This window comes from Populus nigra, chromosome 5 (genome assembly GCF_951802175.1).
Source record: "Populus nigra chromosome 5, ddPopNigr1.1, whole genome shotgun sequence".
NCBI classification, from domain to species: Eukaryota; Viridiplantae; Streptophyta; class Magnoliopsida; order Malpighiales; family Salicaceae; genus Populus; species Populus nigra.
The window spans coordinates 8,135,286-8,279,464 of NC_084856.1; the positions used below are offsets into that span (position 1 = coordinate 8,135,286).

The 144,179-nt window shown below is 31.6% G+C and overlaps 5 protein-coding genes and 2 pseudogenes across 6 annotated transcripts; 4 read left to right on the forward strand and 3 right to left on the reverse strand.

Moving 5' to 3' along the window:
- Positions 1 to 19,042: 19,042 nt before the first annotated feature.
- Positions 19,043 to 19,153, reverse strand: LOC133695549 (small nucleolar RNA R71; annotated as a pseudogene).
- A 24,782-nt stretch (positions 19,154 to 43,935) lies between these two features.
- Positions 43,936 to 46,587, forward strand: LOC133693882 (probable trehalose-phosphate phosphatase C). The gene is made up of 12 exons (XM_062115242.1): positions 43,936 to 44,144; positions 44,253 to 44,550; positions 44,686 to 44,826; positions 44,925 to 44,996; positions 45,116 to 45,211; positions 45,301 to 45,357; positions 45,455 to 45,556; positions 45,662 to 45,739; positions 45,842 to 45,911; positions 45,992 to 46,062; positions 46,181 to 46,273; positions 46,369 to 46,587. The coding sequence occupies exons 2-12, from the start codon at positions 44,275 to 44,277 to the stop codon at positions 46,435 to 46,437; spliced, it is 1,125 nt and encodes a 374-aa protein (XP_061971226.1). The 5' UTR covers positions 43,936 to 44,144; positions 44,253 to 44,274; the 3' UTR covers positions 46,438 to 46,587.
- Positions 46,588 to 62,336: 15,749 nt separating this feature from the next.
- On the reverse strand, positions 62,337 to 63,531 carry LOC133693205 (NDR1/HIN1-like protein 13). Its single transcript, XM_062114380.1, has one exon. It carries the CDS (start codon positions 63,367 to 63,369, stop codon positions 62,596 to 62,598), a length of 774 nt encoding a protein of 257 aa, XP_061970364.1. The 5' UTR covers positions 63,370 to 63,531; the 3' UTR covers positions 62,337 to 62,595.
- A 15,931-nt stretch (positions 63,532 to 79,462) lies between these two features.
- On the forward strand, positions 79,463 to 81,277 carry LOC133695445 (F-box protein AUF2-like). Of its 2 annotated transcripts, XM_062117452.1 has the most exons (2): positions 79,463 to 80,600; positions 80,818 to 81,277. In XM_062117452.1, exons 1-2 carry the CDS (start codon positions 79,683 to 79,685, stop codon positions 80,842 to 80,844), a joined length of 945 nt encoding a protein of 314 aa, XP_061973436.1. In that variant the 5' UTR covers positions 79,463 to 79,682; the 3' UTR covers positions 80,845 to 81,277. The 2 variants fall into 2 exon arrangements, with proteins under 2 accessions (XP_061973436.1, XP_061973435.1); XM_062117451.1 differs by lacking the exon at positions 80,818 to 81,277 and having other exon boundaries at positions 79,464 to 80,771.
- Positions 81,278 to 98,550: 17,273 nt separating this feature from the next.
- LOC133693365 (uncharacterized) lies at positions 98,551 to 100,144 on the forward strand. The gene has a single exon (XM_062114569.1). It carries the CDS (start codon positions 98,793 to 98,795, stop codon positions 99,822 to 99,824), a length of 1,032 nt encoding a protein of 343 aa, XP_061970553.1. The 5' UTR covers positions 98,551 to 98,792; the 3' UTR covers positions 99,825 to 100,144.
- Positions 100,145 to 107,078: 6,934 nt separating this feature from the next.
- LOC133693998 (TPR repeat-containing thioredoxin TTL1-like) lies at positions 107,079 to 111,347 on the reverse strand. The gene is made up of 7 exons (XM_062115396.1): positions 110,024 to 111,347; positions 109,649 to 109,844; positions 109,337 to 109,509; positions 108,528 to 108,861; positions 108,198 to 108,402; positions 107,986 to 108,086; positions 107,079 to 107,720 (listed from the first exon to the last, which is right to left on the reverse strand). Exons 1-7 carry the CDS (start codon positions 111,025 to 111,027, stop codon positions 107,568 to 107,570), a joined length of 2,166 nt encoding a protein of 721 aa, XP_061971380.1. The 5' UTR covers positions 111,028 to 111,347; the 3' UTR covers positions 107,079 to 107,567.
- A 29,659-nt stretch (positions 111,348 to 141,006) lies between these two features.
- On the forward strand, positions 141,007 to 141,117 carry LOC133695548 (small nucleolar RNA R71; annotated as a pseudogene).
- Positions 141,118 to 144,179: the final 3,062 nt, after the last annotated feature.

The following is a 144,179-nucleotide window of genomic DNA, read 5'->3' on the forward strand; positions in this document are numbered from 1 at the left end:
CTCATTCATTATCGCGTGACATAAGGTTTTCTACGTATTCCAATTACAAGGTACTAGTAAATATGTTCAAGGATCATATTCTTTTCCATAACCTTATCAAGTTCATCACAATGTTGTCAAGTGGTACACAATCAAGTTCAACATGTACATTCTCAAGGATTCTCCCATCTAAATTTTTATAGGCCGAAACATTAAGTATTGACCATATGCGTGAATTTAGGGAAAAGAAATATTAGAATGACTTAGTTTCATTTCATCAATTTTTTTACTATATCATTCCAAGTGTTAAAACCTTTAATCAACAACAAATTCCAAGTAAAGATTAGAGCTTGAATGGTCCTAGTTGGTTTAGTCCACCCAAACCCCAAACACTGTTAGGTGTTTTAATCATAACTAAAGTTTTAGAACTTTTTTTCAAGCATGGTTTGTCTTTATGGAAAGCTAATACATAGGGCTACAACTTTCATGAAGGACACAACACCTAGTTTTGCCATCTACATGTCTAAACTCACTCATTACATTAGCATAAGAAATATGTCCAATACTATATTAGTCTGGACCCTTACTCAGTGTTTTTCTCATATTTGAAGTTATACAACTCCAAATAAGTCGCGATGGGTTCTATTTGAAAGTAAACATCCATACTTACAACTGTTATAAAGCCATCAGCTTCAAATTATATTTTTTTAAGGCTCAAAATAAACCATTATAGTAACACAAAATCTATCAAGCACTATGTTGGTCTGAACCTTTACTTAGTGTGTTTCTCATATCGGGAGTTACACAACTCCAAATAAGTCGAGACTAGTTCCATTTAAAAGATGACATGCATACCTAAAACTTGTATAAAGACACCAACTCCAAAGTACATTGTTTTAAGGCTCAACATTAATAGTAACAGTAGCACCCAAAATCTGTCTAGTATTATGTCGGTCTGGACCTTTACTCGGTGTTTTTCTCATATCTAGAGTTCTACAGCTCTAAATAAGTTGAGCTAGTTCCACTTACAAGATAATATCCATACCTACAACTTTCATAAAGACACTAACTCTAAATTACATTGTTTTCAAGTTGTAATTGCGACTAGAGGTTGGCTAGTAAGACTGTCAGAATTTTAATTACATAAGAGATAAATTTGATAAGAACACTAGGTGTTGTCATGCATCACAACATCCATTATCATTACTCCATTTTCAAAGAAACTCTCATTTCCTACACATTTTCAAGAACACTAGAATCATAACTTTGGGGGATTTTTAATTATCCTTTACTAACTATGAAATCAAGGAGGAAAATTAAGGAAAAACACTTTTATCAACAATTTCGAGTTCAAATTGAAGAGTTCTTACCAATTGCTTCTTCAATTCTTCTTCCTCTTCATCACCCATACTTGTTCCTCAAGTTCCTCTCCTCCAACCAAGCTTCTTAATTTTAGCCTCAAAGTGTTTGTCTCCTCACAAACCTATTTGCGAACTTCAATCTCATAATTTGGAAAGATTTATCAGGTGATTTTTTAAAGAGAGGCAAGAGAGAAACCTCTTTCTCATTTTTTAGTTGTTGTTCCACATAAACAGTAGCAACAAGCATAGTGACATTAGGTTTTATGGGTCAATTACTATTATACCCCAACTTATCCCCCTTAAATTTTAGTTTATTGCACTGACCCGATATTGTGTCTTTATTTTCAAGACCTTCATGAACTCTGTCGACCTCACATTTTAACCCAAGGTAAAACATTATGTCTTAAGACCCTACATAAAATGTCAGTCTGATCCAACTTGGAGATATGGTCAATATTGTAAAACTTGATGGTCGGAAATTTCAGGCCAAAAATCTCAATTTCGCATACCATATAGTTTACTTAAATCATCTTGGGTCTTAGACTAATTCTTTGGAGATTCCTATTCATAATTATAAAAAAACATTTCTGAGTTTTTTTACTACTTTTAGTCCCAATAGCATGATTGTGCATAGGAATTATATTAAAATTTGACGTTTCTCGCACAAAGGATCTTACACTGATTTATTTGACATTTCCTTCTATTTTACACATAATATCATCCAATTTACAAAATTTCCTCAAATTATTATTTTTACATGGTCAAGGAGTTTTCTTGATTTATCGTTACCAATATTTCATTTACTATTTTATTACTTTAGGTTCTCTAAATTTTAAATTAATCTCCCAGAAATGTTCATCCAAATTCATAAGATTTTCTCCCTAATTTATCATTTTTCAATTGATAGTTACCCTATTTAACCCAGATTTATCTATTTTTAGCTGAGGGTTTACACTCACCTTTAAGGAGTATGACTCTTTATTGAATTGTCTAAATTCAGAGATTTACTTCTACAGACCAAAGGAGTAATCCCCATCCAATTATGTCATGATTACTTACAAAAATTGTAAGAAGGTAGAAGGAAAGATGATCAGGTGATAATCATGGTTGGTTGGAAAATAATAAAGTCTATGTTAAAAAAAAACTATATGATGAGGAAAGTGAGGTTTGTTTAAGAATTTTGGCTATAGATTTTTATGGTTTAATTCTTGTTTCTTTTTTGTCAGATGATGATTAATTTCAAGACTATTAATATGATCAAGAGTGTGAACATTCTCAAATTCAATCTAGCAGTAACAATGTTAGCAGAAACCCAAACCACTTAAGATATTGCTTACAATTATTGTTCATTTGGATAATGACTCATATGATAAATGGGAGAGTCTCTGGTCTATTTAGTACTCCATGGCATCTATACTTGAAGTTGGAAAAATTTCATGAGCAATTATTGAAGGAATCAAGAAAACTACATAGGATTTAATGTTTTTAAGTCTGAGCAAATCTCTTTCCTATTAGAGGACCTGATATGCCTACTTCTAGTGCTATCTAGCATGTTTTGGTTACTACCCCTAGGTCTCTCACTGATAAGAGCTTGATGTTTCATCAACTTTTACCTCAATATGGTCTTACGATAGATATGATATGAGGAGTTTATTCCAAAGACCACCGGGTTGGCATAACTTCTTCCAAAAACATGCTTAAATAGATAACACGAGCCTAAAAGAATCTTGTCATAGTCATAACTGTCATTAAAGTTGATGGGAAAGTTATCCTGAGGTATCCAATATGGTAGAAGACTAAAGGGAAATGTTACTAAGTCCTATCATTTGAGGGCTCATAGAAACTAATGGCTTAGATTATAGACGATATGCATGAGAAAACTAATGTGATCCAAGCAACACCAAAGGATCCATTGAAGGTTCCAGTTGGCCAGTGACAAGGCTTAGGGCTAAAAGGTTTAAAAAGGCTTTCAATGGGCTTTTTCGAGATACATGGGCTAAGGTGGACTTCAAGAGGGTAACAAAATAATAAAGAGCAAGCCTTGATTAATCTGATTTATTTTCAAGAATAGCTTGTTAGTAGAACCAAGGCCATTACATAAGGATTGGGATAAGAAGACTCAGATTGGATAGTTTGACCTTTCGGTACTGTTTTGATCATAACTGGAGCTACATATCAAATTTTGATGCGATTCTAGTTGGGCTAGAAATTAGACTTTCATGACTTTCTAATAATATATGAAAAGCCTTCTAATTCATTGAGACGAGATAGAACCATTTTGAAGTTGAGCTTTGATGTTACCAGCAAATTACGAGAAAAACCAACCTTGTCTTATTTTAATTAGTTGGGCTATCAATCTATCTTTGTTTTGTGTAGCAACACTTGTTTAAGTTTTAGACTTGTTTATGTTATTTATTTTAATTAGTTTGAGCTAGTTTGAACTTGGTTTTGGTATTATTTAAATTGAGTTTATATGTGACCTATTAGGAAAACTAGGGTTACTTAGCTTTATAGTATAAGTACTCTTTATAGGGAATATTTGAAAAGGCCAAATTTTACAGAATAAAAAATTCTCTATTAGTTCTAGATTGAACTTCAACTCTTTAAAAAATTAATCAATCTTTGCTACTAATTTTATACTTCTTTTGATCGTCTTCAGGTGTAGACGTTGTGATTGGATGATTTATAGTCTTGTTTCCTTAAAGCAAGTCTTCCATTATGATAAGCTCAATCTCATACTCAAACTTGGATTAGATAGATCTTGGGTTCGTGAATTCCATTAAATTTTGCCAAGGTTCACATCAGTTAATGAATTGGAAATGTTTGGGTTATGTGAGAATTAAATTGTGTTGTTTGATTAATGAATGGATTCCATTATGTTTGATTAATGTTTGTAAGTATGGAATATGGTTGGTAATGATTTAATTACAAGAATAGAAGGGATAAAAATCCCTCCTCAATACTTAGATTTTGGCCAAAAGGAAAGAAATGGATAGATTGGGGAATTTGATGCAATTGGTTAGAATTGTATGGCATTATAGTTATATGAATATAAATAGATGGAAAATATAACTAGATGGAAAAAGGGTAGGAAATTACAAAATTTCAAAAGAAAAGAGAAAAATCCTCACTTTCTGTCTTTCTATAATTTCGGTCAATGCTTGCTAAATGAAGGAGGATTTTAAAATTTTGAACTTATTAACGTGGAAAAGTATGCTTAGACTAATTCAGTTGATATATCCAAGAGTTAAGAATAGATTAGTTGTGAAGAAATAAAAAGAGAATTTTACCTTTTATGGACAAAAAATCTGGTCATCCAATTGTAAAAGAATTGGATTTGGTTAGATTTAGTAAATAAATTGTATAAAGTTGTGTTGATTGAAAGTAAAAATGAATGAAAGAAAAATAAATGGATATTTATACATAACTAAAATGTGGAATTTTTTATACGAATAAAGTGATAAATTGAAATTTATATGGAGAATGAAACTAATCGTTATGGTAGATAAATGACAAATGATGTATTGATTTTATTGGTATAGGAGAGGCCGTGGAACCCAATCATCAGTAGGGGACTAGCTCACGCACACAAACATCAGGTAAGTGTTTGACTCCTTAAAAAGAACTAGTTAATTATATGAATATTAGTTTCAGTTTTCTTTAATTGGAAGAATTGGAAGAAACAATTGGAGACTAATTCCAAGGTGAATGGGATTAATGCCCTAATTAATGGACAATTTGAGAAACTAACTCCTAAGTTAATGGGACCAATGCCTTGATTAATAGGCGATTTGAAAGACTAATTCCCCATTTAATGCCATTAGTGCCCTGACTAATGGGCGATTTGAGGAATTAGTTTTCCGGTGAATGGGATTGGTACCCTAGTAAATAGGTAATTGGAGAAACTAATTCTTTAGGCAATGAGATTAGTGTCTTGACTAATGGGTGGATGGAGAAACTAATTCCCTAAGTAATGGGATTAGTGCTTTGATTAATGGTATGTAAGAAAAATCTAGATGATTGGTAATAGATTAAAGTGTGGTTCAAGCAAGCGATGACTTTAGTACGTTCACAGAACTGAATATTATGGCATCGATTAACAAAGATAAGGGTATAGTAAGAGATAAATTGTTTAATGAATGAGGATTATGAATACATACACACACATGGGATATAATATTAAATTATCATTAAGTGTGAAACTAATTATGCCTAATATAAAACAAATTTCCATGTACTTTGCAGCACCAAGATGGGAAGTAGATTTAGTATATGTATTCAAGGACTAATAGAGGATGAAAATTAGTGAGGTTTGAACCAAGTGATTGGGTTTGGGTGCATACAAGGAAGGAAAGGTTTCCTAAACATAGGATATCCAAATTAATGCCTTGAAGAGATGGTTCTTTTAAGATCATAGAGAGGATTAATGACAATACCTAGAAAGTAGATCTACCAGGTGAGTATAATGTTAGTGTTACATTTGATGTTGTTGATCACTCTTTCTTTGATGTAGGTGATGATTCGAGGTCAAATCCTTTTGAGGAAAGAGAGAATGATGTAATCTAAGCAACACCAAAGGATCCATTGGAGGTTCTAATCGGTCCAATCACAAGGCTTAGGGCTAAGAGGTTCAAAGAGACTTTCAATGAGCTTCTTCGAGATACATGGGCTAAGGTGGACTTCAAAAGGATAATAAATAATAAAGAGCAAGCTTTGATTAATCTGATTCACATTCAAGAAAGGCTTATTGGTGAAAGTTACGCCATTACACAAGGATTGGGAGAAGACTCAAATCGGACAGTTTGACCTTTCACTACTATTTTGATAATAATTAGAGCTACATGTCGAATTTTGATGCGATTCTAGTTGGGCTAGAAACTAGACGTCCATACCTTTCCAATGATATATTGTATACCTTCTAATTCATTAATACTATTATAGAAAATTGTTTAATGGATTGCAAACTCTTACTCAAGGTTTGAAGAGTGTGAAGGAATATTATAAGGAGTTAGAGTTTGTCATGATTAAAGCTAATGTTATTGATGATGAATAAATAACAATGTTTAGGTTTTTCAATGGGTTGAATAAAGACATAGCTAATATGGTGGAATTACAACCTTATATGGACTTACAGGATTTGATACATTTGGCTATTAAAGTGGAGAAACAGATGAAAAGAAAGAGTAGTGCATGTAGGAGCTTATTCAGGTGCTTCTTTAGGTTGGAAGATAAATTATAGGAGAGAGGGTAATGCACCATCAAAGCCAATAGTGACTCCTAAAGTTGTTGAACCTAGCAACCCAAAGAAGCAAGTTTTGGCCATTAAACAAAAGTCTAAACCAAAGTGCAAATGAAGCAAAATTGGGATATTAAATGTTTTAAGTGTCAAGGATTAGGGCACTATGCATCAGAGTGTGCAAAATAAAAAATCATGATTTTGAGGGATGATGGAGAGATTGAATTTACTAGTGAGACGTCTAATTGTGATGATATGCCACCACTTATGGATGATAATGATGTTGAATATGCACATAATAGGGAGAATATTTTCCATACTAGATGTCAAATCCAAAATAAGGTATGTAATAGGATCGTTGATAGTGGTAATTATGCTATTGTTGCTAGTGTAACTTTGATTAGAAAGTTAGGTTTAAGTATTATAAGGCATGAGAGACCTTATCAGCTTCAATGGTTGAATGAATATAGTGTTGTTAAGGTGAATAGATAAGTGTTTGTTACATTCTTAATAGGCAAGTATAAGGATGAAGCCTTATATGATGTTGTTCCTATGTATGTTACACATTTGTTATTAGGGAGACTTTGACAATTTGATAGAAAAGCCAAACATAATGGGTTTAAAAACAAATATTTCTTAGAGAATGATGGTAGAGTATACACACTTGCACCATTGTCACCTAAGCAAGTGTATGAAGAGCATATGAGGTTGAAGAAGGATTTTGATTTAAAACAACTCTAGACAGAACATCATGGTGAGAAAGTGAGGAAAAGTGAAAATAAAGTGAGTCATGAGTTGGAAAAATAAAGGGACAGAGTTTCAGCCACTAGGAAGGGGGAAGAAGGTTTCTACAAACTACAAAAAAAAAAAAGGGTTAGAGGCCTCGAGTGGAGAGAAGAAAGTAAGGGTGAGAAAAGAAGAGTGTACAAAAAAAGTTAGGAAACACCTTAATTTCTATGCAAAACCTAATGATATTAAACATGCTTATTTTTCTGAGATGCCCATGATTTTACTTATGTATGAATAGGCAACTTTAATTCTGATAGCTTGAATTCTTGTGTTCCTAGTGTTGCTAAAGTTCTATTGTAGGAATTTGAAGATATCATTCCAGATGAGATACCTAGTGGTTTCCCACTTATTAGAGGAATTGAGCATCAAATAGACTTTGTTCCAGAAGCAACTATACCTAATCAGCCAACTTAAGGAGCAACCCAGAAGAGATTAAGGAATTATAAAGGCAAGTGGAGGAGTTGATGTCAAAGGGTTACATTCGAGAGAGCATGAGTTCTTGTGTAGTTCATGTACTTCTAGTGCCAAAAGAGGACAATACTTGGCGAATATGTGTTGATTGCAGAGCCATCAATAATATCACTGTAAAGTATAGATATCCTATCCCTAGATTAGATGATATGTTGGATGAATTGCATGGTTCTAATTTGTTTTCTAAAATTGATTTGAGAAGTGTTATCATCAAATTAGGATGAGAGAAGGTGATGAATGGAAAACTGCTTTTAAAACTAAATATGGTTTGATAAGTAATGATGCGAACCTCGTGATCACATGGTCACGCAACCCACACACAAAGACACCAATTCCCGGAAAGCCAAGTTTGATAGCAGTGTGACATAAAGTTAACACTTGTACCTAGGCACCAGAACTATTGGAAACGGAAAACCCCCACCCAACGAATATTGATTCGCGAACGAGAAGTATAAGGATGACGCCACGAAGACAGTTATTCTTCGATAAGTCGATTTTCAGTTCTTTAGATAACCATGGAAGGGATATTATCTTACCAACACACACACACACACACAAAGTGCGGTAAAGAAGAAATTTTATTAATCTGAATTGTCTAACCTTACATGTTTGATTATGCCCTTATTTATAGTGACTCCAAACTAAAATAAACCTTAATGCACCCCTTATGTGGACTTATATGATGCCCACTTACAATTAAACCTAAATAATATAAATAAACCCTAAATTAAGAAGAAAATAATAATAACAATAATAAATACGAATTTAATATCCTAAATATGATAGGATCACATTTGTTGCCCTTTAGAAGTCCCATATAAGCTAGGAGAATCAAATCTGAAGGTAGAATTAATTCTGAAATCTTCTTTCCTTTTTGTAGCTATGATGAATATGGAATCCTTATATGAAAAGGATTCTGAAACATTTATGAATCCTTGTCACACATGGAAACTATGTTGCAACCCATTAAAGATCTTTAAAGAATTAGGAGATTCATAAAATAAGCTGCCACATCTTTTTAGGAAAAGAATCCTAGCTAAATAGGAAGTCCACAAGTCAAAAAGAAGTAAATAACAAAATTCATACAGCCTCTGTTGACCCATATTGTGATGCCTTTCCAAACTTCGATTGATCTGAATTTTTAACCTAAGGTAGGACAACATGTCAGGAGACTCCATGTAACGTTTTAACCTAATCCAACAGTCGGATTGAGAATTATGATTATTGCTGTAAAACTGGATAGTTTCATATTTTACATCAAAATTCAAATTTGACCTTGCCTAAATCATATCAGGTTCCATCCAAGTGCCTTATGCCATTAGGGTAGAGGACTCCTTATTTCAATCTTTCTTGGAGTTGCTTCTTGTTAGAAAAGAATAAGAGTATTTGTTGCTTTTAACTCTAATATGGAAGTGATTCCTCCTTAAAATAACATAATCCTTATGCCCACTAGGTCTTCCATCCAAGTGCCTCATGCCATTGGGGTAGTGGACTTCTTCTCCATACTTAATTTAGATCGTGCTCCTCTTTGAGGAGGAGAAAAGCATGATGGACTCTATTCTTCAGGGGAGGTCAACCTTTGGGCTTAGAGGACTAGAGGTGATTGACACCTTGGATAGGCTGCTCACATTTCTTTATGATGTCATCGCACTAACAGACCCTAGTTATTAGTGTCACTTAGCTATAACTAGGAAAATGGCCTTCCAGGTATGAACAATCCTCACACAATCTATATTTTCTAACATACTAATTACTATTAGTTAATAATAGTTTGAATTTATTTTAATGTTTGTTATTGCTTAAATGTTTATGATAAGTGCCCATTCGAGAATTCAATGGGCTAAGGAGAGAAAGGCCATAGAAAAGGCCATGAAGCAATATCACACTAATTGGATAAATGTATAAAAACTTAACATTATTAACTCTACCTATGCCTAACTGTGAGGGGAGATAAAAGGACATGCTTACCTCTTGAACTCAACTGAGGAAAATCTTGGGGAGGCATATAGTAGGATAGACTCATTGGAAAAAATGGTAGCTAAGTTTAGGGATTCTAGGAAGGCCTTGAGGAAGGAATTGAGGGCTGCTAAGGAAGAGGCTTAGTATTCTCGTCTAAGAATGGAAACATCGAGGAATTTATCCCAAGAATTTTACACTAAGTATGGAGAGTTTGTCTCCTTAACAGAGACCATAGGGGACAAACTCTTTTGATCCATTTTCAACTTGTATTTCTTTAACCTCTTTAAAGGAATGCAAGTGGACTTTAGTGAGTCCTTTTCTAATAGTCAAGTTCTTAATTTTAAGAATGTCTTTCTTGTTAGGGATCTAAGTATCATGAGGCTATTGCTCTTAAAAAGACCTCATATCAATCTCTTAGAGACTATGAGGCTATTGCCTTTTAGGAGACCTCATATCAATCCCTTGAAGATCGTGGGTCTATTATCCTTAAAGAGACTTCATACCAATCCCTTGAAGATTATGGGTCTATTTCCCTTAGGGAGACCTCATATCCCTTGAAGATCGTGAAGCTATTTCCTTTAGGGAGACCTCACACAAATCCCTTTAGGGCTATTGCCTTTAGAAAGACCTTATATCAATCCCTTAAAAATCATAGGGTTGTTACCCTTAAGGAGATCTCATATCAATCCTTTAGAGATCGTAGGGCTATTGCCCATATGTGTTACCAAAAGAGTATAAAAACATTATTATTTATAAGAAAACATTTATAGATTAGAAATTTACATTCCTATTTACTATGATACAATTTTAGATGATCAAAATGCTAGGTGTTAGGGAGATTCTTTCTTTTCATATCTTATAAATGATAAGTAGTTTGACTCTACTTTCTCTATTGCTTATGGCATTTAATTTTTTTAGGACCAAATCTTCAAACTTGAATCTTTTATTTTTTTTACCTTATCATTGTGATACCGAGTAGTTCTGAGGTCAGGCGAGATTTTTCCAAGAAATCTAGATTGGCTCTAAGGTTTTCTTCATTCCCTTCTAAGGTATATTAACTCACCTTATGGCTTGGACATCCTGTTTCAGCTAGGATCATGGCTTCAATCCCATAGGTGAGTAGGAAAGGGATTTCATTAGTGGATGTGTTCTAAGTCTATGGCATCATGTAATATGGTTAGCTAGTAGAAACCTGCCCATGTAGTTTGAGCAATGAGAGCTCTATCACTTGTGTATAGATCACATATACCCTCATGTATTTATCTCAAAACATAAGTGTTTTTGTTTTCTAAAAATAAGCACTTCAACAATGGATTTGAGGTAGCTCTTCAGTATATAACATTATTAATGATGCAATACCTTACAGCTCGTCTGGTTAGATGAATGACTTCAGTTCTATTTTAAGGTAATCCCCTAGTATGCAAGGAATGCATGATTGGAGTTCTTCAGTCTTTTTTTTATGCTTGATGGGAACGATGACAAACTCTTTTTCACCCTCACTCAATTTCTCTAAAACATTAACCCAGATATTTGTAGGGATACGTACAGGATTGAAACTTGCTAACTTAGACAAAAGATCTGCCTGGTGATCGTCTTTCCTTGGAATACAAGTGATTGAAATGCTTTTCCTTCAACTTTATTGGAGAAATAAGACTAGACCTTTTGAAGATATTGTTACATGTTTGGTTCTCTAACCTCATATATTCCTTGGCATTAACCAACCATCAATTAGAAGTCATTATGAATTTGAAATAGGTATGCATTCAAGGCCTTTATAAGGTGTAATCCTGTTAGGAGAGGTTCATACTCTGATACATTATTCATGGCTAGGAACTCGAAACAGACTCCATATTAAAATACTTAATCTTCAAGACTAACAAATACTACCCCGACTCCAATTCCATTAACATTGGAAGAGCCATCAATATACAATTCTCAAACGAGAATTATCAAAGGATGTTCTATTAGATTTTTTAGTTTAATTGAGGAAGTTATGATTGAAAGCATGGATTTGAATGTATTCATTCAACCTTTAAAAGAGCATTCAACAATGAAATTTGTCAAAGCTTGACCCTTTATAACTAGCCTGAGTTTGTATTAAAGTCCAAACTCTTCCATTTTGATAGCCTATCTCACTAGGCGTCCAAACATCTCTAGCTTATAAAGGATTTGTTATAGAGGTTAATCTATCAAAACTTTGACTTGGTGAGCATGGAAGTATGGTTTGCTTCCTAAAGGTGCTCACTAGAGTGAGGGCCATTTTCTCAATTTTCAAATATCTTGTTTCAACATTATAGAGAGTTTAACTGGAATAATAAATTGAAAGATGTATTCCCCCATCCTTTCTTATCATAACAACATTTACTGCTGAGTTCGATACGCCCAGATTAAGGAAAAGGTTTTAATTTTTCCTTGGTTGAGACAATATCTTGGGAGATGAAATATGAGTTTTTAACTCCTCAAAACCCTTTTAACAACTTGAATTCCATTCAAAATTGGCTATATTTCTTAGAGTTTTGAACGAAGGTAGGGTACACTCTCCCAAACAAGTTTTAAATTGATTAAGGATGGCCAATGGTACACTCTTCATATGAGGCAGTAAACCTTCTTTACTGATTGATAAGGAGTAATGTCATGAATGGCTTGGATCTTTTCTAGTTTATGCTTGATTCCCTTACTGCTTACTAAAAAACCCAAAAGCTTTCAACCTTTGATGACAAAGACAAACTTAGAAGGGTTAAGTTTAAAATGATGACGATTAAGTACAAATAATACTTCTTTCAGGTCTAAGAGAAATTGTTCAAAAGTCATGTTTTTTGTCGCATTTGACATCACGACGACCTTTAAAAATTTATAGGGAAAAAAATAGATATTTGATATCTTATTCTTAAAGGAGAAAAATGTTTGGTTTAAGAAGTCGCCACCTAATATTATGATCACTAGGAACCCTAACTAGTCAATAAAAATTCTATGGTACTGGACTGGTTATATAAAAGAGAAGATAAGATACTATTACCCCTAAAACATCCTACCTGAGGTAGACTGCATTGCTAGTTTTGTCTTAAATTGCTAAGGGTTTGTTCTATTCTATTTTTTTTATCATCTTCGTATAATATTCCTGACTCTTGTATCAGTGAATATTTAACCATGAATATTTCCTGACTCTGGTATCAGTGATCTAGCGTTGAGAAATATTAAGTAAAAAAAGAGTATGGAATTTTGGACTTTGGCTTCAATGAGTATTAGAGATCAAAATAATCCCCAATTCTAGTGTCAATATTCTTACCTCTAATGTTAGTGGATACCAAGAGTATTTCAAATTTTGGCATTAGTTAATACAAAGATTCTTGACTCTAGTGCCAGTGAATAAATAAGTAATATTTGAATTGAAAGCAAAATATATTTTATTATTATTATTATTTTAAGAGAAAAAAAAAAAGAAAAGACATGTGTATTGCATATTAGATTTGCATTTCACAGTATAAATCTACAATTTGATACTAAGTCAAAGTCATCGAAAAAGTGCGAGGGATCCATAAATAAATCCAAGAGGGTCCCCAAATGTTTTCAGAATATTTTGATATCTTTAAAGGCCTATTTGGCTAGATATCAAAATAAAAAAAAGAGTAAAAAAAATGGAGAAAGGGCATAAGAATATGTTTTACCAAACACACTCGTAGCCCCAAAAAAATTGGGTCAACTGGCCATAACAGCAAGCATGCGTGAATTATTCATGCATGCTTGCAACAGTACCATAGTAATTAAAATTGAAAGAGGGGGGAAAGAAAAGCTTTTCTAGTTTGGTGGAGACAAAGTTAATGACGATGGTACACTAGCTGGCCAATGCTACTTTTTTCACCTTTGTTTTTGTTTTTTGTTTGTTTTGTCCTTGGTCTTCCTTCTCTCTGCTTTTGTTTTTTTTTTTTTTGCTTTCTAGATTCTTTCCTTTTCTGCCTCTCTCATGTTCTCTCTATTTTTTTTGTCCCTTTGTTTTAGACCTTCATTTGACTTTTATAGGGCCAGACTCCTAGTTGTCTATCGACAACTATCTCTTCTCTCCTAGGATAATGATCCTGAGGTTGAAGATAAATGTAGTTGTTCATGTTTGAAGGATTGAAGACACCAACAGTCCTGCCATGGTTGGATTGTTGGTGATGGGTTTTAACTTGAACACCAGAGACATATCTTGGGGTGAAGGAGGACTGGAAACATGAGATGACTTTGGCTGTGTTGATGGGTATACTAGAGGCCATCATCATTTTTCATTCTTTTTTCTCTTTAACAGGTGGGTTCCTCTATTTCAAGGAGGAAGAGGATGAACAATCCTTCTTAGAACAATGTCGTTTCTTCGGCTGCAATGGGTATCTTCATTTTGCCCCCTAAAGTTCTAATATTTAGCAATTGGGCCCTTATTCAAGGAAATCTTCTTTCATTTTTTTTTAAATTTCAACCCTGGATCAATTGCAATTGGATCCCTGGATTTCAGCGTCATTTACAAAAGTCTTTGGTTTCAAATTTAACCAATCCAGTTCTTATTTGGCTCCTCAATTTTTAATTCTTTCAAAATTACCCCTAGAAAAATCAATTAACCCCCCTATAGTATTAGCACCTATTCACTTTGGTTCTTGGAATTTAATTTCTTGCAATTTTGACCTAAATTGACCCTAAACTTTGATATTTCTTTAATTAAGCCCCTTATTGCATTAATTGAACTAATTCAAAGTTTAATTAAGTCCCTAAACTTATCAATTCTCCTAATGTTTTGCCAGATTGATCTCCAAATTTAAAATTTCCTCCTTATTAGTCACTGAACCTTCAATTTGTGTTGTCTTGACTCAATTCTCAAATTATTTTTCATTCATCATTTTTTTTCTTATTTTTTGGAAATTCAAATTTGGGTTATAACACTTTTCACTGAATATTTTGTTTACCATCTGTTAGTTAGTGTCCCCAGCATTCTTGAGCTCGAATGGCATGGCTCTATAACAAAATGTCACCCTTCAATTATAAAAGTTTTTTTTCCCTCATCTAGGTGCATGAGGATTCGATGATATCCAAAATTGGTATCCAATGAGCTTAGTTATTCAAAACTAGTGGTGAAGTCAACTAAACGAGCAATCTTGGGTAGAGGATAACAATCTTTTAGGTAAGCTTTGTTTGAATCTGTGAAGTCCATACACATTCATCACTTGCCATTGTTTTTCTTAACCATTACTAAATTCACTAACCATGCAGGGTACATTACTTCTCTAATAAAGCAAACAATCAGGAACTTATCTACATCTTGTGTTATTGCTTTTGTCTTTTACCCCCTAAATTCCTCTTTTTCTGGTGGGTTGGGTGAACAACGGGGTCTACCTTCAACTAATAAGTTATGATTTTAGGATTGATTCCTAGAAAGTTAGAGGTGCCCATTGCAAAATTAGATATTTGGATATGGAGGAGCTTTGTTGGTGACTGTTTATATGTTTGTGTTAGGGTGGAACCTATTTTCATGACCACTTACTCATTTCCTCCTAGAAGGACTTTCCTCAATTCAACAACTTCTGTTCTGATCTTCACTCTTTCATTTAAAGACCTTGCTAGTTCAACACTAAAGCCTTTTTTTCCTTTTAGATAGGTAAAGGCACATTACTTTGAGATTACTTGATTCCCTTGAACCGTGGAAACTCCCTTTTAAGTTGGGATTTTCAGTCATAAGCAACTGGTGCTTATAGTAGCATTGATCTAATGATGAAGAGGTCTACCCAGGATGGCGTTGTAGGCCAAGGTCATGTCAATGATCATGAAAGTTTATTAGAGGGAGACACACTTTAGGGGAGTGGCAATGGTGATGGGGACTTCTATGATGCCCTTCAATGGCATGTCTAAGCCTTTTATCCCAATAAGTTGAGCCTTCACTAAGGTTAACCTTAAAGGGAATATTTTGTTTTGTGTCATTACTTCACAAGAGAGGATGTTGATTGCACTACGATTAACCACCAATACTTGATATACCTGATGGTTAGAAAGTATTGTAGATATAACCAAGGCATCCTTACGTGGGAAACTTATTCCCTTTCCATCTCTTAAGGTAAAGATGATAGGCTCATGGCACTGATTTAGAAGACGAGAAGTTGTAAGGACATGTTTCCTATACTTTTATGTTTTGTTGGAATCACCTCTAGTTAAGTTGCCACCTAATATGACAATGATTTCAGGTAGTGCTAGCATAGATTGACCAGGCTCTTTTATACCTTGTTCATTGTGAGAATCACTTTTTAAAAAATAGCGGAGATAGCCCTTAGCTATCAGTTTTTCAATCTCTTTCTTCAAGACATAACATTATTCAATGTCATGTCCCTTATCTTTGTGTAATATATAGTACTTCTTAGATGAGCAAGTACTAGACGGCAATCTCATGTGTCGTATTCAACAAAATCCTTACCCTAGATGGACGTGTAAACTTTAGTAAGGGTAGTATTTAGTGGAGTAGTACGCATTTCTAGGTAGTTCAGGTATTTACTGATCAGTTTCTTTTCAGTTTTTCTAAGGTTGTTGTCCCTCAGAGGAGAACGATCCCGCTTAAGAGACCTTTGAGGAAACGTTTCTTTAGAGAAACAGGGAGGAATATAACACAACACACTTGCCTCCTCTACCCAAATGTGGTTCTCTATGACTTGGCTTGCTTCATTTTTAACAAGCTTCTGTTCAGTAGGGCATGAAACATTTTCCTTAGAGTACCCTTTACTCTATTTATAAGTGCTTCTAAAGCCACAAGTTATATTAATTCTACAACCTTGAGCATTTCCTCATTAAACCTTTTCAGGTATGCTCTCATGGACTCGTCATCCACCTGAGTGATCCTAAAAAGCTTTGTGGAACTCTTTCTGCTTGGATGCTTGTATTGAATCTTACCACTAACTTGATACGAAGGTCACCTAAGCTTGTGATGGAGCCTAGCCCTAAATATTTGTACCATGAACATACCAACCCCCAAAAGGTTATAGGAAGGATCCTGCATATGGTATAGCTATCCTAGATGACCAATTCTAGGCTACTCCATATATTTTGCATATGTTCTCTTAGGTCTATGATTAGTACTAAAAAGTGCATTTTTATCAAGGTTTTATATCATCATTTTGCACTTGAAGTATCAATAACTCCTTAACTAAAACATGTTTTATAATAACAAGTCTGATACCATAAGATACCTTTAATTTATGGTAAATGTTCATCTTAAATGCAAGCCTATCACATAAATGAAAGGATTGATTGATGAGTTTAAGTACGGAAATTAAAAGGACAAGGAGAGGGCCAAACTTAGAAAAGAGATGTTGGTTCAGTCCAAACTAGAACACTGTTCGGTCATTGGGTCATATCTAGAGCTGTAGATCTTGGATTTAGGTCTACCTTATATGGATGGAAAGCTAAGACATAGGCCTAAAACTTTCATAGGAGTCCAAGATTTAAAAAGGCCTTTTTCAATTCCAAATTGTAGCAACAACGGAGAAGTCTAAATCTGTCCTACAGCCCAGACACTGTTCAGTGTTCAGCCCATATCTCTATTCTACAAGTCCAAATGACCTCAACGTTTTTTCTTGAAAAGTTGAGACAATTTCCTAAAACTTTCATGAAGTCTGTTCAAATTATGATATTATCAATGACCTTTTTGGCAGACAAGAAGATAAGAATTGTCACCAAGTCAAGATGTGGCCACCTATTCAACAATTCGTCAATAAATTAATGGTTCCGAATTTTAGCCTATAAAAGGAGGCATTTGCCATGTATTTAGGCATCTTGAGATCTTGGTTTTCAGATCAAGATCATGCTTTTGCTCTCTCTTTTTATTTTGTAATGCTTAAGTTTTGCTTATATTAATCTCTTACTTATGCTTTTCATTTCATTTCCTTGTTTATTTATGTTTCTCTCTTTCATTATGTTTAACTAAGTTTATCATGTCAAGGTAAAAATGTTACAATAATGGTGTAAGAATAAGTATAATATAAACTCAACATGAACCTTAATGTTTGATACTAACATGTTTTATATTTGTTATCTTGTTCACTTTTAATACTTTGCTTGTTAAATGGTTAATCTAGATTTATGTTGTATATCCCTTGGTACAACAAATACTTGGCACTTTCATAGCTCAACCGTATGGTATAACCAACACCTGTGCTATGAAAGGAACTTGATTTGTTGTTAACATAGGTTATAATCATGAATGTCTGACAACATTTACAAGTATTAGCAATATTCAAATGAGATAACTAATGTAATCATGTTAATAATTTATAATCTGATTGGAACCTCCTTTGTGTATGGTTTCAAGTTGAGTAATAAAAAGAGTTTATATTATACTTGTTTGAAATACCATTAGTGGATCCTCTAACCTTGACAATTGTTTTTATCAATGTTTAATCCTTATATCAATATCACATCTCAAAGCTCTCTTTATTATTATTATTATTATTATTATTATTGTTACTATTACTATTACTATTATTGTTGTTGTTGTTGTTTATAATTTATACAATTAACCTTCATGTGGTTCGACCCCGGTCTAGCCGGGTTATTTATTACTTCGACACTTCTGCACTTGGGAAAAGACATCAATCTTTTGGTCGTGTCCAGTTTTTGGCGCCGTTGTCGGGGAGGTAAATTCTTGTATAAATTATAATATTTATTTTATTTTCTCTTTTCACTTTTCGTGTATCTAACTTTGTTTCTTTTCTTACCTAATTCCTTTTTTTTTACTTTCTTCTTCCTATTATTCTCTTCCTACACGTGCATGAGAGTTTGGTCACGTACATTAAGTGGTAGACTTTGTAGGGTATCCTCATCATTTTTAGAAAATATGGCCGAAGAAGATAACCAGTCACTTCATAATGAGAATAATGAGAATAACCGTGTTAGAACACTTAGAGACCACATGAATCCCACAAGAACAAGTGCACCCTCATGCATAGTTTTTCCTCCTAATGCATCTCATTTTAATTTTAAGCCAGGCATTATTCAACTTTTACCTTCTTTTCATGGCTTTGATTTAGAAAATCCATACTTGCATTTGAGAGAATTTGAAGAAGTTTGTAACACCTATAATGACTTAAATTGTAGTATAAATACCATTAGATTAAAGCTTTTTTCTTTTTCATTAAAAGATAAAGCTAAAACATGGCTACAAAATCTTAGGTCATGATCCATTCGTGCTTGGGATGAAATGCAATAACAATTTTTAAAAAAGTTTTTTTCCATCTCATAGAACAAACTCTTTCAAAAGACAAATCACCACTTTCACTCAAAAACCAGGTGAAACATTTTACAAATATTGGGATAGGTATTGAGACTTGCTTAATACTTGCCCTCATCATGGTTTTGAAACATAGAGACATTTTTATGAATTAACTCTTAGAAATGGGCAAATGGTTGAATTGATGTGTAATAGAACTTTTGAGGATAAAGACCCTAATGAAGCAATGGAGTACCTAGGCTTGCTAGCTAAAAATGCTTAAAATTGGGACACTACAGACACTTATGAGGCACCAAGTAAAACTCAACCTCATACATCTAGTGGAGGTATGTACACTCTTAGGGAAGATCATGACCTCCAAGACAAGTTTACATCTTTAGCTAGAAAAGTTTACATCCATGACCTCTTAGGGAAGACATTGTGTGTCAAATTCTGTGAAACCAATGACTGTCCAATTTTTCTTTCTTTTAAGGAATGTCTCTATGAACAAGCCTATGCTTTAAACATTTTCCAAAGGCCCAATCATAACCCATACTCGTAAACATACAACCCCGGTTGGAGAAATCACCCAAATTTCAATTGGAAAAGTGATACAAACTTCACAACCACCATTTCAAGCACACCATAATTTCTAAAATTCTCATGGATATGCACCTCCTTATGCTCCACCTCCTAGAAGAAATCTTGAGGAAACATTGCATGTATTCATTGAAAAACAAGAGACAATCAACACTCAATTTGCTCAAACCATGACAGATTTTAAAGATACTCTTGCAAAATTGACATCTGCTCTCACTTTTCAAGAGAAAGGTAAGTTTTCATCTCAACCACAGCAAAATCCAAAGGGGCAATACAATGCAAATGCAAGTAGTTCTGGAAGTCAACATATGGATCAAGTCAAATCAGTCACTACTCTTCGCAATGGTAAGGTTATTGAAAAACTCATTCTTGAACCTTGTGAGAAAGATGATGAGTCTATCTCTAAGGGTAAGGAAGGGGTTGAATCTGAACATTGCAAACAAAAGATTGATTCTTCGCCAGCACTTTCATTTCCTGATGCCATGACTAAACAAAGAAAAGTTAATCACAACTCTGAAATCTTTGAAACTTTCAAACAGGTAAGGATCAATATACCTTTGTTGGATGCTATTAAACAGGTTCCTTCTTATGCTAAATTTTTGAAAGATCTGTGCACTGTGAAAAGAAAACTGAATGTGAAAAAGAAAGCCTTACTTAAGACCCTGGTTGTCCTATAATTTGGTAAGTAAGTGCCATTCTTCAAAACAATAATGCTTTGAAATATAAAGACCCTGGTTGTCCTATAATTTCATGCTTTATTGGAGAACATAAAATTGAAAGAGCCTTACTTAATCTTGAAGCTAGTGTGAATTTACTCCCATATTCAGTCTTTTAGAGTCTCAATCTAAGTGAGTTAAAACCAACTTCTGTAACTCTTTTACTTGCCGATAAATCTGTAAAAGTGCCTAGAGGAATAATTGAAAATGTGTTAGTACAATCGATAAATTCATTTATCCTGTGGATTTTATTGTCTTGGACACACAACTTGTTGAAGCATGTAATTCATTTTCTATTATTTTAGAACGTCCGTTTTTTTGCAACTTCTAATGCATTTATTAATTGTAGGAATGGACTGATGAAGCTATCATTTGGAAACATAACATTGGAGATGAATATTTTCAACATTTGCAAGCAACCTGGAGATGATAATGATTTACAAGATGTAGATTTTATTGAAGAATTAGTTTATGATCAATTTCAATCTACCTTGAGTAAAACTGAGTTTGATGAATTTGAAGAATTGCAAATAATTGATTCTCAGGAAGAAATCACGGATGAAAAAGGCACCGAAAATGTTGTCGTAGATCATTTTTCAAGATTGACAACAGATTCGACATTTGACATCACACCAATCGATGATTACTTTCCTGACGAATCCTTACTTTGTCTTAGTTCAATGCCTTATTGTGCTAAAAATATCAATTTTCTTGCTTCAGGAGATTTGCCAGCTCATTGGAGTACCGAAGACAAAGGAAATTTTTTGAACGAAGTGAAGAACTTTTATTGGGATGACCCGTACTTATTCAAATATTGTCCTGATCAAATATTTCAAAGATGCATTGCGGACAATGAGGTAAGTAGTGTCACTAAACTTTGTTATTCTAAGGCATGTGGGAGTCATTTCTCGTCAAAAAAGACGACTGCAAAAATCTTACAAAATGGATTTTATTGGCCCACCATGTTCAAGGACACGTATGCATTCTGCAAAACTTGTGAAAATTGTCAAAAAGTTGATATTGGTAAAAAAGTTTTGCTTTATAATTCTCGACTCCATTTATTTCCTGGAAAGCTAAGATCAAGATGGAGCGGTCCATTTATTGTGAAACATTTGTATCCTTATAGGACCTTTGATATTTAGAATCCAAAGAATGACAATGTTTCTAAGGTAAATTGACATCATTTAAAAGCTTACTTTGAAAATTTTCCTAGTGAAAATGAATCAATTGGTTTGAATGATCCTGTAGATAAAGGTTGATTATTTTGTTTTTCTCACATTGTTTTGTGTTTCTTTTTGGTGTGACTCTTGTTTTGCTAGTCTCTCTCACCCCGGTCAAATGGCGGAAAACGGTACTCCATGACTCTTAAATCGGTTCTTTCAGTTTCCCATGATAACTGATATTTGTGTATATATTTATTCAATTTCTTGTTCCTTCTCTTTGCATTTCTTTCCACTTCTCATCTAAAAAATGGACACCACTCTTGAAAAATTGAAAAAGTATTTTCCCACTTTGCCTCAAAATGCGATTAAAAAAATTTACCTAGCGAGGTGTGCATGATTGAGGTTGTTAATGAATATGGAATTCCTGAAGATATTCACTGGCTGATTAAGCAAAGGTTTAATTATCATGTGAGTCTTCCAATTCTTCCATTTCATACATGCCTGGAATAGGTAAAAGCACCTTTGCAAAGAAACGTCGTGCAAAACGATTGAAAGTCTGTCACTGATGTGCCACATGGACTTGTAATGCACAATGTAGTTTTTTAGGAATGGTATCGGTAAACCATGAAGATAAAATACAATTCATTAAGGATGGCCTGAGTAAGGGGTCTTTAGATAATCTTCTATTGACTCTTGAGATGCATCCTAGTGGAGATGTGCATCATGCAATTCATGATTTATGGCCTCATTTTCATAAAAAAACATGATCGATTTAGTCTTGGGAATCTGACTAAAAAAGACTATGTTTACCAGTTTTTAAGAAAACTGGATGGGAAGTCTATCCCCGACCCATAGAGGGCGTTTAAGCCGTTCTTGGACGTAAAACCAAGGGAAGATGTGAGCCACAATCACAACTATGATTTGAGTCTTAGTTTGTAAAAAATTGTGTCTTTTGGTTTTATTAATAGCATAATATTTTCTGTTTTGTTATCTCTTATATTTGCTCAAGTGTGTTTTAGGTTTGTCAGTGTTCGCTACTTCAAGTGATGTCTTCTATACTCTATCTTTCTATCGTAGGACATTGAGAACAATGTCTCGTTTTGGTTGAGGGGAGAGGGTAGTAGTTGGAAAAAAAAACTAACCAACTAACTGCTTTTGTTTTTAATAAAGTTATTTGACAAAACTGTTATTAGGATGGCAGAGTAAGGAGGAATTTTATTGACTCTTGAGACACATCTTAGTAAATAGTCTTATCAAGGTCTATCAGAATACTTCTTGAAATATTCAGGTTTACAAACTCTTGCATTTTTATCACCTGATTCTGCTCATATACTCATTTAACAAGTATTCTTAAACCTTCATTTTCACACACACACTTTAACATATGATTGTGGGTTGCATATTGGATTATTACATTATTTATGTTCTTTTGTTAAAGGTAACAACTAAGGGAAAGGGATAGTATATAATTTGCAAAAAAAAATTAGAAAAAAATGATAATAAATGTAATTAAATAAATAAGTAAAAACGTAGATAAGTTTGGTTTCATAGCCTCTCTAACCTAAGCAATTAAGCCTGAAGGGGTGTTTTAACACCTAATACCCTAAAGTCAACTGACTTGGGAGTTATTGACTCAAAGCTTGTTACATGGGTTAAGGAGAAAAGCTTAACGGAATCAAACATTGCACTATCTACGTATTAGTATCTGCAACTCGAGTTACTAAGTGACACGATCAAAGAGTTGATGTCTTATCCTAAGTGCAGGAGTGTCAAAGTAATAAATAACCCGGCAAGACCGGGGTCGAACCATAGGGAGGTGAACTATATAAATTATAAATAATAATAATAATAATAATAATAATAATAATAATAATGAAAATGATATTGATGTTGAAGAGAATTTTGAGATGTAATATTGATGTAAGGATTAAACAGATGTCAAGGTTAAAGGATCCACTAATGGTATTTCAAATAAATATAATATAAACTCTTTTTATTACTCAACTGGAAATCACACACAAAGGAGGTTCCAATCGGATGATTTATTATTAATGGCTCATTATAAAGTATTAACATGATCATATTAATTATCTTGTCCAAGTAACACCATACTTATAAATATCATCAAGAATTCATGTTGCTAGCTTATGTTAACAACAAATCAAGTTCCTATCATAATAACGATGTCGGCCAAAGACTATGAACGATCAAACATTTGATGTACCAAGTGTTATACAACACAAATCTAGACTAACCATTTAACAAGCAAGGTATTAAAAATTAGTAAGATAAAAAGATAAAACATGTTAATAACAATCTTTCTTGGATATAAACATTAAAGTCTATGTTGAGTTTATATTATACCTATTCTAACACCATTAGTAAAACCTTTTCACCTTGACATAATTAACTTAGCTAAACATAATGAAGAAGAAAAACATAAATAAACAATATAAGAACATAAACATGATATAAGTTAACTAAGTATAGAAAAGGAAATGAAAAGGCATAAACAAGAGATTAATATAACATGAAAGAAAACTTGAACATTACAAAGAGAGAAAGCAAAAAGATGATTTTGATCTGAAAAATAATATGACTAAATACATGGCAAATGCCTCATTTTATAGGTTAAAATTTGAAACTATTGATTGGTTGACAAACTATTTAGTTGTTGGCCAACCATTGATTTGATGGTTGGTTTTTGACATTGTTGGCTACTGAATATTAACATTGTTGGCTGGTTATTGATATTGTTGGCTGGCCAAAACATCATTGCTAACATCAGAATTAGAGCCCATTGAATTCATGAAAGTTGTGGGCAATTATCTCAGCTTTCCAACAAAAAAAACCAGAGCTCATTTGGACTTTTAGAACTCAAGATATGAGCTGAACACTAAACAGTGTCTGAGCTACAAGACAGATTCCGACTTCTCCATTGTTGCTAAGATTTGAACTTGAAAACATCAGCATTAATTCTTAGACTCCTCATGAAAGTTTTAAGTCTATGTCTTAGCTTTCCATCCATATAAAGCAGACCTAAATCCAAGATCTACAACTCCAATTATGATCCAATAACCGAATGGTGTTTCAGTTTGAACCAGCATCTCTTCTCTTAGCCCCTTTCTTTGTCTTCTTAATTTCAATAGTTAATCACATCAATCAATCCTTTGAATTGTGAGACATATCTGCATTCAAAACAAGTATTTACCATAAATTAAAGATATATTATATTATTAGACTTATTATTATAAAACATGCTTTAGTTAGGGAATTTAATGATACTTTAGCGCAATATGATGATATAAAGCCTTAGTAAGAATGCACTTTTAAGTACTAATCACTAAGCTTGTAGGGGTGTCTCAACACCTAATGTCCTAAGACCAACTGGTCTGGGAGTCATTAGCCGAAAGCTCGTTACATGGGTTAAAGATGCATTATGTTTTAAGTTATATGTATATATATATTTTTTTTTAAAAAAAAAAGAAAATAATAATAATAATAATCTCAACCCAAGGAAGTTAACCTTAAACATTAGAACAGAATATTATTTTCTTCTAATAAAAGCTCAATCATCGATGTTTTCATACATTGAGCACATAAAAAGGAATGTTTATTAATATTTTGTTTAAGAGGTATTGAGCAGATATATTAATTTAATGAAAGTTTGTTTATCTAGATAGGTTAATGGAAGTTGAATGATGAATGTCTTGCTTTGTGGAATTTGCAAATTGTTTTTCTTTTTTAACGTTTTGATTACTAGGGACTAGTAATAAGCTGGTTGGGGGGTGTGATTAGTACTTAAAAGTGCATTTTTATCAAGGTTTTATATCATCATTTTGCACTTGAAGTATCAATAACTCCTTAACTAAAGCATGTTTTGTAATAACAAGTCTGATACCATAAGATACCTTTAGTTTATGGTAAATGTTCATCTTAAATGCAGGCCTATCACATAAATGAAAGGATTGATTGATGATTTTAAGTACAGAAATTGAAAGAACAATGAGAGGGCCAAACTTAGAAAAGAGATGCTGGTTCAGTCCAAACTGGAACACTGTTCGGTCATCGGGTCATATCTGGAGCTGTAGATCTTGGATTTAGGTCTGCCTTATATGAATAAAAATCTAAGACATAGGCCTAAAACTTTCTTGGGGAGTCCAAGATTTAAAAAGGCCTTTTTTAAGTCCAAATTGTAGTAACAACGGAGAAGTCTGAATCTGTCCTGCAGCCTAGACACTGTTCAGTGTTCAGCCCATATCTTGAGTTCTATAGGTCCAATGACCTCAACGTTTTTCTTTGGAAAGCTGAGACAATTTTCTAGAACTTTCATGATTTAAGTCTGTTCAAATTATGATGTTATCAATGATGTTTTTGACAAACAAGAAGATAAGGATTGTCACCAAGTCAAGATGTGGCCACCCACTCAACAATTAGTCAACAAATCAATAGTTCTGAATTTTGGCCTATAAGAAGCATTTGCCATGTATTTAGGCATCTTAGTTTTCAGATCAAGATCATGCTCTTGCTCTCTCTTTATATTTTGTAATGCTTAAGTTTTGATTATATTAATCTCTTGCTTATGCTTTTCATTTCCTTTCCTTGTTTATTTATGTTTCTCTCTTTCATTATGTTTAGCTAAGTTTATCATATTAGGTTAAAAGGTTACACTAATGGTGTAAGAATAAGTATAATATAAACTCAACATGGACCTTAATATTTGATACTAACATGTTTTATATTTGTTATCTTGTTCACTTTTAATACTTTACTTGTTAAATGATTAATCTAGATTTATGTTATATAACCCTTGGTACAATAAATACTTGGCATTTTCAGAGCCCAACCGTATGGTATAACCAACACCTGTGCTATGAAAGGAACTTGATTTGTTGTTAACATAAGTTATAATCATGAATGTCTGACAACATTTACAAGTATTAATATTATTCGAATGAGATAACTAATGTAATCATGTTAACAATTTATAATCTGATTGGAACCTCCTTTGTATGTGGTTTCCAGTTAAGTAATAAAAAGAGTTTATACTATACTTGTTTGAAATACCATTAGTGGATCCTCTAACCTTGACAATTGTTTTTATCATTGTTTAATCCTTATATCAATATCACATCTCAAAGCTCTCTTTATTACTATTACTATTACTATTACTATTACTATTACTATTACTATTATTGTTGTTGTTGTTATTTATAATTTATACAATTAACTTCCCTGTGGTTCGACTCCGGTCTTGCCGGGTTATTTATTACTTCGACACTTCTATACTTGGGAGAAGACATCAATCTTTTGGTTGTGTCAGTCTACATGACTATCATAGTTATCCAATGTCATTTTAGTTGAGATGTAGTCCTTGGGAATAAGAGTATACAACATTTATCTGGACAAAGGAGAATTTTGAATCTGATTGGCGGTGTAGACATCCTACTTTATATATTCCCCTATAGGTTGCTTTTCATTCCAATATTTATAAGGTTCTAGGGAGCTTCAGGTTTTTGTTATGGAATGATGCGATCAGTAGATAGCCTTTTTCCTATGATGACTAGATGGACATCTAAAATACTCGTTATATGCACAAGCATCATGATGACACACATGCTCTTTGGAAAGGTTGGATGACTTCTGAAGGTAAAAACCCCTTATCATTTCATTTTGCTCATATTCTTCGAGGTAGTGTAATTGTCTATGGACATTGGATGCAGCAAGTTATGGTGGACATGTAAATGTGGATGTAGCTGCTTGTTTAGGTGGTGTCGAGACCTGTTGAGTTGGCAAAGTTTCTTTTAGGCCTTGGGTTACCAACATTGCTTAGGTGAGGAGTTACACTTGGTTGATGAGTTGTTAAAAGGTTGGTTAGGCAAAAGTGTTTGTTATGGCAAAGAGATATGTTACATGTCCTATTCCAATAGCTCATGAAGTATATAATTGATGGTGAAAGTCCTGGTACCTACAAAACTATTCCTTTTTATGGGATTTAGGGAGTCTCTAATGATAAAGTCAGTAATTTTAAATGGGGATTATAATAAATAAAAGATAGAGCTTAAAATTCTAAGAACAAGAATATTTGTTTTTATTTTTGTATGACAAGTGCGCTAAGGGTTAAGGTATGAATGCTTGGAGAGTAGAAAAAATGAATAATTTACCTTAATAGTTCAAGGGTATATATAATCCTTGAATTTGTTTTGATAGAGTGAAGGGACTAAATAGTCATTTTATCCTGATGGCATTAATGTGGGATAAAAATCTATGATATATCATTAATGGTAATTTACCAAATCGATGCTAATCTGAGCTTAACACATGATTGAATCAAAATATATCGGATATTAGGCTCTCTCTATGCATAAAATCGTTGAGTCAAAAAGTCTGACTCTTCATGAACATAGACCATGTTTATTTATTCCTAAAATATTCCCAACAAGAGAATGAGTATACGTTAAAAGAAAGTATTAACAAAGACTGTAGACAAACAAAATTAAGTGATTATGAACTTTTCAAAATAAGAAAGGATCTCTCAAACATTTTAGAAGCTTAATTATAAATTCAGCATTGTCGACCTTTTAACACTCATTCAAAAATTTCTTCTCTCAACCTTTCGCATTCTAGACAAATTCCCCCCGTCAATTTGTTATTATTCAAATGGCCTAAATTATAATCAACAGATTTTACTGCCGACCAACTTGCAGGAACGAAAAAGCTACACTGTCATGCAGAATAGGCTGAAAGATTTTAGTGCACAATACAGAGTACAGAGTCGACTGCTCACAACGTCCAAATTAAAAGACAAACCGAAAATGCCGCTGGTTTTAATGCAAACTACGCAATTTAGCTGCTAGTTTCACCTTCCATTACAAGGGGCGCGCCATATGAAGCTTGTACTATTTGATTTGATGCCATGTTTTCCTAACTAGATTACAAAGTTGGATAATAATTGTACTTCAAATTCTCCCTAATGAAGCAATTAGCTATACAAGGTTATGTAAGGAAATGATATTAACTACATTGGTGGCCTGCTTATAGGTTATGTCAAAAAAATTTAACATAAAAAAAAATAAGTACGTAATGTTAATGCTTATAAAGAAGTAAGAAAAATCTAAAATTCAAGTCAATGACTTGATTAGATTTAATAAACTTGATTAATTTAATAATATAATTAAAAAAAACAGGTAATGATAATAAATAAATCAAACTAAACATTATGGAAATGGTATTAATGCTTGTTAATATTATGGAAATGTAACCTCCTAATATTTTTAAAAGTTCTCCATGACCTTATTTGATAGTGAAGAAAAATGAAAACCCTATAAAAAGCAAAACAAAAAATTCCAAAGCTTAATTGCTAGCAAATCAAATATTGTATGATAAAATAAAAAAAACAATCAATTTAAGAAAAGGACAAAAAGACTTACCCGAGTCCACTCAAGTTAGCCTGAAAAATCCACGATCCGGTTGTCATATTAGGATAAACTTGTGGAAAGAAAATTAAATACAACTATGAAGCTCAATTATCAAACTAATCTAGCATTAAAGGACAAAATTGAAAAAAAAACTCAATTTTTTTAAAAATAGCAATGGAAAAAAAAAACCAAGTCAACCTGGGTTAACCCGCAAAGCTTGTGACTTGAGATATGTGATCGGGATAACCCCTTATAAAGAAAATTAAAAAAAAAAAACAATGAAGCCTAATCCCTAACCAATATAATGTTGAAGGATAAAATTAAAAAAAATCAATTTAAAAAAAATAATAAAAAGACCAAAGTCAACATTGAATAATTTTTGAAACTCGTGATCTAGGTCATAAGCCTAAAATTACCCTATAAAAGGCAAACATGAAAACATCACAAAGCCAAATTCTTAATTAATTAAATACTAAGGGACAAAATTGAAATAAAGAAATTCAATCTAAAAGGGATAAAAAACAAAACATATAGTAATCAAAAGAATATGGACCAAATGTGACATAAAAATTTAAACAAAATATTGAGGAATGAAGTTTAAAAAATAGATCCAAAACAAAATAAATAGCAATCAAGAGAACGGGGGTCAAATTTGATATAAAAACTAAATGAAACCAGTGCTTAGGGAAAATATTAAAAAAATCAATTCAAAAAAAGATTCAAAATAGAACAAATAGCCATAAAAAAAAATAAGAATCAAATTTGATACAAAAATAAAATGACAAGGAACCTTTCAATCTTGGCAGCCTAATGTGAATCCTGAGGAGAGGATAGAGAAAAGAGGGAGGAGAAGAACACAAGGTTGCTAGAGGTTCGCCGCCGCTCCTCCTCCATCACGTGTCAGGCAAAATAGAAGAGCTCAACATGTTGCTTCCAATTCCACTGTGAAAGTTGTTTAGTTGTTGGGAAAAGCTGCACGCATTATTATAACGCAATGACCTTCCCCCACCTGCTAGCGCGTGGGTTGTAGGCGCTAAGCAATTTACCCTGCCCATTTACCACAACCCTCATATTTGTTTCACTTTAAACTTTGGTCCTTTAATACTATTTTTTTCTAAATTACCTGGATTTTATTTCATTTTACAAGACTAAGCATCAACTAAGCATACAAAATCTTCCTGAAGGAAACAAAAATAAACAACCAAATCAAATCTCAAATACAACCAATGTAAAGGGATCAAATTGAAAAAAGAAGAAGTAGAGGGATTGAAATTAAAAAATAAACCTAATTTTTTTTCTTGATCATGAAAATTAGAAATGTTGGAAAACAAAGGGATTGAACATTTCTTTAGGCTTCAAATTTGGTCCTTGAAGCTATAATTATTTAAAAGGAATGAAATTGAATTTTGTTTTGTCAAATTTAGTATTAACCAAGAGACAAAATATTTTCCTGGCTCCTCGAGATCCATATACACGGGTATGAAGAACAAATCACCAAGACTAATCATATATCAAACTAATGTTGAAGGCTCGAAAGAGAAAAAAAAAAAGTTAACGGACCAAAGTGCATAAAAATCCTAAGGACCAAAAAAAAAACATTGTTCTAATAAATTGTGCTTCTCCCAACATACTACAATTTTTCACTCATACCTTTTAGATTTTTATTAATAAGAATCTATGATGTCAATGATAGGTTCCTAGTTTTCTTTGACTCTTCCCACCAATTTTTACTTATAAAATCTTTAGCTAATGTTTAGAATATTTTGATCTCACATTTCACCTACCTAATCTTTAATTATATATCATCCATCATTGATGTATAGAGAAAGATAGAAAATAATGTACAGTAAAAGATTGAAATTAGAGTTTATCAAATATTAGGTCACTAGTTGTAATTGCTTTTGTTTTACAAATTTCAAAGAGTATGAAATATGTTATAAAATAACTTATAAAGTTGTTTAATTAAAAGTTAAATCAACCTAGGATAAAGAGAAAAAAATATCCTAAAATAATTAGAAAAATAAAGAAAGAAATTAAAAAATAACTATAAAAAAAATACAAAACAATATCTTAAAGGCCTTGTTTGAACATGATCCCTATCTCAACTTATTATAATGAGTTGATCAATTATAAAACCGAGTATATCAAACATCTTAGCTCAATTTCAGTGCAATTCAATAATCAAATAAAAAATTATGATATTTATGTTGGGTTATTGAATATTATATACGCAACTAAAACTATGAAACAAAATTATTCAGAATTCCCTAAGATCTCATTAGATAGATCTGGAATTGTTTAGGGATTTATTACCTGAAAATCTAATCATTTTTTACTTCGAATAATTCCTTAAAGGTTTGGTTATCACAAATCACAAGTCATCCAAATGTCTAGCATCTAACAATAATCTACATGAACCACCTAACACGATCAAAAGATTGATGTCTTATTTCAAGTGCAGAAGTATCGAAGTAATAAATAATCTGGCAAGACCGGGGTCGAACCACATAGAGGTGAACTATATAAAATTATAAATAATAAATGAAAATAAGTTGAAGAGAACTTTTGAGATGTGATATTGATGTAAGGATTAAACAATGATAAAACAATTGTCAAGGTTAGAGGATCCACTAATGGTATTTGAAATAAGTATAGTATAAATTCTTTTTATTACTCAACTGGAAACCACACACAAAGGAGGTTCCAATCGGATTATAAATTATTAACATGATTATATTAATTATCTTATTTGAGTTATGTCAATACTTGTAAATATAGTCAAGTATTCATGGTGATAACTTATGTTAACAACAAATCAAGTTCATTTCATAGCACAAGTGTCGGTTATACCATATAGTAGGCTATGAAAGTGTCAAGTATTTGTTTTACCAAGGGTTGTACAACACAAATCTAAATTAAGCATTTAACAAGTAAGGTATTAAGAGTGAGTAAGATAACAAATACAAAACATGTTAGCATCAAACATTAAAGTCCATGTTGAGTTTATACCATACTTATTCTTACACCATTAGTGTAACCTTTTCACCTTGACAAAATTAACTTAGCTAAACATAATAAAGAAGATAAACATAAATAAATAAAACAAAAACATAATAATGATATACATTAACTAAGTAGAGTAAAGGAAATGAAAAGTATAAACAAGAGATTAATATAACATAAAATAAAACTTGAACATTACAAAATACAAAGAAAGAGAGTAAGAGCAAGATCTTGATCTGAAAACCAAGATGTCTAAATGTATGCAAATGTCTCCTTCTATAGGCTAAAATTCAGAACTATTGATTTAATGACTAATTATTGAGTGAGTGGTTACCTCTTGACTTGGTGACAACTATTATCTTCTTATTTGAACAAAACGTCATTGCTAACATCATAATTTGAACAGATAGTCTTCATGAAAGTTCTAGGCATTTGTCTCAGCGTTACAACAAAACAAAAATAAGCTCATTTAGACTTATAGAACTCGAGATATAAGCTAAACACTGAATAGTGTTTGGGCTGAAGGACAGATTCTGACTTCTCTTTTGTTGCTACAATTTGAACTTGAAAATGGTCCTTTTGAATCTTGGACCCCTTATGAAAGTTTTAGGCCTATGTCTTAGCTTTTCATCCATATAAACCAGATCTAAATCTAAGTTCTACAGCTCCAGTTATGATCCAATAACCGAATGGTATTCCGGTTAGAATTGAACCATCATCTCTTCTTTAAGTTTAGCCTTCTCATTGTCTTTTCACTTCCAATAGTTAAACATCAATCAATCCTTTAAATTGTGAGATATGCCTACATTCAAAATGAGCATTTACCATAAATTAAAGATATCTTATGTTATCAAACTTGCTATTATAAAACATGCTCAAATTAGGGAATTTAATGATACTTTAAGTGCAATATGATGATATAAAACCTTGATAAAAATACACTTTTAAGTACTAATCACCACCCGTGATAAATCTCCTAAATACCTATTTAGGAGATAATGATTGCTATGCCTAGAGTGCTAGCTCTAATATTGTGTTTACGTAGTTTTTTTGTCTAACAGATAACCACTCCTCACTAAAAAAAATAAGAGACATAGCTTACTATCTATATAAAAATCTAAAAAACCCTATAAATTGGAAAAATATCAATTTGCTCCTGAATAATATCCATATCTTAATTCAAGACAATTTTATAAATTAACTCAATCAAGTCCTTACTTGATTTTTCTAGGTTTAGAAATATAATCCTTATATTAATTATATAATCTTGTCCTTAATTTCTAAAATATATTTTAATCAAGTCATACTTGATTAAATCACCCAAGTTTAATTTTTGATTAACAGTTCTTAATGTGTGTGACCCATTAAGTTCTAATTTAACATAAAGTATGGAGTATGTTTATCATGTTTGATCTCTACATAATAGTCATTATCGTTTGAATAATATTTGAAACCCTTTTCAAATCTCATTCCATCTTTTTTAAGGATTTCTCAATCAGTACTATTTGAAAACAGAGAAAACATTTTTCCTTATTCACTTAGGGTAATGAATCCTCTTTTGATCACTCAAGTATCTTTATATAGTTCATATTACATCCAATGTCAGCCCTTTTGTTACCTACAATAAGATAACATGTAACATGATCAAAACATAACATTCTCTATATAAAATGACTTAGTGATCTCAAGTCTAAAGATTACTTACACAATCGTCACGTGAGCTTTTCCATAGACATAAGTGATCTCTCCATATGGAATTCTTATATGGGTCAGTTCAGTGTATATGTTTTATGACAAGTACCTATATATTAGTTTTATGTATCTCTTATACCTCAGTTTATGAGAATAACTACTTCTTTGTGTGTGTGTGTGTGTGTGTGTGTATAAAAGAACATAATATGTACCGATTTTTACGGCTTTAATGAATGTCCAGTATTTAAGAGAGTATCGACCATTAACATTTTAGGAATAATGTTTTAATGCAATAAGAATCTTATAATTATAACTTTATAAATTTTTTTACAAAGTATTTTTGTCTTCTGAACTTTATCTTTACTCTAGATTCATTAATTTAATATTATATGAATATTAAAGATAAATTAAATATTTATTAATAATAAATATATATTTACATGAATATAATAATATCACGTGTTAAATTGATTACTGATTAGTTACAAGATATATTAAACTAATAATTTTTTATAAAAACTTATTTGACACATTTGAAGATTTTATCAAACTTCACCCATTGCCCATGTCTATATATCAACTAGATGTGACCCGTGACAATTTAAATCATAATTGATTTACGTGACTGAAAAGTTTAATCGATTTGTGTAGATAGCTAAAATATAACAATTGTGGATCAAAGCCAAATTCGAGCAATACGTTAATTACAGTTTCAATCGTTCAAAACAGACAATCTTTATGCAGATAGCGATTTTTTAACATACTTTGCTTTCTTGCCTTAGTGTCAAATGATTTGACATCATAAACAATGGTCGTGAACGGTAAAATATACTCTTTTCATTTCATATATATATATATATATATATATATATATATATATATATAGAGAGAGAGAGAGAGAGAGAGATTAGAACCATATGCATATTTTTTGTAATTGTTTTTTGGAATTATAGTTTTGAAACATGATATTATTGTTGGAAATTTGTTTTCAATAAATAAATTATAGATGAATGGAAAACTACAATGAAAAAAGAAAAAAAAAAGCTAAAATAATGTCATTTTTACAGAAAATATTAACGACAAAATAAACTCGTCGATAATATTCGTCCATGAATTTATCCGTGATATTTAAGTTATAACCTGACAAGCGATCCCCTCTCCTTCCATTTCTTCTTCTTCTTCTTCCTCCATTTTTCTTTGCAAAAAAACAATAGACCCAACCATTTTATCACAAATCAAACTCTCATTACCATAAATTTGACCACCTTAACACTCAGTCTGTCAGCATCCCTGTTCTGGTTCAATTTTTTTTAGGATTCCCCACATCAAGTAAGCAAAACTACCTATTTTTTGTTTGAACTTAATTTTAAAATGTTAGTTTTTATTGCATATTTTTGTAGTATTTGTAGTTTGTTTGTGTGTGTACTTGTTTTATAGCTTTTTCTCATATAAATTTATTGTATGAACGAATGATTTGAATATGTTAGGGTTTTTTTTAGATTTTGAAAAAATATATTTGTTTGTAATTTTATGAAATTAATTTTGATTTTGTGACGTAGGTGTTTTGTAATGAAATATATAATGGTTTATTTAATTAGTATGTTTCCTATGTTGTCAATTTTATTGTTTAGTTGAAAATTTCAGTAAATATGGAGGAATTTGAATTTATTTAGATAATTGATAATGATTTAAGATTATTGTTAAAATAGATTGAATAAGTTTGAGTTAAACCAATGTTAGCTAATTTACTTAATTCACATAATTATTTAATATATGTTTTCATCAATATTTTATATAGGTTTAATATAAGTAATGGATGATTGTTTTTAGATGTATCGAGTCTTACACAAAGAGTTGTGCATGATGGATTATTTAATGGGGCTAAGAGTTTTATTAATTATGTACTATCTAATCCGAGAAATATTAGTGGAAGTGGTATAAGATGTCCAAGTAGAAGGTGGAAAAATACTTATGTTGGTTTGCACATAGAGAACCATATGTTCCTTATAAGACCATGATAGAAATGATGGTTAGGTCAACCTCTAGATCTACCAACGTGCATGGAGTTGTAGAGGATAATAATAATCCTTATATGAATATGGTTATAGATACAATGAGAATGAATCAGAGTTATGCAGGTAAATATTCAATTGTAGATGAAGAACCAAATACAGACGCAACCAGGTTTTTTGATCTTTTGAAAGATTATGATGACCCATTATAGGATGAATGCACAAATCATAATAAATTATTAATTGTTGCACATGTGTTCACTATATAAAAAATCATGGGTTAAGTGAGATCGATTATGTCAGAATTGTCGAATGGGCAAGAAGCATTTTACCTTAAAAGAATAGGTTGAAAGAGAACTTTTATGTTGTATATTGTATACTAGAAAATTAACATGTATACAAACTTATGCATGTTGTATTGCCTTGAAAATGTAGATTTGACCAAGTGCAAAACATGTGGGCATGCTCGTTACAAACTCATAACTCGCAAGAGAAGGACTCTTATCACACATAGAAAATTTAGATACTTCCTAATCACTCTTGGATTGCAAAGGTTATTCAAGTCTCCAAAAACTAAGGAGCACATAACATGGCATCATTCGCATGATGCGATGGATGGAGTCATGATGCACCCATCTAATAGTGAAGTCTAGAAACATTTTAATAGGGTCCATCCTCAGTTTTCCATGGAATCAAGGAACGTACATTTAGGTCATGTATAAATGGATTCAATCTATTCGGGTCATTTATTGCTTCTTATTTTTGTTGGTCTATGATATTCACGGCTTACAACTTACTATCGGGGATGTGTATGGGGTCGGAGTTCATGTTTTTATCTATGTTTATACGTGGTCCTAATAGTCCAGGTCAGAATATAAATATTTATCTTCGAACCATTGATTGATGAGTTGAAGCAGTTGTGGTCATCCAGGACTTTGACTTATGATGTTTCGAGTAAACAAAATTTTTAGATGAAGGAAGTTTTGATGTAGACTATCAATGATTTTCCAGCATATGGAATGGTTTCTAGTTGGAGCACACATGAAAAATTAGCATGTTCATATTGTATGGAAAATAACAAGGCCTTCACCTTAACACATGGTGGTAAAGCATATTTTTTTTATTGCCATCAACAATTATTGTCAACTGATCACAAGTACAGAAAGAATATAAAAGACTTCTTTATTGGTAGAGATGAAAGGGATGTTGTAATACCGGTAACATTGGGTGAAGAATTGTATGACATGGTATCACAGTATGATGATATTGTGTTTAATTTTAAAACCGATAAGCAGAAGTTTCGTGGTTTTTATGTGACCTATAATTGAGTAAAGCAACGTATTTTCTAGCAGCTTGTTTAATGGAAGACTAATCTCTTCCGCTATAATCTTGATGTCATGCATATTGAAAAAAATGTTTTGAAAACATTTTAACACAATTATGGATGTGAAAGGAAAGACAAAGGATAAATGAAGGCTAGAATGGATATATCTTTGTTTTGTCATTGTAAAATATGGAGTTGGTTATGATGGGTAATAAGTTGCAAAGCCAAAAGGCAACTTCACCTTAGACAAGAATGCACATTTACTTTTCTACCATGGCTTAAAAGTCTATGTTATCCTGATAGACATGATTTGAACATATTTAGATTGGTGAATTTAGAGAGTTACAGATTGTATGGAATGAAGAGTTATAACTGCAACATGTTTTGCAAACACTCATTCAATTTGCTTACTGAGATTTATTGATAAAAGGGATATAAGATACACTCATAAAGATCAGTCACTTCTTTATAGATATATGCTTTAACAAGTTGTATACCCAATACAAGAAGAGGCTTGAAACGAATATCGACAAGACAATCTGCAAACTTGGGATGATATTGTCTCCATTATTTTTTGACTCAATGGAGAACCTATACATACATTTACCGTTTAAGGCAAAAGTTAGAGGCCTTGTCCAATATAAATGGATGTATCCATTCGAGAGGTTAGGGATTACACATCCATGCTAATTAAATTTCTACTATCTTTTTTTTTATTCAAAACATTCATTTAATTGCATGAAGAAACATGTTCAACCTTAAGAGAAAAGTAAAAAATAATGCGCATGTTGAGACTTTGATATGCAAGGCTTATATTGTTGAAGAGATTTCAACATTCATCTTGTCATGTTTCAAGCCTCAATTAAGAACAAGCATCAATTACGTTCTAATGCATGATGATAGTTGGGAAGTGCTTTCGAGTGAGGACTTATCAATATTTTCTCATCCTGGATGACTTGTGCCAAAAAGTATTGAGGGGAAAATACTTGAAAAAAATCAAATTCAGATAGGCACATGATTATATGCTATTTAACTGCGATGAACTAAGATCTTTTATTTAGTAAGTATAATAATTAACATGTCATTAATTTTAATAATTTTTCTCTTATACTATCATAAGCTAATAGATTGAGTAATTCTTCGTAGGCAACATCGTCAATTTTTAAATCCTAAAATCCAAAACTATTCGAATCTCAAAAAAAATTTATTACTAGATGAGTAATTTTCCATGTGTTTCAAAACACAAGGACTACTTAATTATTTTATCTCTTATAATATTTAATTTCATTACATATTTTTCATTAATTGTTAATGGCTCTAATCTTGTATCAGATTTATCAATTGGGAGGGAATGCTAGTGTTACTTTGAATTTACTATATCTAGGTCCTGATAGAAAGATTGAGTGCAATAATGAGTATTTCATCAATAGACATCCTTTCATACTAATGAGAAGTTAAAAGAGGTCATGGAATTGTAATATCACAATGAGCAAAATAGAGTTTTTTTATTCAAATGTTATTGGTATGATACCACCAATAGAGAAATTAGAGTATATCTTTATCATGGTTTGGTCAAAATTAATTTAAAGGCTAGACTTCACAACATTGACGATGTCTTTGTTTTCACCAAGCAATGTCAACAAGTTTATTACACGTATACTCCTTCCTTTAGAAAGGATTGTTCTAGGGTTAATTGGTTGTCTGTAGTTAAAACCAAATAGGGGTTAAGTTCAAGTTGTTCAGGATAGTAATGATAAAGTAACTACAAAAGATGATGTTTTTCAACTTGATGAGTTAGTTGATCCATATCAAGATGCTTTGTCCACTGACATAGAAAAATATTCAAATTTTCACGTCGTTAAGAATAATTTTGTTGATGTTGACATTGAGGAATTAAATGATGTTTTGAGAACTAATAAACATATATAGAAGTTGATGAAGATGATGATATTGACGAATTCATTGTAGAAGATTGCGATGGAGATGACAAAATTAAAGAAGAAAGCAATTCTGATTAATTTGTAAAATATGAATGTGTAATGAAATTAACTTTAATGTAATATTTACGGATTTTCCTTTATAGTGAAGTGAATTTATTATTACATGACAAGAAAACATTTATTTTTTGTAATTTTATTATTATACATAGATCTAGTGTTATTGTGCTATAATTTTAATGTATTTGTAGGATGTATAGATAAGGAATATAAATATAGTTTCATTTTGGAAATAAAAATTGTTTTATACCTATAAAATTACTGACGACATGTAAAATACCAACATATACACCGATGGACTAAGTCTGTCGAGAAATTTCAAAGAGTTTGAAAAAAGTTACATGCATTGCCATTGAGCTTTACACATGAAATCTCTGACGAACCAAAAACATATAGATGGAATCACCGACGGCCTAAGTTCAACAGTATATTCCAGAGAGTTGGGAAAAAAAAAACACTCCAATGTCACTAGTTATTATAGATGGAATCACTAACAGACTAACTCCATTGGTATATTCTAAAAAGTTGAAAAAAATTACACTCCCATGCCACAAGGTAGTACAAATGGAATCACTAGTGGACTAAGTCCATCGAGATATTCTAGAGAGTTGAAAAAAAATTACACTCTCATACCACTAGCTATTACAAAAGGATTCACCGATGAACTGAAATGTTGTCGGTGATATTTAGGGGAGTTTTGGAAGATTTAGGGTTAAATTAAAATTTTAATTTTTAGCACATAGGACATTACCAAAAAAATTAAAGCATAAATAATTTTTTTATTCATCGTCGGTAATTCTATTTGAAAAAAACTCTAATTAAAAGACTAGATACCTAACTTTCTTCACACCCGTTTCTTTTTCTTCTCTATAACTTTTATTCTCTTTCTCAATGTTTTCTTCTTCTTCACACCTATTCTCTTATACTTCTCTCTTCCTCTTCTTCTTTGCAGCTTCTTTTCTCTCTTTCCACTATTTCTTCTTCTTCTCTCTTTCTTATTCTGGTAACTAACAAGCCTCCAGCGAGTCAGGATTCTTCGACGAGAAAGGTATTTTTTTAATTTAATTTCATTGTTTCAGATTTGGGATTTTAGAGTTTTTTTTAATATTATGGTTGTGAGAATTAATTTGTGTAAATGAATAATTTTTGTATATATACTTTAGGTTGAACATTTTGAAATAAGTCTAATCAATAATTTTGTTGTTATATTTAAGTTTATGAGTTTAATGTAAGATTTTTGTAAATTAGGGTTCGATTAATTTAATATATTGTTTAGTTTAGTGATTAATTTCAGGTTTGTATAATCTTTGGTTTTAATTTTGAGTTGTAGTAAATTAAGAGTTAATTAATATAATTCTAATTTTTTTAGTAGTAGTAGTAGTAGTCTACTACTACTATTTACTTTGGTTTATATTGAGTATATGTAAATGTTAGGTTTTTTGGTGTGTAAAGAAGGGAGCTAATGAGAATTTTAGACTAAAAGTGTTGGAAATAGTGAATTTTAGAAAAAAGCAATGGAATCTTTGATTCCTCATATTTTTTGAGGTTCTTATTTTTTATTTAGAAATCGATAGGAATAAGGACTTGTTATAAATAAAATCAATTGGTTTGTGACTACATATTATTGATGTGTATTTGTAAGTAGTTAAATTGTAGGTAGTCTCACATCTAGGAGAGGTGTTACAATTTTTTTAAAAAATAGGAATGTTGTTACCTTTTTAAACCTTTAATTTGTGTAGATTCTCGGGAGAAAGTCAGTAACGCATTGTACGAACAAGTTAACTGGTAGTTCTTCTAGTAGCGCTTCTGACGACCTTGAGTTGTTAGATGCCAACAATGAACAGGGAATTGAGGCATAGACAGCTTCTATCGATGCAGGCTCATCGAGTACAATATTGCCATGTTGAGGGCTCATTAAAAGCCCGACCACTCAATGTAACTTTCATGCACTATTAAAAAAATAAAGAACAACTAATAATTTTTGAAAAACTAATTTCAATTAACGAATAGGATTTCAGGTTTACAAATGTCGAGGTTGCCCTCATGATAACATTAACGATGAAATCATTGATGGAAGTGTCATTGTTTCAATAGAGTTAGGTTTCCATAAATCCTGAATGGAAACCCATGATTGATGAATGGTTCAGAAAGTTCAAGTTCAAGTTCAAGTTCAAGTTTAGTGTATACTTAAACCAAATTTTATTTTAATGAACTAATTCTTTTATAAATTTGATGTGGAAGGAAAAATTTCACTAGGATAGAGCTGACAATGATGTTGCTATGAGGGTTTGAGAGAATCACATCACAACGAGGTAAATTTGAATTCAAAATGTTATAGTTTTTATTTAAATGATAAGATTTTATTTTTCAATTATTAACCAACAATTCATTTCTACCATATAGGTTGTGTAATTTTTGGTATGAGGCGCAAAAAAAGCAAAACAATATGCTAAAGAAAGAGGTCTTCCAGGATAGAGAGACATGGTAGTTTAGAGGAATTTCAAACCTCTATACGTCTAGAGGGTAGAATATATTTAGCACGTGACATCCAAGCATTTTGTGCAGTGATCGTAGTTCGATGTGGAAAACCTAAACAAGGAGATTAACAGTTTTATTACCACGCACACTGGTATATCCATTTTGTTCATTTCGCATGCGAAGCGAATGGTAAGATTCTTTTTAATTATATCGATTTAAAAAAAATTGTTGTTTTATATGAAAATATTTAAATAACATTAGTTTTTTTTTTGTAAGCTATAGTTCTTAGACGCGAACCAAAATAGATAAAACGTTTTGTTGAAACTCATATGCAAAATGATAATCGTCAGAAAAGGATGCAACAACTCGTGAATAGCCGAGCTCAGAAGTTCATGGTATATTAGATTTCAATCATTTCTTTTCTTAAGTCATTGTTTTTTTTAACTAGCTGACTTTTGTTTTTTAGGAAACATAAACACATCCGATTGCAGGAGAGATACAAGGACGATCCTTCGATTCATCCAGAACTCAATCTAAATTTATGGTTAGAGGTAGGATTCTCTTGTGAACCTGATAGAAATCGGGTTTGCGGTTTTTGAAACACTACGACGGAGGAGTTGTGGATGACCTGAAATGTTTGAACCGTTGGATACTCGTAATTGGTTCCGAGTACTCAATCTTTGGATGACCAATCTTGCTGTTGAGATGTCCAAACTCTAGCAATTGTACATGACCTTGAAATCACACAGGAGTGATACATGTGGTCCACCTTATCACCCTTTGGTCCTGACGAAAATCTATCTTATCCTCCTCCAACACCTTGTTTCTAGATGAATTGTATTTAAACTAATAAATTTGTAATAAATATTTAATTTTTTATTTTATTTTAATTTCTTTTTATTTTTTCTACTTTGTTTATTAGATTTTTAAAAAATAAAATATTTAACCAACTTACTAACAGACTTGCTGAGAGAATAAGTCTATTAGAAAATTTAAGAGAGTCGTAAAAGAATTATAGGAAATGTTAATCACTGACAATTTAATTCCATTGGTAATATGAAAATATCACTGATGGAATTACACATTGTTTTTTTGTGTGAATGATATGTCATCTTCACCGACGGAATGATGTCAGTAATTTTTTTATTATGCATGCTTTTTTTTTATGTAAATCTATTGATGATTATATTACCGATAAAATAACCGATAAAACAAAAAACATTGATGATAAATTTTTCAATGAACAATAATCATTCATAACAAGACAACCCTTGTATTTTATAATTGGATCATAACTAATAGTCTCATCTATGTTCACAAAAGAAATACCATCTTCCTTCAATCAACATTTATTTCTTTACTTGTATATAAAAGGCAGATTCCCGGGGGGGAATTATAATTATGGAAGTCCTAAACAATATAAAATACAATATGAGAATATAAGCCACACAAGATGGCAATTTTGATTTAACATATTGTATTTCGCTTTCAATAGGATCAAGAAATCATCTGTAAAGGGGATTATAGTGGTCTTGAAGAGTTTTTAATAAGTTATATGTTTATTTAATAGAAAGTAGTCTTTTTAAAATTATTATTTAATTTTTTTTTATTATAAAAAAAATTGATCAATAAAAAATATTTTTTGAGTTAAAAAAAATTAGCTTGATATGGAATTTCTTTACCAATTATATTTGGTTACCATTCTTTTCATTACTATTTATTTTATTTAAAATAATTTATGAAATTGAGATTTTATTTTATAATTTCATTATCTTTCAACTTATTGATCTATAAGATTTGATTTTCATTCTTCGTATTGTTATTTATTTTATTTGAAATAATTTATGAAATTAAAATTTTATTTTTTGATTTCATCCTCTATCTTTTTTATATGTTAGATTTGGTTCTCATCCTTTTAATAAACTTGAAAAAAAAATTAAAAATTAAAAAATTATTTTCTAATTTATTTTTTATAGCATATCCAAATATTGTAAAAAAAAATTATCTTATTTTCTATACATATAGTTTTTAGACCCGGCCTGGTCTAAGGCCCGGGTTCTGAGTTTTGACCGGGTCACCGGGTTTTGACTGAGTCATCGGGTCGCTCGGGTCAAAAAAATTTTAAAATCAAAACGATGTCGTTTTAGTGAAAAAAAAAACAATAGTCAATGGGTTGCAACCGGATTTTGTCGAGTCAACCGAGTCGTCAGATCACATCAAGTTTTTTCTTTTCCTATTTTTTTTCAACCCAGTACAGTTCAAATCCCGAATCGACCAAGTTCCAAGTCGACCCGCTAGATCAAGCCGGGATTCAAAACTTTGCTATAACACTACTAAACATTAATAAGAAATTCACTTGAAACTACTTTTCAAAATAAAACTTCTTTATAGCAAAAAGAAAAAGTACATTTGTGGGGGGGAAAAAAAAGGAGGACAGAACGGGCTAGTGAGGGAGTGTGGGTTTTGTTTGTTTAGTCAGTTAGTGCAGTGAAAACCAAGTTTATAAATTGACAACGCATAACCTCAGTTGTGCTGTGTCTGCGTTTGTTTGCGAGTGTTTAGTGCGCGTATAATTTTCACCTTTTTGAGGCCTTTATTATCCTGCTCTTCCTTTGAATCTCTTTCTATTGAATCCTAAGACCAAAATTACTTTCATTACCTGTCTTTGTTTTCTCATCTTTCTATATTCTCTGCCTCTTCCTCTGGTTATTCCACAATCTTCTCAAACCTTTCAGGTACTCTTTACATTAATCAACTTCTTCGTAGTTTCTTTCTATGTTTCTTGCCTCTTCTTTTCTAAATTGATTTTATGTTAATGTGTGTGTGTGTGTGTGTGTGTGCAGAGTTTAGTTTATACAAACAGAGATGACAAACCAGAATGTGGTTGTGCCTGATGCCAGAAAAGGTGTTGATATCACCATCGCAATGGCCCTGTCCAAGTCTCTGTTTTCACCTGTTGTGCCGAAGCCATTGCCAGCTGCTACTGGTGGGTATTTCACAATATCCCGGAAGATGTTCGCAAAGAAGACTGAAACTGGAGGCAAAACCAATTCCTGGGCTGATTCTATGAGAGATTCTTCGCCTACCCGTGTCAAATCCACTACGTCTTTATCAGAAATCGAGGAGAAAAATACTTGGATTGTAAGTCTTCAAAGACCAAACACTAGTAGCACTCTTATACTATCATTCTGTTAACTCGTTCTTTATTTTTCTTCCTTCAACCTCGCTGATAGTTTTTTTTTTGTTTCTTTGTGAATTTAATTAAATATCAAACAGGTAAATCATCCTTCTGCTTTGAACATGTTCGAGCAAATAGTGAATGGCTCAAAGGGAAAACAGATTGTAATGTTTTTAGATTATGATGGTACACTGTCACCCATTGTTGAAGATCCTGACAGGGCATTCATGACCAACGAGGTTAGTGTAGCCTTCATATACGTACTATATAATCCTTTAGTTTTATGGAAATTTTTTATTTTCTATACAGTAACTTTTGTTTTCCTCCAAAATTTTAGATGAGAGAAGCTGTTAGGGACGTCGCTAGATACTTTCCCACTGCTATAGTGACGGGAAGGTGTAGGGATAAGGTATCCTTTTGTTGTTAGTATTATTATTACTACTATTCGAAAGAAGTTGGTGTTAATGGAGGTTTTTACTGTATTGTAATCAATAATGTTGTTTTCTTCTCTTTGTAAAAATCTTGCAGGTGTACAGCTTCGTAAGATTGGCAGGGCTTTATTACGCTGGTAGCCATGGCATGGACATCAAGGGACCATCCAAGAATTGTTGCAGAAACAAAAAAGTGAGCACGGATGTCTTCAACTTGGGGCTTTCTATTACTATTTGTTTTAATCGTATTTATTCACCAAATAATAATTTCGTATTATTCAGGATTATCAAGGTGTACTTTTTCAACCTGCCAGTGATTTTTTACCCATGATTGATGAGGTTTGTTTCCTTCCCTTAACCTTCTCTTAAAAATAAGTAAGTAATTGATTTATGAAAAGAATCTAAATTTGTACGGTTTTTTTTAAATTTTTTTCAGGTGTACAATGCTTTGCTAGAGAGAACAAAGTATATCCCAGGGGCTAGAGTAGAAGACAACAAATTTTGCATATCCGTACACTTTCGTTGTGTCGAGGAAAAGGTACGTTCTCGTATTTTTCCTTTCACCTTCATTTACTTCAATGGATAATGCGAATGATTTCTAATAGCTTTCTTGACCTCCCCCCCCCCCCCCCCCCCCCAACAGATGTGGGCTGCATTAGTAGAGCAAGTAAGATCAGTTCTCAATGGTTATCCAGAACTTAGATTAACTCAAGGGAGGAAGGTATTTTTACAAGAACAACTTTTCTCTACAAGAACCTGCTTGATTATTTTCATTCATACTATGTGATTAATTTGCCCAACAATCTTTTATTAATTGAAACAGGTTTTAGAGATCCGACCCACCATTAAATGGGACAAGGGCAAAGCTCTTGAGTTCTTGTTGGAATCATTAGGTGAATATATACTTGTGTCAATACTCTAGTTAATCTCTCATATAATGTAGATTAACAACAGTTGATTGTTTCTTTCTCAGGATATGCCAATTCTACTGATGTTTTACCAGTTTATATTGGAGATGATCGAACTGATGAGGATGCATTCAAGGTATATATCATACTATATCCATTGATCCCTGCCTTTTTCTTTTACTATTAATTAACCACATCTTATCTCCAAATTTCATTTCTTCTTCTAAACAATTGGCTATATGCATACTAAACAGGTTCTAAGAAACAGGGGACAAGGGCTTGGGATTCTTGTTTCTAAAGTTCCCAAGGAAACAAATGCCTCTTATTCTCTACAAGAGCCAACAGAGGCAAGTTCTTTAATCTAACAAGCAAAGGGGTTATGTTTGATTTCTGGTTGGTTTTCAATCTTACAAGATGGACTGATGAATCATGTCTTCAACAGGTTAAAGACTTTTTACGGCGTTTGGTTGAGTGGAAGCGATCGACGTTACAAGGACAAAGCAGAGTGTAAAAACTATAGCAGATGAAGTTGATTCTACCCTAGCTAAAAGTTGGTCGAGGGTGGATTAAAATATGTATTTTTCTTGTTTATTTAGACATTGTAAATTGATGGTAAAAAAAAAAAAAGTGGAATACAAGAAATTCCATAGTGTTGGATCTCTCTCTTCTCGATCATGCCCACTGTTGTCTGTGAGATGTCTTGCGATAATGACTTAAAACAAGAGGTGTGGCTTGCCATATTTGTTTGGTTTACAGCACACAACTAGTAAGAGCTTGCTATTTTAGACAATGCTACGTATGGTCCTAAGAAAATCGATGTAACATGAAATACACTATTTGAAGTACTGAGAAAATTAGTTTGAATATATATATAGAATAGTATAAATTATATTTTAAAATTTTATTTATTAGTTTAAGTTATTGGATTGAGATGGTTTTTTAACTTGATATTATAGTCTTGATGACTAAGTAATCATGAATTTTAATGTCACCATCCATATTTATTTAATAAAAATTAAGCATAAAGTAATGTGAGTCTGTGTAAATTTTAAATTTAAAGGGTTTTTACTTGAGGGGAGGGGTGTGCTAGAGAATAATATAAATCATATCTTAAGACTTCACCTACCAGTTTAAGTAAATATTTATGTTCTATATTTGGTCTATTTATATTATTTTTTTAGTTTTTATCTTTATTTTAAGAAAAAAGATGTTTCACTATAGTAATGCAATATTGTCTCATTTTTCTATTACATTAAAAATGATCTTAAGATTTTACAAGTTTTTATTAACGCATATAATTTTTATTATATTTCATTACATGTAAGTGTTGATTTTTTTATTTCCAATTATATATATGTTTAACTCAAAGTTAAAAAACACGTTGATAATAGATACACATTAATTATTTTGTGTTCAAAAAAAATTATTCGACCTACAGTTAAAAGAGTCGAACAAATACTTTAAAATTGTTTTTTGTATTTAGTAGCACAAATGATTATTTATTTAATTAATTAAATATATGTATAGATTTTTAATTTTTAATTTATTTTTTTGTGAAAAAATATATTTAAAAAATTACATATTTATTTTTTTAAAAGAAATATACTAACAGCAATTGAAATAACTAGTTTATCACTAATTAACTACACAAACCGACAAAAACTATTTCCAGCTGTATGCAATATTTTATTAACCTTTGAAGTGTCTGCAAGGAAAACAATTGTCAGATATTAGTTGGAAGAGCATTTTTTCAGTGGGTTACAATTTGTTTAACGGCACACATCCCTGGACTGGCTAAACATGCTAGGTTTCAATTGGTTATCGAAGGACTCGTGCGACAGGAGACCTGAACTTCATTTATTACTATTATTGTGCATTCTTCGAGTCCATACTAATTAAGTCATGCTGTGCAGCAGTGCATGATGTCACCCCGTATGGCATGTGCTTCGTCCTCCAATATTCTTGCAATCCCTCACGTATAAGGTGGCTCGTTAGTTTTCATGGGATTTATATATCCAAGAACTGTCACCGTGTTCTGTAGGAGATCTGTGGTCTCTTCTTTATTTCCTCGACGCCAAGAAATAGGCATATGGAATGGTGGGCAGTCAAACTCAACGTGAAATTAGTTCTTGAACTTAGCGTCTCACCACCGTGGTGTCCACGCCAACACACATTGTGTTGAAAACTCAATAATGGAGAGAATCTATAACAGTTGTAAAGATACCATGCGAGCCAGTATCATGGAGCTCTTTGGACATTAAACTTAAGGTATAGGCTTTGCTGCATATTTTCTAGTAAAATCCAATGAACCCTAGGGAATCGCCCCCATCACTAGCCTTTACAAAATGCAAGTGGATCACTAGCTCCTCTCAAACATACATCAAATTGTTTCAATCATTTGTATTCAACCACTTTTAGGGTACATTAATTAGCTGGCACGGATCTGTTCTAGCTTAACCAAAATCCTTGGTTTGAGGCTTAGAAATACAGCTACATTAATTAAATACTCGGTAGGGAAATCTTTTTCGTCCTTGTGGTCCTAGCCTTATATGGTTTTGGATACCGGATGATCTAAAAAAAATCATTTGTATTCAAGTGGATGCCTTCCTCTCAAAAAATAGAGTGTACCTTTCTCATTTATATGGCAAGATTGCATCAATTACCAGCATAAAAACTCAAAAGCCTATATAGCAGTTCATTTCTCATGTAACCCACTTTTAGCATATAATTAAACCAGCCCATATGTTGCAATAAACGGGAAGTTCTACATCTTTGAGCTGCCTGGTAATTCTTACTTAGGAATGAAAAAAATCCAAATTATGCATGGCCCTCTGATTGACGATAATGTCAGCTATAAAAAGTTGGTCTTGAAAAAAGAAGAAAGAAAACAAGAGCATTTTATAGATGTGACTCAAATATTGAAACTGAAAGAAAGTTTGCTGGATGCTTTATCTTGTGATTACAAGTCTTTTCCTTCGATTTTTCATTTTCGACTACTAGTTGTGTTTGCTCCATCGATCCATTACTGAACCAGGATTAGTACTACTTTCCAGCATTGTCACCTAACTATATATCGTTAATAACGATCTTGTTCTTCAATTAATTCACGCAAACTTGTCGTCCTTCAGTACTGTCTTCACTCAAGATAGATCAGCAACATTTTCCTTAGATATATCAAGTACGTTAGTTAAACATATTATCCACACATGTCCATCAATTATTACCAACCTTCTATATATAGTACAATGACAACATTATAAACTGATTGATGTGTTTCGATCGAGTCAATATTCTAATCCTGAATCATAACTCTTATCCTACAGCAACTGACTATTTCAAGAATAAAATATCCATTCAACATAGTTTCAAGGCAACAGAAGTATTACTATATGACAAAAACAAATAAATTTAATAAGCTAAACAAGGAAAGAGATGCAATCGCGTAGAGGCCATGAGGGACATAATAATAATTAATAGAACTTAAATCATACATCTTGAGCGGGTGGTATTTAATTAAGACAGTTAATTGAAAGCAAGGATTTTCTTCTTGTTACTGTTATTTCTTTTTTTCTTTGTGGCTGAAGGGTAACATATGTTCCCAGTAACCCTTACAAAGAAAAAGACAAGAAAACCATGCAGGTTTAAAGATATGAGACCTGAATCAGTAGAAACCAGACGATTGCTCACAAACAGAAATATCGAGCTAAACCATTGGGCACTGAGATTTGCGAGAGCCCACCTTCAGTTGGATTAAAGAAATCCGAATGTGGAATTTATTTATTTTTTTGATAGATCGAAATTCTAGTATAATGGTTATTTTCAAGGGTTAGGTAGCGAAAGGGAAACCCACTAATAGGTGAAGGGGGAATCCATGGTTGCAGAGGAGTTGGAATCCACTTTAAGTGCTTGATTTGAAGAGGACATAAATTTTTTTATGTGGGCATCCAACATGCTTCCAAGCAATGGAAAATACCTCTCTGGCTCAATCAAACGTGTAAAGAAAAGCTTCCACTAGATGCAATCCATCATTGGGTGCCATAAACCTAATTAAACTAAACTACTTGAAGCTCTAATTATTGGGGCGAAAGAGGCACTTTCCTTGAACCACCAACATAACAAAGCACACCATGATCTCCAGCATAGATCTAAGAGATTTCAGACAAATCATTCAATCAAAGAATCTATTAGATCTCCTATATATATAAAGCAGATTTAATTTCAAGACACACCTTCCTGCTCCCAACAAACCACAAGTACGGCCACGAAATAAAATATCCTAGCTTAGTATTCTAAGGCCTTTTGCATTCAAAAGTACAGCTTAAAACCATGATTCACGACCATTGAAGCCCCACACCCATCATACCAAAAAAGAAGCCAACCCCTTTCATCCACATTATACATCCTTGTTAAGGTATCCAAGCTTTCTGATTTGGCAATGTTTGGTCTCTTTAAGAGTGGTCCTATGGCCAAGTTTAATTTTGCTTTGGAGATACTCAATAATGGATGAACACAAGCTCATGGGACGTGTCCTCCCAAGGCAAAATGGTCCCCGCTTAGAGGGTCGAGCTGTAGCCTGCAGGTAAGTTGGCGCAGTTTTCACAAGAATAATCAAAGTTAAAAGGTACGGTATAAGGCAATGTTAGGGTATTTTTCAGCATTGTATAATTCATTTCCCATGTGACCCATATGACCTTGTCATAGGGAACAAATGAATAATGTGTTCGTATATTAGGTTTGCTGCTTCAATCGTACCTGTTCTTATTATTGGTGCAAAAAAAATAATAATAATAACACGTGACACCAAGGAATCCACAACAAACCGATCATATATAGATGATTTCTCGAATATAACTAGCAGGGTGTCAAGGAAAGAGTACTGAAGTGGTAAGCTATATATATGGTGTCTGTAGACTCTGTACTAAAAATATCACTGCTATCGTACGTGTTCATACACAGTCCTCTTCTTTCATGTATACATGTTCGTAGTTTATTCAAGAATTATACTTTTGTAATCAAGAAATCATAATGTCACTACATGTGTGGGTGTGTGCGTGTTGGCAGGAAGGAAAGAAGCTTTTTGTTCTAAAATGGTAGTGGTAGGTTTAGTTTGAACTTCTGTCATTAATCTCTAATCTTTTCTTCCTTTTGGCAATGGCTGGCTGCCACATTTCAGTCCCTTTTTAAAAGTAGTTTAACTGGGGATCATTTAATTTTTATTCTTCTTAATACTTGGACAAAGTTTTACTTCTTTAATTTGGAAAATATACCCATCGTCCACTTGTTCTTGATACTATATAGAAATCAAAGAGCTAAAAAAAACTGTAGTTAGGCAGTCTGATGACCATCTATGTCATTTCTACAGTTACTTTTTTTTTTTTTTGGGTACATACAGAATGATACGAATCTCGTGATCACGTGGTCACGCAAAGACACCAATTCCTGAAAAGCCAAATAAATCAGGTTTGATAAGAGTATGGCACAAAGATAACTTGTACCTAAGCACCAGCACTATTAGAAACGAAAACCCCCACCCAACGAATATTGATTCACGAACGAGAAGTATAAGGATGACGTCACGAAGACAGTTGTTCTTCGATAAGTCATTTTTCAGTTCTTTAGAGAACCATAAAAGGGAGATTATCTCACCAACACACATACACACAAAGTGCGACAAACAATAAGTTTTATTAATTTGAATTGTCTAAGTTACATATCTGGTTATGCCTTTATTTATACTAACTGTAGACTTAAATAAACTCTAATGGACCTCCCTTAGGAGGACTTATATTAAACCCACTTACAATTGACTCAAATAAGTAATAATAACCCAAAGACTAAGAAGAAAATAATAAAAATCCAAAAATTACCATCCTAAATATGCTAGAAACAGATTTGTCACCATTAAGAAGTCCCAAATAAACTAGGAAATCTGATCTGAAGGTAGAATTTATTATGAAGTCTTCTTTCCTTTTTGTAGCTAGGATGAATAAGGAATCCTTGTAAGAAAAGGATTCTAAAATAATTATGAATCCTTGACACACTTGGAAACTATGTTGCAGCCCATTAAAGATCTTTGTAGAATTAGTACATTTTCAAAATAAGATGCCATATCCTTTTAGGAAAAGAATCCTAGCCAAATAGAAAGTCCACAAGTCAAAAGGAAGTAAATAACAAAATTCATACAGTCTATGTTGACCCATATTGAGATGCCTTCTTGAACTCCGATTGACCCGAAATTTTAACCCACGATAGAACAACATGTCAAGAGACTTCATGTAAACTTTCAACGCGATCCAACAGTCGGATTGAGAATTATGATTGTTGCCATAAAACTGGATAGTTGCACTTTTTACGTCAAAATCCGAATTTCACTTTGCTTGGATCATATCACGAATGCTCTTTTTACCAAACACCTTATTGCCAAACCGGCACTTATATGGTTTATCTGGAAAGAAATTCGACCTCCTTAAATGGTAAAAATTGGGCAACTAGTAAACCTAAAAAAATGATGGATTAATATTGTTTTCACTACCAGAAATTTGCTTAAAACCAATGAAATTACCGACGGAATAATTCTGTTGGTAAATTATGGTGACAATTACTTACGGATACTATTTCGTCTGTAATTCAGTCGGTATATACCGACAGAATTACAGATGGAATATTCAGAAATTCAAAAAAAAGACGGTTCGCTGACGTGGAAATTTTTGTGGGCGATTTTACCGATGGAATCACTTGGGGATTCAAACCAGGATCGATCTCTGTACAGTGACGTGACCAATTCTTTATCAGAATTGTGAATATATCACCAACGGACTCCTTCGGTCAGTGATTCCATCGGTAAAAGTGAATATATCACCACTTTGATGACTCTCTCCTCCCCTATTTCTCCTTCTTCTTCCTCATCCAAACTCTCCCTTCCCAAACTACAAACAACCACGCCCCTAAAAAAAATCTCTCTTTTCTTAACACAAGTCATATTTCTTTAAGTTTTGTTGTCATAGCATCTGTGTTCTGATTTATTATGGATTTTATCATTTTTTGTAAGTAAATCTATCTTTTTTAATTTTAACATTTAAATGTCAATTTTAAATGTCAATTTTTTTTAGTATATGTATTTTGTTAGTGTATGTACATGTTTTATTGTTGTTTCTTAGACAAACTTATAGTATATGAATGTATAATTTTGTACTTGTTATGGTTTGTTTTAGATTTTGTAACATTGTATTTGTTTGTAAATTGTTGAAACTTTGTTGAACTACCAAATTACATGTGTTGTGGTAAAATAATTAATAGTATGTTTAACGAATCCATTTTAATTTTTATCAATGCTATTGCGGAGTTGTAATTTCGGTAAATTTATATGTATAAATTTAAATGAACGTTGATAATTGATAATGAATATTTATAAGAAGTTGTAATTAGCTTGTTGGATAATCTCGAGGTAAACCAATATTTTTACAAATTTATTTACCTAACATTGTTAATGAATACATGTTATCATCATAATTTTATAGAGGTTCGATAGAAGTCATGGATGATCATTCATAAATGTATCGAGATTCACCCCAAGGATTGTGGAGGATGGATTACTGTAACGGGGTTTAGAGTTTTATTAATTTCACAACATTTATTCCCTGAATTTTACTGGAGGCAGTATTAGGTGTCCATACAAGAAATGTCAAAATAAAATGTACCTATATCCAGATGTTGTAATGATGCATCTTCTACACAAAGGGTTTATAAAGAATTACATGTGCTGGTATGCACACAAAGAACTATTTGTTCGTAATAAGAGCATGAAAGAAGGGTGGTTGGGCCAACTTCTAATGTTAGCAACGTGCATGGAGTTGCAAATGACAACAGTAATCCTTATCATAATATGGTTATGGATGCAATGAGAATGAATCAAGGTAATGTCAGTCAATATCCAATCGTAGAAGAAGAACCTAATGCAGATGCAGCTTGGTTTTTCGATCTGCTGAAAGATTTTGACGAATCATTATGGGATGGCTACACGAACCACAGTAAATTATCGGTCGTAACACAGGTGTTCACCATCAAGTCAGATCATGGGTTGAGTGAGGTCGGTTATGATAAAATTGTCAAATAGACGATAAGTATTTTACCTAAAGAGAACAGGCTAAAAGAGAACTTATATGCTGCAAAGTCCATGATGAAACCCCTCGATTTAGGATACTAGAAAATTGACATGTTCCCTAACTTCTGCATGTTATACTACCTTGAAAATGTTGAGCTGACCGAGTGCATGACATGTGGGCATTCCCGTAACAAACCCAGAACTGGCTAAGGAAAGACTCTCGTGGCATATAAAAAACTTAGATACTTCCCAATCACACATACATTGCTGAGGTTATTCATGTCACCAAGAACTGATGAGCATATGACATGGCATCAATTACATGTTGTGGTTGATGGAGTGATGGTACATCCTTCTGACAGTGAAGCATGAAAACACTTTAACAGTGTGCATCCTCACTTTTCAGCTAAATCAAGAAACGTGTGTCTTGGGTTGTAAACAGACGGATTCAACCCATTCGAGTCATTTACTACTCCTTATTATTGTTGGTCAATCATACTCACGGTCTATAACTTGCCACCGAGGATGTGTATGAGGCCGGAGTTAATGTTTTTATCTACTGTCATACCCGGTCCAAGCAGCCCGGGTCAGAATATAGATGTTTGTCTTTAACCATTGATTGATGAATTAACGCAGTCGTGGTCCTCCGAAGCTTTAACTTATGATATATCAAGGAAACAAAATTTTGTTATGAGGGCGGCTTTGATGTGGACTATCAATGATTTTCCAACTTATGAAATGGTTTCTGGTTGGAGCACGCATGGAAAACTAGCATGTCTATACTGCATGGAAAACAACAAGGTATTTACGCTAACTAATAGAGGTAAAGTTTTTTTTTTTACTATCACCGTCGTTTCTTGCCAATAAATCACAGGTGCAGAAAGAACATAAAGGATTTCTTTGTTGGCAGAGTTGAAAAGGATGTTGCACGCCCGTATCTTTTTAGTGAAGAATTGCATGATGTTGTATCAGAGTACGGTGACATTGTGTTTGGTCTCCAATCAGGTAAGCAGAAGTTTCCTGGTTTTGGTTCGACCCACAATTGGGTAAAACGAAGTATCTTTGAAAGCTTCCTTATTGGAAGACCAATCTCCTACTCCATAACCTTGACGTCATGCACATAGAAAAGAACATGTTTGAGAATATTTTCAACACCGTCATGGATGTGAAGGGAAAGACAAAAGACAACATCAAGGCTAGTTTGGATATAGCTTTATTCTGTAACCATAAAAATATGTAGATGGTTTGTGAGTGGTCATGAGTCGTAAAACCAAGCTTCATGTTAGAGAAAAATGCATAACTACCGGTCTACAAATGGCTTAAGAGTCTGTGTTTTTCCGATGGACATGCCTCGAACATATCAATGTTGGTTAATATGGAGGAATGCAGATTGTATAGAATGAAGAGTCATGACCGCCATGTGTTTATGCAAACATCCATTCCATTAACTTATCGTGATTTGCTGTCAAAAAGGATATGGGATGCACTCACAGAGATCAATAATTTCTTTAGAGATATATTCTTCAGCAAGTTGAATGTTGATCACATTGATATGCTTGAAACAAATATCATCAAGACACTATGCAAACTTAAGATGATATTCCCTCCATCATTTTTTAACTCAATAGAGCATCTCCCCATACATTTACCGTTCGAGGTAAAAATTGGAGGATCAGTCCAGTATAGATGGATGTATCCATTCGAACAGTTAGATATTACAGTTGCAATGTAATTCATAATTAAAAGTATTTTCTTTGTTTTTTTTAATTGAAAATATATGATTAATTCAATGCAAGTACTTGTTCCATCTCAAGAAAAAGGTTAAGAACAAAGCGCATGTTGAGGCTTTGATATATGAGGCTTATATTGTTGAAGAGATCTCAACATTTATCTCGTACTATTTCGAACTTTATTTGAGAATGAGAATCAATCGCGTTCTAGGACATGATGGTGGTGCTGAAGTGTCTTCCAGTGGGAACTTGTCAATATTCTTCAATCCTGAATGACCCACACATAAAAATATTGTAAATGGAAGATATTTGTCTGAAATAGAGTTCAAACAAGCTCACAATTATGTTCTATTTAATTATGATAAGCTAAAACCTTTTATTCAGTAAGTATATGCACTAATTTGACTTTGTTAAGAATGTACTATTTATATATTCTAATATCATAAACTCATATAATTTGGAACAACCTTGTAGGCAATATCGACAATATTTATTGTCCAATAATTCATAGTTGACCGAATCCCAAATCTTTCAATTACAAGATGAACAATTTGCCACATGATTCAGAACATATGTAAGTACTATCACAAATTCATTATCTCTTGCAAAGCTACTGTATGTCATTACAAAATTCTCGTTTACTGTTCATTGTTGTACATTATATACAAGGTTTATCAAATGGGAAGGAGTGTTGTTAAGTCATTGTCTTCACTAAGCCTGGTCCTTGAAAGAAACGTTAAGTGCTACAACGAGTATTTTGTCAATGGGTATGTGTTTCATACTGAAGAATAAAAGCATTGAAAAAAGACATACAACAGCGATGTCTATGTTAAGGGATTGACTTGTAGTGAGTTAGAAGTTGACTACTATTGTAAATTAGAAAAGGTCATCGAACTGTAATATCATAGCGAGCAGAATAAAGTGTTTTTATTCAAATGATATTGGTATGACACCACTGACAGAGGAATCAGATTTGATCATCTCTATGGTCTGGTTGAAATAAACTCAAAAGCTAGACTCTACAACTTAAATGATGTCTTTGTTTTCGCAAAGCAATGTCAACAAGTTTATTACATATACATCTCTTCCTTTATAAAGGATCGATCAAGAATTAATTGGTTATTCGTTTTAAAAATGAAACCTAGGTGTCGTGTCGAGGTTGTTCAGGATGAGAACGAAGACATAAGTCTACGAGATGAAGTCTTTCAGGTTAGTGAATTGGTTGAACCATATTGAGTTGCTCTTTCAATTGACTTAGAAGAAAATTTAAATTTTCATGGTTTCGATGATAGTCTTGTTGATGTTGACGCAAAGAAGTTGAATATTGTTTTGAGCTCTAGTAGACAAGCAAATATCAATGAAGATGATGATGATATCCATATTGAAGATTGCGACGAAGCTAATGACTATTCAATTGACTATGAAGGAGAAGAAAATTTAGACTAACTATCAAAATGAAGCAATATGTAAAGCTATTTTTTAATGTAATATATATTATGGATGACATTTTGTAACACAAAATATTTATTTTATAAGTTTTAATTGTTGTTATTGTTTTGTGCGATGGACAGTTTGTAATTTAAGTGTTTGCATGAAGGTGAATATGCAATACAAACATAATCTTTCATGCACAATGCAAGATCACTGACGTCTATACCAACGGATTACACGTCCGTTGATATTTTACTGGAAATGCCATAATCACCGACAACTTTACAGACGGATACAGTCTGTTGGTATTTCACAAAGACTTGCAAAATATTTACTGGAAATGTCACAATCATCGATGACTTTACAGACGAATACAGTCCGTTGGCATTTCACAGAGAGTTGCAAAATATTTACTGGAAATGCATCACCGACGTTTATACCGACAGATATAGTCCATCGGTATTTGTCAACGATCCAAAATTACTAGCAGAATCACTGACGGACAATGCGAATTCCAAAGGGCGGGCATTAATGAATCTCTATCCTTATGCACTTTCCGATGGAATACCAACGAACTGCGAAAAATATAGAGGGTAATGAAAAACTTTTGGTGCGAAATTCAAAAATTTTCCGTTTAGAAACATCACCAACGAAATAATTAAAATTAATATTATTTAAATATCCATTGGTAAAACTGCGCTATAAATCTTTGTGACCGCCCTTTTAGTTCATTTTTCCTCTGCTTCGTTTCACATCTCTCTTCTTCTTCTTTTTTCCTCTCATTTGCTTCAAATCTGTTGTTTTTTACTTGCAATCTCTAGTTATATCTTCTACAAATTAAAAGGTATGTATTTCCATTTAATATGCTTAATGATTTTATTTATTTATATTTTCTTTGTTTTAGTTATTGTTATTTTTGTTATGTTTTTTTTTGGTGTATTTTTATAATGTAGATAAAGTCTTGAAATAAACACATTATTAAGGTAAGCATTTTTTATTCCTAAAGTCTATAGTTTTTTTTTTGTAATTTGTTGAATATATTTTATTGTTTGTATTGCCATAATAATTGAATACTTTGTTGAATTTTAATTGTTATTGTTGAATTTACCTTATAATTAGTAATTGAATATATAGGAATAAATTTTAATTTTACTCTATAACTACATGATATATCTTTAATTGTTTCCATTAACTTTAATTGTTATTTTTATAAATGTTAGGTTATATATAAGATTTTTGAATGGGGTCAATTGGTTGTGGCTATTGTCAATATTTGCAGGTTTGAAAACTTTGGGTAGTCTCCAGTATATGGAAGGGGCTGCCGAAATTTTTTTTAACAATCGAATTTAATTATGTAATTATTCGTATAAAATTGTGTAGATGCATAGAACGAAATCAACAGCTCATCGCTTACATATGATCGCAGCTAGTTCTTCTAGTAGTGAGGATGACATGTCCTTAGGTGCCGATCAAGAAGAGGCACCTGTGCCTACTCGCAATGCTGCCTTTTCCAGCGCGGTTTCATAGTGCAGAGGAGGTGTGCCTTCACAGTGAAATCAATTCATCTGCAAGTACAAGGCACATTGGAAGGACGACTTTTCAATGTAAGTTTGTTTTGGTTTTAGTTTTTTTTTAATTGTAACATAATTTATGAACAACTAATCAATATTTCTTTAATTTATTTTATTTTTAGGTTCACAAACATTGAGACCGCCCGAGTAATATCATCAGTGTTTAAATCATCGATAGAGATTCCATTATTTCAATGGAGTCAGGTTTCCAAACATCCTCATTGGAGACCTTATATCGATGCATGGGTTGACAAATTTGAGGTTGGTGTTAATTTCTAATTTCCAGCTTATTTTTAACAAATTATTATTATAATTGTAATAAATTATTATTTTTATTTTAAATAAATTGTTTATAGACATGAAAAATTTGACTAGGACAGAGCGTTTGACAATGTTGTGAGGAGGGTGTGGGAAAATCACTCAGCAACTAGGTATGACACCAAAAACAATACGATATTTTTTTACAAAAAAATTATGTTTTAAAATCTAATTTGTCACCATGGCAAGTAGGTTGCGTGATTTTCGGTATAAAGCAAAAAAAGGCCAAAACAAAACGAGAGATAATGGCATCCAAAGCTGGAACGACATGGCGGTTTAGAGGGATTTCAAACCCTTATACATCCAGGGAGATAAATGGCCGCAATATATTGAACACGTGACGTTTGAGCGATTCACACAACACTCATAGTCCGATGCTGGCATTTGGAACCTGTAAATTCATGGTTCGGTGACAACGCACACCGACGACTTCGTTCTGTTTGTTGTACATACGAAATGGATGGTAAAAATAATTTAAATGAAATATATCATTATTTCAATTTGTTGTTACTTAATTAATTTTTTTTTCTTACAAGCTATGTCTCTTGGATGTGAGCTGAAGCCAACTGAGCTGTTTATAGAGACGCATGTGTAAAGTGAAGACCGCCAAAAGGGGATGCAACAGTTCGTTAACAACCGCGCTCAACACTTTATGGTCTATTTGTTCAACTATTTTATTTCGTAAGTTATTATTTTTCTTGAATTAAATATGATGATTTCTTTTTTCATTATCAAGAGACCTATAATAGCCAGTTGAGGGAGAGATATAGGGACGATCTTTCGACCCATTCGGATTTCGATCCGGATTTGTGGATGGAGGTAGGATCGTTTGGTGGACTCGGTAAAAATCGGGTGTGCGAGCTCTCCAACACTATGATCGAGAACTTGTGGGCGGCCAGTAGTATCTCAACAGTTGGGAGCTCCCAATCAATATTAAGCACCCAATTTAAGGAGTTTGTGGCCTGGCAACACACAACTCATGGCACTGAAAAATATGAGCAACTCTCGGCGAATTATGAACAACTTCGCCAAATGGTCATGAACATGACATCACAGAGTGGTGATACATGTGCGGCTCCTTTTTGGCCGTATGTTCTCGGAAACAAGCAGCCTCTTCCTCCTCCTCCCCCAGCTCCGCCTTTATTCTAATTTAATATTTTTTTTTGAAATACATTCAATTTGTAATGAATATTATTAAACTTTTTTTTTATGTTTCATAAAATTATATTTGTATAATTGGTTTTTTTTACTATTAATTTATATAATTTTATATTATTTATTTTAAATATTTTTTAAAAAAAATTAAAAAACCACACCAACTAATTTACAGACGAAATGTATCCGTCGGTATTTTACAGAGAGTTATTTACTGACAATGCCACAATTACCAATGCTTTCACCGACGAATATAGTCTATCGGTATTTTACTGAGAGTTGAAAACTATTTATTAAAAATGCTACTTTCACCGATGAAATAAATCCGTCAGTACATTTATAGTGGGAATTTTTTTTGTGCGCATTCTCCGTCAAACTTAACGACGAAATAAAATCATCGGTAATATTTTTTTCCCAGACTTAACGACGGCATGTGATATTACCGATGAAAAACATTCTGGCGGACACTTTCCGTCGGGGATTTAGTTGGTAAAAAAATTACCGACGGATTGTGTCCGTCGGTAAAACTGTGAAATCTGTAGTGTTTGAAAACAAATTGATGAAATAACATACTTTCTTCTTGTTGCGCGTTTAAAGCGCTACATTTACTAAATGTTGTTTTTTCTAAGCTCGATAAGATAGTTGTCACTTTTTAAAATAGTGACATTTAGTAAATGTCACGTTTCTAAAAGTGACAAGGTAAAGTATTCTATCATCTAGCTCAATAGGTTGACTGGTTCATAATGGTCAGTGAAAATGATCGACTGGTTTAAAAAATAACAAGAAAAATCTCAAAAATATCAAAACTAGGGGCCTCCGGTGAGATTTTTTATATTTAAATATTTGACGGTTCGCGTAGCAAAGTAATGGCTACTATAGGAAAAAGCTTCCCAAAACTCTTATAAAAATTTAAGCTTAATCAAATAGTCAAATCAAAAGCAATGGTCTTTTTGCTCTATTATTCTAATCTAACACAATCAAACCTTCTCTTTGGCCTAAACTTGCCTCACTAGTTCTTAAATGCCTCTATTATGCCATCCATATAATCTGTTTTGAGTAGATCTTCATTTAGTTATGGCCGATTCACACATAACTATTCCAAATCACTCGTTATCACAAGTCTGACTATATCATTGACATTGAAAAGTAGAGAAAAACTATTGTGTGAATATTGGTGAACTGACTGGTTACTGAGCCGACAAATTGAGTCAAATAATTGAACTTTCATCTTGTTGCTTTTCAGAAGCGTGATATTTACTATATATCGTTATTCTAAAGCATGACAATGATCTTCTCGCGTTTAGAAATAATAACATTTAATAAATATCACGTTTTTAAAACATGATAAGATAAAAATATATTATTTTAATAAATTTTTTTTAAAGAAAAAGTTATCTTGTTAATTTTTTACTTTTATTAAGCTAATTTGAAAAGAAAAGAGAGAGAGAGAGATGAGAAGTACACACGAGAGTCCATGTAATGATTGAATATATTATTGGCTCTACAGTGAAATAACCATTATGGTTGGATCAGAAGGAATAATCATGCCTGTAGATGCTGAGGTTCATTTATTAACTCCCTTGCTTCAGAGCATGATCCTATTTTGTCGTGGCTATATGGTCGCATTGAGAGCAGGTGCGGCGCTTTCTTCTTTAACCATCTCGATCTCATGGATTCAAATGGTGGTCAGAGATTTGTCACATTTCAGGAGGGCTTCTCGACGTTTCTTGGTGGGGTCCATTTCTAGAGTGTTAGGCTCTTGAGGGCGGGCTACTCTGGCTATTGGGCTTTTGTGATGAAAACATAGTCATCCTGATTGAATTTAACTTTACTTGTCTGCATCTGGAGTTAGCCCAATGCTTCTCTCTGGTTCATATTTTTCAATGAAACTATTTGTTCTGGCCTCGAAAAGAACATACAAGTTACATCTACTCCGTTGCTATTTCAAAGCTGCGTCTGTTTTTTTTAGTTTGTTTCTGGCTAGATCTACTAGAAGATGCTCATGCTTGATGGTGAATTCATATTTCTGGTGATGGCGTGTTAGGTTAATATACGTAGAGAAGGAGCTGTTGTTGTGATCTTAATATAAGAAGAGTAAGGAACATAGAGGAAGAATGTCTCCATATCATTTTTTATTTCTTATGGTACAATTTTAGGATAGGAAAACTGAATATTCAGCGACAAATGTTGCCAGCAATTTTCCCATCTAAGACATTAAACATGTATCCAATAAAATTTGTAACAAAATGAATTACCTACATAAAAAATCTTTCGCATCAACAAGTTTCGCACAAAACACTAAGCATCTCCTCCTCCACCACCTCCATCCCTGCAAACTGGATCGACCACTGCCGATGCTTTGACTAGCGATTGGTTTGACATTCATGAGAAAGTATGTGCGTGTCTTGTGCCAATGATTGCACCGTGAAATCACATGTAACTACAATTTCTGCAAGCCCAGTTTTGAAACCACTTGTTTTCATTTTCACTGGGACATTCATTTTGAGAGAAAACGAATCAGGTACTTTTGATTTTCTATTTCTCAGGCTATTTTGTACATCCTTAGGTAACCCAACACCAGTCCCCTTAAGGACTATTCCAATATCTGTTGAATTTTTGTGACCTTGGTGGAAAGTTGGAAACTTTCCGGTTGCAACATTTTGTTGCCTAAATGAAAGTGAAACAGCACCACCTTGCTGGTACAAAATGCTTGATCTCCGATTTGAGTTATGAACATTCAGCCTGATGTCATAGTTTGTATATGAGTATTTATTCTTGGAAACTTGTGGTTTTTTTACGACAAAGCGTTGAACTTGAAATTCGGGATCCTTAGGCTTGAGTAAAATAAAAGAGAGTCCTACAATGGTAACAGCAACTGCAATACCACTGGCAATGGCAATAAAACAACACCAGAAGCAAGAGCAACCACAACATGACTTGTGCTTCTTTTGATGGGGATTTCTTTGGCGTTGAGCGACCGAGGCGTTTCCAGGTGGTGGAACACGATAAATTTGATCTCTAGGAATTTGGATCACGTATGTGCCAGGCTCAAAAAAGGGTTGGTTCGAGGTGGCAACGGGGTCATGAATTTTAGGGATTGCATCAGAATGTGGGACTGTTGGGACCTGCTCCGTCATTGGAAAAGGGGGAGCAGCAGTGTTGAGGAGGCCGAGGGTGGTGCATGTGGATTGGAGAATTGAAGTTATCCATGGGAAAAGGGTTTGTGTGGCGAGTGTCTAAGGGAGGCTAGGAGATAGGGAGGATCACTTATTTTGACTATTGAGATTATTTTTAGTTGGGATGGCACTGGGCCATGATTAGACACCGTTTACTGGGTCAATTCTATTCTAGGCAACAGTTTGTGGAGAATGATTTGAGACGTCAAATCAATGAAAGGCAATAAATTTTGAAAAGATCAAGAAGATTTATTTTTTATTTGATTGACATTAAAAAAAATTATTATTTTTTTTTAAATATACCAATCTAATATGGAAAAGTATTTATCATTGAATAAAAAAACAAATACTCAAAAGAGCAATTTATGCCTTCTAAGAAAAAAAAAATACTCATGTCATTGAATATAAAAATACTGCTATGATAATATTATTTTAAATAATCATAATCTCTTGTTATTTCCATCATAATATTACCAATAATCTTTTATAATGGTGAATGAAAAATTATGTCCGTTAAAAATCTATTTAAAATAAAATTGTGTTTTTTTAAATTTTCTCTTAAATAAAAATAGGTTGTTTTAAAATAAAAAAATATTAGAATTAATTATTAGAATTGTTTATATAAAAAGAGCTTTCCAAATAAATTTAAAAAATATTCATAGTAACTCTTGTCTTTCTAAAACTCTTCTCTTTTATTTTTTTTCTTCTATCAAATGTTTTGTGTTCCTTCTTATGGAGATAAACATTTATAAAATTAGTTTTTAGTTTATCCTTGTTAATTTGTGCTATTGAGAATATAATATTGGGTAGATTTGAGAAACAATATTACAATTACATTACAAATATCAAAGGACATGAAATAAATTATTTTAAGATATGAGAATTAATCTTTATCTCAATCTAAATTTTGAAGCTGGTAATTTGTTAACAAACTCATAAGTTAATTTTCTTTTATATGTCGATTTATATGTCTTTTATGTTTTGTATAAACCAGATCATTATAAAAGAACAACAATATTAAAATAATTTAATCATCTTTTTTCTATTTGTGCATGAGTATGATATATTTGAATTTACAATTCCCTAAATAATATTGAAACCAGGGTTTACAAGCCAAACTTATTTTGTGCTTTTGATTTCAATTTGTGTGCATATATGCATATATTTTGTACTTTTGCTTATAGATAAATAAGTGATTGTACAGTTTCTGAGAATCAAACTTAGATGGATCATAATTAGAAGATTTTTACTATTGCACAACAACTATTGCTCTTGATACCTTATGTTTAATACATACATATATGTATATATATATATTTCTCCTTAATTAAAGTGCTTGGTTACAATCCCAGTGAAAGCAATCTATTTTTTTCAAATTTAATAGTGTATGTACTTATATATAAGAATGTATGTGTGATTTGTTTTGATTATTTAATTTTATTAGTGTACCTTTCCTTGTGTGTGTGTGTGTGTAGTTTATTATGTTATTGTGATAACATATGACTGAAACTAGTGTTAATAATACTAATGCACTGGTTCCATACTAGCCCTTATTGTCCTAGTTTCCCTATTGGCTAACCTAATTCTTTCATATGCTCTGTATAGGAAAAATCTTGAGAATTTAAGTGGTGTAGACTTTAAAAGATAGTAGCAAAAGATTTTATTCTACTTGATCACTTTGAACGTTGTATAGTTTTTATAGGAGAAGAGGCAAATGTTTATTTATAAAAGAGAATGAGATTTGACCACTATTTTTATGGTAAAAGCATGAATGAAAGCATTCAAACTTTATATTTAATAAATATTTTCTTAATGGGTTTACAACACTTTGTATAAGATGTATAATCCAATCAAGAGTGCTAAAGTATTGTGGAAATCCTTGGATAAAAAGTATAAGATTGAGGATGCTGATATAAAAAAATATATGGTTCACAAGTTTCTAGACTTCAAAATGATGGCCTCTAAGTTTATAATTAGTCGGGTCCAAAATCTCTATTTAAGCTTTCATGAGATTCAAGCAAAATAATTATAATAATAATGTTGAGTGAGTGCTTTCTAGTGGCAACAATGATTAAGAAGCTATCACTCTTATGTAAAGACTTTAAGAATTATTTCAAACTCAAGCGTAAGGAATATAGTTCAAATCTCCTTCTTGTTAAACACAGTCATGATAATGAATTTCATCATATAAGTGCATATAAGTGCATGAATTTCATCATACCATACTGGTATTATTTTAGTTATCATTCCAACACTACCAATTTCTTTATCAACTACTTCACTATTGTTCCTTTTAGAAAGAGAGTTTGCAACTATATTTTCTTTTCTTTTGCTATATAAAATATGATATCTTAATCCAAACAACTTAGTTAATCATTTCTTTTAGATTGGTGTATGAATTTTCTAATCCAAAAATTGTTTAAAACTTTCATGATCATATTGAATAATGAATGGCTTTTATTTCAAGTAATGACTCTCTTTTTTTATTACCATCAAAATTGTCAAATACTCTTTCTCATAAATAGATAGTTTTGTATGCCTAAGACTTAATGCCTCGCTAAAAAAAGATAAAGGCTTCCCTTTCTGACTCGGTATTGCCCTTAATCTAGTATTACATGTATTTGACTCCAATATGAATGTCTTATTAAATTCAGACAATGCTAAACTCAGAGCTTCATAAAGTGCCTTTTTAAATTTATCAAAAGCTTCTTGAGTTTTTCCATTCCAAACAAAGCTATTCTTTTCTATTAAATCTATTGATGGTTTGCTAATGGTACCAAATCCTTTGATAAAATTCCTATAGTAACCTGCAAGTTTAAGGAACCCTCCAATCTTCAATCTTCTTTAAAGATTGTGGTTTTGGCTAATTTCTTACTAGTTATATCATCTTTTAGATTTGTACCTATTGTTCACGAAATATACATTTGGACTTATTTGTATACAATTGGTTAGCATCTAAAGTTTTCAATTAACATATAATTCAATAAACTGTAGATTGATATAAATCATCAAAAAATATCAAAATAAACTTCCTCAAAAATAGCTTTAAATCGTTGTTCATTAATGCTCGAAAGGTAGCAGATCTATTAGTCAAACCAAATGGCATTACATTGAACTTGTAATGCCCTTAATGAGATCTAAATGAAGTTTTTTTCACATTCTTTTCACTAATTCATACTAATGATAACCAAACCTTAAGTCTAACTTGGAAAAGAACTTAAAACCATGCAACTCATCTAAGAGATCATCAATCAAAGGAATTAAGAACTTATTCTTATGGTTAATATATTAAGCTACTTATAATCCATATAAAATCTCCAAAAATTGTTCTTTTTCTTTACTAGTAGTATAAATGTTATGAAAGGACTTAAAAATATACTAAATTCTACCATTCATAAGCATCTTCTTAACCATCTTCTCAATCTCTTTCTTTTGTACAAAAGAGCTTTTATAATGCATGATATTCACAGGCTATGCTTTAAGTTTCAAAGGTATTTTATGATCAAATCTTCTAGCAGGTGAAAGATTTTTTGGTTGTTTAAATATTAATGCAAATTCTTCTAAAAATGTTTTAACTTGTGTAGCTTCTACTTATTTTTATTTTTAGTTTTTAGTTTTTTTGTCAAATATAAATAGAAACATTATCCCACAAATCCAAACACAACTTTCTTTAGACTCTTCTGTACGTTCCCCATTATCATCATCTACAATCATGCTTCATTTACAATACCTTTCAACTCTATCATCCTCTCTTTTTTAAAAAAAGATAATTTTATCTCAATGAAATTACAAATATATATTCTCAACCATTCTACTTTCAAAACTTCATCATAAATGCCTCATTTGAGCATTTTTATATCATTCTTAAACTCATAACCTTTCATAAACTAAGTAAATCTAGGATTTTAAGCATCACATAACATGACATTGCAATTTACTACTATAATTACTAATATAGTAGTTTTATCAATGAGTACTTTGACTTCTTTAATAACATACTCATCATTGAAACTATGAGTACTATCATTGTTAATTTGAATAATAAGATCTTTCCCTTGACAACTTCCTCTAATTCTAATTGTAATGTACTATCAACTAAGGAATTTAGTGATAAACTGTGCGCTTTAATTTTTCCATTCACCTTAGTTTCATCCTTTTCAATTCCCTCTTTCACCTACATAAATTCCTTCTTTTCATCATATATTCCTTCTATCATGTGTAATGCTTTTAGCATTACATTAATGTCCAGACATATATTTATCACCATATTTAAAACAATGCCCTAGTTTTCTTCCTTGTACATACAAGGTATCTAAATGATATTTTGATGCTTCATTCTTTGAATGATTGAAGGACTTGATTGGAAAATTACATGTTAGCTTTCAAGTATCAGAAGGAGCATTAATTCCTTGCACAATGTTGTTCTTTCTTGCCATAGCATTATTAGACTCTTCCTACCATATTGTTTGTTCAAAAACTAGCATCAAAGACATTGGTTTGAGAATCTTTAACATTGGTTTGTTATTCTCCTTCAATCCATTAATAAAAGTGGAAACATAATAAGACTCGAGTAATGAAAGGTCAATACAATCATTAAAGATTTTAATTCTTCAAACTTCTTCATATAATCCTCCACACTTCTTTCTCGCACCATCTTACTGAATTCTTTGACTATATCATCTCCACTATTAAATATTTTGTAAATAGCCTTAGAAAATTCCTTATAGTTAACTAATAACTCACTTCAACACATATACCTCTCATACAAAATTAATATTTTTCCATCAAGATACAATGAAGTCAATTCCACCTATTATTGTATAGGAATAAAGTCTCACTTAAAGAACTTCTTACACCTCCTTATCCAACCTCTAGAATTATCTCAGAAATTTTTTTTGGTAAATCAACTCTTAGTAATGCTAGGTTATATCCAATCTTCAGGTGATTCTGACCTACTATATTATCTACATGTTTCTCTTGCTTTGCTCTAACCAATGTTTCTTACTTTTTTCTACCATGGATTCTTGCCTCTTTTATTAATGATTAGTTATAGATTCCTAGAGTTCTTAATGAATATTTTGCATTTGTTCATCTAGTTTCCTACAATGTTCTTCCATAGCCTTTAAGTTATTGTTCTCCATCATTATTCTAAGTTTTGAACAAAATTTAGTTGATTGAAGAGCTTGGATTTACTTTAATACTAATTGCTAAAGATCTCCCTTACCAAGATGAAAAGAAGAAAGATTTTGAGAAAAAAAAATAAAGAATATAGAAGAAAAGAGAAAGAGTAAAATTTCTCTTATTTCATTACTTGATTAATACGCACTATATAATCTATTATTTATATACAAGTAGTCTTCCTTCCTACCATCTAGCAGCTTCAACTAACTCTTCTAACTATTTTAATTGTTTTTAACAGACTTCAACATGTGCTATAATAGAATTGATCAAGTGTTAAACAAATTATTCAACTCCAACTAACATCAACAACAATAACTACTTCTTTCAGTATTAGCCTTTCTATTCTACATTAACCTTCTTCGTTGAATTGTAACAATAAATCGAGTTTCAATCTTGATTGTTGAAAATTAGGAATTGATTGGCTAAGAATCAATTAGAGATTAATTGCTAGATTTCTTAGATTAAATGTCTATAATCTTGGGATTGAATTGGCAGAGTTTTTTAGATGATAATCAAGGGTTGACTATCTATGATTTTAGCTAGGAAGATGAACAATGTAGGATAAAAATTTAATTAGACCATTTAATACTTCCACATTTTCATTACAAACCCTGGCTCTTTTTTTTTTAATTTCATTCAATTGGAGTTTTTATTTTTTTTAATCCAATCCCTAAATGAGTTACTTAAATCCCTAAATTTGTTCTCTTTTCCAATTTAGTACTTGATTTAAAACATTATATAATGTTGACCAATTTTGCCCTAATCTTACTTTTTCTCTTCAATTTCATTCCTTATTGAATTAAACCTTCAATTTGGCTTTCTTCTGAAATTTAGTCCTTAGTTCTTCATTTTTTTTTAGTTAAAGCCAATTTAATTTTCTCTTCAATTTCATATCTTATTGAATTAAACCTTTAATTTGGCTTTCTTCTCAAATTTAGTCCTTGGTTCTTCATTTCTTTTAGTTAAAGCCAATTTAATCCTTTTTTTCCATAAGTATTTTTCGATTGAGCCTCCAATTACACCCAAAGTTATTTATAAATTCTTTTCTTCTTGCACTTACTCCTAGGCTTGTTAAATTCAATTATTTGTCTAATTTTATCATCAAATTTATTTTTTTCTTCTATTTTTAATCTATACATCATTTTCATTTATTTTATTATTATTTATTATTTCTAGCTTAATTTTACACTTAAAATTAAATAAATAAAACAAAAATAATAATTAAATGATTTAAATTGACTGATATTGAAAAGAAATATTTTTTAGAATTCTCTTTTTTTAAAAAAAATAGGGGTAAAAAATTAGATTATGACACTTTTCAACCTAACCATTAAAACCAAGTTTAACCAAAACATCCTTGATTTGAGAAAAACTTGTTGATGCATTTTTGAATCATTTTAAGGTAAAAAAACATTGTGTTAGGTCCATGTTAGTCCCTAAAACTAAGAGACTTATATGATAACTTGACAAAAATTCATCAAACACTCGTTGCCCTAACCATTGAAAACAAATTTAATTAAAACATCACCAACTTTATTAAAACTTATCTATGCATTTTTAAACTTATTTTAGAAATAAAAATCATGTGTTAGGTTTACGTCAGTCTTTAGAACTAGAAGACTTGTTTGCCTATCCATTAAAAAGGCTTAAACAAAAAATATTAAAGGGGAAACCAAAAACACAACCCATAAAGGCAAAAAAAAAAAAAAACATTAGGTCTCACCAAGACTCATATTATAACATCCTTAAATTTTTAAATACAAATTCTACGATTTCCTTCATAATATATATATATATATATATATATATATATATATATATATATATATATATATATATATATATATATATATATATCTGTGTGTGTGTGTAAATATATACATCTATATATATTTACTAACCCATCCATTCCATGTGTCATGTGAATTCATTATTAATGAATCTACTAAAATTTTAGTTGAGTTTTCTCTATAATTAGATCATACCACGTTATCAATAATGTCATAACACATAAAAATTTAACATCACAATCATGTTCGACCATCTTGGACCATTAACAAAATGTTCCACACAAGATTAATTAACATCCATTCTCCGGTAACAAAATCAATTCTCCAAATCCATTTCTTACAATACTTCACATAAAAATTGTAAAAGTATTTGGTGCTTAAAAATTATAAACTAAGAACAATTATAGAAATAATAAAAATACATTCTGACTTAAATAATAGACAATCATGGATATGCTTCGATTGTGCTCTAACTTCATTTACTTATCTATTTAGATTACACATGTTCTAATTCCATTATTAATAATATAGTTAAGTTTAATTACAGAAAATACGATGCATCCATACAAATGTGTACATGATGAACTAAATTCAAAATACATCCACACTACTAGTCTATTGAAAGTAGTTATGTAAAGGACCAACTATTATGCACAAGTTTGGGAAGGACCTGTAATTTTTAGGATATGAATGATTTTAGGTTAAGACTTTCAATGAAAAAATTTGAAAAGAAACTCATAAAACAATTGTTAAAGTTTCACTAAAAAAAGTATGTTAAGGGAAAAGGAAATAAATAGTTCGTCATATTAAATGATTTTTGTGCTGACTATTAATGTTATATGGCGATATAACATGAATCAGAAGGGTTGAGATAAGATGTTAATGTGTAAAAGTGTTTTTTTTATGGAAATTTTTTAAAACTTGGAAATAAAGATGCTACTTAATGTGTTTGATACATTTATTGTGTATTATGATGTGAATACAAGGATGTACCTTTTGTAAACGGTGAAATTGGGTTTTGTTATGTAATGGGAGCATTTGGAAAATGCAAATAATTGATTCAATCATGTGATTTCCTTGTTATAATACATAGAACATGTATTAGATGAGCAATCGGGATATGTTTCCTCATGTAAGCTCTTCCAAAATAAATGTATCAAAACAAACGTTATTTTTCTTTCATTTTAGCCCTTGTTTAAACCATTTAAGCTCTTCCAAAATTCAATAGGTTTAGGGATGTAATTGAACTTTGGATTGGTTTGATTAGTACAATCAAGGATTTAATTGAATAAATATCAAAGTTTAAAAGTCGATTCTAGTTAAAATTAATAAGGATTCAGTTATGAAAATGAATAGAAATTGAAGTTGTACGTATGGGTTTAATTGACTTAATTAGAGGTGAAATTGGGTTTCAATAAGTAATGGGAGCATTTTGGATCAGAAACCACTATTTATTTTTTTTCTTCCTTTTGAATCAGAGAAAGTTGCTAGAGAAGCCAATAAAACAACTTAGATTCAACCTAATCTTCCCATCAAATATGCTCCAACATTGGCAGGACTGTTGGTGTCCCATTTTCACCAAATGCCGAACAAGATCAAGATGTTGAGAGAATCTCATTCTCTCTTAAAAGAGATCAACAAGATAAGAGGGAAGACGGATTTGATGGGAGGTGATCCCATGTTTGCCCTATAAAAACCGAAAGGATGTCACTGGTGGGGGGGGGGGGGGGGGGGGTGTTAGACAAAATACTTGACCATTCGTTCCTGTCTTGCTCCACACCTCAGTCACAGTGTTCTCTCATGAATAAAAAAACCAAAAATACAACTGTCAAATAGAAAACCACAATCAGCTGCACCCTCGACCCCTCGTTTTCAACTTAAAATGAAGTGACTTGGCCAACAAAGTTTCAAAGAGAAAATACAACAACAGCAAGGGAGATTCTCAAATCCGCAAAGCTATCAACCTGCACAAGGAAAAAAAAGGCTCCGGGATTCTTTTACAGACCTAATACAGGAAGCAGTGTTCGCCATTGTGTAGCCAATAGGTTATCATTACCACTGCATGTATAATTCTTATATCCTTCCCTTCATAACTACACTTTATTGCCAATAGGTATATATATATATAATTCAACTAACATAATTTAAATTCAAGATAAATTAATTATAAATTATACAATACAAATACAATATCAAACAAATATAATTTTAAAATTTAAGATATTTCTAAATAATCAAGATTAAATAAATTTTTAACTTCAATTAATTCAACTTAAATAAAATATTAAAATATTATGAAATTAAAATATTTTAACACAAATATTTTAAATATAAAACTAGGTCAATGTTATCAAGGCTAATGGGATCTAAAACATCCTTTTTTTTGTTCAAATTCCTACAAAGTATAAATATGAAAAAAAACAAAACAAATATAAATCATATATATTAGTAATAAATCTAATTTTAAAAAATTAATATCATTGTTAAAGAAAATAATAATAATAATTTTCAATATTATTATTAATATCATTTTTATTGAAAATAGTAATGAAAAAAAGTTTTTTTATACTTGGGTGGTTTAATTAATTAAATTGAACCAGGTTCAATTTGATTCAATGGCTTTTCAAGACCGGAACGAAACATGTAAAATAGAACCGGAACATTCCGGTTGAAATTTGCTGAAAAATCCAAAACGGATCGAGATTTAAAATGAGATGAAAATTATTCCGTTTTGTTCTGTTTTTTAAATTGGTATGAAATGTTTTGGTCATTTCAGACAAAACAGAATGGAATTGACAACCTTGCGTGAGGTATGGTGTGGGGCCATGACACTATTTTACAACATTAGTTTCTTATCTGCTTCACCATGTCAAGTTCTTTTAAACTTAATTTTATATGGCCAAGCATTAAAAAAAAAACAACTTGCATGTTTTAGCATTATTAAGAAAAAAAAACTAAAATGTTTGTCTTAGCATTTTTTTATCATTAGGTTTTAAAAAAAATAAAAAGAGAACTTAATTTGCATTTTTTTTATGCTAGTATCTTTATAAAAATATGTATTTTGGTGTTAGCATATTTTCAAGTATATTTTTGTTTAATGTATATTTGGACTTAATAATCATTATTAAGTTTGTTAGGACTTAGCCAAAATTAAAAGGCCTTTCAGGCCAACATACCTAATTTTTCAAAATAATATAACCACTAGCCTTGTCTTTGTAAAAGCAAATGCTTGCTACCCATATTTGAGGTAAATAGACTTATCACTATAAAAAATTTAGTAAATACAAACAGAAACATCAACGAAATTTTATTCATCAATGGATTATGGTGAATTTTACCAATAGACTTTTCCATGTCATATCCATCAATAAACACTGACGAAAACATTTTGTTAATATATATAGAGAGAATTGCAATGGGAAAAGAAGGAATAAAAAAGACATAAAAGTACAATGATGTGTAACTTTTACCGACGACTTTATTAACGGTAAAGTTTGTTTGTAAATATACCAACGAAAATAATCCATTGGTATATTCTGATAAAATAATGAATGGTATTGTAGTGGGATTCAAAAAGACAAATTGTATGGTGATGTGACACTTTTTACTGACAGAATAACCGATAGAATACTCGACAGAATAATTCCATAAGTAAATCTATCCATAATATTTAATTTATAACCTGGTGATCGACCATCCTTTTGCCCCTCCTCCATTTCTCATTCTTCCTTATGCATTTTTTTCTGCAACAAACAGCTGCTCCCCCCTACTCAATCTCAACATAATTCAACATTCCATAAAAAATTCAGCTACCACGACACTCTATTTGTTAGCATCCATGTTCTGATTTAAATTTTATTGAGGATTCTCCATCTTAAGTAAGCAAATCTACCATTTTTTTATATGAACATAATTTTTAAATGTTATTTTTTGTATATTTTTGTAGTATATGTATTGTTTTGGGTGTTTACTTGTTTTATAATTTTTTCTCATATAATTTTCTTGTATGGATTTATATTTGTACATGTTATAGTTTGTTTTAGATTTTGTAAAATTATATTTGTTTGTAAATTGATGAAACTTCTATCGAATTTTTTACTTCGGTGTTTTGTGATGAAATAAATAATGACTCATTTAATGGGTTTGTTTATATTTTATCAATTTTATTCCCGATTTGTAAATTTTTGGTAAATGTATAGAAATTTGAATTTATGGAGATATATAATTGATAATGAATTAAGATAACTATTAAGATTGAATAAGATTGAGGTAAACCAATATTTTTGCAAATTTATTTAGTTAACGTAGTTAATTAATACATGTTGTCATTATTATTTAAATAGTTTTGATATAAGTAATGGATGATCGTTCATGAATATATCGAGATTCACCTTAGGAGCTATGGATGATGGATTATTGTAATGGGTTTAAGGTTTTATTAATTACGTATTATTTGATCCAAGAAATATTAGTGGATGTAGTATTAGATGTTTATGCAAGAGGTGTAAGAATAAAAAATTTATTGATCCAGATGTTGTAACAATACATCTTCTACAAAAATAGTTTATAGAGAAATACATGTATTGGTATACACACGGAGAACCATATGTTCCTCACGATACCATGGTAAAGAGGATGGTTGAGTCAACTTCTAGTGATAGCAATGTGCATTGAATTATAGATGACAATAGTAATCTTTATAGAAATATGATTATGGATGCGATAGGAATGAATTATGGTCATGCCGATCAATGTTCAATCATAAATGAAGAACCTAATGTAGACATGGCCAAGGTTTTTGATCTTTTAAAAGATTTTGACGAACCATTATGGGATGGTTGCACAAATTACATTAAATTACCGGTCGTTACACAGGTGTTTACCATCAAGTCAAGTTATGGGTTTAATGAGGCCGGTTATGACAAAATTATCAAATAGGCAAAAAGCATTTTACTAGAAAGGGAATAGGCTGAAAAAAAACTTTTATGCTGTTAAATTTATGATGAAACCCCTCGGTTTAAGATATCAAAAAATTAACATGTGTCTAAATTTATGCATGTTGTACTAAGTTGAAAATATAGAGTCGACCGAGCACAGAACATGTAGGCATTCTCATTATAAACCCAGAACTGGAAGGGGAAAGACTCTTGTCGCATATAGAAATTAAGTATCATCTTCTCTTCTCATCCTAAGGTATGTTGTCTTTTTTTATTTTCTTCTTTTTTCAAGTTTTTTTAACAATCCCTTTTCATTTATTTTGTTTTTCTTTTTTGTTTTATTAATTTTCAACTGACACAAGCATGCCATAAAGGTAAGAATTTTTCATTCATTTTCTTCTTTATTTTTGTTTTTTTTTTTGCATTACTTTTCGTTCCTTGTTTAATTTTGTGTTGAATTTTAGTTGTTATTTAAATAATTTTTTCATTATTTTGAAGAAATTTAGTTATTTGTATTTCAATTTTATTGTTCAATTTCAATTAAATGTGTAAGATTAATTTTAATTATTATTTTGAACTTTTGTTAATTTAGATTTTTTTTGTAAAATTAGGATTAAATATATTACCACTTAGAAAATGAGAATTTTGTGCAAAATTGAATTATTCTAAATTTTTTTCTATTAATTTGTGTATGTTTAAGGGAAAGTCTATTACGCATCGTGAGGACATGATCACTTCTAGTTCTTCTAACAACGATGCTGACGACCACAAGTTATTACGTGCTAATCGAGAATAGACACTTGAGGCACATGCATTGACTCACGATGCAGGGTCATTGAGTGCGATGCCACGCCGTTAAGGAGGTCCTTTCATAGCAGGATCCATTTATCCATAAGTAAATCATGGTATTCAATCATATATTGATGAAAGCAAATCTCATTCAAGATATGTTTTTACTTTAAATAGTTGTGTTATGAGTTGGAATGCAAACAAGAGATCATAACAAATTCTACAATTGAAGTTGAGTATACCTCTATGTTTGAAGGGATAAAAGAGATTGTTTGGATTAAGAAGTTTATATATGAACTGGATATGATTTCTAGAATTATTGATCTAGTAGCCTTTTGTTGTGATAACAATGGGACCAGTGCAGAAGCAAAGGAATCAAGGTCTTATCAATAATTCAAATTTGTACTTAGACATTTCCATCTAGTAGCCATATTGAATTGACAATGAATTAAATTATTTAATTTATTTAATACTAGTTTATTTAGTATTGTGATTTATATTTGGGTCAACATACTATAACTTAATGGTCACAAACATTAAGAACCATTAGTCAAAAATTAAACTAAGATGATTAATTAAGTGTAAATTAATTGTAAATAAGTTTTAGAATTTGAGTACTAGAATGTAATTAATATAAGGGATTATAATTTTAGACCTAGAAAAATCAAGTAAGGACTTGATTGAATAATTTTTTAAAATTATCTTGAAATAATATATGTGATATTATTTAGGGAGTAAAGTGATATTTTATCATTTATAGAGTTATTAATTTTTTATATATATAAATAGAATGTCATGTCTCATATTTTATAAACATATAGAATACATTGTACACACTCCTACTATACAAATAGGAAGAGTAGAGAAAAGAAAGAGTTAACACTCAAAGTATAACAATTTCTCTCTTTTCTAAAAGAGTTTTAAAAGATTCTTCATTAATTATTAATATAAATTATTGTTAGATGTCAAATAATTAGATGGTTTGTAGTTTGCAGCAACTCAGTCTTGAAAAGGTTGATCAAGCCTAAAAAAATATTTGATCTTCGAGTAATATTTACTCAAACCATAAATAATCATAGATTGTATAATAAGATCTTTGAAATTCGTATTTTTTTAATTATCGTTTTAGCTTCATTTATGTCTTTTAAAGAACCCTAAAATGTTGGTAAAAGGTAAGACTACACTGAATCTAGTTTATAATGGGTTAGGTGGATTGATGGTTACGGATGACTAGGTCAAAGGGAAAAAACAACTACCTTGTTTTGCTAGTCGGGGATAGTAAAAGGAGAACTGATGGTTTAAAATGGTAGCTGGGAGATGAAAAGGTGTGATAATTGTTGTGATTATTGGAATTGGGGCAAGAATATGGGTTATTGTTATAAGGTAACTTTATATATAAGGTATTTCTCTATAAGGTTTTTTGATGTGAGATTTTTCTAATATCAGTCTATTTTCTCAAGCTTTAATTTATAATGTTAGTTCCCATCAAAACTAGAAAAATAACATTGGAATATTTTTATATTATTTCATTCTTAATCGTGGATCTTTAATTGGAAAATCTTATGGTCAAAGATTAATTATTTTTTTTTTATTATAAAGATTTTTTTCCTACAAAATTTTCAGAATTGTTTAAATCCCTTTTTATTTCCTTTTCTTAATTTGTATAATTTTTTGTTATATTATTTAATCTCTCATCATACTAGTTTTTTTTTTTGTTTTGCCTCTCAATTACTCTTTGGTGTTTTTTTTTCATCTTCCTTTCTTTTTTTATTATAAAAATTTACACATAATAAAATAGACAAAAGTGCTGAAAATTATGAAATTGCATGGAAAATATGTTTTTTAGAATTTATATATTTTTTAAAATAAGTTAGAAAATAGGGATAAAAAATAAGCTATAACATGCGTCATCAGATAGTGGTGATCATTATGTCAATGATGCAGAGGTTGGTGCTTCTGCGCTTGGGTGGTACGGGATTCTAGCATCTTGAAACTATAAAATTATACTGAAGTGTATGCCTAACCAGGTAGGCCTAGAAACATCGAGGGATAGCCTATTTGTGCTTCTCGAGGGTGAGAGGGAGAGAATGGGAGAGAGACAAAAACAGAGAGCGGGAAGAGAAGTTGTTATTCAGGTCTAGTATAATTAAACCACATGGGATGCTTTTTTTTTTTTTTGAAGTATTTTTTAAAAGTATTTATTATTTAAAAATGTATTAAAATAATATTTTTTTATTTTTAATTATCAAAATAATCTAAAATATAAAAAATAGTAACTTATCTGGTACCAAAAGTTACTGAGCTCGTCTCGAGTAGTAATATAAAGTTTCTGAGGCAAATCTCTAAGTTACAACTGTCCAAGGGGCCTGGGTTTGCCTTATACGAGACAGCGGCAGCCGGAGCGTGGAGGGCAGTCTGAAAAGAGATCAGAGTTCAGCTACTTATAAACCCAACAAAACAATGCCCAATCCAATCACATGCATTTTCCTTTCCACAAACCTCTTTATCAGCTTTTGTTGTTTAGCTAATTACCTGAATGAGCCGGCTGACGAGCGCAATGTCACCATCCTAGTGAGCCTACACGTATCTCAATTCTGTGGTCATGAATTAAACAATTTCAACTCGGAGACCTACTTTATGCATTTATTTAATTTCTATGCTCGGAGACCTACTTCAAGAAGGGGTCCAAGGCAGGCACCATTATATTTATGTATGCCTCAAAATAATCATTATTTGAAATGTTTGGCGTTGCGGGCGGATCAAATTAATGTATTTAAATACTACTTCACCTCGTCCCAAGATTTATAGCATCTTTGCCGTTGGGTTACCAACTGAGCCTGAAATATTTTAATATTAAATTAATATTTTATTTTGATATTTTCGGATGCGTTTTAACGCTTTAATATTAAAAATAAAAAAAATTATATTAATATATTTCTAAATAAAATATATTACACCCTAACCAAATTATTTAAACAATAAAATAAACTATAAACAATTATAAGAAACCTTAGCAGCTATGATCTTCTCTACCTACAGCACGCTTGTAAAAAAGCCAAAAAAACCAAATATATATAAAAAGCTATGGGAAAATCTAATTGTTTGATAAATTTAAAAGAAGGTACAACCACCAAACCCGGTATTAGTGTATTGCAGTTGGCTGTGGGGACTCTGACTTGCGCCACGTAGCTTCCATGGTGGTATCACAACCAACTATAGTAGACTGTTACCATTGTATTAAGTAACGCGTGACCGTACTCTATCACAATACCTGAAAAGGCCTTGTATTTAATCACAGCCAATACCGGCCTTTAAAATTCAAAGTCGGCATTATAATTTCATCTCTTTTTTTTTTTTTTCCTCCTTTCTTGAAAAGAAAACACCGAGTGGGTCCCAGAATTCACCAGGTCTACGGTCAAAGATACAGCAATCCTCGAAAGCCAAAGCGCACGCTCGCTCCTGTTATAATAGTTCATCTAAAATGAAAGGGAAACCCGCAGTTACTTCCCTGATGTCTTCTCTCCTTAAAAAAGCGAGCTGAGCGACAACACACGGAATCGATTCAATCTAAATCTAAATGAAACGATCATCGTCAAAAAGCCAGATGATCGAAGCAATGGACGGCTTTGATCGGCTGCCGGACTCCTTAATCCTCCTCATCTTCAACTCTATCTCCGACATCAAGGCACTAATCCGTTGCCGTTCCGTTTCGAAACGTTTCAACTCACTGGTCCCCCAAACCGAATCCCTCTCTCTCAAAGTCGACTGCGTCATCTCACCTGAGTCGGAATCCGACTCGCTCTTCACTCTCTTCAAATCCCTCCTGAAATCCATCCACGATCTCTTCAAACCCGACCCCAAACCCACGGCCCGAAACCAAACCCAGAACTCCCCGGCCCGAATCCTCTCGCAGTTCGACCGGATCCGTGACCTCCAAATCGAACTACCAGCTGGCGACTTGAAATTAGAGAAAGGAGCCGTTATCAAATGGAGAGCTGAATTCGGCAAGTCGTTAAGAAGCTGCGTTATTCTAGGGTTTCGCCGCGTAGCAAATCCCGAGGGAAATAGTGCTGACGAGGAAATTGATTTTACGGGAGGGTTGAAAACAAGAGTTGTGTGGGCAATAAGTGCGTTGATTGCAGCATCGGCGAGGCATTATCTGTTAAACGACGTCGTCAAGGAGCATAGGGAGATGGAGAGATTGGTGTTGGTGGACAGAGAAGGGGAAGGGACGGTGGCGATGGAGAAGGAAGGGTTGAGGGAGTGTAGGGAGGAGGCGCGTGGAGGAGAGTGGGAGGAGGACGGGGGGAGGACGGTAGTGCCGTGTGTGAGGATGAGGATGAGGCACGAGCAAAGAGTGCAGTTGAAGGATGGAGTTTGGATGGAAGGTGTGACGTTGGTGGTGGTCAGGCCTTGTAGCGGCGGAGGGGATGTCGAGGATGCTGAGTTGGCATTAGGTGCGTTTGGTGGTGGGATTTACGGAGAAGCTGTCCAGGTACTCCTTAAGAATAAGAGTTATTTATTGGAAATGAATTCCTTCTAATGCTGGTGTGTTTTTTGTTCTTGTTGTTTCATGTTTTAGATTTTACACTCGAGGTTGTATTTACGTGTACATGTTTTTCAGAAAAATAAAATTAATAATAAGGATTCCGGCATTTTGACTCAATTTGTATCTCCTGCTCTGCTCTGTATTTTTATTTGAATTTCTTGAGGATGGATGTCCCTTCCCTCGGCCTTAAAACCAAAGAGCAAGGTAGGTGTGTATCGGAAGGGATGGATGGTAGACTGACAGCAGCCAGCCAACGTTGACGGGACACGATAGTGAAAACAACATTCTGACATCATCTCCCCATGCCAACAGCATTGATGTGTAAAGAGTTGCTGCAAGAAACCCGCAAACTCATGGACCGAGTTAAATAAATACTGTACTTTCTTCACAAAAGTCATTTGATTTTACTAGCAGAATTTGCTGGGGAATTGAATGCACGTACACTTGCTGCACCATTCATTCGGGCACACAAGTCATTCGGCATCCACTCCGCCGCATATCGTAACCATCATTTCAGGCACGAGTAAACTTTCTTGAAGAAACATATTTGTAAAAATTCTAATGACTTGAATTCCAAGAAAAAAATAATATATCTTTTTATATAATCAAAAACTCTTTCCTTATTCATGTGTTTATTTTTTTAATTAAAGACATTGCTTTTTAAATAAAAAGTAATTATTATGATCATGAAAACAGGTTATACTATAGAATAAAAAAAAATCATGTATCAATCATTTATATGAATAAATATAATAATAATAAATCTAAGAAAATTATATAAAAAATTTACAATAAAATATGTATTTTATTTTTATTGAAACTTTTTTCAAATATTATTCCATATTATGCAATGATTTACAATGAATACTATTTGAGAAAATATGAAACATTTTCTCTAATTCACATAGGGTGATGAATCCTCTTTTGATTACTTAAATACCTTTATATAGTTCATGTTATACCTAATATCTGCTCGTTTATCACCCTTGATTAGGATAATTTGTAGCATGATCAAGCATAACACTATCTATATAAGATAATTTAGTGATCTCAAGTCTAAAAATTACTCACACAACTATCACGTAAGCCTTCATATATATATATATATATATATATATATATATATTATTTCTCTATATGGAATTCTCATACAGGTTAGTTTAGTATAATATTCATTTGACAAGCACCTACATATTAGTTTTAAATATTCTTAATATATCAGCTTACGAGAATAATTGCTTACTTTCATAAAAGAAAAAACATAATATGTATCAATCTTAACGACTCTAATTAATATCTAGTCTTAATAAAACATTGGTCAGGAATATTTAGAAACAATGTTTTGATGCAACAAGAATCTCATAATTATAACAACTTTATAATTTCTTTTGAAAAATATATTTATTTCAAGGACTTTATCTTTACTATAGATTAATTAATCAAATATTAGATTCATCAATCAAATATATGATGAATGTTAAAGATAAATAAAACATTTATTAAAAATAAAATATATTAACATGAACCAAGTCAATGCCACGTGTAACCAACTAATTGGTTACATGACATATACATTAACAATCTCTCATTTGCACTACATCCAATCACTCATGTATCAAATACCATATTACTCAACTTTACGATAATATTTATGCTAGAACAATAGCTCAATAAAAGGATCTACAATATTCTCTTTAGTAGGTATTCTTTCTATCTTCATATATTTTCTTTTTATGATTTTATAATCAAATAGGAATGTCTAAGTATAATTTTGGATCATTAATGAGACATTGGTTACTTTGCTTATGCAATGGATCCATTGTTATCACAATATATGACTACTAGATCAACAATGCTAAAAACCACACCTAGTTCAATGATGAACTTCTTGATCCAAACAATGTTCCCCCCTAAATGTAGAGATGTACTTAGCTTTAATTATAGAATCTATTTTGATCCTTTTTTATATAACTTTTCCAACTCACAACACTATTATTTAATATACAATATAACCAAACATAATTCTTTTATTTTCAATAGCTGATTAAAAACTAGCATCCAAATAACCATGAACTACCAATTCATCTTTTTCACAGACTAGAAAAATATTTTTAGTTTTTCTCAAGTAATTAAAAGTTTTTTTTAAACTATCTTTTAGTGAACTTCACTTAAATTAGATCAGTATCTACTCGTTATGCTAAAAGCATAAGATACATAATGGATCTAAAAATATTGCATACATAATGGATCCTATATTCGAAGTATATAATATCATTTTTATTTCATTTCTCCCAATTTATGTTTTAAGGTACATATCTTTAGAGAAAAGTATCTTTATATGAAATAGGTACGTATCCTCTTTTGAATTCTTCCATGCAAAATTATTTTATCTTATCTATATATATGGATTAAGATAATCCAATCAACTTTTTAGATCTATCTCTATAGATCTTTATTTGTATATATAGGTTGCTTATTCTCTTATCTCATATTCTTTATGGAAAAATTATTAGACAACCAGATCTTTATTCACTAATTTAAAGAAATATTTTCTATTAATAATATATCATTTACATATAATATTAGGGAAAAAAGACTCCACTTCCACTAACATTTTTATAAACACAAATTCATCAACAATTTTTTTATGAAATCAAACTATTTAATTATTTCATCAAAATAGATATTCCAACTCCTTGAAACTTGTTTAAATTGATAAATTGACTTTTATAGCTTACAAATTTTACTGAAAGATTTTTTAGATTCAAAACTTTCATATACACATCTTTTTAAAGATTCCCATTTAGGAATATGGTTTTGACATCCATTTATCAAATCTCATAATCACGATATGCAACTATAACAAGAAACATTCTTATGAATTTTAACATAGTTATTAACAAGAAGGTTTCGTCAAAGTTAACATATTTGTTTTTACTTGTAACCTTTGACAACTAGTCTAGTTTTATATGTTTGTATATTATCATCCTTGTCAATCTTTCTCTTAAAGACTTACTTATATCCAATGCATTTTATCCTTTCAGGTGGATCAACCAAGGTCCATACTTGGTTGATGTATCTTATTGGTACATAACATGTCCTACCAGATCTATGAAATTCTTATGTTTATTATGTTAGTTTAATATGTCATGTAGCCAATGAGTGGGTTACATACATGGAATTATTATATTCATGTAAACACATATTTATTATTAATAAATGCTTAACTTACCTTTAATATTCATATAATATAAGATTAATAAATCTAATATTTGATTTATGAATCTAGAGTAAAAATAAAATTCATAGAAAAAAAATTCTTTGCAACAGAAATTATAAACTTATTATAATTATGAGATTCATATCACATCAAAACATTATTTCTAAAATGTTCTTGGTCGATGCTCTCTTAAATACTAGACATATAGTTGTAGAGACTGATACATATTATGTTTTTTTTTATGAAAGAAAACAATTATTCTCATAAGTTGAGGCATAAGAGATACCTAGAACTAATATGTAAATACTTGTCATAAGATATGTATACTGAACTGAACCTCATGAGAATTCCATATGGAGATATCATATCTTTCTATGGAAAAGTTCATGTGATAGTTGTGTAAGTGATCCTTAGACTTGAGATCACTAAGTTATCTTATATAGAGAGTGTTATGTTTTGATCCTATTACACGTTATCTTGGTAAATGTAACAAATGGGTAAATATTGGATATATCATAAACTATATGATGATATTTAAGTGATCAAGAAAGGATTCATCATCCTAGGTGAATTAGAAAAATGTTCCACATGTTCTTTGACAGTTTAATTTCATTGGTAATTCACATGTTCCACATTACATGAAAATTATAACTTATTCAATTTTACTTATTATTTTATTTAGTAGAAAAAATATACATTTCTTGATGAATACAAACCAATTATTTGCAATATTTGAAAATATAAGGCTAGGATTGCCTTGAATCAGCAATTCACACGAGCTCGCAAAAAAAGCCATGTCAGATAAAAACACCACAAATATTATGGATTGCCTTGAAAAAGGTCTTGCTTAGATAAACAATGATGATTAGAATCAAATGATCAAAGATATTGGGTCCACCCTTGGATTCCAAATGAGATCATAATGTGCAAGGTTAAATCGGCTAACTAAAATGGATGTGATAATAGGCACTCATTCTAGAGGTACAATGTTATTTACATTGTATCCAGCTCGCATGATAATTTTTTTTATTTATTTAAGATAATAAATTTAATTTTTTTATATTTATCTAATATTTCTTCTTTCTTAATGTTTATAGCAAAAACAAGTGAGTGAGAAAGAGCCTCCATAGGATGATGTGTTTTTGGCGTTGCATTAGAGTGTTAAGTAGTCTAACACCTTTATAGATAACAAGTCTAAAAAATGTATTGTTCATACTTCTATTTTTTAAATAATTTAAATATTATCTAATATTCAAATAAATTTATTATTACATGTAATTCTTTTAGAAGAATTATAAAAAGAAGATGATTTCAAAGTATGAAACCGATTGAGAAAACCATCCTTCATTTGATGGAGCAGCTTGGTGTGTGGTTTTAAGAGGAGTTATAAAAGGTTGCGTATATAATGCACTTGGTATGCCAAAGTCTATAGTTAGCATTTGTTCTTCATCACATTTCTACTTGGTGGAGTCAACATATCCTAGTTCATCTTCTCTAGCATGACAAGTGTAGATGAAAAAAGAAGATAATTAGATTTTCACACAAACAAAAAAGATTGCTTCCATGAAAGAATTTCTTAAGAACAATTTAGGATACCTTGGCAAGACATCAAATATGGGCAAATGTATGTCGGCACCTATAACCTTATCAATGTTGTCACATGTTGGCTCACTGATGCCACCATATATGGCTTCACAAATAATGGCACATATGAATCACACATCTCCACCAATATATCAATCTAGGTCTTGACAACCATATCTCAGTCCATCTAATTATGCTAGTTCATAATATCATGGTTCATTTCCACCTCTAGCTTTATGATTGTATCATTTTATTGTATTGTGAGTTATTCGCATTGATGTAAGTTTAATTGAATTTTAAATTGTATTGCAAATCTTATTTTTATTTGACTTATTATTGTTGATAAAGTAGTTTAAAATATTAATGTGTGTTGTTTATATATGTTATACCAATTTTAAAATATAGACAAATAATTAATATTTTTTTATAAATAATTAAGGAAGAAAACTACTATGAAATAATAATAAAAATTACATGGCAACTGATTAAAAAATTAACAAGATTTATATCAGCAACAAATTATTATTCATTAAAAAAACTGATATTTGCAACGAAAATTAAATCCTTTGATGATAAATCAGTGACTACAAATCTACATCTGATATCTTTTATTATTCATTCCATTGCTAGTTTTTTCCAGTAATGAATTTTAGTTTTATCATCAGCAAATTATAAAGTTGCTAAATCTTTCCATGTTTTAGTAGTGATTCCCTCAGGAGCTTCTACTCCTGGAACTTAGTACGCGGATAGCGTGAAGAAACAACCCAAGGTTCCCTGTCAACACCCATCTCATCAACCCTTTTAACACAGTCCTTAAGGTCTCTGGCTTAAGAATAAATAAACTGGCGTCACTACACCCAAACTGGACAATCTAGGAAGAACTAATCCCACAACCACAGCCCTTCAAGAACTAATCCCCCAAACATCTTTAACACCTTATAAAGGTCGGTATTCAATCCTAAAACATTCCTCAACACTGAAATTGAACAGCACTGCTATATAAAATCAACGGAATCAGCTGCTACTATGCCAGTGATGCCAGTGGGGCTAAAGCCTAAATCCTGGAAAATATTGAATTTGGGCTTAATGTTTCTCTCAATATTGCACGCAAGGATTTCTTTTGACAAGTTTTTGAAAGTTCTGTGAGGAATAGTTATAAGGCACTTGGTTCATGATGGGGATAATTGAAGTTCATTGATTATGACTTTGGATTTACAAGTAGAAAAGAGATTAAGTGGAAAGTTGGGGGTTTTACGATTTGTGGAGGAGAGGTTTTGATAGAGTGATGTGAGAGTTTTACAGATAGGGGGCTGCATTTTTTTTGTGGGGTTTTGATGAGTTTTAAGCTATAAACATGACGGAGAGTAAACACAGATCAAGAGTGAAACATGGCACACCTCGAATTTGTTTCAGTCATGCCTACAACGCTTCTTCATTATTGTAGTTCCTTTCTGAGCTCTCTTTCGTCCAAGTTTTGAAGATTAGGGTTCTCTCTATGCAGCTGCAAAATCAAGGAAAAAAAATGATGGGCTGAATTGGGCCTCATCTGATTAACAATTCGATTTGAAACTTCCTAAAAAGTTAAAAACTATCCTCAATTTTTTTAATGTAGTGTGTGTGTATATATTTTTTAAATTATGACTTTTGAATATGAAATATAATTTACGAGTTTTTTCTATATAAATTATGATAAAAAGAAGGTAAAATGATTTTAAATTAGAAATATATTTAGTAAAAATGATAAATCATATCAAATATATAAATTATAATGTCTTTAATTTTAAAACTTCATAATTTTACCTTTAAATAATGATTTTAAAATTAAAAAATGTATCTTGATCCACGTAACAAGCTCTTTGATAGAATAAATCTTAAATGTAAATTGATGAAGAAAGTTGTGTTTTTCTTCTATCCCTCAATTATATGTTTCTAATAGAATAAAACGTATATTTATGGGGGCAAAGAGAGGACTAAAACATTTTTTTTTGTTTAAATAATATGAGCCACATCTTAATTATATTAGCTTAAATAACATTATTTTTATTCATTCATGATTTAATAAATATATTAACATAATAAATATATAGCAGCACTAAAACCTTATATATATTGATCACATCGTACATCATAAATAAATATATCTACTTTTTTTGAAGAAACAATGTATTATAACTTGGAATTTTTAAGTTAAAAATTAAATTTTTGAAATGTACTTTTTATCTAAGTAAAAGTTATTTCTAATCAATTATATTTATGATTTTTAAATTAAAAAATAATTTAAATCAATTTATAAAAGTCATGTCAAACATAATTAATTAACGTCACTTGTCGTGTTACGATCATTAATAATCTTCAGTCAAGGCATCATCGATCCGAATTTATAAGTGGAACCATAACGGCATTAATCACCATACTTTAGAGGCAATCATAGCTAGTTCATAAATTCTTATAGACTTAATTTTCCTAGTAAATCAAGTTGCATGCATCATGCCGGTCGGTAAATTAGTTCAAATCTTACGGAAAAGGTGAAACAAAGTTATTATGGTCAATGATCACAGGATAAAGCACAAACTAGGGCTCTCATGATGCATGAAAAATTGAACGTGTTGTGGATGGGAATCGCAACTTGAGAATTTGACTTTTTACCTCCTGGTTTGATTGCAATTCAAATCCTGCCTTCGATGCAATATAAAGCATCATTTTGGAACAGTGAATCACTTCCTGCGAGTAGCTCACTTTTATTATGGAAATCTAAATTTCATCAAATAATATTGCATGGCTGATTCATCAAACAGGATTCATAACCATGCTCGAACAACAAAAGAAAAAGGACAATGGTCCATGTTCCCGGATGGAACCTTCCTCATCCCATGATGACGTGGTCTAGCAAAAACGAGGTGTCATGCCTGCGTGTTGCTGCTGGTTTATTAAAAAATATACTTGATAGTATTATAATTGTAAATCAGTGCTAGATAAGTAATAGAAACTAAAAGTATGATAGAGCAAATATTTCATGATGGAAAAAAAAATTGTGTTAGTAATAAAAAAACTTAGAGCCTGAACAAAATGATTTGTAGCAATCTACAGTGTTTTGTGAGAAAAGATATAGTGCTTTCGCCACATGATTTAGCTTTTCTGTTAATAAAAAGCAAAAAAATTACAAAGCTAAATTCTCTACCAACGAAATACTAAAAAAAACCAACAAAGATAATTTTGGAAGGAAAAAACTCATGAAGAAAAACGTTGTAGCAATTGACAATGTTTTGTAAGGAAAATTATAGTGTTTTCCCCAATAAAATAAAATAAAAAACTATTTAGAGAAATACTGTAGCAATCTACAGTGTTTTGTGAGAAAAACTACAACGCTTTTCTCGTATGACTTAGCTTTATTATAATTATAATTCTTAACTAACTCAATATTAAAAAAAAAAATCGACAAAGATAATTTTGGAAAAAATCATATAGGAAAACACTACAACAATTTCCAGTGTTTTAAAGAAAAAAACAATTACAAAGCTAAATTCTTAATCAACTCAGTATTAAAAAAAATCAACAGAGACAATTTTAGAAAAAATTAACAAAAAAACACCAAAAAAGAGAAAAAAATCATGTTGGAAACACTGTAGCAATTCACAGTGCTTTGTGATAAAAGCTACAGTGCTTCCCCACATGATTTAACCTTATTTGTAATGACTTGTAATTGTAATTATCAAACAACTCAATATTAAAAAAAATAAAATTGATAAAGATAATTTGAAAAAAAATATAAGAAAAAAAACCATGTGGAGAGACATTATAGCAATCTACAATGTTTTATGAGGAACGTTACAATGCTTTTCCCCACATGATTAAGTTTTATTACAAAGTTAAATTCCAATGTACTCAATATTAAAAAAAACGATGAAGATAATTTTAAAAAAATATTACAAAAAAAAACACAAAAAAAACTGGAAAAAAACCATGTGAGGAAAAACTGTATCAATCCATAGTGTTTTGTGAGGAAAAACTTGTATTTACTTGTAATTGCAATTCTTAACCAGCTTAATATTAAAAAAAAAAATTGACAAAAACAATTTTAGAAAAAAAACATAACAAAATAGAAAAAAACCATGTGAGAAAAAATATTGTAGTAATCCACAGAAATTTGCAAGAAAAGTTACAGTGCTTTCTTCACATACTGTAATTGTAATTTTTAAACAGCTCAATATTAAAAAATAAAATAAAAAAAGATAATTTTAGAGAAAATTATTAAAAAAAACATGAGGAGAAACATTGTAGCAATCAACAATGTTTTAAAGAAAAAAATTTCAAAACTAAATTCTCAATTAGCTCAATATTAAAAAAAAAATCGACAAATATAATTTTGAAAAATCAAAAAATAAAATAGAAAAATTATGTGGAAAAACACCGCAGCAATCCATAGTATTTTAAAGGAAAAAAATTACAAAGCGAAATTTCTAACCAGCTTAATATTTAAAAAGTAAAATAAAAAAAAATAATTTTTTTTTTTAAAAAGAAAAAATAAATGCAAAAAAAAAAAGAAAACAGAGGAAAGTTGAAAAAAAATTGAAAAAAAACAGAAAAAAATGAAAAAGAAAAAAAAAAAGGGGAAAGCTGAAAAAAAAGCAAAAAATACAAAAAAAAGTGAAAAAACAAAAAAGGATTTTGGTGGGGGGGACAGTGACTCCCCCACACCATTTAGATGTATGTATAACTAGATACCTAGCATGTGGCCGATATCTTTTTTTAATATAAAACAATATTAATGTTATGCAAGTGTTTCTAAGGAAAAAAAATTAAAATCAAGTTAATTAATTCGATTGAAATAAACTTGGTTAATTTAATAAAAAAATGCAATGATAGTAAATAAATGGAGAAAAAATTAACAATAAAAAAAGTTTAAAAAAAACTCGATCTGATCTCATCCGGGTTAGCACACCAAATATGCAAAATGATCATGACACTAGGTTAACTAGTCGAAAGTAAATTAAATAAAACCATGAAGTTCTATCATCAAACAACTTAATGTTAAAGTAAGAAAATGAAAAAAAGTAGTTTTTTTTTTAAACAAGTAACCAAAAAAACTCAAGTCAAATCAGGTTAATCCTGCGATCATGGGTGTAAGATTGAGATAACTCCATAGAAAGAAAAGAAAAAAAAACACGAAATCCAATTCTCAATCAATTAAATGTTGAAGGATGAAATTGAAATAAAAAATTAATTTCAAGAAAAAAAAATCAAATGTCGAAAGATCTTATTTGATAACGAAGCAAAAATTAAATGAGAATGCAATAGCCCCGTTAAAAGAAAAATGAAAATGACTTGAAGCTCAATTTCTACAAAACAAATTATTGAAGAAAAAAAATATAATCCAAAAAAGATCGAAAAAACCTAACCCAAGCCCACTTGGGTCTGCATGTAAATTTTAACCTAGTTGTGATGTCAGGGTAACTCTGTCGAAAGTAAAGTGAATAAAATTATGAAATTTAATTATCGAACAACCTAATAATGACGGGTGAGATAACTTGAATCATTTTCAAAATCAATGAAAAATTCAATAGAAAGCAAAAATAAATAAATAAGTAATGGAGTTCAATCTCTAATTAAGTAAATAATCAAAAAATAATAAAAAAGATTAATTTCTAATCAATTTAATGTTGAAGAATGAAATCGGAAAAAAAATCATTTAATTTTTTTTTCATTGTATAAAAAATAGCAATCAAAAGAATGATGATAAAATCTAATAGATAAAAAAAATCAAATGAGGATGAAATCGTGAAAAAAATATTAATTTTAAATATTATCTCAAATAAAAGAAAAACATACCAAAAGAAGAGAGACCAAATCTGATAGATAAAAAATTAAAGGAGGATAAAATTGAAAAAAAACATTTAAATTTTATAAAGCATCTCAAATAAAATAAATAATAAAAAAAGAATAGAGATCAAATCCAAATGAAAAATAATTGAAGAGCTACTATAAAAAATTAGAGGGTGAGGTGTTAAAATTCAGGAGAAGAGAGAAAAGAATGAAAACAAAATGAAAATACCATTAGCACCAGTTTGGAGGTTTGTTAGCCACACATGCTGCCTCGTAATGGAGGCGTCATCGAGATGAATCGAATGTTGCACACGTCGCCCAAATGGCATTGGTGACTACTACACACTGACTTGTATGTTGTACGCACTAACCTCTTTCTTTTAACAAATAATATTTAATATTTATTAAAATACCAACTTGCCTCTTATTCTACTTAATTATAACAAAAAAAATCAAGTTGAAAATATAAAAAAACCCCTTACTCTACTTAAGGGCAATTCAGTCATTTTATCATGTTTCAAAAAATAAAAAAATGAAAAAGCCTCGTATTGCAAGTTTAATATTTTTTAACGGTAATTCTGTCATTTTCCTATGCTAAAAAAATCTGAGATTACCGATTTGTCCAAATCAATTTGATAATAACCAATGGACCATGTGAAAAAAAAATATATTATCCCTAATAGCAAGATAGTTGATTTTGTTTGAGATTGATAAAATAATTATTGCATTGTTCCAATCCACAGTATAATAAATCTAGAGCCACAATGATTTGTTGATCGCTATATTTTTCAATGAATGCATTGAAGGTCGGCCCAACATAGAAATCATCAAGAAATAAAACCCTGGAGTCTAGGCCCTGTTTGTTTGCTGAAAAGTAATTTCCTTTTGGAAAGTGAATTCCGGGAAAGTATTTTCCGATGTTTAGTAGTGTAATAGAAAATAAGTTGGAAAATACTTTTCAATGTTTGATTATGTTATGGAAAATAAGCTGGAAAATAACTTATTAATGTTTTATTTTTTGAAGTTTATTAAAATAATGAGGAACAAATTTTACAAATTAAAAAGTTGAATAAGAATGAAATTGAAAAAAATATAATTTCATAAATTATCTCAGATAAAATAAATAATAATCAAAATAATAGAGATCAAATAAAAAATAAAAAAATTGAAAGATGAAAAATTAAAATAATAATAATTAACATTTCATAAATTATTTCAAATAAAATAAGTAACAATCAAAAGAATGAGGACCAAATTTGATAGATAAAAAATTTCAATAAAAAAATGATAAGGAAAAAGCAAATAGCAATTATAAAAATAAGGACCAAAGTTAATATAAAAATTAAATTTTAAGAGATGAAATTAAAAAATAAATATTCAAAACAAAATATATATAATAATCAAAAGTTTGAGGATCAAATTTGATATAATCAACAAATAATGACATTTCTAAATTTTTCACAACTTCCAGAAAATGTTTTCCGCCTAAATTTTTCAGGAAAACACTTTTCTAAAAACGAAGCCAAATTTTTCCTTTAACTGGAAAGTGTTTTCCGTTGACCAACTTTCCTAATAGCAAACAAACACATGAAAGTTTGGAAAGTGGTTTCTCGTAAACCACTTTCCGGAAAACAAACATAGCCAAAAGAGAAAACACTTTCCTGAAAACCAAGTTAAATTTTCTTTTGACTGGAAAGTATTTTTCGTTGACCGAAAAATGTTTTTTTTTACCGGAAAGTGTTTTTCGTTGACCATCTTTTCTAATGGCAAACAAACATAAGAAAGTTTTGAAAGTGATTTCCCGAAAACTACTTTCCAGGAAACAAACATGGCCTAGAAAAGTGGCTAACTTCAGGCTATCTAATACATACATGTGTGTTCAGTATTATTATTAAACCCACTCCTAGCTCGAATCGAGTTTGAAAAAAATTTGAACTTAAATTTTACTTGGTTAATTAGGTGAAAACCTGGACAAAGAGTTGATTTTAAAAAAATAAAAATCAAAACCATATAATTTTGATTTTTTTAAAAAAAAATAATTGACTTGTCTCAACTACTAGTACATCTGTAACCCGATCTTACGATCCCCTCCTTAGGTGTAATAACTATGGTGTCCAAACCAATTCTCATGTCCGCGGAAGGAGGCTAGTAAAATGTCAACAAGAAATATCACATTAAACAGAGGGAGAAAAGAATGATTCATTGGGTTTTTTTGAGTAGATATCCATATAATCAATATTCAATAGAATAAATGCATTTGAGTGTGGAATTAATTACCCTAATCAATAGAAAGTTTATTTCAATGGATTTTAAAGCAACATTCTTCTGTTCAAATTCTCAGTGCCATCATTTGTCTCCTCTTGAAGAGATGAGTTATACCTTAACCAGATTCTTTGACAAGCCGGTGCTGCGAAATTACTTGAATTATGATAAAGCTAAGACCCACAGGCTAAGAAGATGGAGATGCTGCAACTCATGATAGTCCGTACAGGGAACAATATCAGTTCTTAAAACTAAGCTTCAAATCCTTCCATGTCTCCATGATGAATAGATAAAAGGACATGCCATATCATGAGATACTACTTTATTATGCTCAACAGTAGGCTTAGCTAGCTTGCTTGGCCCTCGTGCTTCTTGAGCCTTTCTTAAAGTCGTGAGGTTCTACAACAAAGTAGAGAGTAATAAACTAATTAGCATGACCCCCCAGCCCTGTCCCTCTCTTTTCTCTTGATGCTCGAAAAGGGTCTTTTCTCATTGCACCTGGATTACAGCCTGTGTGCTTGAGTAACTCTTGATGTTTGAAGGGTGAAGATGTATGAATAAGGGAACTGTGTAATTGTTTGGCAAAGAAAATGGTTTTTATTCATACAGCAATAGCAATACCATATGGTCTAGCAATCTTCAATTCACTAAGAGTGTGTTTGGTATTGCGGTAGCTGTTGTGGTTGTGGTTTGAAAAAAATTATTTTATAAAAAGTACTTTTAATTAAGGTTGGTTTAAAAAAATAGGTGTTTGGTTAAAACTGTGGTTGAAATTGAGATTGAAGAAAAAATAGTTTTAATGTGTTTGGTTAAAAAAATGCTTTTCAAATTGAGGTTATAAAATAATTCTATATATATATATATAGTAATGGTTTTTAATTTAAATATTGTAGATTTAACTATTGCTATTACATCGTGAAATAAATTATACTTTATATAAAAAAAATTTATTATTCCATTAAACTATCTATAATTTTATTATATATAAAATTCATCCGACAAGAACTACAGTTTCGATAATTTTTAGAGAGTACAATAAAATTAGATAAAATATTATTAGGAATAAAATTGAGATGACAATACGAATAAATTTAATTCAACTTAAACTAATTTTTTTTAAAAAAATAAAAATTACTATCACATTCACGTGAACAATGCGAGTGAAATCAATTAACTGAACTGGTTTTTTTTTTAAAAAAATTGTTAACTGGTTTTTCAAAAAAAAAACTATTTAAGTGAACAGTGCGAGTGAATTAAAATTCACTCGCACTGTTGGAGGGATGCTGCATGGTGCAGCCGCGAGAAGCAGGTAGGACCTGCTTTCGATTTCCATGCGTTTCAAACGCATAACTTGGTGGGACCCATGAATAGGAACTTGCGTTTTCTTTTTAACCAAACGTTGTTGCGTCTGCGTTTTAAACAAAACGCAGACGCAACAACGTAGATAAACACGCTCTAAAAGGATAACTCAAAACAGGTTTGAGATTTATAGATGGCTTGGTGAGACACATGGCCAAAGCACAAGCAATAGGATAATAGAGAAAGGATATAAAAACTTCACTTTATAGTTTTATTGTTAAATAGAAAACTCTATTATGTTCTATCTCTTTAAAAAATTTACAAGTCTTTAAATAAGCCCATAAATCATCCTCAACAAATTAGAAAACTCGAAAATAAAGAAAAAATAATTAAAGTTCTAAACAAATTAGGAAAATAAAATTATCTATGTTGATACATGATTTTCTAAACTAAATAGAAAAAAAATCATCATAAGTGAAAATATTTCCTAAACTAAATACAAAATAATAATAATTAAGAAATATTTTTTTTCTAAAAATCCTTTTGTATTAGTCTTTCCAGATAAGAAAACTCATCCTCGAGTTCCGGTCTTCATGTTCTCGTTATTGTCAACCACTTAAAACAGTGTTGTTGCCCTTGCGCTCTCTTAACTTGTTCCATATCGACTCGGATAAGGTAGGCCAAGAGTCAATTCCTAAAATACCCTTAACCTTGATAAAGTCATCACAATGTACACATACTCCCGTTATTTGAACTCTTCACCTTCTTTTCCTTTTTTTTCCTTTTTTTTCCTTTTTCTTCTCCATAATTCTAGATAAAAACAATATATTTTTACCATTGCTTTCAACAACAAACTCCTCTCACTATATATTACATTGTATTATTATGCATCATATATGACATTCCTATCATATTTTCATGGTTTGCCTAATAATAGATGACACGCATTCATAAACACCTCATCACAACAAACATTATCAAAATATCTCTTACTTATCAAAATACCTCGATGTTTTTATTTAGCCTAGTCAGCTTGTATGACTTAGAGTGGCTCTTGGTTTTCAGTTGCAGCTTCTTTACTGCCTCTACGGACACTATATTTCCGCAGTAACCACTGTCTATTATTAAGTTGCAACCTTATCTTTTATGATGCATATCTAGTGGAAAATGTTAGTATGCCACTAATCTTCTTTTGAATCACCATTGAGAGTCAACGGAGTATTTCAGATGACTAGGTTAACACCACCATCTCCACATAGAATCTCTCCACTACTATTTGAGTCATCATAAACAAGATCAGTCACATCATTCGCAGGCTCCTTTATCAATAAATTCTTATTTAGATGACTTTTCTGATTTGTTGCACTTATTAGCCAAATGTTGTAATTCATAACATCTATAACAATGAATTTGAAAAGTTGAACCAAAACTCTGACATGTACTCTAACTTGTTGTCTACTATTTTTGTTGTCTACTATTTTTGGAGGTGGTTGGCTTTTGATTGTTTTTTGTTGTCCTTTGTTTGTATTGATTTGTATAAAAACTCCTGCTAATTGTCCTAGTAGCCTATTGTTTCTCAACTATCAAAGCCCTTTTATATGCCTCCAAAATTGTCTAAAAAAATGATAAACACAGCACGTCCAAGATGGACCACCTTAAATCACTCAAATATCTCACCACCAGTTGCTTTTTCGTGTATGCTAAGTCATTCTTAGCCACTAATTGATAGAGATCATTAGTATAATCATTGACAGATTTACCTTTTAATCTGAACATGTGGAACCGTTGGTATAGGGTTTCAGCATATCTAAAATGAAGGAAATGCTCTTTCATCTCCTTCTTAATCTTTTCCTAGTTATGGATTCTTGACTTTTGTTGCCTCTCTCGTGACCTCTTTAACTCCTCTCACTAGGCAGATGCCTGACTCTTCAATCTAAACGCAATCAATTTCACCCTTATATGTTCTAAAACCTTTTTATACTAAAAATTCGTTCAGCTTCATTCAACTAATTGATAAACTCATCTGCTTGTAAAGTTCTTGTAAAATCATGAAGTTTAATTTGAAAACCAAAATCTTCATGATGTTCTTCTCTATTAAGAGGTTGCCTTCTTTACATCTGCCTCTAAAATGAATTTTATGTATTGGCTAAAGACCCTTGTTCAACCTCTTTTTCCTTTCATTCGGGCCTTTTTACCAACCGTTTGGTAAGCTCTAATATCAATTGATAAAGACAGAAACACAAACAATAGATCAATAGCAAGAGAAACATATTAATGACTAAAATAGGATAGAACATAAGAGTCTTAATTTGTAGTTTCATTGCTAAAGAAAAAACTCTATTATGGTCTGTCTTTTTAAAGGGCTCACAACTTTTTAAATAAATTCATAAACCATCCTAAACAAATTAAGAAACCTAGAAATAAATATAAAAATAAAATTATCAATCTTGATTTTTTAAATTAAATAAAAAAACAAAATAAAATCATCATAAAAGAAAGTATTTTCTTGAACTAAATAATATAATATTTTCACTGTGTTACAAATGATGCTTGCCTTAGACAAGCAACATTAAATTGAAACCAATTAGTACATCAGCTTGATTTAAACTTTGCTGAACAAACTCAAATGAAACAAATCTGCATTTCTGCATTCATTCTCAACTTAACCACCATTTCCTTCAAAAAGAAAGAAGCCAAATTTATGAAGAAAAATATTTACAAGTTGCAAGTTAAGTATATCTTTTGTTTGTTTTTGTGTTTTAAAAATGCTTTTAGAAAAAATAATTAGTTTTTTTCTTCAAACTATTTTTTTATGTTTTTATATTGTTTTGATATGTTAATATAAAAAATAAATTTAAAAAATAAAAAAATTACTTCAATATATTTTCAAACAAAAAAACACTTTAAAAAACAATCCTCATCGTATTACTACACAATCTCTTACCTCTCCAAACAGCATACATGGATAAGAAGCGACATGGTTTGGACGGCAACATCAGTCCCCACTTTAGCAATCTCGAGCTCTAGTCTCTCGTATATATCCTATCATCATGATTGATAACTATAAATCGTAGAGAGAAGCAAAAAGATATAGGACCTCCTTCGTGGAAGGTCCCAAGGAAAAGCAAACAAAAGGTTAATCGTAACGCAAGGTTTAGTGGTTGGAGGAGGCCCATCTCCCCCCATGCTCTCAAGTGCGTTGCATCCTTCATTATGGCATACTCACTTTACTAATCAATCCCCTTTTTCACAGTTAATGAAACTTTCGGTGCGCTAGCGCTTTTCATTTTTATTCTTGTCCTTGTAAAAATTCAACATTCCCTGCCTCCCTCTAAAATAACTTTTATTCTTTTTTCTGCTCTGGCGTTCATTTAGCACAAGTTTTATTAAGCTGAAAGCCTCGTATCATATGGTGGTAATATACTAATTCATGAGCATAACGAAGCTAACAGCTCTCTCTACATGAAGGGGTGGCTTTGGAGTGTATGCGGGCGCTAGCCAAAATAGTACCGGGTAATATCTGGCAAGGGCACACGAAGTCGCAAGTTGTGGGTATGATTGGTTCATGAAACAGGGCTCGTGGGTTTCAACTTTACTAGTCATCTTCCTCTAGCAAGTTTTTAAATAAGTTAGGCAAGCATTAGAAAAGTAAAGGCTAAGAAAGAAACTCACTTGTGGCCCCATTTCAAAGGGCAGCAAAAAGGAGTGTTAGAAAAATGAACAGACTGATGGTAAAGAAAGATACTAATAAAAAAAAAGGCAATAATAATAGCACATGAAAGCTGTCAATTCTCTTCCCTCCTTTCTCTTAAAACCTTCCATGCATAGAGCCCATACCAAGAAAAAAAAACATATATAGTTCATCAACCTCAAGATCTACAGAAAAGAACTGAACAAGGAAGGAGAAACTGAGTTATTGGTTCAAGTTAACCACAGAAAAAAAAAAAAACATAATGAAAGGAAGAGAAATCAGGAGAGCTCCATCAGCAGATCTGTTAGTGTGTTTTCCTTCTAGAGCCCATCTAACGCTAATGCCCAAACCCGTTTGCAGTCCTGCAAGGCCCTCAGAAACCAGCAAACCCCGCCAGAACCGACATCACCACCAACAGCAACGCCACCACCACTTGAAGAAATCCAGCACCAGGGGTGTTGGCATCCGAGCAAGTCCTCTCTTATGGGCCAAAGCCAAGCAAATGGGATCAGAGGTATCAGAACCAACATCACCAAAAGTAACGTGTGCTGGGCAGATCAAAGTCAGGCACAAGGAAAGTTCCTGCAAGAACTGGCAATCAGTCATGGAAGAGATTGAAAAAATTCACAACAGCAGGAAACACACCAAAAAATCAACTTGGATTGACTCACTTGGATTCAAGAAAGATATAATGCATTTCTTGACATGTTTAAGAAACATAAGATTCGATTTTCGATGCTTTGGTTCATTTCCGGCTCATTCAGATATCACCAGTGATGATGACGAAGTTGATGAAGAGTACGAGGGATATCAAGAAAACCATGTTGGTGTCGAGCGAAGAAGTGACAATGAGGATTCAAGAACCATATTTTCTAAATGGTTCATGATGCTGCAAGAGAATCAGAATAGCACTACTGGTCTCTTCAAAGAAGAAATTAAACAGAAACAGAGGTCTTGCAATGATGAGTCTGTAGCTGCACCCTCTGTTCCACCACCTAATGCTCTCCTGCTTATGAGGTGTAGGTCTGCTCCGGCAAAGAGTTGGCAGGAAGAAGAAGAAGAAGAAAAAGAAGAAGAAGAAGAAGAAGAAGAAGACAGGAAGGAAGAAGAGAAGAAAGGAAAGAATTTAAAGGCTTTAATGGAGGAAGAGAAAAGAAATAGTAAAAAAGAGAACTTGGTGGTGATGAGTTATGATACTGATTTCAATAAACTTTCAACTGATATAGCAAAGGAAACATGGGTTGTTGGTGGAATGAGAGATCCATTATCAAGAAGTAGAAGTTGGAAGAGATGATCATGAACCTGGTGATCCCGCTACATTTTCCATTTTACGAAGTCCCTGCCAAGTAATTACTCTCTCTCTGTTCAATAATTAGTTTTTATACCGTATTTCTTTTTCCTTTCAGAGTTGTTGTGTGGGATTTGGAAATCAAATCCCGATCACCATTACTAGTTCTATTATTGATAAGATTTGAAGTATTGATACATTTGTACAGCTTTTCTATCCTTTCCCTGGAAATTAAGAATTTGGCTGCCATGTATATCTTGTACTGTAATTTTGCCTACCTTACTCAATTCAGAATCTGATCAGTGTAAAGCTTTTATTTTCTATTACTACTATTTTCTCAGTTTCTTTTTCTATTTTATTTTTTGAGCTTCTATTACCAGTGCTTTCTTGAGCTGCATGGAGGATGACGATAGTTGAATCTACAAACTTCATATCATTTATGTTATTACATAGTGCTTGCTCGTGTGCTGCGTAGACTAGAGACAATTGAAGTGTCACATGCAATTTGATCCAGGCTCCCTGTCTCTCACAAGTTCGTTTGCAGATTCATTTTTCAAAAAATGAGCTTACGGTTTGGCTTGGAGGAGAATAAGAATCTTGAGCAAAATTTTCATCCAAATAAAAAAGAATTTCAGTAAAATTCCACCGGAAGTTCAAATGTTGGACAGGGGAACTGATGGAGTGCTTGGTTCGCCCTTGACATTACAAAAGAATTGTCAAATTCAGTCCATGTCAAAAAAAAAAAAAAAAGCATTCTGTCATTAAAATGTAGATTTTCAAATTTAACCATGGATATCCATAAACACGGGACTGAACTCGAGACCTTGCTAAATTCAATTCCATTTTTTGGCTACTGATATACCCCCAAGAAGTAACAGGAGGCAGTTAAGAAATTTAGAAGCAACTGGTCATAGAAAAGCTTTCTGAAGCAATAATTTGTCAGAAAAGCAACAGCTTGTTTTTCTGTGTGTGCCCAACAAGATAAATGCACACTGTAAATTCACATGCTCTTTAGCATGGCCGCCAGGATTATGCAAAACTGAGAATCTGAGATCTAATATCTGTCATCCTACTTAGTACTTAGGTTGTCGAGATTTTAAAATTATACCGATATGGTGACTGCAGTTGATGTCTTTTCAGTTGTGAGGATAGTCTATCCTCACTGTAGAGAAAGAAACGGTCATAAGGGAGAATGCTTGCTGTCCTAATAATTTTGTCTCAAGACATGCTGAAACAGCCTAGTATAAAAAATGACCAATTATAATGCCCTTATACATGTGACAAAATTTATTATGCAAGTCCCTTCACAGTAGTGAGAATATTTTGTGGGAATTTATCCACAGTATTAATTATCATTAACAAAACCTAATTTTATTTGGAAAAATACTTAGGCCATGTTTGTTTCTAGGAATTCATTTTCCGGGAAACCACTTTCCAAACTTTCCTGTGTTTGTTTGCCATTAGGAAAGTTGGTCAACGGAAAACACTTTCCGGTCAACGGAAAACACTTTCTGGTCAACGGAAACACTTTTCGGTCAACGGAAAATACTTTCCAGTCAAAGAAAAATTTGGTTTGATTTCTAGGAAAATGTTTTTCCTTTTGGCTGTGTTTGTTTTCTGGAAAATGGTTTCCGGGAAACCACTTTCCAAACTTTCCTGTGTTTGTTTGCTATTGGAAAAGTTGGTCAACGGAAAACACTTTCCAGTCAAAGGAAAATTTGGCTTGGTTTTCAGGAAAGTGTTTTCCTGAAAAATTTGGACGGAAAACACTTTCCTGAAGTTGTGAAAAATTTAGAAATGTCATTATTTGCTGATTATATCAAATTTGATCCTCAAACTTTTGATTGCTATATATAATTTGTTTTGAATATTTATTTTTCAATTTCATCTCTTAAAATTTAATTTTTATATTAATTTTGGTCCTTACTTTTATAATTGCTATTTGCTTTTTTCTTATCATTTTTTTATTGAAATTTTTTATCTATCAAATTTGGTCCTCATTCTTTTGATTTTTACTTATTTTATTTGAAATAATTTATGAAATGTTTATTATTATTATTTTAATTTCTTCACCTTTTATTTTTTTTTATTTTTTAGATTTGATCTCTATTATTTTGATTATTATTTATTTTATTTGAGATAATTTATGAAATTATATTTTTTTTCAATTTCATTCTCATTCAACTTTTTAATTTGTAAGAGTTGTTCCTCATTATTTTAATAAACTTGAAAAAATAAAACATTAATAAGTTATTTTCCAGCTCATTTTCCATAACATAACCAAACACTGGAAAGTGTTTTCCAACTTATTTTCCATTACACTACCAAACATCGGAAAATACTTTCCCGGAATTCACTTTCCCCGGAATTCACTTTCCAAAAGGAAACTACTTTCTTCCAAACAAACGGGGCCTTAGAGTAATTGTTACTATTCACCATAACAATGTAATCATTGTATTATCCCTCTACTAAAAAGACTTAACACTTACTTTCAAGAGCATTAAAATCTTTTTATATAGTCCATTTATCATTTTCAAATTAATCAAAAATAAATATATTATTTTTCATCTTAATTGTACAGTGAAACGATCAAAATATTATTGAAAGTAAAAAATTTAAGCGTAACATTAAAAGGTATTTTTGCATTTTTACAATGATTTTTTCACTATTATAATGTTAGCTAAGGGGTGATTTAATATTTGATTAAATATAAAAATAATAAACAATTAAAATGCACAATGAAACAATCAAAATGTTTTTAAAATAAAAAAAAAATTAAACTTGAGATAAAGGAGCTTTTAATCTATTCATAATGGGCTTTTGTAGTTATAATGTCGGCTCAGATGTAACTTTTATTTGGCTAAAAAAGAAGAGTATGCGTGTACGACACCATAATATTAAGGAGTTTAAAAAAATATTGAATCAAAACAGTGATGCAGAAAAATTGAGTATTATAGTAGATGAATTTATAATGATGAGAGGTTGATTTGTGATAAAATAAAGAGAGAAAATCTGTTGTTTCTTGCAGAGAAAAAAAAAAGAGAGAAAAAAAAGAATTACTTATGAATTCATAATTTAAATATTATGGACAAATTTTTTCCCGAGGTAATATATAAAAAGAAAAAGCAAAAGATAGGTAACACAATTAAAGATTAACTGTGTGAGCTAGACAGCTAGAAAAAAAAGATAACGAACAGTTTGTGAAATTATTAAAACAGCAAAGTTGGTGCTTATTAGCAGCAATTCTTGAATAATAATTAAAAGTCCAGATACTTGTAGAAAATGGTAGGTAATCTTGGTCCACATGAAAGACAATATAGCCTATATATAAAGCACATATTTTAAAAAGTGATCACTCGCTAATCACATATTATATTCCTAGATTAACTATGCAACCCTAATATAATTAATACTCTAAAGAAAATTCGTGCACCATTATTGCTAGTAAAATTGATATCTATACCTTTAAAGTTAAATAAATGTCACTCGACAATTGTTAGAAATGGCATTCTAATATATGCTCTCGATGGCATTTTCTGTAAAATTAATTATTTTATGCTTTCAGATACTTTAATATTTTAATATCAAAATAAAAAAAATATATTATTTTAATATATTTCTAAATAAAAACTACTACCAATTTTTAAAAAAAAACGGTTATTAAAACCATCACCGTAGTTTGTGTAAGAATGTGGTTGGCCTTACAGGCTTATTATGAATTACTGGTGATGAATAAGCACGAGAGGGCTTCGGTTGCCATTGATCGATTGTAACTCAGCACCCAGTGAGGCCCGTCCTTAAGGTAGGAAATGGGAATGCACTGGATTAGAGCCCATTAAAACTAAGGACGTTTTGAAGGCAATCTACATTTCTTCAAACATATAAAAGACCAACCACATTTTACAATGCACAGATCAAATAATGCAATTGATCACTAAGGGGAATTGCAATAATCCTCCTGTATCTCATGAAATTACAAACCATCCTGTGGTTTGATTCATATTTGGACACCACACGATGTTGTTTTGGAGCACACTTCCTCATTAATGGTTAATGAAGAGCGCAGTGGACAATAACATTTTACTTCAGTATAATAACTACTATGATTGCTTAAGTATTTTTTATTATTAATATGGGTGTCCGGATCAGTTTGCACGTACCTCGACTAATCTCACAGGCCCTGAAATTAACAACCATTTAAGCTTTCAGTAGCCCTGATATTTATGAGACTTGAATCGGTGATCTTTAGGGAGCAAACCTAGAGCTTAATTAGTAAAGTACACCCCTCAGAGTTAAGTATTACCCAACGAATCAATCTGATAACTTCTCTTGGATCTCTATTAAATTTTAAATTAAACTATGTAAAATTGATTTGGTAGAACTGGTGGGATCACGTGCCACCCAATTAACTAATTCAAAACCCGGATTGATTTTAAAAAAATATTTTTCAAGAGGACATCATCTTAACTTTCTATTTTTTTTAAAAAAAAATATTGAGATAATAATATTTTGGATTGATTTGAGTTAACAGGTCGAACTCATTAACTAAATCATGGACCCAATTAAGTCTAATAACTTTATTTTAAAAATATATATTTTTTATTTAATTATGCATATAATAAAAATAAGCATTCACGTGAAAATACAATGAATGAAATTATGGAGGTGAAGAATATTTTTATGGTTAAAAACACCTTTTCTAATTCATGTAATATTCTTGTTTTAATATTAAAACAATATTTTATAAGCAACATAATTTAATGAATAAAATATAAAAATCTAATTTTCTTATTCAAGCATTTCATTTTTATTTTGACAAAAAACCTTTTTTTTTTACAAGCATTGTTTTCAAGCAAAACTTATTATGATCAAGAAAGCAATTTTTCAATAAAAAACAAAAACTAAGAAACCATTAATTGATCATTTTTAGACACCAATATGAAAAGGTGTGAGAACAATAAATTGGAGAAAATAATATATAAGTTTAAAATAAAAAAATTAAGAAAATAGATTTTTCATTCTTATTCAACATCAATGAGAAAATTATTTTTAAAATTTTTCATTTCAGGTTAATTCATAATTATTCATAAAATAATTAATAATATCATCATAAAAAAGACTAATCATCTTAAAAAAATGACATAATTGTTTATTAATAGCATGTTTTTCTTGAATAAAAGATAGTGATAATTAATATAAAGGTCTTTTAAGATTTTCAATCATTTAAAATAAATAGAAAAACTACATATGTTCAATTTAAACTCTATTATCTTATTATTGCTTATCTTTATTGTTTTTACAAAAGGATGTTTCTTTAATAAGAAGAATTATTTTTCAAATGAAAACTTACCATGATTTTAAAAATAAGTTTTTAATAAAGAATTTTAGAATAACGTATCATATTTTATATGTAATTAAAGGTAAAAAAATAATTAATGTAATAAAATGATGTCAAAAAACTATTAAGTTAAGTATGCATAATAAAATATTCACGAGTATATTTTTAATTATTTGTGTATTATGTATATAATAATTAAAAAAAAACAACTTGTTAACATTCTCATAAAACATATAATATTATTTAAGAACTATGATAAAATTGAATAATAATTTAAATATATATTAAATATTTTATTTACCATGCATTTAAATCAAGATCTAAAAATATTTGAAAAAGATACAATAAAAAAAAGTAAAAGGCCATTACCTAGGAGTTTGAGCCCACTCATCTAGCCTAACTAAAGAAAAGGCTTGGCATACATGGGTTTGCAAGGTGACCTATATACTTGACTTTTTTTATTTATATTTTAAATGTTTAAAGATAAATAACATATCGTTCTTTATTTTATTTTTTTTATTTTTGAAAATAACAAAAAAGATGATATATCGTTTATAATAGCAAATGACATGTTGTTTGTTAGTTTTCAAATTTAGCCCACCAAAAAGATAGTTAGGAAATCAGGACTCATGCTTTTTTAACCCAAAAACCAAGTTTTAACCTAAAAATACCTAATAAACACCCTAAGAATCTAAATAAATTAATTTCTAAACCCAAAAAACCATAAATAAGTTACAAAAATAAAACAGTAAACCAAATATAAACTTCTTTCTTAACCCCATTTTACTTATTTATTTTCCAACTAGATGAAATCTTAAAAACACTTTAGCAACACTTTTCTCGTCAAAAGAAACTAATTGATACCAAAATAGGCTTTTGTATCAGTAGAATGTGACCACCCAAGCAGTTTCTCTTTTTTATTCTATGTTTTGATGAATTATTCTTTCCTTTTAAATTTAAGGGTCCAAAACGTAAAATAAATAAAGTTTAGAATTGAAATATAAAACCTTCAAATCATAGGGATCAAAAATAAAAAAAAATTTTAAAAAAATTAGGAACCAAAGTATACTTTTTCACACATCATGACCAATAAAAAAGTTAGGACAAAAATATGTTTTTTTATATGTTAAATTTGTTCACTATTGTTTCAATATTTTTAAGCAAATAAAATGAAATCTTATTATACAAAATCTAGCATCAATTAAAAACTAGGAATATTTTCAACATGAATATAATGTGAAATGATAAAAAAAAAAAAATTAGTAGGTAAAATGAATAATCTAATTTTTTTAAAAAATAAAAACTAACTCAGATGCACTTTGTCAATCCATATTGGGTGTCCGAGTCATGAGTAACAATAAAAGAAATAGCATTCTTCATTTAGTTTATGGTGTAATTATAAGGGTAAATATGTTGATTAATTCTTACATAAGTGAATATAAGTTTTCAATATATCCTTATGTTTTTAATTGTGTCTATTATATCATTGTGTATAATATAAAATTCTTCAATAAAATTCTTTTGTTAATTTTTCTGATTCAGATCAATGGAATTATGTTTTTTATTCTTAAAATGTCCATAAACTATATAAGAATATAATTTTAATTTAAAAAATAATATCTTTGTTAATTTTAATCTTGGAAATTTTTTAATTTTTTAATTCATTTTGAGTAGTCTTTCTACTATATCTTTATATAACTCACTGGTAATTTTAGAATGTATAATACAATTCTATCAATTTGATTAAAAAAACCTGATGAAAAGATACATAACAAATATAATTAAAAATATAAAGATATGCTAGAGACTTGATCAATTATATAATAATTACTACTCAGAGTTCTAGTTTTGAGTTTTGACAAGCTGTTGATGAAACAGTGGATACCGAGTACACCATAATATCAATCATAGGGAAATCTCTGTAATAATCAACAGAAATCATGTTCTTTCCATTAATAATCACCAAGCACAATATTTATAAAAATTCTTTTGTTTTTTTTAGTGAACAATCTTTTTAAACACTCTTGTTGGTAAAATCATCGGCTCTGCTTAACCAATCCACTGCAAAAATTCTTCACCTTTCTTTTTCAACAAATCATCAGCATACTGGATAGTTTGCTGATCCGGCAAAAAAAAAAAAAAAAACCTGGGGTGGGGAGAATAAAGGAGTGCACAAATCGTCCTTCGATCTTAGTTTAATCTATTTAAAGTTGTCAAAGAATTTAATTATCATCAAGCAATTCCACCACATTAGTTTAATCTGTGGTGCTGCAACAGTGATTCCTCATCTGATCTATTCTTTTTTATGTTCCTTGCTGGCAAAGTTGTAGACCAAACGCAACCAGCCCGCATTATTTCTCTGAATGAGTTTTCTTCCCTGTCTCCATGTCTACACTCGTGTCAAATTGTCTTCAACGGCTGTATAACTTGACTGATTTTTCTAATAATTCGTGGTTGTTGCCGGGAATTTCTTTAACCCTCGATCCGTTCTTGTATATCTTGAACGATGGCAAAAGTGTCACCCTCTCTGACTTTGCCAGGTAGGGATGGTCTTCAACCTCCACCTGAAACCATCAATGCAACGACGATCAATTATTATGACTTACTGTCCACTCTGACCTTTTGCTTCGAGCTGGGGATTCAACTCTGACATATAATTTCCTTTGAAAATATAGTACTGCTTAATTATGGTCGGTGTGGACTGCCAGAAATTGTCAGGGCAGTTCCCATAGTTATTAAAACTTGTTATTGTTGGATCTTACCGGGTTTTTCTTCTTTAAGTGGGTTTATTTATTTAGCAATGCAATGCTGTGCTTGCAGATAACAAACCTTGAGAAAGTTGACGGATGGGAATTTCTTGGAGACTTGCTCCATCAGCTGCAACACTGTTTGACCATTATATTTGCTACAAAAGAGCACCACAGACATCCCTGCCAATTCATGCACAAAGGTTTGTTGTCCTCGTCAAAAAAAAAAAAGCCCTATACGCACAAACACACACTCAAGATCCATAGCAGAAAAAGCTTTCGTTTTGGACTCACCAGGTGAAGTTACAAAGTGTCTAAAACGCTCATTGCTGGAAACAAACACCAAATTAGAACCAAATTTGAGGTCCTGGGTGTCTTCGCCACGTTGCTTTTTAAGTTGAACCTGTGCTTCAAACAAGGCCCGGCCCACTTCCTCATCTGCTGGACTTTCTCTTATCAACATCTCAAAATCTTGAATTGAAGCCTCCCATCTTCCCAGCTAATCAAGCAATAAATAAATAAATAAACTAATTACTTATCGGTCAGAAATTAGAGAAATGGCTTAAATTTTAACAGCCACGCCCATCGTGAAACACTTTAGTCGTTAGTGGTGCTAAAATTTACCTCGGCATTGCAATGAGCCCTTCTTAGCCTTGCCTTGCTATAATTGGGTTGCAAACTAAGAGCCGCAGTGCAGTCTTCTACAGCCTTTTCAAATTGGCCAAGCTTGGACCGACAGGCTGCTCGGTTGCATAGTAAAATTGAGTTGCAAGGGTCATGTTCGAGGCCTTCACTATATGCGATACATGCCTCGGTGAATTTTGACGCCTTGAATAACAAGTTACCACTCAATCTAGCAGATGCGACTGCTCTAGCACTCTTTAATACTGTGCTAGCCTCCCTGTTGCTGGGATCGAGTCGAGCAGCTTGCTGGGCTGCAGCCATAGCATCTTCAAACCTATTAACAACAACCAAGTTTGATTAAAATTGCTCGATTTTGGGATAAAAATCTGAGTTTTTGTAAATTCAGCAGCATTACAGAATAAGTTCGTCAAGGCAATCATTTTAGTATTCATTACAAAAATTAGCTCGTCTTCGAAACCAAAATACCATCATTTGCTAATTAATTTCGCTATTCGATGTTAATTAATTAAATAAAGTCCAAAGAGCACCTATCAAAAGAAAAAAAATGAAAAAGTAAACGAGAACAATATTCCCCTTTTGATGACATCTCTCTGGAAATTCTAGGAAAGGAGAAAGAGATGGCCCAAACGATCAACATTTTCATTGCTCAACATCTTTCTTTAGTGGAAATTCTGAGAATAAAGTGTTATTCTCCTGTTTCTTAAGTTATTGCTTGCGTAGAAACACATTTGACATCAGTAATTCAGGATACAAGAGCCTAACATACCAAATGAAATACTTTTACCAACCTGCCGGCAGCCATGTAAACCTGTGCCCCAATCACTAAGAGATAAGATGCGATAGTCAGGCCAAATAACTTGGCACAGGATTCAACAGAAAAATTCGGTCTCTTTTGGTAGGCCATGTAGGCTTCTTGGTGCCTGTGGAGCCTCAGTAGTGCCTCGGCTTGCATAGCGAAAACCTAAGTGTAAAACAGAAGTAACCTGCTTAAGAATAAGTTTAATAGCTACATGTAGTATATACAATTGTACTGGAACTATTGTCCTCTTCCATTGTATTAAAAGAAAAGAGAGGAGAAAAGAAGGTTCAAAATTGCTCACCTGTGGAGCTGAATCAGCACCAGAGGAAACTGTGTGCTCAGTCTCTTTCAGCAATCGAGACCATTCTTCTAGTTTTCGAGCTTCGATGCACCTGTTCAGGTTCTTTTGAAGAGCCTGAGCTTGAGCAAGGTCTTTGGAATCAGTAATGGGGCCTGACTGTTTGTAGTGACTCAGAGCCTTCTCTGTTTCTCCCAGTCTGCATGATGAATTTCACATTAATTATTATAGGACCTCTCTACCGTTCCAGTTTTATCATTCATAAATACATAAATAAAAGTTAATTACTATAGAATAAACAGCAAAAGCACACAAGTTTTAATTTATGAGCTCTGTTTAGTACACAAAACTCTCTATTGGCAGTCAAATATGGCATACCTGAAATATATTGTTGCCAAACGGTAATGGGCTCTTTGATAAGAAGGATCGAGTCTGATAGCTTCTTTGCACTCAACAACAGCTTCTATAAGACGGCCTAATCCTATCAAAGCAGCACTCCTATTGCTTCTATATGTTGCCTTTGCTGAATCAAGAGCAATTGCACGATCATAAAAAGCCAAGGCCTCTTCAAATCTTCCCTGGTTGTACCTTTCATTTCCTTTATTCTTTAAAACCTCAGGATCCATGCTAATTATCAGATCCTGTCCCTGCCGCAACTCATCACTAGGCTGCCTCACAATGTTGCCCATAACACCATTACTGCCAAGTTTACTATAGCCATTTCTGGGTCTAGGAGAGAAATTTACCTCTTGAAGGTTCTTGTTAAGGTAACCCACGGTCTTAATGGTAGCTTTAGGACTATTATTCCCTATAAAATCCCCATTTCTGGACTGTCTTAGGTTGCCCAAATTGCCTAACAACATTACATTGCCAGAAGTGGCTCGAACAAGAGCTTTGTTGTCATTGGACTTTCGATGATTAGCTATGACAGTTCTGCTAAGCTCTATGGAGTCACTGGTAGAGTCCCATTTTAGCTCAGCCTTGTCGGTTTGAAGTACTTTAACCCGTCCTGAGCTTGATGAGGATGATGTTGAGCTTCTTGCAGCATCTGAGGGTCTCCTACCTTCTTTCTTTTGATGAGAAGTCGAAGGCCTTGGAGGAACCAAACTATGCCGTTTTTTCCGTACTTTTGGTGAAGACTTGGGCAAATTGGAGGAATAAAGGATGACAGGCTCGGGTTTGTTTTGTTGCCTCTTTGAATTATGGATAGGAGGCTTCTTTGAATTACTATCAATACTGGGCAGGCTTATGATATTGGTGCTGCTCGCAGGAAGTGAATGCACTGAAGTCTTTGTCGGCCAGAAATGCCGGCGTAGGAAAGCTCCCCCTATCAGGCCACAGCCCAAATCATTCTCCATAGAGTACGTTGTGATTTCTGCCATGATTCACACCAGGTTTATATTGCCTCTCGAGATAATACTTTATGGACAGAGGAATTAAAATGTTTCTTAACAAAAAAAAATAAAAATTAATATAAGAATGTTAGAGTAAGCATGATGTTTCTGGGTTTGGAATTTTAATGAAAAGAAAGGTTAAAAATCCTTCGCCGGAATCAATTAAAAGAATTGATGTGGAAGAAATTGTCACAGAGAGAGAGAGCGAGAGAGAGAGAGAGAGAGAAGAAGGATGAATGGCTTGAATAGGAAGGATTCGAGGCAATAGGTCTCCTCCTTAGAAGGTATGTGTATATATTAAGTCCTAAACTCCAAGAGTGGCTTCTAAGAAACCACCTTTACATCTTTAGAGTATCCAAGCTGAGGCTTCAACTTAAAAAATGAAAAGAAAATAAAAAATGCATAGGCAGGAGGAACATATTTTGTTTCATATAGATTTGTATTTTAGTGTTAAAAGAATGCTTTGCCGAAATTTTTTTAATAGGGTAGACCCATATCCCATTTGATACAAAACAAATTCCTATTCAAGTATTGCAACTTCAAATTGGAATGCTAAAATGCAAAGAAGCAACCAGCTGGCCCCATGCATGTTCAATGAATGCAAAGGTTGCTTCATGTATCATGAATTTATCATGGCTAATATACGAACTTCAGCACATGGGATTTGCGATATAAAATTTTCTTCAATGAATCCTAAACATTTTATAAATTTTGTCAAAAGTTTGAGAATATATTTAAAGATTCCATTGAAATTATCGATGAAATGACATTTCCGTCAATGTTTTCATTTTTTTTTTTGCTGTTATAATCTTTAAACTAACAATTATCTTCTAAACATATAATAGTAACAAAAGCAACAACAAACATCTCCAAGCTAATAATTTGCTCACATTAAATCCACAACCACAACAAAAAACGCATATGTAATGATCAAAACAATGAGCTCAAATCCAAAAAATATACAATAAAATTATCACATAAATATAAGCATAATGCATTATAAAACACCAACAAATATCTTACACATGTCCAATTTCAAATATAAATATTTAATACATTTTAATCAGAATCCTACTCTTCATTTTTATCATCATGTCTAACTTCATCTTCTTCATTGAAATCAAGGTCAATCTCATCATCTTCATCTATTTCTATATATCTACTAGTACACAATATTATATTTGTTTCATCAACATCAACATCAACATCAACATCAACATCAACATCAACATTAACATCAACATCAACGTAAGTGTTCTTAGTGACATAAAAATTAGATTTTCTAACTCGGTACATGAAGCTACTCAATATAGATCAACTAACTCATCCATCTAAAATACATCGTCTCATCCAATTACTTTCCCATTACCATCTTCAACTATTTGGACACAACTCCTAGATTTTGTTTTGACAACAAATAACCAATCAAATATGTTATGATCTTTTCTAAAGGAAAGAGTGCATGTATAATACATTTGTTAGCATTGTTTAACAAAATAAAAACATTATTGATGCTACAAAGTCTATCTCTTTTATTAATTTTAACCAAATCATGGTGAATATCATGCCAATAATATATGAATAAAAACACTATATCTTGCAATCTATGATATTGCAATTCAATCATTTCTTCTAACTTGTCATATTAATTAACTTTAAACTCATTGGAAGTTGAACCATTTACACAAATTCTACTATTAAAGGTCTTTATACCATCACCATACTATTCAATATGAAACATATATCCATTAACAAAATACCCATTGTAAAACTGGACTTTTCTTTTAGGACCCAAAGATAAAAAAATTCAATCTACCAACATTGGCTCCCATGTTGAACATCTAGTTAAAGTTAATAACCATTAATGGTCAAAGAAAAAAAATATCTAATTCTAAAATTAGGAGTTACAAACTATTAAATATTTACATGTGTTTTAAACTACGTGGAAAATTATTCATCTAATAATTAGAAAATTTAAGTTTCACTAACATTTAGATTTTGGGATAACAATAATTGATAATATTGCCTACAAGGAAGTTACTGAATTTAGTTTGTAAGATAATTTAAGATTATATAATTATAAAATTGACTTACTAAAAAAATCTTAATTCATCATAATTAAATAACATATAATTATATACTTGTCTGAATTCAGTGTTTGCCAAATATCTTCTTTTTACTAGTTTCTTCGATAATGGTTGTCTAAGATGAAAAAATATCAACAAGTTCTCACTCAAAGGCCATTCTACACTATCATCATTTCTGGGAGTGTGATTGATTCTTATTCTCTAGTGAGACTCAAAATAATATAAGATAAAAATTGAAATTTCTTCAACAATATAAGTTTTGCATATCAAAGCCTTAATATGCGTATTTTTAACCTATTTCTTCAAATGTTGAATAATTATCTACATGAAAGTAATTAGAGATGAATAACTAAATGTTAAAAAAAAAATAATGGACAATTACTTCAAATGTAATCCATAACTTTTTAAATGGATATATCCATTTGTATTACATAGGACCTCTAACTTTTACCTTTTATACTAAATGTCTTGGCAGATGCTCTATTATGTCGAAGAATGAGAGAGAAGATCATTTCAAGTTTATAAATGATATCATTGATGTTTATTTCAAGTTTCTTTATATGTTGAATATGCAATTTATTATAACAAATATCCCTATAAAAGTAACTAATATTTGTTACTGCATTTAATATCTCTTTTGGAAATATAAGTAATAGGAATGAATGTTTATACAAACACATGGAAACCATGATTCTTCATCTCATATAATTTGTATTCCCCAAATTCACCAATCTAGCTATATTTAATGCATATTTGTTCAAAAATAGTAGACTCTTAAGCCATTTATAGACAAGAAATTATGCATCATTATCAAAGATGAATATGGCTTTGGGCTTTGCAACACAAAACTTATAATTAATCAACTCTATATTCTCACAGTTACAATATAAAGGGAGACCCATTTTAGCTTTTATATTATCTTTTATTTTTCGTTTCACGTCCATTATCGTGTTAAAGTTATTGTCAAAAACAATATTCTTGATATGCAAGACATCCAAATTATGACGAATGACATTAGTCTTCCAATAAAGAACCTTCCTAAAAAATACTGTACTTTTTCCAATTATGAATCACATCAAGACCATGGAACTTTTGCTTTCCAAAATGAAAACAAAACACAATGCCCTTATACTTTGAAACTTCATTATACAATTCTTCACCCGATAGCATCGGCGGTGCAACATCCCTTTCAATATTACCTCTCGAGAAGTATTTTCTATAATTTCTTAATTGATAATGATTTGATAAGAACCTTTAGTGATAATAAAAAAGAAGAAGCTTTTCCACCATTGAATAAGGTAAAAGCCTTATTATGATGCATACAATATGAACAAATTAATTTTCCATATGTGTTTTAATTCAAAACCGTCCTATGCGAAGATAAATCATTTATAGTCTACATCAATGCTACCTTTATTTCAAAATTATGTTTTATTAAGACATCAATCAATCAATGGTTGATGACAAACATCTATATTTCAACTTGAATTATGTGGACCAAGTATGACAATATATAAAAACATGAATTTCGACTTCATACATGTACCAACCCAAAAATAAAAATTACACACACACACACATATAAAACCAAAATTTCAGCAGAGTTTCTTTTATATTTTCATTACCAAGTTATCGACTCAATAGTTTCACAACCTACAAATAGCAATCACAATACTTGTCCCATCATATGAGACTTCCATAACTTAACCATAACATCAACTTCCTATTTTTCCAATATTCATTTAATAGAATTAACATTATGAGATTCCATAGAACAAGTATTTAAAACTAATATAATTCAAGGCACATATCATTTTGTTTTAAAAGTAAATACGTTTAAATAAGAATACAACAAGACTATAAACTAACTTCATGAAGACAACTTCCTTAATTATATTATCCATATTTAAATAAGATAAACAATACAATTCTTAGATACAAAATTATATTATAACAAAAATATTGGTTCTTCAAAATACATCATCTATGAAACTACTTCTCAGCTTGAGGGTACGAATATTCATTTGAAACACACACACACACACACTCTTTACATCACTTAAAAAATTTAAAGAATTTAGTATTCATGCACACATATATTCACAACATCATTTAATGGAATAACTTATCTTTAATATACTAACATCATCATAAATCCTTAATATTATTTTCAAATCTTATAAAAATATCGAAATTGTCTCTAATCTAAACTAGGTATTTAACTTTTATTTAAGTCATTTGAATTATATAATTACCCATCAGCTAAGGTGTTAATCCAATTACTCAGGGAGTTAGTTCTTTATATTTGCCCTTTAACCAGAAAAATAAATCCTCAATTTGCCCATTCAACAAGGCACTATTTGCATTAACTAAAGGAATAGTTTCTCAACTCGTCTATTAACCCGAACATTAATCCCATTAACCATGGATTAGTCTTTCTAATCCACCTTTTAATTTTACAATTTTATACTAAGATACAATCAAAGGAAATTCCTTCTAATACTCTTTTAAATAACTCTTAGATTACTTCAAGGTTTCAAACATTTGATGTCTATGCGCGTGAAAAGATTCTCTATTGCTGATTATGTCTTGTGACCTTTTGTGTACCAACATAATTAGCATGTCATTTACCATTCATAAACTTTAATGATAAAATCTTATTTTTCACATAGGTTTTAATTTTTTTTATTTCAATTACGTTTTAAATTCCACATTTTCGTCATGCATAAATGTCCACTTCTTCTACATTCTTTTTCATTTTTAAATTGGTACAACATAATGCAAATTACTCATTTCCTGATTTAATTAATTCTAATACTCTTATATAAGTTTGGTTGAATTTATAGATCAAAGAGAATAAAATTCTCTTTTCAATCCTTCATAGATATTATATTCTTAACCCTTATACAATCCACTCGATTCGTTTAAAACCATCTTTTTATATTAACAAAGCCCTAATCAAAACCTCCCTCATTTATTGAGTAATTAGCAGAAACCTTTATAAGGAAAGAAAGTGAGAATTCTTCTCTCTTCTTTGTAAAATCCTTATCCATTCCACATATTAATATCAATAAACCTTTAATTTCATACAATTTCCAAACAATTGTATAAAAAATTTCAATGTCCCAATTTTTCCTTTTGGAAAAAATCTTCATGTAATGAGGGATGGGTTTTTGTTTCTTCCATTCTTGAAATGGACTTATTACCATTTTTATGTAATGAGGGATGGGTTTTTGTTTCTTCCATTCTTGAAATGGACTTATTACCATTTTTTCTTTCATGGTTACAACCATCTTTAAATCACAATTGCATCAATTCAACAATCAATAATTCAAATTTTCATTTCTAACATAACCCTAACAATTGAAATTCTTCAAGAAAAATATAAAATTATTGCAATTAATCTCTTTGGTTATGTGTCTTACCTTATTTAGATAAGGTTTCAAGAGATGGATATAAGAAAATCCAAGCTTTCCCCTTTTTTCTTTTTAAAACCCTAATCTTCCAACTTTTCTTCAAACAACTCACTAAAAATACTTAATTTTCTCTTATGGATTACTTTATCTATGTCTTATACACTCTAATCAAACTTCTTTTTAAGAAAAACATAAGAAAATCAAACGAGTCTCCCTTCTCTCCCTTCTCTTTTAAATGCTCTCGCTACCAGCCATGGAGAAGAAATTAGGTCTTTATATAGTCCAATCTTTCTAATATTACACTTTGGCCCTATTAATTTATGTTTTTCCTATTTTTCCCCACAACCCTTCCCTCTTAATTATCTTATACTATACCACTTTTTCCTTTATTCAATTTCATTCCTCTTATATTTTATAAAGTTCTTTTATTTGATCTAACCCATTTTTATTTCTAGATTAAATAATAAAAATTATTATTATTATTATTATTTTCATTTGGGATAGGTTTCAGCCGAGTTTTTACAATACACATATCTGGGTGTAAGTTGTATACTATCATGATAACTAACTAACAAGAATTTGGTGTAATAAAAAAGCTAAATAAATTAAATCCATTAGTACCCAAGAGAAATTGTATGTTTTATGGCTCCATTAAAAACTCAGGATGCATCCTACTGAACTACTTTCAAGATTCAGCATCAGAAGGGTGCGTAATGACTCCATCCACTTTATCATGTGAATGGTGTCATGCCATATGCTAAGTAATATTTAGGGATATAAATAACATTTACAGCTTAGAAGTGATTGGAAAGTATCTTGATTTTTTGTATGTGATAAGTGTCGTTTCTCTATCATTATTGTGTTTATATCGAGCATGCTGACAAGTTTTGCACTAAATAAAATTTGCATATCTATCATAGTTCAACATACAAAAGTTTGGACACATATTAACTTTTTGGTACCTATGACAAGAGTTTCATCATGAATTTTACCACAAAAAAGTTATATTTAAGGCTATTCCCTTCATGTAACATGTTTTTCACCCATTTAATGATCTGATCATAATCACGCTCACTCAGCCTATAATCTATCTTGGTAATAAACACTTGTGCAAAGTTTGATAATTTGCTTTGAGTTATGCACCTATCCTATAATGGTTCACCCGAATATTTCATAAGTTCAAAAAACTTAGTTGCAACTACATTTATTTCTTCATCTAAAGGGATGTTATCTGAATCTTCACCTAAATAATCCTTATTCATTCTCATCTCATTCATCATTATACTCCTATAAGGATTTATATTGTCATCCATAAACCAATGTATATTGCTAGAACTAAAAGTTTAGCAAACCATCCTTTATAACTTGGTTTTGTAAGAAACATAAGGTTGTTCATGTGCAAACCAATTTGAATATCTTTTTATGAACTCTTTTTTGAAGTAGATGCATTGTCATAATATCTTTATGGTGGATCTTTTTATTTTTAAACTTTGCACATGGACATCTAATTTTACTTTCATTAATATTCTTCGAATTAGAAAGAACGAAATTAACAAAACTCATTAACCTTTTCAAGAAAATCACGCCTACACAACCCTTAACTTGACTTTTGATACATTCAAGAATGATTATTCATTAATTATAAAACCTATATACAATATTAATGACAATATTTTTTTTTTAAAATGTAACTATCAATAATAAATTATATTTTTATTAAAAATAAATTCTCAATTCAATAACTATCAAACACTTCATGTGTTGAAACATACTAACCCTAATTGGTATCGGTTCCACACAAATTTAAATTTCCATCAAAGTTTCAACTAAACAATAAAATTGATACAAAATAATCGGCACCTTACTAATTATTCATTATTTATTTAATTAAAACTTATTCAACCTTAATTAATACATTTTAATTATTACCAATTCCACAAAATCAATTTTCCTTAAATTTTCAACTTAACAATTAAATTGAAAAAATATAATTAGTACTCATTAAATTGCCAATCATTTCTTCAATTTTAACAAACATAAGTTATAAAATCAAACTCAATTTCATCAAGTGAAAAATAAAATCCATTTCCCCCAATTCTCAAACAAAGCTTGAGATACAAATCAAACATTAATACAACAAAATTATATAGGAAAAAGTTATAAACACTTAAATATACAAGCAAACTAAAAATAATACAAAAAAATTCAATAAACTAGCTTAAAATATAAATAGGTTACAAAAAAATAGGTGAGTTTGCTTATATAGTGGAGTGAAGCTTGACAAAAAAATAGAGCTAATAGAGAAAAGCTAATACTAATGATAGATGTAAGTTGACGCTGACAAGTTTGGTGTTTGGATTTGTGAGGGGGTGGCTGGATTTGCTAATAAAATATGATAGAGGGGTTGTTATTTTTCTTAAGAAGGAAAAACAAAGGTAGGAAATATCGGGTTTTAATTCATTTAAAATTATCAACATATTTTATTATTGATTTTTTATATTTTTTATGCCATTGCCATTTCCATAGAATATTATAGACAAAAATATTTCATCGTCATTTTTTGTTAGGAATTACCAATGAAATATTTTTTGTCAACATTTTTGTTGTTTATCTTTTTCCAATTTTCTTGTAATGCTCATTTAACTTGACCTAACTCATATACCCTATACTCATTTTATCTTTACATTTGATAGTTTATGGATTAAGCATTTATTTTTATTTTATTTTGAAATGTTTTAGCTTTAAAATTCTTACTAGTGACATTCCTATTATATTTCTTTAACCCTAATCTAGTCTCTTTACTAGAGAGGAGGAGTGAAATAACTAGAATTTAATGGTAATGTGAGATTTAAAAATTATACTTAACATTGGAGGAGCCATGACACCTATAATCCATATTGTAGATCCGTCTCTAAATATGAACCAATGAAAATTAGTAATATAAGTCAAATTCTTGGATGTTTGTAATATTCACAATAAATTTAGCTTAATCTAATATATCTAACATGTTTTGATCCAAAAAAATAAATAAATGGAATGAGTTTATAATTTATAAAATAATAAAATTAGGTAAGATATAATGATAGATCCATCCTGAACTAATGATATCCATGATGTAACTGGGTATTTGGTGATTTCAATCTGTGTTAAAAGCCTTTGTTAGGTAGGTCAAAGTGTTATACACTTGCAACATACTTTGGGAGATGGGCAGCAAGGTACTGTTTGGCATGGACCACATCGAATCATGACCAGCTGTGCAAGTGCCTTTAATTTCTTTTTTGCGCTGACCCTCTCTCTCTCTCTTCTTTCGATTATTTCTGTTTTGGTGTCGTTTTGTGTTGATAGTAATAGGTGTGCTTAAATTTCATGGAAAAGAGGCTTACAGAAAGGAGACGAAGTGTCTATGAATAGACCTACATAACTTCTGCTCATAACCAGTCGGTGCCGGCTCATAATTAACCCTTCTAATCTGCTATAACTCCTAGTTATGGAACATCCTCCCTCCTTTGGACGGCATTGTAAATCTTGACTTGCATCAAATTAGTAATGTTTCATTCCTTTTAGCGGGATCGTAGAATGTGACAGCAAGTATCATTTGCTGCCCCTTCAGCACGCCCATATATATATATATATATATAGTGGACATTTATGAAAAACTAACCCAGAAAAAGATCATCAATTGTTTTCATGGTTCTTAAGTCAAGATCTAATTAGTATACCACGAATTAAATGTACAAAAGAGTTTTAGATACTGTCGTGTGCTTGCTGCAACGGTCGTTAAGAGAGATTGCAAAATCATGCAAGTGCTATACTACTATATATTGCCTGTCATCATATAATGTGACTAATGAACCAACAAGGTTGAGGATTGCACTTGCTCTTCATTGGACCATCGCAAAATCCTGAAGATCCAATGACCATGATTGCTAGATATTGATTAGTTGGTTCATTCCCCTAAAAGGACATTCGTAGATTAATTTAATGCTGAAATCCTCACTTTTTATTCATTCTTTTTACTTGGGTGAATTCAACTCCTACTTTATTTGCCGACAAAAAGAGAGATTTCAATAGTGTTTTTGTAGAGTAATATTGGAGTGTTTTTTTGTTTAGAAATATATAAAAATAATTTATTTTATTTTTTAAAGATTATTTTAACATCAACATATCAAAATTATTTAAAAAAATAATTTTATACAAATATATTTTTAAAAATCAAGATACACGTTTTCACCGCAAAATCAAGCAGCCCCTCCGAATCTTCTTTTCTGCTTTTTTCCAGAGAAGACAGGGAAAGATGGAAACAGTGAGAGTGGCAGATGTGCGAAATCCCTGGAGAATCATGTTTTTTTCCTTGCTAAAAGCTTTAAAGCTAGTCGAAGTTTACAACCAACTAGGAAAAAAAGAAGCAGCCTATATCTAATAAGATTTTCATATCCTCTCTCTGTCTCAACTTTTTTTTAATATCAAGACTGATTATTGTACTAATTACCAAAAACCGGCTCAGATTACATATAATAAGATCTTAGCCTCCAAAAGAAAAGAAAAATTGAGGGTTCTTATCAGATCTTCACAAAATACCCACGCACGCAAGTCATGGCCTGTGTATTAAGATTGACGAGCACTTGATCCTGGGATATCGATTCCAATGCAATTAGCATGTTAAGATCCATACTTGTTGCGCTCTACAGCCAACAAATCTTCCACTTCTGTCGAGTCAGAAAAATACAAGCTATCCTCTGTCCTAAACTCTTGTGTTTCACGAGACCAAATCACTTGTATTAAAATCTACTTATTATATATAGAGCAATGGAAACAGCCACTGCATTATCTGCAAATTATGACAAATACGTACGTAAACTGGTATAGTTATACCAATGCAAATTAAAAAAACAAAACTCAAAAACTAAGCATTTTATGTGCAGGCACTCACATTTCAATATATATTATTTTTCCATTAAAAAACAAGCTTATTTAGCTTCTTGTTAGAGGTAGGAAAGTCTTTTTCATGAAACCTGTTATTAGTCAGAATGAATAAGGTCAACTAGTCTTTTTACATTTTTCTTACATAATATAATTACTAAATTATTTTTAAAAGTAAAAAAAAACATTAGTTCAAGGGGTTTTCTTTAACTTTTCATTTTTTTTGCACAAAAAATAATAATTTAAGTGTCTCTTAAAATTAAAATCTCTTGGCTTTGGTTGTAAGGGAACTTTCATCATTTTGTTTTGATCCTTTTGTATTTCTTATGTGGAGCTAGAAGTAATTCCATCTTTTAATATATAAAAAATATAATTTAAATAAAAATTAGTTGGCGTACGCGAGGGTGCTGCACTTGCCACCTGCCATTAAGGTAACTTAGATTTTTTTTAAAATTGTTTTATTTTTAATTTTATCTCTTATTATTGAGTTTGTTTGAATTCAATATTCATTATTTTTGCAAGTTTTTTTTCTTGGAATTATTACAATATTATGTTTTAAGTCATGAATTCAATAATTTCTTTTTTTTTCATTGCTATTAAATTTTTTTTTTCAATTTTTCCCTTTAATATGAGGGTGGTTTGAGAATTAAATTTTGTAATTTTATTCAGTTTGTTTTCCACAGGATTATCATGGTCCAACGACTAGGTTATAGATTTGGTTTGATTTTTACTCGAGCTGGATGACAAAAAATCATCATATCTTGTTCCTTCAGAGAACATATTTTTAAGAATTCACATGTGTTGACTCTAACATACTCGAGTTAATTTCTTTTTTGTTTTTTAAAATTGTTTTCTAGCTTTTCAATTTCACCATTGATTATTTTTTTGCTTGGAATTGAGATTTATTTATTTTTCATTTTTCTTTTTAATTTCATCATTCATTATGTAATTATCTTATTCTCATTTAATTTTTATTTTATTAATAAATAAGATCATTGAGAAAATTTTAGAAATATTATAAAGATGTATTTTTGTAATATTAACAACTATTTATCTTTTATATAAAATTATTGTTGATTTTTTTTATATTTTATTTATTGTTGATATTTTATTTTTTAATTTTATTATTAAATTATTCAAACTTATTAAATTTATTTGAGTTAATGACCAACTTGATATTTTGTTAAATTAAAAACAAAATCAGCCCGCCGAGTTGAATACCTATCTAGTAACCAAATGCGATTATTACTTTAGGCCAATTATTGATGCTTCCGCATCCTAACTCTGAAACGATTTTTTTTTTAAGGATGAAGTCACCTATCTAGTAAGTCACATCGTCTTGATATCCTATGCAAATCCTTGGTTACCCCCATGAGATTAAGGTTTACATTAATTAGCAGGAAAATTATACACAATTGGAACTGGAGTAGTTTTCTTAGAAGAAAAGTTAGGCTATTAAATAAATAGGTAGAAAGAGCAGTAACCAAGGCTAGATCGTATGCTGGCCAGTAAAGATGACAACGGTGGGGTTTTGGCCGATATTGTATGCATGGGCACGCACACACACTTTGGCCTATATTCAATTTCAAAGATGAAATGATCATAGAAGATAATATATACAAGTAAAATTAAAGGATGGGTCGGACCCAGACTTTGTTGCTGTGCTTTGAAACTTTTCCTACCATGGCCTTTCCGTCAATATTGAGCCATAACCATATCAAATTGATTCAAAAGAATGAAAAATATTGGAATGCCGGCTGGTCATAAAGGTCCCTTGTATCTCTCTAGTCGGCAAGATTAGCAAAACACCAAAGCCAAGGGGCAAAAACCCTCTTGGAGCAGTGTTCAATAAAATGACTAGGAATGTCAAACTAACTCGCAGGTATTAATTATCCATCTCTATGACTCGGTGAATGTCGGCTTCCCTTGTCCAAAACTGTTTTTGGATTTATACCATTCTCATTCTTCTGTTAAAACTCCAAAGCTGCTAATATTTTTCTCCAAGGAACTTCTTGTACACGTTGGAAACTAATAAAAAGGGATGATATAGTCCTCGTGTTAAGCCTTTAATGCAAAGGTTCAAGGAGTAAAAAGTTGAAACATGGATGATATTGTGGAAAATGTTGGAACTGGGCACATGTGATTGCATTGGCTATTGGCTATAAACTTAACAAAGCGGAGGAGAGATGCGTAGACAGTGCGGAAAGCGCTGCCAGTGCATTTTGCGTAAAGGAAAGCAGGCGGTCACGTTACCCGTCACTACCCATTACCCAAGCTTCAGGAGAAAGCATATTGGGATCATTGGATTTACTTCACATAGGGATCACCTCAACAAGACATTCTGGGTTATCTTCACCCTTCTCTATATATACACCTCCCTCGTCAACACCGTAAACCGTATTAATCAGCATTTAATTGATACTGAGAATCACACCGCTAAATAACAAATACCTAACATTATCCAAAACAAGGAACTATAATATCTTCAATAATTGGCTTTGCTTAACTTTGCCATCACATGGTCCACTTGCTGTTATCACTGAAAACTTCAGCGTAAGAAAAGAAACATAACTTGCAACTGAAGTTGGTGAAGGAATTGTCTAACTTGATCTGTAGTTCAGCAGAAGTTTCATAGCAACAGAGGCTAAATCAGTCCAGTTTGCACAACTTGCGATTGCACCCCCACGTCTGGTTGTTCTAGCAGAGGCAAAATCACACTTGTTGATGTATATGCTCGGTAGCTAATAAGTTAGTTTCAACTGACTTTTATTTTCTTTATGTAAATATATTTAATTTATTAAAAAAGACTTATTTATTTTAAATATTCATCAAATACTTTATTAATGAATTTAGTATTTGATTAATAAATATAGAATAAAGATAAAGTCATTGGAACAAAAATGTTTTACAAAGAAAAATATAAAGTTGTTATAATTATGAAATTCTTATTGCATCAAAACAATATTCCTATTATGTTCCTGTTCAATACTCTATTAAGACTAAATATTAATTAGAGTTGTTGATACTAATACATATTATGTTTTATTTTATTTTCTGAAATGAAGCAATTGTTCTCATAAGGTATGAGAGATACTTAGAACTAATATATAGGTGCTTGTCAAATGACATGTACACTGAACTGACCCGTATGAGAATTCCATATGGAAAGATTATATGTGTCTATGGAAAGGCTCACGTAACAGTTGTGTAAATGATTTTTAGACTTGATATCACTAAGTTATCTTATGTAAGGTGTTATATTTTTTTTTTAGTTTAACGTAGGTGTCCGGGCCAGCTTGCGTGCACCTCGACTAATCCCACGGGCCCTGAAGTTAACGATCATGTAAGCCTCCAGTGGCCATCATATGAGCAACCACAGGGCTCGAACCTGAGACCACAGAGGGAGCAAACCTCTTGGTTCCAAGCTTTTACCACTAGGCCACCACCTAGATGGTTAAGGTGTTATATTTTGATCACACTACACGTTGTCCTAACCAAGGGTAATAAATGAGCAGATATTGGGTATAACATGAACTATATGAAGGTATTTAAGGACTGATATGCTTTGATTCTACTGCACGTTGTCTTAATCAAGGATAATCACTACCAAAAATTCACCTAAAACCAACAGAATTACCGATGGAATAATTTTGTCGGTACATTGCGGTAATAATCACCGACGGATACTATTCTGTCTGTAATTTGGTCGGATATATTGACAGAATATTGTGGTTGATATTACCGATGGAATTACAGAAGGAATAGATAGAATTTGAAAAAAAAAACGGTTCAATGACGTGGAAGTTTTTGCGGGCGATTTTACCGACGGAATCACCGAGAGATTCAAACCGGGATCTCTATACAGTGACGTGACCAATTCACCATCAGAATCACTGACAAAACGAGTCTTTCGATGATTCCATCGGTAAAAGTTAATATATCACCACTCTGCCGACTGTCTCCTCCCTTATTTCTCCTTCTTCTTCCCTATCCCAACTCTCCCCTCCCAAACTGCAAACAACCACCCCCCCAAAAAAAAATTCCCCCTCTTCTTAACACAAGTCATATTTCTTTAAGTTTTGTGGTCACAACATCCGTGTTCTGATTTATTGTGGATTTTATCATTTTTTGTAAGTAAATCTATCTTTTTTAATTTTTAACATTTAAATGTCAATTTTATTGTTTTTTTAGTATATGCATCTTGTTAGTGTATGTACATGTTTTATTGTTATTTCTCAAACAAACTTGTAGTATGAATGTATAATTTTGTACTTGTTATGGTTTGTTTTAGATTTTGTAAAATTGTATTTGTTTGTAAATTGTTGAAACTTTGTTGAATTACCGAATTACATGTTTTGTGTTGAAATAATTAATAGCTTGTTTAATGGGTCCATTTTAATTTTTATCAATGCTATTGCGGAGTTGTAATTTCCGTAAATTGATATGTATAAATTTGTATGGACGTTGATAATTGATAATGAATATTTATGAGAAGTTTTAATTAGTTTGTTGGATAATCTCGAGGTAAACCAATATTTTTGCAAATTTATTTACCTAACATAGTTAATTAATATATGTTGTCATCATAATTTTATAGAGGTTCGATAGAAGTCATGGATGATCGTTCATGGATTTATTGAGATTCACCCCAAGGATTGTGGAGGATGAATTATTGTAACGAGGTTCAGGGTTATATTAATTTCTCAATATCTATTCCTAGAAATTTTCCTGGAGGCGGTATTAGGTGTCCATGTAGGAAGTGTCAAAATAAAAGGTATCTGCATCCAGATGTTGTAATGATGCATCTTTTACATAAAGGGTTCATAGAAGATTATCTGTGTTGGTATGCACACAGAGAACTATTTATTCGTAATAAGAGCATGGGAGAAAGGGTGGTTGGATCAGCTTCTAGTGCTAGCAACGTGTATGAAGTTGCAAATGACAACAATATCTTCTCCCAAGTGTAGGAGTGTTGAAGTAATAAATAAACCGTCAAAACCGGGGTTGAACCACAGTGAGGTGAACTATATAAAATTATAAACAAAAAATGAAAAGGAGTTGAAGAGAACTTTTGAGATGTGATATTGATGTAATGATTAAATAAGGATAAAACAATTATCAAAGTTAGAGGATCCACTAATGGTATTTCAAACAAGTATAATATAAACTCTTTTTTATTACTTGACTGGAAACCACACACAAAGGAGGTTCCACTCGGATTATAAATTGTCAACATGATTACATTAATTATCTTATTCAAATAATGTCAATACTTGTAAATGTTGTCAGGTATTCATGGTGATAACTTATGTTAACAACAAATCAAGTTCCTTTCAAAGCACAAGTGTCGGTTATACCATACAGTTGGGCTATAAAAATGCCATGTATTTGTTGTACCAAGGATTGTTCAACATAAATCTAAATTAACCATTTAAGAGTGAGTAAGATAATAAATACAAAACATGTTAGTATCAAACATTAAAGTCCATGTTGAGTTTATACTATACTTATTCTTACACCATTAGTGTAACCTTTTCACATTGACATAATAAACTTAGCTGAACATTATGAATAAGAGAAACATAGATAAATAAGAAAAGAACATAATTACATGAGTATAGTAAAGGAAATGAAAAGCATAAACAAGAGATTAAGAAAAATATAACATGGAATAAAACTTGAACATTACAAAATACAAAGAAAGAGAGTAAGAGCAAGATCTTGATTTGAATAACCAAGATGCCTAAATGCATAGTCAATGTCTTCTTTTATAAGCCAAAATTCGGAACTATTGATTCGATGACTAATTGTTGAGTGGGTGGCCACATCTTGACTTGGTGACAATCCTTATCTTCTTGTTTGAACAAAATGTCATTGCTAATATCAGAATTTCAAGCGATAGTCTTCATGAAAGTTCTGGGGAATTGTCTCAGCTTTTCAACAAAACAAGAATCAGTGGATTTGGACTTTTAGAACTCGAGATATGGGCTGAACACTGAACAGTGTCTGGGCTGCATGACAGATTCCGACTTCTCTGTTGTTGCTATAATTTGAACTTGAAAACGGTCCTTTAGAATCTTGGACTCTTCATGAAAGTTTTAGGTCTATGTCTTAACTTTCTATCCATATAAACCAGACCTAAATCCAAGTTCTACAGCTCTAGTTATGATCCAATAACCGAATGGTGTTCCAATTTGAATTCAACCATCTTTTCTAAGCTTAGCCCTCTCCTTGTCTTCTCAATTTCAGTGGTTAAACTCATCAATCAATCCTTTGATTTATGTGATAGGCCTACATTTAAAATGAATATTTATCATAAATTAAAGGTATCTTATATTATCCGACTTGTTATTATAAAACATACTCTAGTTAAGGAGTTATTGATACTTCAAGTGCAAAATGATGATATAAAACCTTGATAAAAATGCACTTTTAAGTACTAATCACACCCCTCAACCAGCTTATTACTAGTCCCTAGTAATCAAAGCATTAAAACAATTTGTGACATTGAAAAGTAAGGCATTCATCATTCAACTTCCATTAATCTATCCAAATAAACAAATTCTCATTAAATTTATATATCTGCTTCATACTTCTTAAACAAGATATTAATAAGCCTTCTCTTTATGTGCTCAATGTATGAAAAAATAAATGATGGGGCTTTTATTAGAAGAAAACAATATTCTGTTCTAATATTTTTCTAAGGTTAACTTCCTTGGGTTATGATTATTATCTTTATATATATATAACTTAAAACGCAATGCATCTTTAACCCATGTAACGAGCTTTCGACTAATGACTCCCAGACTAGTTGGTCTTAGGGCATTAGATGTTGAGACAACCCTGCGAGCTTAGTAACTCGGGTTGCAGATACTGATACGTAGATAATGCAATGTTTGATTCCCTTAAGCTTTTCTCCTTAACCCAAGTAACAAACACTAGGCCAATAGCTCCCAAGTCAGTTGACTTTAGGGTATTAGGTGTTAAAACACCCCGTCGGGCTTAATTGCTTAAGTTAGGGAAGCTACAAAACCAAACTTATCTACGTTTTTATTATCATCAATATTTTGTTTTTTTTTTTGTTTTTTGTGTTTTTTGCAAATTATATATTATCCCTTTCTCTTAGTTGTTACCTTTAACAAAAGAACATAAATAATATAATAATCCAATATGCAACTCACAATCATATGTTAAAGTGTGTGTGTGAAAATGAAGGTTTAAGAATACTTCTTAAATGAGTATATGAATAGAATCAAGTGATAACAATGCGAGAATTTGTAAACCTGAATATTTCAAGAAGTATTCTGATTGATCTTGATAAGAATATTTACTAAGATGCGTCTCAGGAGTCAATAAAATTCCTCCTTACTCTGCCATCCTAATAACAGTTTTGTCAAATGGTTTTAATAATAGCAAAAACAGTTAGTAGGTTAGGTTTTTTTTTTTTTATCTCAACTATTACCCTCCCCCCCAACCAAAACGAGACATTGTCCTCAATATCCTAAGATAGAAAAATAGAGTATAGAAGATATCACCTGAAACAACGAACACTGACAAACCTGAAACACACTTAAACAAATATAAGAAATAACAAAACAAAATAATATACTAATAATAAAACCAAAAGACACAAGGTTTCACAAATGAAGGCTCAAATCCAATCTAAGCTTTTTATGGCTTTCCATAGTTGACCAATTTATATGACTCATGGAAGGATCAATTACAGGGATGAATTATTGTAGTTGGTCAATCAATTATTCAGCAGTAGCAGCAGAGATTATGATTTGTCATGCCAAAGATGTTAGAAATTTCTGTTCCACAGCTTGATCAAGAAAAGACAACAAATTATCATAAAAACCATTAACATTTAGCAAACCTATAGGTTTATGGTGAATGTGCAGTTGGGCCGAAGAGGAAATATGAAATATCTCTTCCAATGTGCCCAGACCACCTAGTAAGGCAATGAAGACGTCAATATGGTTAAACATTGTATTCATTCGATCAGACAATGTAGAGACCTGTAGTTCCTCTCCAATTGTTTTTCCAATGATGTCCTTTTTTGCTAAAGTTTTAGGGACGACCCCCTAAAACTTGACTGTCTTTTAAAACTATAGCTATTGACACACACCCCATTACCCTAAGGTTGCCTCCCTCATACACTAAATGAATCTTTCTATCAGCTAGTACCTGACCAAGATGATTTGTTGATTCTAAAAACTCATTTTCTTTCCCAAGACTGGATCCATCGAAAACACAAATATTTCTTATTTGATGACTTGAGGAACTTGCCATTTCTACACACTTTTATAGCGGTTGAATATATGGGTTGAGTAGAAATGAAGGAAAGGAAGAGAATATTTTATAGATAAGAAACTGAAAATACAATCATACCACCTACATATAGGCCAACTAGAGTCTTACTCTTTCTCTCTTCTTTTTTTTTTTTTTGAAAACATGTGTATGTACAAGTAGTTGTGATTGTGGCTCACATCTTCCCTTGGTTTTACCTCCAAGAACGACTTAAACACCTTCTATAGGTCGAGGATAGGCTTCCCATCCGGTTTTCTTAAAAACTGGCAAACAAGGTCTTTTTTAATCAGATTCCCAAGATGTCGAGCATGTTCTTTATGGAATTGTGGCCATAAATCATGAATTGCATGATGCACATCTCCACTAGGGTACGTCTCAAGAGTCAATAAAAGATTATCTAAAGACCCCCTACTCAAGCCATCCTTAATGAATTGTATTTTATCTTCATGGTTTATAGATACAATTCCTAAAGAATGATATTATGCATTACAAGTCCATCTGGCACATCGATGACAGACTTTCAGTCATTTTGCACGACGTTTCTTTGCAAAAGTGTTTTTACGTATCCCAAGCATGTATAAAATAAAAGAATTAGAAGACTCACCTGATAATCAGACCTTTGCTTCAATCATCCAACGAATATCTTCAGGAATTCCATGGTTCATTAACAACCTTAATCTTTCACACCTAGCATGGTAAATTTTTGCAATCGCATTTGGAGGCAAAGCGGGAAAATACTTTTTCAATTTTTCAAAAGTGGTGTCTATTTTTAAATGAGAATTGGAGAAGAGATGCAAAGAAAGGAGAAAGAGCAAAGAATTACACAAATATATACACATATATCAGTTATCATGGGAAACTGAAAGAACCGACTTAAGAGTCACGCAGTACCATTATCCGTCATTTGACCGGGGTGAAAGAGACTAGCAAAACAAAAGTTACACCAAAAAGAAACATAAAAACAATGTGAGAAAAAAAATCAATCTTTATATACAGGATCACCCAATTCAATAGAGTCATTTTCAACTGAAAAAATGTCAAAGTAAACTTTCAAACGATGTTCATTTACCTTGAAAACATTGTCATTCTTTGGATTCTCGATATCACATGCCCCATATGGATACACATGTTTCATAATAAAAGGACCGCTCCATCTTAATCTTAGTTTTTAAGGAAATAAATGGAGTCGAGAATTATAAAGTAAAACTTTTTACCAACATTGAATGTTTTTCTCAGTATTTTCTTGTCATGAAACTCTTTGATTCTTACTTTATGAATTCTTGAATTTTTATATGCATCATTTTTTATTTCCTCAAGCTCATTTATTTGTAATTTCACGGTTGACTAGCATCATCAAGGTTTGAATTAAAAGCTTTAATAGTCCAATAAGCTTTATGTTCAAGTTCCACAAGCAAGTGACAAGATTTTCCATTGACCAACCTATAAGGTGACATACCTAATGATGTTTTAAAAGTAGTACGATAAGCCCAAAGTGCATCATTAAGTCTTAAAAACCAGTCCTTCCTATTAAGGTTCACTGTTTTTTCCAAGATTTGTTTGATCTTCCTATTAACAAGTTCTACCAGTCCACTTGTCTGAAAGTGATAAGTGGTGGCAACTTTATGTGTGATTTCATATTTCTTCATTAAAGACTCAAATGGCTTGTTGCAGAAATGTGTTCCACCATCACTTATCATGGCCCGAGAGATTCCAAATCAACTCAAAATGTTTTCTTTCAAAAACTTTATCATTGTTTTGTGGTCACTGTTTCGACTTGGAATTACCTTTATCCATTTTGAAACATAATCTACTGTGACTAATATGTATGATGTAACCATATTATTCGATAGTTTCACCCATATTTAACTAGTGTTTTCCCTATGTTTTATGTATAAAATTCCTTAATATTCTTTGTTTTATATTTTGAAGGCACTTTTAGATGAAAGATGCAAAAAGGAGTAAATTGGAGGTAATTGGCATATTTGACCCTTAGTCGATGATTTGTGCAGAGCGTGAGTTCTAGAAGTCAAAATGAAGTGATTCCAGTGGAATTAGAAAGCTAACATCCATACCTTTCTGGAAATCTAAGTCAAGAAAAATAAAAATACAAAGAGCATGGAAATCACATCCTTCAAAGTCAAAACTCGCATTCTGCTAATGTTGACCTTTGCCCATTCAAAATTCAATATCTGGAGCTGTAGATATCCAATTGATTCAAACTCAATTGTTTTGGATTCCTGACTCAAAGGTCTATAAAAGCTCCCAATTTCAGCCAAAAATGATGTCATATGAGGGAGATATGATTTTTCAAAGATGACAACTGAATTCTGCCAGCAAACAGGTTTCGTGAATAAACGAATCCAAATTACATTCCGAGGCATCCAAACCGACATCCAAGTTTTAATTTCAGCAATTTAGCTCCTCTAGTAAATCAATCTAGAAGGTCAAGGAAGGCAGCCACCAACCTCAAGCCACCAACCTCAAATCACCAACCACAAACTAGCTGCTAGCCACCAGCCGCCTTCACACTACCACCATCTCTTGATGTTCACACTTGAACTTTGATTTTTCTTACTTATAATTTGTATTTAAATAGGCAGCTAAGTTTATGCTATGAAGAGAGCCAGGAGAGAGGGAGAGGGAGTGCAGCAGAACAAAAGAAAGAGGGGTGGCAGCCATAAGAGAAGAACACAAACTCTCCCCTTTACAAATAAGAAATCATGTATTCTTTCATCTTTAGGAGTAGTTGTTCAATAGATATGCAAGGCTAAGCTCGTTTTCTTGGTTGCAAGGACGCAAACACCTTTAGATTTCAAGAACTGTGAGATTTATTCTTCCATTTATTTTCAGTTTGTATTATGAATGAGTATGTTTGTTTTCCTATGCATATTTCCTATGATTGTTTATATTAATTGCTAGAGCGGACTCTAAGTCATTATTGTGAACAATCTATTGCTAAGTTTGATATCAAAACAGGAGTTGTGGTATATAAACTTGTGAAGCAACTACGCTTGATAATTGTAGCGGAACTACGTTATTAAACTTAGGGAGAACATTCGATCAAATGCAACACAAGCTGATAACTTGGTTGTTAAGATTAATGAATTTATCTAGATCTGAAGGCTGCCATTGAATTAAATCATTAGTGCGGACACTGTGATTGTTTGTTGGTTAGGGTTAATTATACAGCGGATCTGTTAATTAACCAACGTTAAGAAAAGATAAAAATTCAGAATATAAACTGGAGTTTTGTTTCAAGGATCGATTGTGATTTCTGTTGGTGGATGTGTGCTTACAACCAAGGTTTGTTTTCTTGATATATTTCAGTTTCAATTAATTTTGTTTGCTAGTTTAAATTCTTTCATAGTTTAGATCATCACAAATCAAAACCCCTCAATTGCATAACGTTTAGCATAAAAATATGAACTGAACCTTCCTCGTGGGATCGACTCCTTGCTTGCTCTATACTATCTTGTGTGTTTTAAGCTAGGGTAATTAATTTGTGCGACCGCGATATCGCAACAAATTTTGATGTCGTTGTCGGGGAAGTAATTTTAGTTGATTCTTGTGCTGTTATTTTTATTTGCTGTGATTGTTATTTATTTTTTCTAAAAAAAAAAGACAGAATTTTTGCTTACGGTGGTACTGTTCACTTACGGCAGCGGTACTGTTCAAAACATATTTTTTGGTGGAATTAGGTTTCAACTTTTTTTTTCGGAAGGGAAACGATGTTCTGAATAGGACTAGTGGTGACCACTAACCCCACCCTATCGAGGCCAAATTCCATTATTTTCTAGGGTTTTTATGTAGTTTTAGTTTTCTACCGTAGGATTTTCGTTCAATTTGCATTGTTTATGATCTCTTGTGTGGTTGGTTTCTTTTGAGTTTCTTGAAGATTTATGCCTGCAACCCGTTCTACTAATCAGAGTCAAGTGCAGTTGGATCTCAAAATAGAAAACACTTTACGCAGGTTACGAAAGGAAGCTCGCCTCAACACCATGGCTGTTGCACGACAACAAACACTCAAGGAGCTTGCTGCTCCTAACGTGGAAAACCAATCATTGTGCATAAACATCGACAATAATGTAAACTTTGAGCTCAAATCTGGTTTTATACATTTGCTACCAATATTAAATGGTCTTGCAGGAGAAGATCCTCATACTCATCTCAAGGAGTTCCATATGGTTTGCATTGGCATGAAACCGAATGGAGTTGACGAAGAACAGGTTAAGTTGAAAGCTTTCCCTTTCTCTTTAAAAGGAACAGCAAAGACATGGCTTTTCTCTATTCTCCCAGGATCTATTGGAACTTGGAATGCCATAAACAAGATTTTCCTTGAGAAGTATTTCCTAGCATCTCGAGTTGCCAACATAAGGAAAGAAATATGTGGGATTCAGCAATCTCATGGAGAGACACTCTCCAAATATTGGGAAAGATTTGAGCAACTCTGCATTCAATGTCCTCATCATCATATACCTGATCAGTTGCTCATTCAATATTTCTATGAAGGATTGATGCCTACTGACCGTAGTATCATTGATGCTGCAAGTGGAGGGGCATTGGTAGATAAGACCCCCGAGGCTGCACGCCAATTGATCTCAAACATGGCAGCCAACTCGAAACAGTTTGGCACTTGTGGAGATTTCTCAAACAAACGAGTAAATGAGGTAAGTGTTTCTAACCTTGAAAATGAAGTTAATGATCTTACTTCTCTTATGTGTTCTTTGGCTTGTGGAAATGTACAACAGGTGAAAGTTTGTAGCATATGTTCCTTACAAGGACATGCCTTAGATATGTGCCCAACAATGCAAGAAGATTACATTGAACAGGCTAATGCAGCTGATGGAGCATTCAATGGACAACCCCAACGTAAATATGATCCCTTTTCCAACACATACAATCTTGGATGGAGAGATCATCCAAACTTACGCTAAAACTTACGCTATGGGAACCAACCTCAACAAGGCAATCAAGGCCGACAGTTCTATGGATTTCAATCCCAACAGAATTATCAAGCAAGACAACCCCCTTCTCCATTCACAAACTCCAATGTTATGGGGTCGTCATCCAATGATGATCTTCGTGAGATGATGAAAACTTTGGCTTCTAACATTGTGACCTTGCAGCAAAATGTCATATCTTTTCAACAGGAAACAAGGTCAAGTATTCACAACTTGGAGAAGCAAATAGGGCACGTAGCTTCAAGTGTAAGGAAATTGAAAGCACAAATGAATGGAAAATTGCCCTTCCAAGCATTGAATCCAAAAGAGAATGTTAGTGCGATCATGTTGCGAAGTGGAAAAGAACTTGAAGAGCAAAAGTCGAAACAAATTGAGATGGAGGAAGAAGAAGAGATAAAAACCAAATTGAGTACAAAGAAGGAACATCCTTCTCCTCCACAAACTGAAACAAAGACCAACACTCCAAAGGTAACTCCTTACTCAATAAATTCCAGTTTTAAAACAATTCCATCCTTTCCTGTGAGTTCTTCTAGTTCAAAGAAAGAAGACAAAGAAAAAGAGATTTTAGAGGTTTTCAAGAAAGTGGAACTTAACATTCCTTTGTTTGATGCTATCAAGCAAATTCTAAAGTATGCCAAATTCTTGAAGGAGTTGTGTACTACCAAGAGAGCTTTCAAACTGAAAGGTCACGAAACGGTAAGTATGGGTGAAGTTGTATCTGCTGTTGTTCTAAAGAATATGCCTTTGAAGCAAAAAGACCCAGGTGCGTTTACTATCCCATGTGTTATTGGTAATGCTAGTTTCAAAAGGGCCTTGTGCGATTTAGGTGCATCTATTAGTGTTATGCCTAAACATGTTTATGATTCTCTTAGTCTTAAGCCTTTGAATAAAACTAGCATTATAATACAACTTGCGGATCGTAGTTTTGTTTACCCACTTGGTGTGATAGAAAATGTCCTAGTCAAAATTGATAGTTTGGTTATTCCATGTGATTTTTATATTCTTGATATGGAACATGATTCTTGTGATTCATCAAATAGCACTCCTATATTGTTTGGGAGACCATTCTTGAAAACTGCCAATACAAAAATTGATTGTGGTAAGGATACTTTGTCTATGGAAGTAGGAGATGAAAAGATTGAATTTAATTTTCATGATGCAATGAAATATCCTTATAGCAATGCTTATTCTATCACATGTTATGACCAAGTTGATAAGTATGTGCAGCAAGTTTGTGGATTAAGCGTAGCTTTGAGCTATGGCTATGATTTTACCGAGATAAAAGAGAAGGAGATGCACATATGTGTTCCTCAAAACGTGCACCAATCAGCATTGGCTTTGCAAGCTTTGCAAACTATCCTCCATGATGCAAAAGTCATTCACCCCGTCACGGACAGTGAATAGGTGGCGTCTATCCTTTTGGTACCCAAAAAGATTGGAACCACGTTAGAAAAGATACAGAATGATACTTATGAGAATGCAAGGATTTACAATGAAAAGACTAAGAGTCTTCGTGACCGAATAATTACAAGAAAAGAGTTTCATGTTGAAGACAAAGTCCTTTATCATTCGTGTTTGAAACTTTTTCCTGGAAAGTTACGCTCTTGTTGGATTGGACCATTTGTTATTTCTAATGTTTTTCCTTATGGTGCAATTGAAATTACAAGTTTAGAAACCAAAAAAGTACTCAAGGTCAATGTGCATCGCTTGAAACCTTTCTATGCAAGTTGGACAGCAGAACTCACCGCTTCTGTGGAGTTAGCTGAACCAATCTATGAAGAATGAACATGCAACATGTCAAGCCAATGACATAAAAATAAAAGCGCTTACTGGGAGGCAACCCAGCACAAAAAAAAAAATCAGATTTGCTTTTTTTTTCCCTTATCTTTTTTTTTTCATATTTTACTTTGTTTTTGTCATTCTCCTATATTCCTTTTCTTTTATTTCAACATTGAGGACAATGTTGTGTTTTAAATGTGGGGGTATTGGGAGAATTTTGGTTTTCTTATTTTGGTTTTCTTTGCTGTCCTTAAAAAAAATAAGTTATGTTTGATCTTTAGAACTCTCATTGATTTTTGAGAATACGAGTATTATGTATGAGAATTAGTTGAGATAGATGAAGATATAAATCAAATGAATGAGTGTGCATGCTAATTTTAAGATTTAATTGTTTTAGGGATTGACTTTGAGAATATGCCATATTGACTTTATAGTGTTATACCAATGCAAGCTTTTGAGCGTTCAACATTATATTTTTTTGATTTTGCATTCTTTCAATGATATGTATCTCTAGAACTTGCTTCATATCTTGTTGAGATTACATTTACATTACATGTGTACATGAAGATGATAAAGGTATTAGAAATTTTAACCACTTGAACCAAAAAGCCAACCTAAAGCATATTATCCATAGTGAGCCTCTTTTGAGCTTGTTTATCTTTTCTTTGCTTTATCCATGTATAAACCTGAACTTTTTATATGTTTTCCTTTTCCCCTGGCCAAGGATTAGTAGAGCATATACTTGTGATATCTCATGGAATTATGGTTGGAAATTATATGAAAAGAAAGAATAAGTGATGCTTAATGAAAAGATGGGCAAAGTTGCTAAAGGTGAAAAACAAGAAGAAAAAAAAGAAAAAACAAAAAAAAAGTGTTCCTTTATGTTCTTAAGGTTTTATATTGAAAGAGCTTGAAATCAAAAAAAGTTAAGCATTGGTGATTAAAGATGAAAAATTTATGTGCTTTAATGGAATATCTTGTTGGAAATATCATTTTTCAAAATGCTCTACTTTCTTTGGTTTGACTCATTTCTTTTACTCTTTTACCTCACCTTAACCCTAGCCCCATTACAGCCGGAAAATAAGACCTTTTGATTCATGTATTGCTTGTAATATGTTAGTAATAGAGATGAGATTGAAGAGCAAGCTTATGGTAGAACATATTCTTTGATTGAATTTGAGAGATTTAAACACATAAGCCCTAAACACGTGAGTGTTGGAGTGTATATCAATGAGAGGACCTATTACTTTGGCATGGCATAGATTTCATTTAAATCATAACGATTAATTGAGTTTTGAAGTTTGCATGTAAATGAATTCATGAAATTTTATACTCTGTATCCTTCTTGATTGTATTCTTGTTTATAATGCATATGTTCTTGAACATTGATGGGAGATTAAGAGATTGATTATAGTTATTTTCAATTTGATTTTATTTATCATTTCTCGAGGACGAGCAAGAGCTAAGTGTGGGGGTATTTGATGTAACCATATTATTCGATAGTTTCACTCACATTTAACTAGTTTTTTGCCTATGTTTTATGTATAAAATGCCTTAATATTCTTTATTTTATGTTTTGAAGGCACCTTTAGATGAAATATGCAAAAAGGAGTAAATTGGAGGTAATTGGCATATTTGACCCTCAGTCGATGATTTGTGCAGAGCGTGAGTTCTAGAAGTCAAAATGAAGTGATTCCAGTGGAATTAGAAAGCTAACATCCATACCTTTCTGGAAATCTAAGTCAAGAAAATAAAAATACAAAGAGCATGGAAATCACATCCTTCAAAGTCAAAACTCGCATTTTGCCAATGTTGACCTTTGCCCATTCAAAATTCAATATTTGGAGCTGTAGATATCCAATTGATTCAAACTCAATTGTTTTGGATTCCTGACTCAAAGGTCTATAAAAGCTCCCAATTTCAGCCAAAAATGATGTCATATGAGGGAGATATGATTTTTCAAAGATGACAACTGAATTCTACCAGCAAACAGGTTTCGTGAATAAACGAATCCAAATTACATTCCGAGGCATCCAAACCGACATCCAAGTTTTAATTTCAGCAATTTAGCTCCTCTAGTAAATCAATCTAGAAGGTCAAGGAAGGCAGCCACCAACCTCAAGCCACCAACCTCAAATCACCAACCACAAACTAGCTGCTAGCCACCAGCCACCAGCCGCCTTCACACTACCACCATCTCTTGATGTTCACACTTGAACTTTGATTTTTCTTACTTACAATTTGTATATAAATAGGCAGCTAAGTTTATGCTATGAAGAGAGCCAAGAGAGAGGGAGAGGGAGTGCAGCAGAACAAAAGAAAGAGGGGTGGCAGCCATAAGAGAAGAAACACAAACTCTCCCCTTTACAAATAAGAAATCATGTATTCTTTCATCTTTAGGAGTAGTTGTTCAATAGATATGCAAGGCTAAGCTCGTTTTCTTGGTTGCAAGGACGCAAACACCTTTAGATTTCAAGAACTGTGAGATTTATTCTTCCATTTATTTTCAGTTTGTATTATGAATGATTATGTTTGTTTTCCTATGCATATTTCCTATGATTGTTTATCTTAATTGCTAGAGCGGACTCTAAGTCATTATTGTGAACAATCTATTGCTAAGTTTGATATCAAAACAGGAGATGTGGTATATAAACTTGTGAAGCAACTACGCTTGATAATTGTAGCGGAACTACGTTATTAAACTTAGGGAGAACATTCGATCAAATGCAACACAAGCTGACAACTTGGTTGTTAAGATTAATGAATTTATCTAGATCTTAAGGCTGCCATTGGATTAAATCATTAGTGCGGACACTGTGATTGTTTGTTTGTTAGGGTTAATTATACAGCGGATCTGTTAATTAACCAACGTTAAGAAAATATAAAAATTCAGAATATAAACTGGAGTTTCGTTTCAAGGATCGGTTGTGATTTCTGTTGGTGGATATGTGCTTGCAACCAAGGTTTGTTTTCTTGATATATTTCAGTTTCAATTAATTTTGTTTGCTAGTTTAAATTCTTTCATAGTTTAGATCATCACAAATCAAAAGCCCCCAATTGCATAACGTTTAGCATAAAAATCTGAACTAAACCTTCCTCGTGGGATCGACTCCTTGCTTGCTTTATACTATCTTGTATGTTTTAAGCTAGGGTAATTAATTTGTGTGACCGCGACATCGCAACAAATTTTGGCGCCGTTGTCGGGGAAGTAATTTTAGTTGATTCTTATGCTGTTATTTTTATTTGCTGTGATTGTTATTTATTTTTTCTAAAAAAAAGAGACATAATTTTTGTTGTTTTGAAGAATGACACTTACTTGTTCGGCTAAAAAGGTTTTCTTTTTCACATTCAGTTTTCTCTTCACAGTGCACAGATTTTTCAAAAATTTAGCATAAAAAGGTACATGTTTAATAGTATCCAATAAAGGTATATTGATCCTTACATGTTTGAAAGTTTCAAAGATTTCATAATTGTGATTGACTTTCCTTTGTTTGGTCATGGTGAGAGGAAATGAAAGTGCTGGTGGGGAATCAGTCTTTTCTTTATAATGTTTAGGTTCAACCCCTTCCTTACCCTTAGAGACTAACTCATCTTCTTTCTGACAAGGTTCAAGAATGGGTTTTTCAATAACCTTACCATTGCGGAGAGTAATGAATGATTTGACTTAATCCATGTGTTGGCTTCCGGAGCTACTTGCACTTGAATTGTATTGCCCTTTGGGATTTTGCTGTGGTTAAGATGGAAACTTACCTTTCTCCTAAAAACTAAGAGCAGATGTGAACTTTGCAAGAGTATCTTTAAAATCTGTCATGCTTTGAGCAAGTTGAGTGTTGATTGTCTCTTGCTTTTCAATGAATGCATGCAATGTTTCCGCAAGATTTCTTTTAGAATGGGGAACATAAGAAGGTACATATCTATGAGAATTTTGAAAATTATGGTGTGCTTGAAACAGTGGCTGTGAAGTTTGTGCATTATTGTTATCACTCTTCCAACTGAAATTTGAGTGATTTCTCCAACCAAGGTTGTATGTTTGCGAGTATGAGTTATAAATGGGCCTTTGGAAATTGTTTAAAGCATGGGCTTGTTCATAGAGGCATTCCTTGAAAGAAGGCAAAGTTGGACAATCATTGGTTGAGTGTTCATTGTTTTCACAGATTTGACATACCATGTCTTGAACAGATTTTAATTGACCACTCTTTTTAAGTTCAAGTGCCTCGACTTTTTTACCTAAAGATGCAAATTTAGCTTGAAGATCATGATCTTCCCTAAGGTTGTACATACCTCCACTAGATGTATGTGGTTGAGTTTTACCCGGTGCCTCATAAGTACCTGTAGTGTCCCAATTTTGAGCATTTTCAGCTAACAAGTCTAAACACTTAATTGCTTCATCAGGGTCTTTATCTTTAAAAAGTTCCATTGTACATCAATTCCACCATTTGCTTATCTTTAGGTGTTAATCCTTCATAAAAATGTGAAACCAATCTCCATGTTTCAAAACCATGATGAGGACATGTATTAAGCAAATCTTTATACCTATCCCAACATTAGTAAAATGTTTCACCTGGCTTTTGAGTGAATGTACTTATTTGTCTTTTGAAAGAGTTTGTTCTATAAAAAGGGAAAAACTTCTTCAAAAACTGTTGTTGCATTTCATCCCAAGCACGAATGGATCCTGATCAAAGATTTTATAATCATGTTTTAGCTTTATCTTTTAATGAAAAAGGAAAAAGCTTTAATCTAATGGTGTTCATGCTACAATTTAAGTCATTATAAGTGTTGCAAACTTCTTTAAATCCTCTCAAATGCAAGTATGGCTTTTCTAGATCTAAGCTATGAAGAAAAAATAAAAGTTGAATAATGTCTGGCTTAAAATTAAAGTGAGATGCATTAGGAGGGAAAATTATACATGAGGGTGCATTTGTTCTTGTAGGATTCATGTGGTCTCTAAGTATTTTAACTCGATTATTTTCATTATTCTCATTATGAAGCGACTGATTATCTTCTTCAGCCATATTTTTTGAAAATGATGAGGATACCCTACAAAGTCTACCACTTAATGTACATGACCAAACTCTCATGCACGTGTAGGAAGAGAATAAAAGGAAGAAGAAAACAAAAGAAAAAGAAACAAAACAAAAGAAACAAAAGTTAGATATAAGAAAAATGAAAAGAGAAAATAAAATAAATATTATAATTTATACAAGAATTTACCTCCCTGACAACGGTGCCAAAAGCTTGGCACGATCAAAGAGTTGATGTCTTATCCCAAGTGCAGGAGTGTCGAAATAATAAATAACCCGGCAAGACCGGGGTCGAACCACAGGGAGGTGAACTATATAGAATTATAAATAAAAGAAAAGATTTGAAGAGAACTTTGAGATGTGATAATGATGTAAGGATTTAAACAAAGATAAAAAAAAAATTGTCAAGGTTAGAGGATCCACTAATAGTATTTCAAATAAGTATATTATAAACTCTTTTTATTACTTGACTGAAAACCACACACAAAGGAGGTTCCACTTGGATTATAAATTGTTAACATGATTACATTAATTATCTTATTTAAGTAATGTCAATACTTGTAAATATTATCAGGTATTCATGGTGATAACTTATGTTAACAACAAATCAAGTTCCTTTCATACCACATGTGTCGGTTATACCATACAGTTGGGCTATGAAAGTGCCAAGTATTTGATGTACCAAGGTTTGTTCAACACAAATCTAGATTAACCATTTAACAAGCAAGGTATTAAGAGTGAGTAAGATAATAATTATAAAACATGTTAGTATCAAACATTAAAGTCCATGTTGAGTTTATACTATACTTATTCTTACACCATTGGTATAACCTTTTCACCTTGACATAATAAACTTAACTGAACATTATGAATAAGAGAAACATAGATAAACAAGAGGAGAGCATGATTATATAAGTATAATAAAGAAAATGAAAGGCATAAACAAGAGATTAATAAAAGCAAAACTTAAGCATTACAAAAATATAAAGAGAGAGAGAGAGCAAGAACATGATCTTGATCTGAAAGCCAAGATGCCTAAATGCATGGCAAATGCCTCCTTTTATAGGCCAAAATTTAGAACTATTGATTTGATGACTAATTGTTGAGTGAGTGGCCACCTTTTGACTTGGTAACCATCTTTATCTTCTTGTCTGCAGAAAACGTCATTGCTAACATCCGAATTTGAATAGATAGTCCCCATGAAAGTTCTGGGGAATTGTCTCAGCTTTCCAACAAAATAAGAATCAGGTTATTTGGACTTCTAGAACTAGAGATATAGGCTGAACACTAAACAATGTCTGGGCTGCAGGACAGATTCTGACTTCTTTGTTGTTGCTACAATTTGAACTTGAAAACCGTCATTTTGAATCTTGGACTCTTCATGAAAGTTTTAGGTCTATGTCTTAACTTTCTATCCATATAAACCAGACCTAAATCCAAGTTCAATAACTTCAGTTATGATCCAATAATCGAATGGTGTTCCAATTTGAATTCAACCAGCATCTATTTTCTAAGCTTAGCCCTCTCTTTGTCTTCTCAATTTCAGTGGTTAAACTCATCAATTAATCCTTTCATTTATATGATATGCTTGGCATTTAAAATGAACATTTACCATAAATTAAATGTATCTTATATTATTAGACTTGTTATTATAAAACATGCTCTAGTTAAGGAGTTATTGATACTTCGAGTGCAAAATGATGATATAAAACCTTGATAAAAATGCACTTTTAAGTACTAATCAATCTCTTTCATCCTATTTTCATCATGTGTTGGTTAATGACTTGAGAGTTGCATATATCCTCTAATGCATAGGTAACTTTTGCAGGAAAAAGAGGAGGTGAGCGAGTCCCACTTGATTAGGACACTAGAATGAGAATTATTATAGGTGCAGTAAGAGGCATTTCTCATATCCATGCAGAGAATGGCGGGAAATTTGTCCATGGAAACATCAAATCTCCAAACATCTTTCTTAATTCTCAGCAGTATAGTTGTGTATCTTATCTTGGTTTAGCGATTACAACAAGCTCATTAGCCCCACCTATTGCTCGTGCTACTAGTTATTGTGCCTCTGAAGTAGCAAACACTTAGAAAGTCCTTAGCCTCATAATCTTTATTTTCAGTTATAGATTCTTCCATAGTTGAATTAGCTTGTCTTGTAAATTTTCTTCCTTCCAAACCCTTACGATATGGCCAATCTCAAAGACTAGCTCCTTCGGTTCTCAAACTAGTCGTCCCACTCATATTTTTGGAAAACCTTATATTCATCAACTTCAATTGTTGTTACATAGTTAAATAACCATGTTAAGGAATATTCATATCTTCTAATGGTGATGATCCACTCTTAGTTGACATTGTCAAGAGCTTAAAATTAAATTAGTAGCAATATCTCACCTTCACCTTTTACAACTCAATTCTCAAGATTTCAGTTCTTGAAGGAAATTAGTTCATAACAAATCAAAGATTAATATCTTAATGGAGCAATCAATTAATGTAAAGACTCAATAAGTAATAAAAACTGAAAACTATCAATATAAAACTACGAATATCAAATCACGAATATCAAATATGAATTCATATAAAATATGAACGATATCAAGACATGAAAAAAAAAACTATAAAAATTAATTAATGGAATAAGATTTA

What these genes read in the sequence shown, in the direction of transcription:
- LOC133693882 (XM_062115242.1), top strand. Translation starts at nt 44,275, where the DNA reads ATGACAAACCAGAATGTGGTTGTGCCTGATGCCAGAAAAGGTGTTGAT. An exon ending in ATTGTTGCAGAAACAAAAAA is followed by an intron (nt 45,212 to 45,300) that starts GTGAGCACGGAT and finishes CGTATTATTCAG; the next exon opens with GATTATCAAGGTGTACTTTT. An exon ending in TTTTACCCATGATTGATGAG is followed by an intron (nt 45,358 to 45,454) that starts GTTTGTTTCCTT and finishes AATTTTTTTCAG; the next exon opens with GTGTACAATGCTTTGCTAGA.
- LOC133693205 (XM_062114380.1), bottom strand. Translation starts at nt 63,369, where the DNA reads ATGACGGAGCAGGTCCCAACAGTCCCACATTCTGATGCAATCCCTAAA.
- LOC133695445 (XM_062117451.1), top strand. Translation starts at nt 79,683, where the DNA reads ATGAAACGATCATCGTCAAAAAGCCAGATGATCGAAGCAATGGACGGC.
- LOC133693365 (XM_062114569.1), top strand. Translation starts at nt 98,793, where the DNA reads ATGAAAGGAAGAGAAATCAGGAGAGCTCCATCAGCAGATCTGTTAGTG.
- LOC133693998 (XM_062115396.1), bottom strand. Translation starts at nt 111,027, where the DNA reads ATGGCAGAAATCACAACGTACTCTATGGAGAATGATTTGGGCTGTGGC. An exon ending in GTGCTGATTCAGCTCCACAG is followed by an intron (nt 109,510 to 109,648) that starts GTGAGCAATTTT and finishes TTTTACACTTAG; the next exon opens with GTTTTCGCTATGCAAGCCGA. An exon ending in GTTTACATGGCTGCCGGCAG is followed by an intron (nt 108,862 to 109,336) that starts GTTGGTAAAAGT and finishes TGTTGTTAATAG; the next exon opens with GTTTGAAGATGCTATGGCTG.